Source organism: Phocoena sinus, chromosome X (genome assembly GCF_008692025.1).
Source record: "Phocoena sinus isolate mPhoSin1 chromosome X, mPhoSin1.pri, whole genome shotgun sequence".
NCBI lineage: Eukaryota > Metazoa > Chordata > Mammalia > Artiodactyla > Phocoenidae > Phocoena > Phocoena sinus.
The window spans coordinates 91891800-92034752 of NC_045784.1; the positions used below are offsets into that span (position 1 = coordinate 91891800).

The window sequence follows — 142953 nt, forward strand, 5'->3', positions numbered from 1 at the left end:
GAGACAGAAAACCTTCAGATAAAAACTGCTCTATAGCAACCAAACACCGCAAAGAAAAGGGAAGACCTAGTGAGACACCACAATTGCAGGCCATAAGGAGGTGTCCCAACACGCCCACACACACACACATACACACACCAGGGTGGTTTCATGAAAGACCTAGCATGGGGCCACGGTTTTCACTGCCACCAGACCATAAGGAGGTCCTTCACCCCATGGTGCCAATGGAGATACCCCCTCCCCTCCCAGTGCAGGCCTAGTGGGGAGCCTGACCTCCCACTCCTACCTGGCCTCTGGATGTCAGTGGAGCCTGAGTGGGGACCTTGTCCTCCTTCTCCCAGCAAGATGGTGTCTGAGCAGGTTGACTAAAACAGAAGGTTTAAATGAGATTCAGAATCTCCTAATACCCCAAATGTGCAAAGTGCAATTAAAAAATGACTCATCTCTCCAAGAGCCGGGAAGATCTCAAACTGATTGAAAAGTGACCGTCAACAGACGCCAACACCAGGATGATGGAGCTGTTAGAATTATCTGATAAAGATTTTAAAGCAGCCATCAGAAAAGTGCTTCTATGAGCAAATATGAACACGCTCGAAACAAATTAAAAAATAGTAAGTCTCAACAAAGAAATAGAGACATAAAGAGACAATTGGAAATTTCAGAACTGAAAAATACCAAAACCTCAAAGGATGGGCTCAACAGCAGAGAGAAAGTAGATGGAAACGGAAGAAAAAGAACAGAACCTTGCCGACTTGTGCGACTATAATAACGAAAACCTAACATTCATGACATTGGAGGTCTGGAAGGAAAGGAGAAAGAGGATGGGGCTAAAAAGGTACTAGAAGAAATAATGGCTGTAAACTTCCTAAATTTGGCAGAAGACACACACCCACAGATTCAAGAAGCTGGGTGAACCCCAATCAGGATAAACCCCAATATAATCCACACCCAAACACATCATAGTCACACTTCTAAAAACCAAAGACAGAAAAAGTCTTAAAGACAGGGAGGGAGAATTAATTGGGATTGACATGTATACACTATTGATACTATGTATAAAATAGATAACTAATGAGAACCTACTGTATAGCACAAGGAACTCTACTCCATGCTCTGTGGTGACCTAAATGGGAAGAAAATCCAAAAAAGAGGGGGTATACATATACGTATAAAAATTAATTAAAAAAAAAAAAAAACCAGGGAGGAAGAAACAACACCTTACCCATAGAGGGAAAACAATTCAAATGACAGCAGATTTCTCATCAGAAACCATGGGGGCCAGGAGGCAGTGCTGAAAGAAAAGAAATGTCAACCCAGAATCCAGCGCAAATATCCTTCAGGAATCAAGACGTTCTTAGATGAAGGGAAATTAAGGACAATTTGTCACCAGTAGACCTACTCTGAAAGAATTAATGACTAAAGGAAGTTCTCTAAATAGAAAGGAGTCGATTAAAGAAGGAATAGAATCATAGAACATCAGAAAAAAGGAAAGAACATGGTAAGCAATAACATGGGTAAATACAATAGGCTTTCTTTCTCCTCTTGAGTTTTCTAAATTATGTTTGATGGTTGAAGCAAAACTGGTAACCCTGTCTGATGTGGTTCTCAATGTATGTAGAAGTGATATTTAAGACAATTATATGCTTATAAATTATACTTTAATAAAGCTAGAAAAAAATAAAAGAAAATAAGAAAACAGCCCACTATATTATAAATGATGGAGTGTAAAAGGAGATAAGATTTCTATACTTCACTCAAACTGGAAAAATGTCAATACCAGTAGGCTGTGATAAGTTACGTGCATATTATATAATGCTTAGAGCAACCACTAGAAAAGTCATGCAAAGAGATACACCCCAAAGCACTATAGATAATTAAAATAGAATTCTAAAAATGGTACAAGTAACCCACAGGAAGTTGGAAAAAGAAAACAAAAAACAGAACAAACAAGAAACAAACAATAAAATGGTGGTCTCGATCTCCAGAATATATAGCAAATAATCCCATTTGATGTATATGGTTTAAATACACCAAATAAAAGTATTAGAGTTACACAGTAGATTAAAAAACATGAAAAGAATACTGGATGGTTGTTAACTAGATTTACTGTGGTGATCATTCTGAAATATACACATGTAGTGAATCATATTGCTTACCTGAAACTAATATAATGTTATCTGTCAATTGTATCTGCATTTTTAAAAAGTTAAAAAAAAATACTGGATGGCCAGCTAAATTTGAATTTCAGATAGAAATGAATAATTTTTTTTTTTTTTTTTTTTTTGGTACGCGGGCCTCTCACTGTTGTGGCCTCTCCCGCTGCGGAGCACAGGCTCTGGACACGCAGGCTCAGCGGCCATGGCTCACGGGCCCAGCTGCTCCGCGGCATGTGGGATCCTCCCGGACTGGGACACGAACCCGCGTCCCCTGCATCGGCAGGCGGACTCTCAACCACTGTGCCACCAGGGAAGCCCCAAAATGAACAATTTTTGTAGTGTAAGTATGTTCCATGCAACTGCTATTTTAAGTTCCCCATAGCTGCTTGTTTTCTTCCCAATTTGCTCACCTCTCCTACAAAAATCAATAGTCCGAAGAAAAATAAGCAGTTTAACTCAGGTCTCTTCTCCAAGGAAACTGACTTGATTGTCTATGAGGTAGATATCTCTCACAAGATTATTGTGTGGATTAGGCGAGCTAATGGAAGTGAAAGCCCTTAGCACCCAGGAGTTGCTCAATAAATATCGTTAACTTCTTTCTTGAATCATCAAGGAGAACTTCCCAACATCCTGGGCCTGTCTGTGGCTCAGAGATAAAACCCAGCTGACCCTCTGAACTCTGAATGTCGTTATTATTTTAGTAACGAATGGTTTTATTGAAAAGATAAAACATGGTTAACAAAAATCCAGGCAGTACAAAATTGTATACGATGAAAAGGAAGTCTCTCCTATCCCAGCCACGGTCCTCCACTTCCTCTCCCTAGAGGCAACCGCTGTTACCAATTTATGCTTCCAGAGGAGCTCTATGCATATGTATGCCTATATATAACCCTCTTTTTTCCCACCAGTGTGAACATACTAGCCGCACTGTTCTGCACCTTCACACGCTATTTTTAGCATCTAATTGCCTGGCTGCAGTGGGATACAGGCGGCCGATCCTGAGGGTCCTTATGAAAAACAGCCCTTTGAAACTTGTTGCTACCGCTGTTGTAAGGATGTCGTCAAGGATGTCGTTCATTGTATCCCACAACATCCTCTCTGAGGACCCCCTGGAGGAATTCCTGTCTGATCTGAGTACTGGGAACAGTTGCCCTTCTGAGCAACGACTTTGTTTTTATCTCCTGGACATTGTGAATTGTGTAACAAGGTTTCCCCTTTCCTGTTGGCTGCTAGAAAGCTTAGAGCCAACTTTCGGGCCCACCCTTCGTGGGAGCAGAGGTTTTGATGGTATGCATTCCTACCCTTATTCTTGGCTCCACGTCCTGCCCACTCTTGTTTTTCTTTCCATCTTTAATTTATGCTGCCTTGACTTATCTTGTGTGCCCTTGTAAGCTGCTGGAAATCTTTTCTGAGAAAAGGCGAAGTTGGAATAATTAAATGACCACCTGACTTTATTTGCTCACTCACTCACTCCAGTCCCCACCCCACACCCGCCTTAACCCCCATCGTATCCTTTCAGTGGCTTCTGGCGCTCTCCTCTGGCCTGCTTGACTCTTACTCTCCCCTCCAACCTTTTATTTAAGCTGGCTTTCATTGCACTTGGCCTTGGGGAGCCTCTCTTGCTTGTCATTGTCCCCCCCCCCGCCCCCATCCCTCACCATCGTCCCCACCTCTACATACATTGTGGGCAGCCTTTCCATGCTTGATTTGATCATTCTAGGACCGAAGACTGTGGCGCCTGGCCACACATCCGAACAACTCTCCATCCACTCCAGGTTCCAGCTTGCACCCTTGGCAGCGGGCCTGTGTTGGATGATGTCAGTGGTGTGTGCTACAAGAACAGAGCCATCACGGGCTCAGGTTACGTCTCAGGACCAACTTGGTCAAAGCTTTGAGGGAGGGTTCCATAGAAGAGAAGAATTCATTTTGAAGGGCGCTGCATCCTTGTTTCCCAGGTAAAGGGTTTGCAAGGCCAGGAAGGCAGAGTGGTCTCTGGAAAAGACCGCGAAGACCGTCCAGAAAAATTAGGAGTCTTGAGTTCTGTTCCCACACCTGCCACTGAATGGCTAGGCAGTGTCGGACAAGTCCTGTCTCCTCCCTGGACCCTGGTCTTTGAATTCATAAAGATAGAAAGATCAGATGATCTCTAAGGTCCCTTCCAGCTTTAACAGTTCATAGTTTCATGCTTGGTACTGCTCTTTTTAGGGCCTCTACACACGCCTCCTGCCCCGGGGTGTTACCCAGCCTCTGTTAGCCACTCCACAGATCTAAGCAGGTTGGCTGATTCCGCTCCCACCGGAGGGTGTGCTCACTCCACTCGTCTGCTGCAGGTCCGCCTGTCCTGGCCTTGCTACTGAGACACTTCTACTCCTCGGCCACAGAAAAGCGGTTCCGGCAATTGCCAATCATCTAAACTGGCAGAGTTGCTCCTATAGACCATAATAGTCTGAATTCAAATTGAAAAGCGTAATAAGTTCAAGGGAGACGCGGCTAGAAGGTCTGATGGGTCCACTGCTTTGCTAGTTGTGTTTTTCTTTCTATGCCTCTGCAGTATTGTCCGTTTCACACTGCAGTGCTGCGGCGGGTAGATGGTCTGGATCATAATGAATGGTATTAATTAGCACAGTGATCATTCCCATCGGAGCTCAAAGTGCTCAGAAGTTAATCGTTACTTTTTCCATGGAGTAGAAATACATATTTATTAAATTTAGAAATCCTTCAAACACACAGAAAAATACAGAAACAATAATAGCTGATTTGAATAATTCATACTTGAGTGCAGTAATGTACTAGGGCTGTTCAAAGTACTTTTGGTGCATTAACCCGTTCTTCACAACAACCCAGTGAAGGTGGTACTGTAGCCACAAGTCAGATTTAACAAATGTTCACTTTTTGCCATACTTACCTGAAGTCCTTTAAACAAGCAAACAAAAAAGAAATACAACATGGCAGAACAGTTAACATTCTCCCTACCCTGTTCCTCTTCTACCCTCCCCATTGACAACCATTATTCTGAAGTTGGTGGTTGGTGAGGTAGGGTCTTTGCTAGCTGTGTTTTACAGTTTTACTACATGGTGTATATCTATAAACATTCTGTAGTATTGATTCCTGGTTTTTTATTTTACATTAAGTGGAGTCATGATGTACATTTCCTTTTGAAACTTGAGTGGTTAATTTTGTGTCTTGCTCTAGTGAATGGCCTCATTCAAGCAGTTTCCAGATCAAAAAATGTCAAGCGTTAGGGCCCATCTAGACCTGCCTTAACAGAGAGCTCCCAATTCCCTCACAGCCTTGGGCTTCAAGAGGTCTTCCCATCAGCCTTCCACGGACCAGCTTTATGTCCCTTCCAATAGAGCCAAGCTAACTGTCTCCTATCAGGCCGCCAGCCAGGAATTTCCTCAACTTCAAGCTGCCCCCCTACCAAATCCCCTATATCTTTATTCGCCACCTTAACTTTCTTCATCCAATTTCATCAATCCCCAGAGCTTCAGTGATTACCCATTGAATGACTGGCTCACAAAACCGTATACAACCCAGATTTTCTCCCAATCTCCAGGCCTATCTCTCCATCTGCTGAACTGGACACTCTGTCTGGATGTCTTAAAGGCACCTCCGATTCAACTTGCCTCAAGGTGAACTTATTTCCACCCTCCTCTCTAAAACAAAACACAACTCTTGAAAGAATTGTCCGCACACATGGGTTCAATGTCTTGCTTCCCATTCACTCTTCTTTTTTTTTTTTTTTTTTTTTTTTTGCGGTACGCAGGCCTCTCACTGATGTGGCCTCTCCCGTTGCGGAGCACAGGCTCCGGACGCGCAGGCTCAGCGGCCATGGCTCACGGGCCCAGCTGCTCCGCGGCATGTGGGATCTTCCCGAACCGGGGCACGAACCCGTGTCCCCTGCATCGGCAGGCGGACTCTCAACCACTGCACCACCAGGGAAGCCCGCTCTTCTTTTTGAATCCATTCATTCTTTAACCCTTTCCCATCTAGCTTCCAGCCCTACCACTTCACCAAAACTGTTCTTTTCAAGGTTCCTGGTTCTCTCCAAGTTACCAACTCCAGTGATCAGTTGTCTGTCCTCAACTTATTAGGCCCCTCAGCACCAGTTGTCCCCCTGATCACTTACTCCTTGTTGACATTCTTTCTTCAGGTCGTTTTGGGGGCCCCTCCACACTTTCCTGGTTTCCCTGCCTCACTGGGTGCTCCTTTTCGATCTGCTTTGCCAGGCCCTTCTCATCTTTGTGCTCGCTAAACATCGGGGTGCCCAGAGCTCAGCCCTCAGGGCCCTCCTCCTCTCTCCCTGCTTTCAGTCTGACGGGGAGCTCATTCAGTCTCATTACTGATGAACCCCGAATCTGCAGCCACACTCCACACCTCCTCTCTGAACTCCAGACTCATATAGCCAAGCACTTACAAGGCGTTTCAGAGGTCTCACAGCCCCAGCGAATGTGGTCAAAACTGAGCTCAAGTCACTGCCCAAATCAGATTTCCCCACTTCAGGAAATGGCCCTAAGCAGAAACCTAGAAGTCACACTTGACATCTTCTACCTGACCTCCCATGTCCTATCCATTGCCAGGTCCTGCCAATTCTGCTTCCTAAACCTAGCTTTGTCCCCACCATGTCTCAACACCTCTATAGCTTTCACCCCAGGCTGGGCCACCATATTCTCTTTCTTGGACTTCTAATTGTTTTCTCTGCCTCTGCTCTTGTCCTCCTGTAATCCATTCTCCATACATATAGCAGATACATCTATACCTCTTTCTCCATCTCTATCTATCTGTATAAATTTTGATATTTAAAAACTGTTGTTGTGGACAATGGGCAGATACTAAAGGATCTGGAGTAGGCAAGTTGATATATTTGACTTACATATATATTTGATGTATCATAATCTTTGATTGATCATACATATGTGTATATATGTGAGAAAGCATATATAACAAGTCCCCTATGTCAAATCCTTTGACATCTGCCCATTGTCCACAGCAATGGTTTGAAAACTTGTGTGTGGTTTTTTTTTTTTTTTTTTGCGGTACGTGGGCCTCTCACTGTTGTGGCCTCTCCCGTTGCGGAGCACAGGCTCCGGACGCGCAGGCTCAGCGGCCGTGGCTCACGGGCCTAGCCGCTCCGTGGCATGTGGGATCCTCCTGGACCGGGGCACGAACCCGTGTCCCCTGCATCGGCAGGCGGACTCTCAACCACTGCGCCACCAGGGAAGCCCAGGTGGTGTTTTTTTTTTAAGCAGTGGAACTTTGATTAAAAAAAAGGTTTTTATGGAAACAAATGAAACTTGTTAACACAGGTCAATGTGGAGCTCTTCTAGTTGGAGAGGGGCAAAGATCTTACAGCCCCTTTCACTCAGTGTCCATCCTCGTCCCTTCCTCCCTCTCACCCCCCCAGAGGCTCCACGGAGGCCTCTCTGTGGAAGCTTAGCACTCCATGGAACACAGTGGGAAAATCTGCAGGACAAAAAGTTCAAACTCTAACAAAACAAACAGCAGCAATAAGAAAGTACTCTATGCTCTGGGTCCCGCTCCCCTGCCCGTCTTGCTGCCCTACAGCATTCCTTCTGCATGGGCCACCCCCAGCAGTTTCAGCCCTCAGTGCACAAACGTCCTGTCCCCTGGCAGAGTCCCCCATCATGCCTGCTTTGCCTCAGTCCGACAAACTTCTCTTTCAAGAGTCAACACAAAAGTCAGCACTGCCCCTGCGAAGTCTTGCCTTACTCCTCCAGGAGGACTTGCGGGGGGGTGGCCGGCTTCAGTCTCAGAGCTCCCGGAGCATTGCACTTTCTTGGCCTGGGTGCCTCGAGGGCAGGCATCTTCCTCTGCTTATCTGTGTGTACCACGGCGCCTGCTTTGTAACAGGTGCTTGATCAGTGTTTGGAGAATGGCCGAGGAGACAGAAGTGATGGTCTTGACCCTATTAATAGACCCTATTAATATGTCACTGTGACCAACAGGACTACCTAGATAGGGCTATCTTTACGATAAGAAGAATGAACTCCCGGGAGCCTGGTTTCTTCTCTCCCAGCCTGGAAACCGTAAACACTGTATCCGCACTGTCTCAGGTTCCTGAGGGGAGAGAGAGGTTTCTTCAAGCCAGCTGCCTTGGCCGCTTTCCTGAACCATATCTGCCTGTTTGAGAGCCCAACAGCAACTCCAGGTTAATGAGCACACAGTGGCCACAATGTGCTGGGCTGCGGGCGCTGCGCACAGGTGGAGGGGCACCAGCCTGAGAAGCCCCAGGGAAGGGGGTGGGGGATGGTGGAGCATGGAGCCTAAAAATTCAACACCAACCCTCCCTGGGAAACAGACTGAGGTGGCTCCCGCCATCTCCTGATGGTTCTTTTGTTACTGGTGCTTGCTTTTGTTTTGCTTTGTTTTGGGATTTTTTTTTTTTTTTTAGTCAAGGAGGCACTCAGGGGGAGAAAGGGACTCAAAATAACAGCTCCCATTTATTTAAAGTTTACTAGGCACCAGACACTGCAGTGATGGTTTTGTGTCTATTAGATCATTTAATTCCTCATAACCCCTTGCGATAGACACTATCCTTATTGTCCCCATTTTACAGATGGAGAAACTGAGGCGTGGCAAGGCCAAGTAGCTTGCCCCAAGTTACACTAGGAGTGAGCCAGGATTCAAACCCCTGCAGTCTGCCCCCAGAGCCCACGTCCTTTACCGTTGCACTACACTGCCTCCCACTGGCTGTACAAAGGCCATGGCAGCTGTGGTCATGGTCCTGGGGAGCCGACAAAGAGGGCAACCAAAACTGACATGGTCTTCAAGGGGAGAGAATGTGACCATAAGTACACAGGGCAGAAATAGTAAATGAAAGCCAGAGAAGCTCACCAGTCAGAGTTGGTGCTGGGGATCTTTGGCAGCAGCGTGGCGGTAGGATGGAGCGAAGTGAGGAGATTTTCCTAGAGGGGCTGACAGGTGTGCTGAGACAAAGCAAAGTCAGGGTAGAAATCTGTGATGGAAAGCTTCCTCCGAGGAGGGCCAGGCCACTAGCCTGCTGCGGGGAATGGACTAATACCCCAACATCCACTCCTAGGCAGATTTCCCAAAGTGAAAGCAGAGACTCAAACAGATTCTTGAACACCCATGTTCCCAGTATTATTCACAATAGCCCAAAGGTGGAAACCCAAATGACTATCAACGGATGAGTGGGTAAACGAAATGTGCTCTATACATCCAGTGGAATATTGCTCAGCCTTAAAAAAGAATGAAATGCCAACACATGCTACAACTGGATGAACACTGATGATATTATGCTAAGTGAAGGAAGTCAGTCACAAAAGGACAACTGCTGTATGATTCCACCTACATGAGGTACCTAGAATAGTCATATTCATTGAGACAGAAAGTATCATAGTGGTTGCTAGGGGCCGAGGAGAGGGAGGAGTGGGGAGTTATTTATTGTTTAATGGGTACAGAGTTTCAGTTTGGGACGATGAAAAAGTCTGGAGATGGATAGTGGTGACAGTTGTACAATAGGTGAATGTACTTGATGCCACTGAATTGTACACTCAAAATGGTTAAAAAATAAAATAAAATAAACAGGCCCAGCAGCGGCCTGGTCCACCGAGCTTGCAGCCCACAAGGAATGGTGATGGGTTTTGAGGTCAGGGACAGAGCCTCAGATGGCAGAAGCTCGTCAGAGAGAGGAGCGGCAGTGAGTGTGCATTACCTAAAGAGGGTGCCAGAGAGCTCTGGGATGACGCGTTTCCTCAGACACCTCCTTCCCCCACCGCACCCCCAGTCTGCGCCTGTATACATACACACACACACACACACACACACACACACTCACCTACCCTCTGCAGAGAAGACATTGCCTGCCAAGCCAGCAGGAGCAGTGTCGGGTGTGGCCTGACTCCCAGGGAGTCCTGGGGAATCCCTATAACTGGGCAAAGGTCGTGCCTGCTTGTCTCAGCTTCTCCAGGGAGTGTGTCCTCCCCTCCAAGACCCAAGCCAGTTTATTCTCCAGTGAAAAGATTGCTAGCAGGTGTTACCTGTCCAGTCCTCAGGATCATTCTGGGGGAAAAGGAGGCAGTCCAGTCCAAGTGGAAAGATCAGGGACTCAGACTTGGGTTCAAATCCTGCTTCTGCCACTTGGCAGTGTATGACCTTGGGCACAGTGTTCAACCTCTCTGTGCCTCAGTTTCCTTGTCTGTACAATGTGATTGCTAATAGCTCAGGGACTTCTCTTCAGTTGTGAGGATTAAATGAGATATGTCAAGTGCTTACAGCAGTGCCTGCACGTGGTGAGGAAAGCTATGGTTCGTGGTGTCTGGGGAAGACAGCGACAGCCAGTCTCCAAAGACCACTGCCTTGCATCCCCCTAGGCGGTTGCTGGGTGAATCTCAGAAGGCCGTCTGGAAAGGCGTGGGGGAGGGAAGCGAAGAACCAGCGGTAGAGAGCTGGTGACACTGCTGGCCTTCTGCGCCTGGGATGCCTTCAGGGAAGGGGAAGGGGGCGGGTCCATCTCGGAGTCTCCAGGGGCCGGCTGTACAGTAACAGCCTCTGTTTCAATTCCTCCCCTCTTGGTGTCTAAGCTTGTTTTTGTGTCTGGAGAGGAAAGGCATGGGCGGGGCTCTTATGCACAGCACCAAGAACCACAAACAGGCCCCCGGAGTGAGGGTACAGAATGTACCCAGACTGCAAACCACACCCTTGTGGCTTGGGGAGGCCCCTGGGGTGGGCTGGAGAGCTGTCACACTACATTGTTTGAGAGCCCTGTGCCTAGCAACCGGCCTGGGATTCCACAGCCTTCAGACAACGAGATGTCCTAAGGGGGCCAGGACTGAGTTAAGGGACCCCCCATCAAAGCGTCTTCCTGGATTGAGGGTGCCTCTGATCTGAATAGAGGTCCACGGACCCCTGGCACCCTCCTGGGCCAAACTAGGTCTGGAGCTGGCCTAGGAGAGCTTCCAGCCTAAGGCCACCATGAGGGAACATTCCCAGCCACAGCCAGACCCTCCTCACACCCCAACCCATTTATGGGAACAGATTCTGCCTCTCTCCACCTGTCTGCACCATCCCCAGAAGGCCTCACTAGGGTTCCCAGAGCAGTGGAAGGAGGGAGACAGATGGGACGTTTGGGGAGGGTGGAGACAGTTTCCCAAAGGCTGAAGTGACTTGAAAATGAAAGACAATTGGGAGGAGGCTAAACCCACGAAAGATGAGGAAAGGACTTCTGGTCGGACGGGTTGGAGAGAGAAGGTCCTTTGAAACCAGATGAAATTCTGTGGGGACAAGTGCAAGGGGATCATTAGCGACAAAACCTAACAGCATAATTTGGCTCAACGCAAATAAACAAGAAAACACTGAGTAAAGGAGGGAGTTGACCACAAGTTGAAGATGAATCAGCCTCAAAATAGAGCGTGGCTCACTTATGTTGGCCCCATTTTCCAAACCAAAGATCAGGATGCATATTTGACAAGGATGAGTGTACTTAGGCTAAACAAGCTTCAGTGTTTGGAATTGAGACTTTCTCCCCAGGAAACCTAGGTCCTAGGCTCCCTGAGACCATGCTCAGTAACAGTCTAGTCTTCATCAGAGAGATATGTCCAGAATCTGGTGGAAATGAAGAAGGTTCAGAAGAAGAAAAAGATGAAAAATGGGACCTCTGGGCAAAAATGAGCAAAGGAGAGGCAGCGTGATGAGGTGGAAAGAACCCAGGCACCCATGTCCAGGAGCTGGACTCTTAGCTACTGTGCAACATCAGGGAAGTTACTGAACCTCTCTGAGCTCGTTTCCTTGTCTTTAAAAGTGGAATCATAATATCTGCCATAAAGATTTTTGTGAAGATTTAAGGGATTCAAGAGATGCAAAGCACAAAACACACAGTAGGTCCTCAATAAATGCATAGCTGTGGGTTTGGAGAAGGGAAGAATAAGATACCAGAGGATTTTATGAGGGGGCTATGAAGTGGTTGTTCTCCCACATCCATGGAACAAGGAGAAATGGAAGATAACTGGAGTGGCAAGGACTTTGCTGGGTGTGGGTAGGTAAGAACCTGGTGACCATCAGAAGTTGCAGACTGGCAGCTGACAGGCTGAATCCAGCCCTCAGGCATGTTTTGTTTGGCTCAAACAGTGTTTTCCAAAAACTTGAATTAGTTGCCAACCATTTAAAAAGTGGAAGATTTCACATAAAAATCCGTATTTCTGGCTTCTCTTGAAAAAGAAAATCTAGCAACTCTGGACCCACATGTCTGCATGACAGCGATTGTGGGAGGGGAGTGAGAGAGGGCCGCTTCTAGAAGGTCTCTCACACCACTGTTTCTCAAACTGTAATTCTTGGAGTAATCACCTGGGAGTTCTGTTAAAATGGACATGCTAATACCCAGCATAGGCAAATCCATAGAGACAGAAAGTATAAGAGTGGTTGCCCATGGCTGGGAGGGAGGAGGGAATGGGGGGGAGGGGAAGTGGGGGGTGGGACGGGGTGATTGCTAATGAGTACCAGATTTCTTTTGGGGGTAATGAAAATTAAACCAGATAAGGGGTGGTGGTTGGGACTTCCCAGGTGGTGCAGCAGTTAAGAATCCGCCTGCCAACGCAGGGGACACAAGTTCGAGCCCTGGTCCGGGAAGATCCCACATGCCGCGGAGCAACATCGCCCGTGGGCCACAACTACTGAGCCTGCACTCTAGAGCCCGCGAGCCACAACTACTGAAGCCCGCGTGCCTAGAGCCGGTGCTCCGCAACAAGAGAAGCCACCGCAATGAGAAGCCTGCGCAGGGCAACGAAGAGCAGCCCCCTCTCATCACAACTAGAGAAAGCCCGCGCGCAGCAATGAAGACCCAACGCAGCCAAAAATAAAATACATAAATAAATTTATTTTTTAAAAAAATAGGTGGTGGTTGCACAAGATTGTGAATATAATTCTAGAAACAACTGAGTGGTCCTATTCCAAAGGGTGAATTTTGTGGTAGGGCCAAGGTGGGGCTGGAGAGTCTGCAGTTTAAACAAGCTCCCAAGCGTGGTCAGCGAGCTCTTTATGCCACCGGCTTTCAACCTGTGCTGCACGCTGGAACCACGTGGGGAGTTTTAAGAACTACTCACGCCCGGGTCCCACCCCCAGTGATTCTAATAACTTTGGTCTGGGGTGAAGCCCGGGCATCAGGATTTTTTTTTAAAGCACCTCACTTGATTCTACTTTGCAGCCAACTTTGAGAACCACTGACACCCCCTGGCTGCTTTCCCCTTTCCCATTTCCTTACTCGGGGGCGCCCTGAGGCATTTGACCCCTGCTTTGCTCCAAGCCCCTGGAGGCCAGCCTGGCCCTGCCCACTCCCCTCATCCCACCCTAGTTCTGGGATTCTGAAGCCAAACATTTCCTCCCCCCACTCCTCCCAAGTCCCTTGTTAGTGTAGGTTGTTTGGTTTTCTTGGGCAGCTTTGGGTGAGGACATCTGTCAGAGGCTTTTGGAAAATCAAAAGAACTCCGATCTTCCCAGGTGCCTTTGGTAACTAAGCCAGGACTCGCTGCCTGGACCCAGGCAGGGCTCCGCGGCCGCCCGGCCTCCCCGCCCCGCCCTCGTCTGGCTGCCGCAGGGCCCACGCGCCCTCCCGCTCTCCGGTGGCGCCGCAGGGAAGCCATGTGCTCGAGGGGAGGGTGAGCGAGAGGCAAGGGATGCCGATTAGCCTTGATGCCCCCTAAGAACCAACCACAGGGACTCTTCCAGTGGGACAAGGACAGCAGGAGGGGAGGAGAGAGGGCGGGGGCTGGGGCGAAACCGTCCACGGAGGTTTACTGGGTAATTGACGATTGCGTGAGAGCATCTTAGAGCGGCAGCCCTGAGCAAGGTCCAGGCGTGGGCAAGTCATTCCAAGTGAAAAGAGGTTATAACCACAAAAAGACAGAACATTTCGTTCTGAGTGGGAGGAAGACAGCTGGGCAAGGCCAATGGAAAGCCCCCCCCCCCCCCCCGCGCCTCCAGCCAGCCTTGCTTTTACAGGACTGATACCATTTCCCAGATGTTTTAAGCATAACATCTGTATTTTTTTCCCCCACTGACTACTTATTTTCTCTGTGCAGTCGGCTTGAATATAGCTATTTGTGTCCTCTTTCTCTCAAGTGCTTGTCTCTTTTCCTAGAGATTGGAAAGGATTTAATTAGATTCTACCTAGAAGGTGCAGTGAAAGCTGGGGGAAAAGCTGGTGTTAACTCAAAGGCTAGATTGCTATAGCGATCCGAATTGATTTAGCACCGGGGACATTTTCACACTTGCTCTTGATAACTCCTGAGAGGTGCAGGGACAAGGAGGTGCCTTTGGAGTCCTGGTGTACAGTTTGGAAAGCGAACAAACACCTCCAGCGGTGGGTCACTGCCTGGCCCTCCAGGATCCCCTCTCTTTTCAAGACTAGCTTTGCCCCTTGGGTTTTCGGTGTGTGGTGTGAATCGGGGCACATGGGTGCCTGCACTGGAGGATGATAGCTGAGGGGCCACCGGGAGGGCTATGTAAGAGGTGATCTTTTGAGTTCTTTGAGCTCCTGTTCCTTCCTTCCACCCAGGCGATGATCAGAGATCGGGGCTGTGAGGGGACCCCACCCCTGCCCCCGCGCACAGGCCTGCTTTGGGCAAGAGCAGGGTTGGACATTCTCACAAAGCTCACTCCGTGGCGGCAGCTGCTCTCCCGCACTGAAAAAGTTCTGACCAGACAGACCCTTAGCATCTCCTCGGCCCCGCCCCGCGTAGCCATCTTGCTCTCTGCCCCTGCCCTTTGCCCTCTTTCTCTGGCTTCTTCTCCCACAATGGCACAAGAGATAAAAGGCAAAAAATGCTGAGCTGTAGAGGCAAGTGGCTCTGAATTAGGATGAGAGGCCCCGGGAGGAGGCAAAGGTGGCCTGAGGGGGACAGTTCTGAGCTGTGACCCTGGGAAAAAAATCTGACGAGGGGAGATGGGCGTGAAGTCAAAGGGGGGTAATTACACTTCTTAAGATTTATTGAACGCTTACTAAGTGCCAGGTACAGGGCTAAATGCTTTACATGGATAATCTCATTTAATCCTCTCAACTATCCTAATTGCCACCATTTTACACCTGGGTAGTAGCAATTGTGGCTCGGAGAGGTTGAGTAACTTGTCCAAGGTCCACAGCTAGTAAAGGGAGAGTGAAGCCTAGACCTCAGCGCCATCTGAGTTTAGAGCCACTGCCCTTAGCTAGAGAGCCTCTTCACTGACGACATAATGGCCTCAGAGGTTACCAAGGAAGGTGCTGGCAACTCCAGCCCAGGCCCTGAGGGACCACTGCGTCCCACAGATCCTGAGGAAAGACAGCGGGGCTTGTGGGAAAAATCTCACCCCACCCTCTGTGCCCAGCTTTGCAGCCCATGACGATCCCTTCCCTTCTGTCAGCCGTAGGTCCCTGCCCTAGCCTGTGTAGATCCACGTGCGGTGGGAGGAGGCTGAGATGGGGCAGGATCAGAGGGCGGTGCAAGTTTCTGGGCTAGCTGGAAACAAATCAACACGCAGAAGCAGGCTCTGCCTCCTCGACTCTTGCGTCCCCAGGGAGTGCTAGGCTTGAGCTAGGAGAGTGTTCTAGATGTTCCTGGCCAGCAGGGCTAAGATGGGGCATCTCTTTCATCAGCTGTGCTAAAAATCGCCCCAGAAAAGGCCAGCACTGTTTAGACACCTGTTGTTTTCCTCGATGCGAACCTTTCTGTAAGGGTTGCCAGTGGAGACCCTTCGGAATGTTCTTCGGGGTTGCCTGGTCCTTGCCCAGCAGGCAGGCCCTTCTGGCCAGGGACAGTGAATCACCCAGACCAGAATTGATGCATCTGCGTGGGAGAACACTGTGTGCTCTGGACTGGTGCCGGAGCCCGAGGGGAAAGGGAAGTGTGCAGGACTGAGCGGATCAGGAAAGACTGGGAGGGGCTTCTGCTCTGGCAGCTGCTCAGGCTCCTCCCCCTAAGCTTCGCCAGTGTCACCTCAACTCCCTCCCTTGTGTGGCAGGAGGTAGTGGGAGAAGTCACTGGATGCCCGCACTCGGAGGCAGCTCCCCCGCTGGCCCTGGGCGTTGAGTCACAATCCCCATAACTTACTTCCCCAGTGTGTATTTAGCATTAGTGGAGCGTCATCTGATTTGAGCTGGGTTCTCCTGGACTCCACCCCTTCTCTCTGCTCACCATTTCTGCCATGACTCAGGCCTTGAGCATCTGTCTCCTGAATTACCGTCAAAGCCTCAAGCTACCACCACCACCCCCTCAGCCCATTCCCCTTGCCACTACCTGAACCATTGTTCTGAAAGGTATCTGTCAGTCCTGTGGTTGAAACCCTTCAGCGGTTCCTCATCACCCCCCAGGGCACAGGGTAAACGTTTTGACGTGGCATTCAAGGTTTTCCAGGTTTGGCCCAATCATGCTCTCCACCAGTGTAGGGATGCCGGATAAATGCAAGGGTGCTCAGTTAAATGTGAATTTCAAATACACAAAAAATAATTTTTTAGTTTAAGTACATCCCTGGCATTGTGTCCGGTATTTTTATTTGTTAAATCTGGAAACCCTACTCCAGCCACATAGCCATTCTTACTGATATAGCCCTACTTCAGGCCCTTAGCATCACTCTCTTGGACGAAGTCGCCAGCATCCAGACTGACTCCTTCACCCCTGGGCTCTCCCTCTTCCAAACCATCCTCCCGTCCGCCCCAAGATGTTGCTCAGGCCATTCTCTCGCTGCCATCCAAGAATGCTCTTTGCATTTCCCACTCCTGTCCAAATCTTTCTCCACATTCGAGTTCTTCCTCCATTATGCTCTGTCACAGTGTCCCAACAACGGTCACTCCCCCCTCTTCTGGGCTCTTGACACACCCTACTCTCCCACCTAACATTCGGTTATGTCGTTGCTTCCGTTGCAACGCGCTGATCTGTGGAGAGTGTATCTTCTACACATCATGATGGCCAGCATCACGCCTCGTCCTTTTTATTCTCTCCCTCCTCCCACCACCGCAGAGTGGGGCCTCAGTCACTGTAGGTCGGTGGATCAATGCTTTCTTTGCTCCCTCACAAGACTGTGAGCTCCTCAAGGGCGGTCTCTGGACTGAAGCTTCGTGCAGTTCTGTTTGGTTTAACAAACATTTCTTGAGTGTGTCTTCTGAGCCAGGATCTGTTCCCAACGTGAGGGCACAGAGATGGCATACAGGGGGCATAGTGGTGCTGCCCTCAGGGAACTCACGGTCTGTCTAGGGAGTTCTGATATGTATGGTTACTTACAAGGCGATGTAAATTGTGCAATGAATAAAGCATATACGAGGTGTAAAGTGCTTACAGAGGTGGAAGTGATGAACAGAATTTGGGAAATGGAATGTCAGAGACATTATAGCAGAGGTTGTGCCTCTTTAGAGGGAGGGTAAGAGCATTCCAGGCAGGGGAACTTTGTGTGTAAGCACAAAAGCTTGGAGGCAGGAAAGAGCATGGTGTGTGTTAGGGAACCATAGGGTCTGGTATGAAGGACCTGGAACGGTAACATGAGGTGTTTGGATGGTGAATGATGAGGAGCTGTTCAAGGGTTTTATCCCCAGTTTTACTGAGATATAATTGATATATAATATAGTATAAACTTAAGGTGTATGTGCTGATTTAATACACGTTTATATTGCAAAATGATTACCACGGTAAGGTTAGTTAACACATTCATCACCTAGTTTTCATCTCATTCATTTCATCTCATTGGGCAGACTTGTATATTAAGAGAGGCAATCAAAGCCCAACACAAAGCACCACATACTGCATGATTCCACTTATATGAAATGCCCAAAAAAGGCAAGTCCGTGGAGACAGAAAGTAGATTAGTGATTGTCTGAGGCTGGGGGTGGGAACAGGAAGTGACTGCTAATGGGCACGAGGGACCTTTTTGGGGTGATGGAAAGGTTCTAAAATTGGATTGTGGTGATGGTTACACAACTCTAAATATACAAAGATCACTGAATTGTACGCTTAAAGCAGGTGAATTGTATGGTATGTAAACTGTATCTCGATAAAGCTGTTTCAAAATAAGAGACCATCAGTCTGGCCACAGTGTGGGAAATGGATCGGAGTGAGGCAAGCCTGTGTGGGGCGAGAGCAGTGAAGAAACTTCTGCAAAGGTCCGGGAAAGAGTTAGTGAGCTCCGGTGCTAAGGCAGTGGCAGAGGGCCTGGGGAAGGAGGGTTGGAATTGACAGACACTTAGGAGGTGGAATCAATGAGATTTGGTAAACAAATTGCCTGGAGGGCATAAGTAAGAGAGACGGAAGGGTCTAGGATGACACTCTGGTTTCTGGCTTTGATGGCGGGCAGGTGGTGGCACCATCAAGCCTCACAGCGCTTAGTGTAGTGCCTGGCCCTCAGCACAGGTCTGTGGAATGAAAAAATGATTGGATGAATGAATGAAGTGCATTCGTATCATCTCCTCCTGCCCTATTGCTCCCTCTCAGCCACAGGCTAGGCCTTTGGACCGCGGTGTACTTGTTTCCATCACTGCCTATTTGGAGGCATGGAGCGGCCTGGAGATTCCTCTGTTCCCAATTTACCTCTAGGAAACCTGCATCTTATTTCTTCCCTTCCGGCCCAGAAACCACCCAAGCACACGAGGGGTCCCTGGTGTGGGGTGGGAGGCACTTGGGAATGGATGGCCACCTAGGCCCTGAGGACGCTTGCCATTGGCTCAGGACTCTTACACCCTTAAGCCCCACCCTCAACCAGACTCTCTCACTTATCCACAAACCCACTCCGTCTCCCATCAATCAGCGATGCATCCCAAATGCTCAGGGAGCACTGCGTTCTTAGGCTTCCACTTAAGTTCCCACTCACATCAGTGACCTGCCAGACCAATGGACCAGTGTTCCTCTAAGTGTTCTGTTTGGACCACCTGCCTCAAAATGATGTGGCGGGGGGCGACTTCCCTGGTGGCGCAGTGGTTAAGAATCCGCCTGCCAATGCAGGGGACATGGGTTTGAGCCCTGGTCCGGGAAGATCCCACATGCCACAGGAGCAACTAAGCCCGTGTGCCACAAGTATTGAGCCCGCGTGCCGCAACTACTGAGCCCGCACGCCTAGAGCCCATGCTCTGCAACAAGAGAAGCCACTGCAATGAGAAGCCTGTGCACCACAGTGAAGAGTAGCCCCCGCTCACTGCAACTAGAGAAAGCCTGCATGTAGCAATGAAGACCCAATGCAGCCAAAAATAAATAAATTAATTAATTAATTAAATAAATAACAAATTGACAGCAAAGTCCTTGGTCTATCCATTACTACTTGCTTCCTTTATATAAAAAAATGACTTGGGGGCGTGTTTATTAAACACACAGATAGCTGGACCCCACACTTGACCTATTCTATCAGAATCTGCAGGGCTACTTTGGTTAGGGACTTCCCTGGCGGTCCAGTGGTTAGGACTCTGTGCTTCCAATGCAGGGGGTGAGGGTTCAATCCCTGACTGGGGGACTAAGATCCCACACGCCACGCGGTGCAGCCAAAAAGATTAAAAAAAAAAAAAGACTCTACAGGGCTGAGTAGGAGGAAGGAATGTGTGCTGCATATTTCTCCTTGGATGGTTGTGAGACCCAATAATGTGTGAGCGTGGATTGGGGGTGCTTGTGGCCGTGCCGCCCCAGCAAGCAGCCCCTGGTGGCCACCCGATGGACGGAGAGTCCTCCCCAAATGCTCCCTCCCGCGGACATGGTTGTCCTTCCCCTGACGTTCACCTTTCTATCAGGAAAAGCACTCGTGCCCTGCCGCTAATCAGGTCACCCTCTTGAAAAATCTTCTGCCCCTCCTCCTTCCTCCACTAAGTTTCCACAGGACAGTCAGTGCTCAATGGCTCTCTCCTCTGTACTCCTGGCACTCAGCACAGTCTGCCATGCGTGAGAATTGTTTGTTTACATGGGAGCTCTTGAAGAGCCCAGACCAAGTCTGGGAAGACTAATACATTCAGACCGGCAGCCTCAAGGACACAGCCGGGCATAGAGCAGGTGCCTGATAGATACCAGGAGGGACTGAATCACTAAGGAAAGGAGCAAGAGGACTGAATGACATAAACCAAAGTCTTTCGCATTTGGCTTTAGGAATGACCACATTTGCCTGACAGTGAGGTCAATAGGTCAACACCTCTGTGTTAGAGCCCCAGAGAGGGTGGGAACCTAGTGACCAAACTAAGGGGCTATGGGGGTGATACTGTGGGCTGCAAGGAGCTTCATTCATTCATTCATTCATTGAAGCAATTTTTAGTGAGCTCCTCCTATGTGTCAGGCACTGCACAAGGTACCAAAGATAAAATGGGTGACAGGACAGACAAGCTTCCTGCCCTCACAGAGCTTACAGTTTAGTGGGGAAGACAGATGTTAAATAATTGCAGAAAGAATTATAGCTGGGAGAGGGCTCTGAAGGCAAAAAACAGTGTCCAGTAAAAGCGTATATGACAGGATGACTTGAATGAGCCTGTTGGGAGTGGAGGGGCAACACTGTTCAAGGAGGGTTTACCCAAGGAGGTGACCTTGAACCAAGATCATAAGCATGACCAGGAGGTAAACAGGCAAAAAACTGGGGGAGGGCATCTCAGGCAGAGGGTACAGCCACGTGAGGACCTGAGGCAGTTACAAGCTTGGTGTGTTTGTGGAACGTGCAGGAAGGCTGGTGTGGCTGGAACAGAGGGAGTGACAGGCTGGGGGTGCAGGAGATGACACTAGGCCAGATCACGTAGGGCCTTGTGGGTCTTCAAATTTTACTTAAAGCGGGATGGAGGGTTTTAAGCTGGGGAGAGGTACAATCTAATCTGTAGTTTCAAGAGGGTCTCCTGGCTGCTGTGTTCGTAATGGATTGAAGGGGGATGGGAGTGGAAGCAGAGAGACAAATCAGGAGGTTGTGATGGTCACCTGGCCGGGGACGGTGGCTATGGAGACCTCAGTGAAGGAGTTCAGCCCGCACATTTTACAGATGAGGAAACTGAGGCCCCGAGAAGGGGAATGACTTGCCCATGGTCACCCCGCCCCCTGGTCGTATTGTCCCACAAGAGGGAGGTTATCAGAGAACCAAGCAGAGAAGGCTAAGTGGATTCTGGTAGGATGAATTCATGGATGCCTCGTGGCACATCTGGGGTTCTGGAAGCCGATGCAGATGCTTGGAGTGGGAAGGAAATGAAGTGTCTCTGGTATCCATTATTTGGGGTGCTCTGTAGTTCTACTGCCTGGGGGTGCAGTGAAGCCAGCACCAGCTCTCAGTCACATATCCCAACTCTGTGTAGTCTGGCCATTGCCCAGCCAGGAGCTAAGTACTTACTGGCCAGTTCCTTCCTGCCTCCATAGTATAACGAAGTGCTGAGCTGGGCAGAACTCCCAGAGCTCCTGGGTCTGGGAGCAAGCAAGCAGCAACCTCATGCAGGGCCATGTGAGGTCAGGGGGAGGGGCCTACACGCCCGAGCTTGTGTGGAATTGGCTGCTCGTTGACACACCACTTGTGTGGATGGCCAATCACGAGAGCCACAGCATCCTTGTTCTTTTTTTTTCCCTCTGCACTTATCCTTGTGAAAGCCACAGAACTTCCCACCACAAAGTGAGCTGGGGAGAGAAGTCCCTTCCCTCCACTGTCCCACGCCAGGCCCAAAAGGCCTTGGGGAGAGGCACCCTGCTCACAGCCCAAGGAGGATGAATGCTTTGCTTTCCAAAGCAAAATGTTTGCTCTTTGGCGGGAACTCTGTTGAAGACCAATTAGGGAGAAATGACAGCAAATGGATGGTCAGCCAAGGCTTTGCTGAAATAGCCTTGGCTGTAGATAATCATGAGCCCTAGACAGGAGAATTCTCACAAGTCATCACTTGCTAGTCAGCATGGGTGCCCACATACACTGCACCAGCCAAAGTGGCATTTGTCATCTGCCTTCCCTGGGCTCCAGCAGGTCAGGCCTCGCCTCAGTACCTACCCATCTGCTTTGGGAGTTCCCTTCCTTGGGCAAGAGAGGCATTGAAAAAGTGGATTGAAAAGGGTCAGGGAATCTTTTCTTTTTTCAATTGAATTAGAGTTGATTTACAATATTACGTAAGTTTCAGGTATACAACATGGTGATTCAATATTTTTATAGATTATACTCCATTTATAGTTATTATAAAAAATTGGTTATTTTATAACCAATATTCCCTGTGCTGTACAATATATCCTTGTAGCTTATTTGTTTTATACATAATAGTTTGTACCTCTTAACCCCCTACCCCTATCTTGCCCCCCCCTTCCCTCTTCCCACTGGTAACCACTAGTTTGTTCTCTATATCTGTGAGTCTGCTTCTTTTTAATCCTGTTCTTTCAATTAGCAGGGTGAATAACCTCTCCCTAAGTGCATTTCACCATGTAGAAAATAAGAGGTCCAAGTAAATGCTCTCCAAGTTCCCTTCCAGTGGGGACATGCTAGGAGTCTAGTAGCTGCTGTGCACCAGATACCAGGCCAAGCACTTTACATTCCTCAACTCATTTAATCCCCACAGCAACCCCCGTGACATAGATACTATTATGCCCCACCTCCCCCGACTTCACAGATAAAGAAAATGAGGCTCAGAGAGGTTAAGCAACTTACTCAAGAACACACAGCTAGCAAAGGGCAGAGCCGGGATCTGAGTTCAGGTCTGTCTGATCCCACGCCCCACACTTGTAACTGCTTCCTTAAGCAGTGGCTTTACAGGCTCTACACCAAGGGCACCAAACTGCCCTTGAAGCCCTGCGAAGCTGGGAAGGCCCAAGAGACAAAATGACCTTGCCTTGTCATTTTACATTTTGTGTGCCAGCCTGACAGGTTGGTAGAAGCAGGTGGACCCTTTGCTGCCATGAGCTGAGGGGTCAAGAGAAGGCCTCTTTCAATTAGTTCCTGGCAATGGTGCAATGGTGGGGTGTCCTGGGAGCCCAGGGAGAAGCAGAAGGGCACTGCCAGCTGGGAAAGTTGGCAGGAGGAATGCCTCATGAGGGCATCACCCGATTTATAGCTTTGGATCCCTCCCCTGGGTTCTGGGATGTCTGACAAATACTGGCCAGGTTCTCAGGTCTATACCCTAATGATATTAATGAGGGCAGGGGAGCCTAGTGAAAATTCAATAGACAAGTATAAAAAGTTTCACAGACTCTGTCTGCAGAAGTTCTTTTGAAGGTCTGCACAAAGCCGCAAGGCCTGCTTGGAAATCTTCGTCCAAGGAAATTATTAACCGTCCTCATTTCTGGAGAACGATGCTATTGGTTTATTAAATGCCTAAATTAAAGGGAGAGGATACAGTGCAGTTGGGGGTTTTCCATCATAATTCATCTGAGGCTCTCAGTCAGGGAAGTTCGAGCCTGGGGCTGACTGGGCTTCCTGACCACTTCCTGCTCCCAGGCTCCCTCCAACCCCGTGCCTCTAACAAGTTCAGGTCACTGGGAGTTCAGGTCTCATTAACCCTTTGAAGTCTGGGTGGATAAATCACAATTGAAGTCCACGAACCACGTCATGTACATCAAAGATTGGCCAAGGAAGCAATTGTTCCGACATGGATGCTTTTATTGTAAGGATCAAATGAGATAATGTGTGTGTGTGTGTGTGTGTGTGTGTGTGAGAAAGCACTTTGTGATCCTGGAAGCACAGTAAACTACTTTTATTATTATTTTTCTCAATAGGATGGTTTATTTGTTTACAAGATGCATGCCTGCCCTCATTAGGCACCTATAAACAAACCACAACGGTACTCGTTGAGCCTGGAAAAGTACTAAACATTCTTTGTATTTCCTCCCGCGTTCCTCAAGCTAATTGACACTTAAGAACTTTCTGATAGGCCTGGAGCCTTGCGCATGTAGAGCCAGTGTAATTTGCTGATTGTTTCTCCTTCACAGAGAAAGTGAATCGCCAGAAGATGCAGGAGCATTACCCAGCAATGCAGGGCGTGGGTTTGTCTGTTGCTCCACCCAGGAGGAGAAATCTCAAAGAGCAGAATTGTGTGCTGAGTGGCTGAGCAGCCTTCGTATGCATTGGGATGGATCAGTCACAAAGACAGGGCAGCTAGGAAACGGAGCTAATGTCCTGAGGAAACCCTCTTCCAAAAATGCCTGAGGTGACTCTCATACATTACTGGTGGAAAAGAAAATGGATACAATCCTTCAGGGGAGAATTTGACAATATCTCACAAAACTATAGATGCATTTACCTTTTGACTCACCAATTGTATTTCCAGGGATTTACCCTGACGGTATACCTCCAACAATATAGAAATGCATATGCATGAGGTTATTCATTACAGCGTTGTTTATAATTGCAAAATACTTGAAATTACCTAAGTGTCCATACATAAGAGACTGGTTGTATAGACTTTGGTACAGCCAAAGAATGGAGTACCATGCTGCTGTAAAAAGGGAGGAGGACCGTCTCTATGAACTGATAGGGAGTGATTTCTAGGATATGTTGGTAAGTAAAAAGAGCAAAAAGCAAAAAATATATATATCTGTAATATGCTTCCTTTTGTGTAAAAAGAAGAGGAAGTAAGAAAATATAGCTGCATCTGCTCACTTGTACAGAAATGCAAGAAGCATAATAGAATTTGTTACCTACAGAGTGGATGGGAACAGCACATAGTAGGTGCTTCATAGGCATTTCCTGATAATGACTGACAGGTGCTATAGAGGACAGTGTGGAAGGAATGGTAGATTCAGCCTGGAGTATCAGGAAGAGTTTCTATTGCTGTCTTGAAACATGAGTATGTAGTCACCTGGTTGGCTGGCCATTATGGGAGATTGTTCCAGGCAGAGAGAAAACTTATGAGCAAAGATCCAGACAGGGGAGATAGCCCGGTGTGGAAAGTGGCTGGGACATTGGGTGGGAGGGGGGACTATGAGAAAGGCTGGATAGGGCAGGCGGGAACCAGAATGTGGACTTTCCTTTATGTAATGATAGTGAGTTTGAATTTTATTCTATGTAACATGAGAAGCCATTGGAATATTTTGAGCAGAGGAATGATATGGGTCAGTTTCTGCTGCATCGATCCCTCTGGCTATGATGTAGGGTGTGGACAGAAGCGGGAGAGAGTAGAAGCAGGGGACCAGTTCGGAGGCTACTGCAACCAGCCAGGTGAGAGGGGACAGTGACTTGGACCAGGAAGGTAGGAGTAGAGAGGGAAAGGAGTGGTCCTGTTCTGGATATATTTGAAGGTGCAGCTGGTGGGACAAATTGATAGACTGGGTGTAGGGGAGGACGAACAAGAAAGAGGAGTCTGGGATAACTCCTGGATATCTGGCTTCAGTGACTGGGTGTCTGATGGAGCCATTCGGCAAGATGCGGAACACGGTAGAAGGAGCAGAATGTGTGGGGAAAGGTCATGAGTCACCTTGGATGTGTCAAGTGTGAAGTGTCAGTGGATTGGGTCAGTTGGAAGTATGGGTCTGGGGCTCAGGGGAGAGATCTGGGCTGGGGCCATAGATGTGGGACCATATAGATGGAGGTTGAAAAGATGAGGCCAAAATGGGAGAGTGTGTGTATCACAGTGAGGAGAAGAGGTCTGAGGGCAGAGTCCTGGGGAACACTAACAGGAAAGAGGGGCAGAAGATGAAAACCTCATGAAGGTGGCTAAAGAGAAATCGTAGTAGAAACAGCAGGAGGACCAGAAGAGGGCCATGGAGGCCCAGGGGCAGGGAGTTGCAAGGGGAACACGCTCAGCAGTGCCCAGGGCTGCAGGGAGACCCCCAAGACAGGAGCTGCAAAGGGTCCATTGTGTCTGGCAGTCACTTCTGATCTTTGAGCAGATGGGATTGGGGGCTGGGTTAGGTGAAGCCAAACTACAAGGACTGCGGAGTGAGAGGAAGGGCTCAGTGAGGGGGGCTCTTCTTCAAGAACCTCTCACTGTGAAGGGAAGGAGTGAGGTGGGATGGCAGCTGGGGGAGGGGAGGATAAAGGGTTGGAGGAGTGTCATTATTATAAGGAAGAAACAAGGGAGCTCATTTTAGCTCCAGGGTTAGTAGACACACAATACTGAAAACCCAGAAGAGGAAGGACTTCACCAGTGGAGTTGGGTAGGGATGGGTGAGGGCCTAGGTGGCACAGAGAGCCCGCAGATTGGGGTTAGGGTTGAGCAGGAAAAGGCAGACCTCTCTCTGAAGAGTTACTTCTCATGCAATCATTTTCAGCACGAAGGAAGCAGTGAAGATCAAATTATCCACGTGTGACTTGGGGCTCTTTGCAAACTCCGAGAGTGCGGGTGTAGTCATGTGTTAGTTCAAATAAGACCCTGCGCCGGGGTCACAAGCATCCGCAGAGGACGGTGTTGACAGAGGCACTAGTCGCCCGCTGGAAGCTGCAGACAGTGTACACTTCAGGTGCATTTGTACAGACTCAAACGCAGCTTCACGTACGCTTGAGAGCCTCGGATATTAATCAAGGTGAAAAGTCTCCCTTAAAACAAATTATGAGACTTTACAATTAATAAATAGGACCTAATGAGTGGGTTTGCCAATTGTTCTTTCCTGCTCTGGACTTTGGCCAGAAGCTGGAGGGCTGAGAACAGGACAGAGAGAAAGGCCCCAGGCTCCTTTCTTGGCTCTCGCCTCCGGGGCCACCCCTAACCCTGAAGGTTCAGCAGAAGTGAGGCCTGGGTGTGGCGCTGATCTTTTGCGAAGCAGAGGGTTTGCTCTCCAAGGATGAAGAGCTAAGGGCAGACAATGGAGCTGCTAAGCTATTTCAGAGGTGCTCATGCAAATCATTGTCTAACAACAACAACGAAAACAATGTGCTGACCCTTGCCACATGGTGTGACATGGATTGGACAGAGAAGCAAAACATTCGACTTTGGCCCAGGCTCCGTTACAAGCTTGCTGTGTGACTTTAGGCAAGTACCTTCTGCTCTCTGGGCCTCAGCTGCTGCATCTGCTAAGGGAACTGCCACGCCAACATTCTGGTTTGTTTGTTTTTTAATTAATAGACTATTTTTTTAGAGCAGCTTTAGACTGACAGCACAACTGATGGGAGAGTAAGGAGAGTTCCCATATACCCCCATATGCATGGTCTCCCCCACTATGGACATCCCCCATCAGAGGGGTACATTTGTTACAATTGATAAACCTACATTGACACGTCATTGTCACTTAAAGTCCATGTTCGTGTTGCACATCTTATGGGTTCTGACAGATGTATCCACCATCATAGAATAGTTTCACTGCCCTAAAAATCCTCTATACCCCAAGAATTTGTCCGTCCCTCCCCTCAATCCCTAGCAACCACTGACCTTTCTCCTGTCTCCCTAGTTTCGCCTTTTCCAGAATATCATATAATTGAAATCACACAGTATGTAGCTTTTTCAGATTGGCTTCTTTCACTTAGTTATAAGCATTTAGATTCTTCCATGTCTTTTCATGGCTTGATAGCTCATTTCTTTTTAGTGCTGAATAATATCCCATTGTCTGGATATACCTCAGTTTATCTATCCATTCACCTACTGAAGGATATCTTGGTTGCCTCCCAGTTTTGAGAATTATGAATAAAGCTGCTATAAACATCCATGTGCAGATTTTTGTGTGGACATAAGTTTTCAACTCATTTGGGTGAATACCAAGGAGCATGACTGTGTGTGTTTAGTTTTTTTGTTTGTTTTTTTTTGTTTTTTTGCAGTACGCGGGCCTCTCACTGTTGTGGCCTCTCCCGTTGCGGAGCACAGGCTCCGGACGCGCAGGCTCAGTGGCCATGGCTCACAGGCCCAGCCGCTCCGCGGCATGTGGGATCTTCCTGGACCGGGGCACGAACCCGCATCCCCTGCATCGGCAGGCGGACTCTCAAACACTGCGCTACCAGGGAAGCCCTTCTGCCCAGTTTTTAATTGGGTTTTTTTTTTGGATATTGAGCTCCATGAGCTGTTTGTATATTTTGGAGATTAATCCTTTGTCCGTTGCTTTATTTGCAGTTATTTTCTTCCATTCTGAGGGTTGTCTTTTCATCTTGCTTATGGTTTCCTTTGCTGTGCAAAAGCTTTGAAGTTTCATTAGGTCCCATTTGTTTATTTTTATTTTCATTACTCTAGGAGGTGGGTCAAAAAAGATCTTGCTGTGGTTTATGTCAAAGAGTGTTTTTCCTACATTTTCCTCTAAGAGTTTTATAGTGTCCAGTCTTACATTTGGGTCTTTAATCCATTTGGAGTTTATCTTTGTGTATGGTATTAGGGAGTGTTCTAATTTCATTCTTTTACATGTAGCTGTCCAGTTTTCCCAGCACCACTTATTGAAGAGGCTGCCTTTTCTCCATTGTATGTTCTTGCCTCCTTTGTCATAAATTAGATGACTATATGTGCATGGGTTTATCTCTGGGCTTTCTATCCTGTACCATTGATCTATATTTCTGTTTTTGTGCCAGTACCATACTGTATTGATGACTGTAACTTTGTAGTATTGTCTGAAGTTGGGGAGCCTGATTCCTCCAGCTCCGTTTTTCTTTCTCAAGATTGCTTTGGCTATTCAGGTGTTTTGTGTTTCCATACAAATTGTAAATTTTTTTGTTCTAATTCTGTGAAGAATGCCATTGGTAGTTTGGTAAGGATTGCATTGAATCTGTAGATTGCTTTGGGTAGTATAGTCATTTTCACAATATTGATTCTTCCAATCCAAGAGCATGGTATATTTCTACATCTGTTTATGTCATCTTTGATTTCTTTCATCAGTGTTTTATAATTTTCTGAGTACAAGTCTTTCACTCCCTTAGGTAGGTTTATTCCTAGGTATTTTATTCTTTTTATTGTGATGGTAAATGGGATTGTTTCCTTAATTTCTCTTTCTGATTTTTGGTTGTTAGTGTATAGGAATGCCAGAGATTTCTGGGCATTACTTTTGTATCCTGCAACCTTACCAAATTCACTGATTAACTCTAGTAGTTTCCTGGTAGCATCTTTAGGATTTTCTATGTATAGTATCATGTCATCTGCAAGCAGTGACAGTTTTACGTCTTCCCTTCCAATTTGTATTCCTTTTATTTCTTTTTCTTCTCTGGCTGCCGTGGCTAGGACTTTCAAAACTATGTTGAGTAAGAGTGGCGAGAGTGGAATCATTTTCTTATCATTAAGTTTTAAAGAGTTCTTTGCCTATTTTGGATAATGATCCTTTATCAGATGTGTCTTTTGCAAATATTTTCTCCCAGTCTGTGGCTTGTCTTCTCGTTCTCTTGGCAGTGTCCTTCACAGAGCAGAAGTTTTTTTGTTTTTTTTTGTTTTTTTTGTTTTGCGGTACGCGGGCCTCTCACTGCTGTGGCCTCTCCCGTTGCGGAGCACAGGCTCCAGACGCGCAGGCGCAGCGGCCATGGCTCACGGGCCCAGCCGCTCCGCAGCATGTGGGATCCTCCCGGACCGGGGCACGAACCCGTGTCCCCTGCATCGGCAGGCGGACTCTCAACCACTGCGCCACCAGGGAAGCCCAGAAGTTTTAATTTTAATGAAGTCCAGCGTATCAATTACTTCTTTCACGGATTGTGCCTTTGGTATTGTATCTAAAAAGTCATTGCTAAACCCAAGGTCATCTAGATTTTCTCCTGTGTTAGCTTCTAGAACTCAATACTGTCATAGTTTTATGTTTTACATTTACATGTAAAGTCAGAGGACTGACACTATCTGACTTGAAGACTTACTATGAAGCTACAGTAATCAAGATCTTTGTCTAGACTCATCTTCTTTTGTATGTGGATGTCCAGTTGTTTGAGTACCATTTGTTGAAGAGAATACCTTTGCTCTGCTGTGTTGCCTCTGCTCCTTTGTTAAAGATCAGTTGAGTATATTTATTTGGGGCTATTTATAGGGCTCTCTTTTCTGTTCCGCTGATCTCTTTATGTATTCTTTCACCAATACCGTACTGCCTTGATTACTTCAGCATTATATCAATAGTAGGTCTTAAAGTCAGATAGCGTCAGTCCTCTTTGTCCTTCTTCCATCTTGAGTTGCCCTAGAGTTTGCAATATACATTTACAACTAATCCAAGTCAACTTTCAAATGATGCCATACCATCCCATGGGCAGTGCAGGTACTGGGTTGGCCAAAAAGTTTGTTCGGGTTTTTCCATAACATATTAGGGAAAAACCCCATAGAGCTTTTTGGCCAACCCAATATCTTATAATAACAAAACATCCTAATCCTCCCTCCCGTCCCTTGTATTATTACTATCAATCATTTTACTTATACATAAACACACATAATCAAATACATTATTGCTATTATTATTTTGAAAAAAATGTTATTGTAAGATCAATTAAGAATAAGAAAAAATATTTATTTTACCTTAATTTCTTCATTCTCTGATGCTCTTCCTTTTGTCATGTAGATCTGAGTTTCTGACCTGTATCATTTTCCTTGTCACTGAAGAACTTCTTTTAACGTTTCTTGCAAAAAAGGTCTACTGGCAACAAATTACCTCAATTTTCATTTGTCTGAGAAAGTATTTCTCCTTCACTTTTGAAGGATAATTTTACAGGGTACAGAATTCTATGTTGGTGCCTTTTTTCTCACAATACTTTAAATATTTCACTCCACTCTCTTCTTGCATGCATGGTATGTGGGGAGAAGTCAGATGTAATCCTTATCTTTGCTCCTCTATGGGGAAGGTGTTTTTTTTCCTCTGGCTTTCTTCAAGATCTTTTTGTTTGTATATGATTTTCAGCACTTCGTATATGATTTGTCCTTGTGTAGTTTCGTCAGCATTTGTCCACTTGGTGTTCTCTGAGCTTCCTGGATCTGTAGTTTGGTGTCTGACATTAATTATTGCTTTAAACATTTCTTTTTTCTCTCTTTGTTTTCCTTCTGGTATTACCACTTCATGTACGTCACACCTTTTGTAGTTGTTCCACAGTTCTTGGGTATTCTGTTGTTTTCTTCATTCTTTTTTCCCTTTACTTTTCAGTTTTAGAAGTTTCTTTTGTCATATCCTCAAGCTCAGAGATTTCTTCCTCAGCTGTGTCCAGTCTACTAATGAGTGCATCAAAGGCATGCTTTGTTTCTGTTACAGTGTGTTTGATCTCTAGTGTTTCTTTCTTTTTTTGCAATACGCGGGCCTCTCACTGTTGTGGCCTCTCCCGTTGCGGAGCACAGGCTCCGGACGCGCAGGTTCAATGGCCATGGCTCACGGGCCCAGCCGCTCTGCGGCATGTGGGATCTCCCCGGACTGGGGCATGAACCCGTGTCCCCTGCATCGGCAGGCAGACTCTCAACCACTGCGCCACCAGGGAAGCCCTCTAGTGTTTCTTTTTGATTCTTTCTTAGACTTTCCATCCCTCTGCCTGCATCATCCATCTGTTCTTGTATGTTGTCTACTTTATCCATTAAAGCCCTTAGCATGTTATTCATACTTTTTAAAAATTCCTGGTCTGATAATTCCAACATTCCTGCCATATCTGAGTCTGGTCTCTGATGCTTGTTCAGTGTCTTCAAACTGTGTTTTTTGCCTTTTAGTATGCTTTTTGTTGTTGCTGTTGAAAGGGGTACATGATGCACCGGGTAAAAGGAAGCAGGGTAAGTAGTCCTTTAGTGACATGGTGGTAAGGCATGGGGGAGGGGAAGCATTCCACGGTCCTATGATTAGGTCTCAGTCCTTCGTGATGCTGTGCCCCTCAACTATGAACATCACCAGTGTGTCTCAGCTTTTTCCCTAACTTTGGTTGGAGTCGGTTGGAGTTGAGTACTTCCTTCCCCCAAGGTCAGCTAGGCTCTGGTAAAACCCCAGAAAGTTAGGCACTGGTTAATTGGCTTCTCCAGAAGGCAGATCTTTTTAAGAAGAACAGAATGCTCTGGTGTATTTCAAAATGATTACTTTTCTCCTCCCCCCTGCCTGAGCATAGGGAGTTTTGTTTTTTCTTTTTCTCCAACATTCACTCTAAGGACCTGGTTGAGCTCCTGGAGATAAAGTTCACAAAAGTATGATGGCTTCCCTATGGCTGGGTCCCCTGGAGTTTTAAAATCTCAGGCTTGTCCACACTGAGCCACCGGCAATTCATCAATTACACTTTAGGTTTTCCTACCCCAGTACTGGTTCCCATGGAGGTTTCTGCTCTAAGTTGTGAGTCTGTATCTGCTTGCCTGTCTCTCCAGTTTGGGGGGCAGCAGTTTACCCAGTGATCTGACTTGTCTTATGAATCTAAGCCTTTTACTTGTTGTTGGATGGAGTGGTGACTTCTAAGCTCCTTACATACTGGACTAGAAACAGTAAGTCTCTATGGTTTTCTGTGTGTTTATTTATGGTTGGTTTCCCTGACTCTACTATAGGCTCTGTAAGGACAGGAACCTTGCCTGTCTTATTTGTCTTATATCCTCAGTGCCTAGCCTGGCACATGGTAGGTCCTCAACACTCAATGTATGTTCAATGAAAAAATAAGGGACCAGGAGTCAGAAGACATGGACCATGTGATCTTGGGCAAGTCCCTTCCTCTCTCACAGCCTCAGCTTCCTCTCTACCTGATGTTGCTCTTGTTTGTTTCTTGATTGTCCGTCTCCCTCCACTAGAATGTAGGCTCCAGGATATCAGGAACCTCATCTGTCAGAGAGCCTGGCACACAATATGTTCTCTATTAATATTTATTGAACAAACAAGTGGGTGACTGAATGACTGAATCTACAAAGGGCGGGGATGGCTTTGGTAATTTGATGACAGGGATTTCTGGGAACTTTCCCTTTTCCATACCCTAACGGTGTGCCTGTCTGGGCTAGTTTTACGTACTCCCAAGAGAGCTTAATGCCTCGCTAGTAGAGGAACGGAAATAGGTCTCACGGGTTAAGATGATCAGAAGTGTATGGAAAAACAACTTGCCGAAATTTGGAACTCAGCAGCTTCCCTTCGTGTCGCCCAGGAGAACGCAGGCTGTGCTCCGACATGTGTGTCTGAGAACAATTTGAAGCTTGATGTTGAGCCCTTCTAAACCACATAGACTTAGATAATGTGACCCAGTTCTTTGGTTTTGCAAGGAAGGGGGTATGCAACCGGAAGAAGAGAATGCAGTTATTTACCGGTTTCTTCCTAAGGGCAAAAACCAGAATGTTCGGCATTCGTGGGAGGGGCAGGACTTATGTTTTGCCTGAGGAATTCTTGCTAGCTGGATGGGCAGGGTCAGGTGACAAACTTCCACAGCTCAGCCTGGTACCAGAATGGGCTCTGCCCAGAGGCGGGAAAAATATTTTCTTTAAGTCCTAGTTTCCTCAGCATTCCCCAATCATGCCCTGGTGTCGCATTTCACAGGCTTGATGGGGGAGATAGATAGTCATTAAACTGTGGACCTTCAAAGGAAACTCTTGTAGAAGAATTCATTTGGGAGCCCCGATGACCAAAGTTCTCAAGAGTCCCTTGCTTTTTGCTAAAAGCAAAATAAACCCATTCTTTGACCCTCTGCAAGGCAGCCACTGCCGATGTGACATGGAGGCCTTTGGAGTTAGAAGGAGAAGGGAATTGAGGGAGCAGTCTGTCTTTAGGGGACACTGAATTGTCTATGTCGTTCTCCATAAGGTTGGCAACTGCTCTTCAGCAAGTTTGAAGGCTGTTGAAACAGATCCTGTATTCCTAGGTTTGGGGAACTAGGTGTGACTGGGTAATTTTCACCCACAAAAATCTTTTAGCTCTGCAAAATGCTACATTCCCGTAGAAAATAATCCCGTCAAATGAGCATCTTCTCCACGCAGCCTGTCTGTCTGCTTTTCTTTCTTTCTTTCTTTTTGGCTGGGCTGTGCGACATGCGGAATCTTAGCTCCCTGACCAGGGATCGAACCTGTGACCCCTGCAGTGAAAGCACGGAGCCCTAACCACTGGACCGCCAGGGAATTTCGTGTCTTGAGTGTGACGTTGGAGGGTGGAAGACAGTGATGGTTGGTGGGGTGAGGCCGGACTCACTCTGTTCCCAGAGCATAGACCACACCTGCCAGCCAGCTCTGGCACATCCCCTTAGGTAGAAGTCAATGGCCACAGACCCTTTTATAATGCACTTTTTAATGCCTTCTTCCTCTTTTCTTCTTCTCTCTCTTTCTCATCTTTCAGTATATCCAAACACCCAGAGAAGAAACTTCTGGTTGTTTACTCCAACATGTATTCTTCTCTTCCTTATTACCAGTTGGAAGAGGGAAGGGAGACGGGGCAAGACAGGGGTAGGAGATTAAGAGACACAAGCTACTATGTATAAAATAGATAAGCAACGAGGATATATTGTACAGCATAGGGAAATATAGCCATTATTTTATAATAACTTTAAATGGAGTATAATCTATAAAAATATTGAATCACTTTGTTTTATACCTGAAACTAATATAATATTGCTACTCAGCTATACTTCAATTTAAAAAACCCCACAAAAATGCAAAAATATGTGCAAATTACACAACACCAAGTTAAACACTGGATCAAAAAATAAATCACAAGCAAAACTTTGAGATGAGTGAAAAGAATACACTATGTATCAAACTTATACAGCTTAAGTGGTGCTAAGTAGAAAATGTATAGCTGTAAACATCTATCTATATTTAAGTAAAGTTTCAAATCAATATCCTAATCTTTCATCTTAAGAACTGAAAAACAACAAGTGAAACTCAAAGTAAGCAGAGGAAAAGAAAATTATGAAGGCAAACATGGAAAGTAATAAAATAGAAAGTATAGAAAAGTAGAAAAAAGTCAATAAAACCAAACGCTGGTTCTAGGAAAAGATCAGGGCGCGTGAGTGAGCTTGGTTGAAAGGAACTAAGCCCAGTCCAAATAGGCTGAGCCCTACAGACTCATGAGCTAAATAAATATTTATTGTTTTATGTTACTGATTCCGATGATTGTTTGCTATGCAGTGTTATCGTGGCAATAGATAACAGACGCAGCTTCAAAAAAAAAAACCTCACAAAACAGAAACTTAAATTTCTTTGGGGGTGGCCATGTATGCAGTTAAAGAAAGCCTCCCTTAGGAGGAGTGGCCAGACTAAGAACTGGCCAATGAGATGTAAGCAGAAGTGTTGTACAGTGTTTCTGGCAAGCTCCCTCAAAAGGAAGCAGTGATTTTTTTCTTCCCCTTCCTCCTTTTTGTTGTCTAGATTGTGGATACAATGGCTGGAGCTTGAGCAGCCATTGTGGACACTGAGGCAACATGCTATAAGTCTGGTGGAGCAGCAACTCGGAAGAAATTTGGGTCTCTGGTGACTTTATAGAGTCACCCTATCAACCATGGACTGCCTACCTGAAGACTTTTCTTATGGGAGAGATAAATGAACATCTATCCTTTTAAAGCAACTATTATTATTTTTTTCTGTTATTGCAACCAGAGCTAATCGTAACTAATACTATACACTCTCCCTAAAGTGAGACTGGAGCTTGACAAGTGGCTCCAGGTAATGGGGTGAAGTTTTATAGGTTAAAATATGGAGAAAAGTGAGCATTTAGACTGTCTTAAGGGATAACAGAGGGGATTGCTCTAGACAAGAGGTATGGGAATACCACTAGGCTGTATGCAGTTTCCCTTCACAGTAAGCCCCAAGAGAACCCACATCACACTCTCAGATTTGTCACAGTATCCTCAGTGCCTAGGCCAGTGTCTGACACATAGGACAGGCTCAATTGAAAATTGTTGAAAGAATAAACAATTTGTTGCTTTCATAACTGACATAATCAACAGACAAATTTATGTGTGTGATTTGAAAGACTGGGAAAGCTCCCTCCGTGTCCCCATCCAAAATTTCTTCCCTAACCTACCATCACCTGCTACAACATCTGAACTTCCCATAATTTTTTTTTTTTTTTGCTGATCAGAATGTGTCAGGTCCTGGATTCAGCTCCGAGGATGTAGTGGTGAGCAAAACCCAAAACTGAAGGTCCTGCCTTCAGGGAGCTTCCTGTGCAGTGAGGGAGGAGAAACAACAAACAAAAATACGTGAACTAGTCATTCCCATTTGGGATAAGTGCAAGGAAAGAAACAATAATGGGGGAAACTTCTGTAGATAGGGTTAGGGGTGAGACCTGTCAGAGGAAGGGAGACAGCCAAAGGACAGGAGCAAACAGCCATGCAGAGAGTCGGGTGGCAGAGCTGGTGGGAGCCTCTGGACTGGGGGAACCACGTGCACAAAGGCTCTGAGGTGTGTTTCAGGAATGAAAGACACTAGGGAGGGTTGGAGCTTGGTAAGAACGGGGGAGTGACACACGTAAAGGCTGGAGAGGTCAGCAGAGGCCAGATCACATAGGCTCTTGTAGGCCATGCAAAGGAGTTTGGACTTTATTGTAAGTGCAATGATAAGCCTCTGATAAGCTTAAAGTAAAGGAATACTAGGATCTAGTTTTGCATTAAGAAAGTCACTCTGGCTGCTGTGTGGAAGTGGACAAGGGCCAGTGTGCAAGCAGGGAGGCCAATGTGTGAGGCTTTAGCCTCCATGTGAGAGATGAGGGTGGCTTAGACCAGGGAGCCGTGATGGGGCTGGAAAGAAGTAGAGGGATTCGGGGTGTGCTTTTGGAGGTGGAGTGGCTCACGCTGGGCGATGGATTAGATGTGGGAGCTGAGGGGGAGGGAGGAATCAAGCGTCCGGTTTGAGCAGCTGTGTAGATGGTGGTGCCTTACACTGAGGTCGGATACACTGGGGGAGTTGGGAGTCAAGACTTTGATTTTTATCAGGTAGATATTGATGTACTTGTGAAACATACATATGGGGCTGTCAAGGAGACAGTCGAATATTTGGGCCTGGAGTTCAGGGGAATGCTTAGGACTGGCAATATAAATTTGGGAGTCATTAATGTGGGGATGCTACTTAGGACCTTGGGAATAGATGGAACCAACCAGAGTGAGAAAGTAGGGTAGAGCCGAGCCCAGAGGTGCTCCAACATTTAGAGGAGGAGAAGCCTGCAAACGAGGCTGACGGGGCCATAGGATTATTTGTATACTGCTCGTCATCCCCAGCAGAATGTTTTAGAGTTTGAGGAGGCTGATAAATAGCATCTTTTTTCTTCTGCCTGAAATCAGAATTGATCAAGAGAGACATACATATGAGTCAGACAGGAGATAAGAATATCTCCTTTATTAATCATAAAGCTGCCTGGAGAAAGAGTAGAGCTGCCTGTGAACAGGCCTGTTAATATGAGCAGCCTGTCTCATCTGCCCTCTCCACATGGAGACAGGAAACCAGCACCAGGATCACAGGGCCCGGGTTTGCCCTGGCCCGTGCCTAGCAGAGGGCCGGGCACCCAGCAGGTGCCGATGTGTGTGGCACGAATGGATGTCAAGATTGAAACCATCCTCACAGATCATCCAGGAATCACCTGGGGAGCTGACCAGTGCCGGTGCCCAGGTTACAATCCCACATTGATTTTATCAACATTTCTGGGGACGGAGTTCAAGACACCAGCATTCCATTAAACTCTTGCCAGGTCATTCCAATGTGCAGCCTTTACCGATGGGGACCCTGAGGCTTAGAGCAAAAGGGTCATCTGTAACTCGTGGGCTCGTCCTGGCCCTGCTGCCTACTGCATGAGTGGCTGGGACAAGCCTGTTTCTCTGTCCGGGCGTCCATGTCCTCCTCTGGGAAATGAGGAGGTTGGGACAGTTGATCTCAAGGGCCCCGCCCAGCACTGATGGCGTATTACTCTGTCCTCTGATCCCAGGTGTGACTTAACTCGCTGGGACATTGCCTGTCCCTCGAGATGCTTCTGCACGACGGTTGGGCTAGCTTTGCCCTTGAGATGTCTGGGTTCTGGATTGCAAAGGACGGCAAAGAAGAGATGTTTGGGACAGTTCGGGACCCACAGAGTCAACCTTTGGTGGAGAATTTGTCCTGTTTGTTCTTAGACAGTGGCAGCAGGAAGTTCACGGCAGAGGAGCCACGCTGAGGAAGGTCTAAGGGGCTGGGCTGCCCCTGGGGCCCACATTCCTCCTCTTCTGGTTCCTGTCCTATCCTGCCCACTCCCTCCAAAGTCATCTCTTTTTCATTCCTTTCCTGCCCTCTCTCTTCATCTGCATCAGTCACAAGTGTTTCCTAGGCGAACCGATTCCCTCTGCTTACCCAAGATGACCTCTGTGCCACCCACCCACCTCCCTCCCATGTGAGTTTGGTGACCCAGAGCTCGTAAGTGTGTTGTCACAATATAGGCAACCAGAAGTGATTCATGCAATGAGAAAGGCTGGGAAATAAGGCTGTAGGTGATTCCTTCCTCTACAAAATCACGTGGAGTGTCAGGGTGCTGAGCGATGTATCTGTCTTTAAAAGTGGCTTTTTCTTCAGCAACTTGATAAGAACTCGATATGAGGATGAAGAGAATCTGGGGACTGGAAGGAAAACTGAGGCCTAGAGCCCGGAGGTAGCTGTACAAATCTCACGCCTAGAGGGCTCTTCCTGGCCCAGGTACTTCCTAGGCACGTGGCTGAGAATCGATCCTGGGTAACTGCTTTGTTTTGCAGATTGAGAAGCTCACGTCTGGCGAGGACACCAATGACTTGCCCAAGGTCCTATAGCTTGTTAGCCAAAGACCAGGACAACAGCCCAGGACTCCTGACTCCTCTTCCTAGACTATCTCAGCTGCCTCATTCTACCCCAAAATGACCTTTAAGAATTAGTTTAATTTAATAAGCTGGTGGGGTTTGTGCTAAGGACTCTGGAGAGGAAATGTCAAAAAGAATAGACCAAAAGATAAAGATGGGGAGGAGATCAGAAAACCTCAGTGTTCCCTTGGGGCTTTTCTTGTCTTTCTCTGACACCTCCCAGCCGGCCCTCCCTCCTCACTGTGGGCGGCCTCTGAAGCGTGGCTCTGGGCTTTCTGCTTGGCCTCCTCTGCACCTACTTCCTGGGGCGCACATCCACTCGCATCACTCCAGGCCCTGTGACACGCAGACACACCGCATCTGGTGCTCCAGCCTCAGACCTCACATTTCTTTCCATGGCTGGTTCTGGGATATTTCCATATGGAAATATGCTTAGCTCAGCCAGAGTTCAAAATTGGAATTCATCTTCCCTTGGCAAATCTGCAGCCTTTTCCTACACCCCTGCCTCTTCGGTGCTTCCATTGTCTCCCAATCCTCTGGACTCCAAACTTTCACGTCACCTGAGGCTGCGGGGAGGGGGAAAAGGGGAGTTGGTGTTTAATGGGTCCAGAGTTTCAGTTTGGGAGGAGGAGAAAGTCCTGGAGATGGATGGTGACGATGGTTGCACAACAATGTGAGTGTACTTAATGCCACTGGACTGCACACTTAAAAATGGTTGCAATGGTACGTTTTATGCTATATATATTTTATCACAGTTGAAAAGAAGAGAAAACACAAAACTTTCAAGTCATCCTTGACCTGTGGCTACTTTGCTTTCTCATCCCAACTCACTTTGTTACCAGGTCATGCTGATAATTTTTTCACTTAGTGGTGGTTCCTCAAACTTTCACATCCTCCAGCATGACCAGGGGAGCTTGTTAGCGTTATCAATCCCAAGCCCAGCCCGCTCCCCTCTTTAGTCTGGGGGTAGGGCTTGGAATCTGCATTTTAAACCAACTTCCCAAAAAACCTGAGGTGAGTGGACTGCAGACCACACTTGGAGAAACACTGCCCTACAGTGCCTTTTGGCTTTGTCCCTTTGTCTCTTTTCCACGACCCCCTCCCTGCCCCGGCTGGCCTTTATCACCTCACACCTGGATTACTGCAACAGCTGGCTTGCCTTCGGCTAGCCTTTCTCTGCTCCAGCCTCCCCAGCTGCCAGGACCCATCTTCTGCAAATATCTTTGGCATCACATCACTTCCCTGCTCAGAAGCTTACCATGGCTCCCTCAGACCCGTTAGGTCCTAGCTCGCTTCAACTGGCTGGGAGCCAGCCAAGTTGGCCTCGCATTCTTCCTCTTTCCTCCTTTCCTATTCACTCCATCCAGCCAGCTTCATTGGTCATTTTTAATCTCATGTTAGTCCCTCTGCTAGTTGGGGGTGGTCTCCTTTCTACCTCCCCCCACCCCACCCCCAGAACACCTCTGGTGACTTAGGGGGAATTATGAAAACTGTTGAGATTTTCCAGCCAGTTTCTCAATGCATCCATCTCCCCTCCCCTCCATCGTGGCCTGGCCATTCACTTGCTATAGGACTTCGGGCAAGTTGCTTCACCTCTCTGTGCCTTGTCTTCTCGTTCTCTCATCTGTAAAATGGAGATCTTAATGGTACATCCTCATAGGTTTGCAGAGACGATTAAAAGAGGCAATAGAAGTAAAAGGGCCTAGAACATTGTCTGACACAAAGTAAGTGCCATGTAAGTGTCAGCTATTGTTACTTAGTCATTGTTATGATGGCCCCTTCCAGCGAGCTCTTCCCTGGAAACCACTTCTGCTTGGAATAGCTAACTGGTGGCGTTCTCTGTCAAACTTTGCCTGATCTAATGGAGGTAGTTAATTGTTAAGTATTTGGGTTCCAGTGAGCAGCTCTGCATGAGACAACCTGAGGAACTAGGCTGTCTACAAAGCAATAATTATGTCCATCAATTTCTAACCAACTAGGAGGAGAGGAGGTGAGATTTGAAATCAAGATTTTTCCAGGATAAGTAGGATTATGTTAGGACACTTCAAAATACCCTAAGAGACATTGGGTTGTGCACGTTACTTCCTATGGTCTTTCTAGAATCCTTCTCCCTACACGCCATGTCCCAGTGACCCCGATTCCTCATCTTCTCACTCCCTGGGTTCCTTCTTGGAGCCTAACCAGAAACACCCTCTTCTGTGGTGGTTTCCAGCCTGGGAGCCCTGCACCTTGCACCCCTGAGGTCTTTGTCTGTAAATAATCTACCACCCACATTTCTGTTCTACTTTTCAAATCCACCTCTATGCTTTTGTGGCGAATACAGTTAAGTTCCTTTAAAAGCCCCATTGAATTCACAGTCACTGCTTGTCATTACGTGTTCTCTCTCTTTCTCAGAGAATACAGGCATACCTTGGAGATACTGCGGGTTCAGTTCCAGACCATGGCCATAAAGCAAATATCGTAATTAAGCGAGTCACATGAAGTTTTTAGTTTCTCAGTGCATATCAAAGTTATGTTTACACTATACTGTAGTCTATTAAGTGTGTGATAGCATTATGGCTTAAAAAACAACGTGCATACCTTAATTAAAAAATACTTTATTGCTGAAAAATGCTAACCATCAACTGAGCCTTCAGTGAGTCATAGTAACATCAAAGATCACTGATCACAGATCACCATAACAAATATAACAATAGTGAAAAAGTTTAAAATATGGCGAGAATTACCAAAATGTGACACGGGGACAGAAAGTGAGCAAATGCTGTTCGAAAAATGGCACTGATAGATTTGTTCGACGCACAGTGGCCAGAAACCTTTAATTTGTAAAAAAGAAAAAAACAAAATGCAGTAGCCACGAAGCACAATAAAGTGAGGTATGACTATACTAAGAGTTCAACCACTCTCAGGTTGGGGGAGATCTGAGAAGAGTTTTGACATTTAAAAGGCGCCCTTGTTGACAAGGCTGTGGGAACCACGGCCCCATGGGATCACGGGGAGCCGTGGGAGTAGCACGGAGCTCTCTGGCTCTCAGTTTTCTTATCTGTGAAATGGAGGTGAATCTTAAGTGCCTCTTTTTCTAAGGGCTGGCTGCGTGAGGATTAGATGAGATGATAGATAGGAGGGTCCTGGGAGAGGGGGCATGTCCAGGCAGGGGACCATTAAGGCTGCTGCTCTTCTGGTTCTTTTCCTTGTTCTGGGTCCAGCGGGACCAGCTGAGCCCAGAACCCCAAAGCCTGTGAAGGTCTTTCCAGGAGCAATGTGTTCTTTTGCCTTTCCCCACCCCTGCTTGGTTTTCTGTGGAACAACAACAAGAGCTGCTCCTCTATGTGACTAACAAACAGCCACAAAGTTCCTCTTATCTACTCTAGCAACCGCTGTGGCCTTAGAAGTTGCAGTGTTTGTCTCTGTTTAGTCACGGTTGCCTAGGAAGCCAAGTTGTTCTCTCTTTCCCACTGTGTGACTGTGGGTATGTTTTTTCCCCTTTCTCGTAGGGAAGGGCTAGATGACCAGAGAGGGCTGTATGCTTGCTGGGGCATCTTCTGAGATTCCTTTTTTCATCGGTTGGTTCTTGTTTGGCTGGAAATCAGGGCGTTGTAAGTCTGCAGATGAGCCCAAGAGTCGAGAAGTCTCTCAGTTCTTCCTGAGAGGGGGATGGGATGGGAGTAAGTGGGAACTTGGGGGGGCCCGGTTGGGGCAAGAGGTGGGGGAAGCTAGGGGAGTAGCTGCCTGATTCAATTTGTGTCCATCCCAGCAACTGTAAAATCTGCACAGCCCCAAAATCAACCAAATGGGCAGGTGCAGACAATAAACTTGGCATCATGAATAGGGAGGTGAGAAGCAGGGAGGGAAGTTTGGATTTGAGAGGCCAGCAAGCAGGGATTTGTAACGTCCTAAGAGGTTTAGTGATTCGGAATGAACAGGCCAACATGTACGACCTCTACGGTGAAGGAAGCCTGACATTTGGAAAGTATTTAGGCAGCGACGGGTGCAAGAAAGGGAGCCAACACCTCTTGGTCCTTGAGGTTTATGGCTCAGGAAAATCAAGGAGTTCTTTTAAATTTCAAGTGACAAAGCGGGAGGTGCATATGTTATAGGAAGCTGAGATTGAATGGAGTCACTCACATTTGGGGTGATAGCCTCCCCTGGGAAACCAGGGGGCTTAGAACACAGCTCAGTGGCTCCAGGTTAGGGCGTGGTGGAGGAGACAATGAATGCCCAGAATCAGAAATGGCAGGATGCCAGATGCCAGAGACATGGGGCCAGGGAAAGGGTGATGGGTGAGGATGACCTTCAAAGAGAGGCAGAAGAGGGAAGTGGAGTTGGGATCGTTAGACTTGGCCGTGCCCACGAGGCTGGTGGGTTTTGTGAGTGAACTTTCAGCAGTGACAAGTGGGGCAGCAGGGCTTGAGAGCATCTTTCCTTGGGGGAGAGGGATGGGGTTTGGGCCACCGCATACATTGTGTCCTTTCCTCACTAAGGCCCTCTTAGCTCCTCTGCCCATGTCAGGGGTCTCCTGTGGATTGGTATTAAAGAGAATGCACCAAGTAATCTGGATGATGTTTCAAAAGAGGGAAGGGGCCCACTCACATTTATTCAGTTCCTCACTTCATGCTCCCTCACATGGACCCCCTGTCCTTTTCTTTTGGACCTTCTTGGGGTATCCTTCCTCCCGAATCACCCCCTCGAGCTGAAGTTGTGTTAGTAGTCACCTCGTCACTCACTCCGAAGCTGTTATATGAAAGCAGGAGCAGGACAGAGGGATGGATGGAAGATTGGGTCCCAACTTGCCATAATAGCTGTGTGACTTTGTGCAAGTCACTTAAACGGGCTGAGCCTCAGCCTCTTCACCCGTACAATGGGGGTGTTGTGACAGTTACACAAGATCATGGCTGTAGCACAGGCCTGCCAGTCAGGGGGTGCCCGTGAACGGACAGCGAGTCAGAAAACCAGTGCCCCTGGGGCCCCTACCACCCACTCCATTTTAAACTCAGTAAGACACCAGGTTTATTTTTAGAAAAAAAAAAAGAGCAAACTTTATTGAAATTTCAAGCTACATTTGAAACAACAAAGTCCAAATCCTGGAGACATAACATCAGGATAAGATGTCAGAAAGTGGAAAGTGTTCTCACTGCCACAGAACTCCCTAGAGACAAGCTCCCTGAGCACATCACCCAGGCACCGTCGGGTCAAAGCCATTCCCTTGTCTATCCCTTGTCCACAAGAGGACACCGGCAAGCTAATCATTCTGTTCACTTGCAAGTTTTCCACACACACACAAAAGTTTTCGAATGACAGTGTGGTGTTGCAGCTGATCTTCTCTCAACCCCATTCTATGTAGTCAGCACCAGTGAATGGTGGGTTTGGCATTCAAAAGAGGACCTCACATGTCTTCAGGGGACAGATGGGGCAAAGGTTGCAGCAGCAAGGCATTCAGAGGGTGCCCCCCCACCTTTACTCTTTAGTTTTACTTAACCTAAAGGACAAACTGGATCAATCTGGTAAATGGACACAGTCAAAGAACTAGCCTTAAGAGATAAGAGACCAGTCAATACTCCCAAAGCTGGTTAGGCCCTTCAACACGTAGGTGTATGTGTATATGTATACATCGCTACACTAAGATACAGATCTAGCCCTATTGGTATATATATGCACGTATGGCTATATAGAAAAACTATGCCAACACTAACCAAACAGAACTTTGTAAGCGGTCATCCCAAAGCCGTAATCCCACACTGGGCTGTGCACAAAGCCATGCATTACACCATATTAACCAACAGAAGGCTGACTTGGCTCAATCTCTCCCAACCATGGCCCTGCCTTGGCGAGGCAGGGGAGGAGAGAGAGGCTGCCTCTGCTTAAACCACAATTGGCTTCTTCATAGGACAGTCGTTGTCAGGTGAAGCTGTTGAAGATGTCCATGGAAATAAAACAGACCCCTTAGACTTTCTGGAGCAAACTGGCGGCCTGTCTCAAACTACCTTTCTCCTCTGCCAGTTGCAGCTAAGTTGCCCAGGCCCTGGGAGCCCCCAGGGCGCGGTGGCATTAGAGGCTCGCTGGCTTGGGGTGACGAGGCCCCATGCAACTCAGCCTCCAGAGACCTGCTCTTTGTCAGGGGTCTGTCACTGGAGTGGACCCAGGTGGCCATGTCCTTGGGACATCTCTTGGCACCAGCTATGCTAGGTGTAAAGTTCTCCACGTGAGATGACGCTTGGGGAGCCAAAAACAAACTGGAAAGAACTAGGTAGAACAAGTTTAGTGGCTCTGCCCACCCTGAGGACAGAGCCACTTACACCGCAGAACCACCGGGGGCCTCGGGTGCTTCTGGGGTTTTGGGAGCTGGCTCCTCGGGGCTCAGACGGGACTGGAACTTCTCCAGCTGCTCTGGGCTCGCCAAGGTCTTCAAGAGAGTGTTTTCACGCTCCAGCTGGGAGTTCTTCTCCACCAGCTCCCGGATCTGCTCCTTCAGGATCTCCACCTCCTCTCTCACAGCATACATCAGATGATTCTTCACCAGATCCTGTCCCGGAGATCACGACAAAGCTATCCGTTAGCCGCGGCGGCCCCTCTGCGGCACCTTCTCCTGGCCATTGGGGCGCCTGCGCTGTCCCTCATGCTGCCAACCTCCAGCCTTCCCTCAGCAGCCCCTCAGAATGCTGGCCCCGCAGCCCTGGTCCTCCTGCCCCTTTCTCCGAAGCACCTAAACCTCGGCTCAGGAGAGCTGCGTGATCGGGGCCACGCCTGAGTTGGGAGCCCAGCTTTGAACTACATAGGAATTCCCCCCTGTAAGTTTCTGATGACTTTCAAAGCTGGCCTCCTGGGAGACTTTTGGGTGAGACTTCTGCTGGTTGGCGGTGCTTTGCTATATCCCCATTTCCTCATAAGGTCCCGCGGCTGGCCCAGATCCCAGGGAACACCTGCAATGCACCCTGTACTGTTGGTCTGCTTTACCCATCTCCACCAGGAGAATATAATGGGCTCTTCTGGAGTCTCCTCCTGTCCACAGGACCCAGCATACTGAGCTGCAGCTGTCCTGCAGCCTGGCCCGAAAGGACACTGGCCCTGGGGGAAGGTACCCGGATGGCTTCATCCTCTCTGAATTCAGATGACTGCACTGGGGGCCGGGAGCTGTGTCATTAGGCTCCAGGGCACAATAAAGTGTTTGCTAAAACTGCTGGAGGCCCCAATCCCCTGCAGCCATTTTGGCTGCTTGCTGGAGTACGACCTCTACCTGGTGAAGGAGGGAGAAGGGGTGGGGTGCTTTGCTTCCTGTTTCCTCCCAACTCCTGACCCCAGCCCAGGCTCTGCAGAGGCACTGCAGTGCAGTGGCATCCAATGAGCTCTGGCCCCTGCCAACTGTGGGATGCAGACAAATCCAAAGGTCTGAGCTCCCTGCCCTGCCACAGGCCCAGGAGGGAGCCAGAGGCTGCTGCAAAGCCCTGGGATAGGAGAAGGAGGAGGAAAGGAGAGGGTCCAGCAAGGGTGGCCTGGAAATGCCCTAAAAGGTGCCACTCTGATGGGACTCTACCTAAGGCCTCCAAGGGGATAGGAGGCAGGCTGTCAGCTTCCTCAGGCTCTTGGCTTTTGCACCCACCCGCTCACTGCCACCCTGAGTTACATAAGCAGGAGCCAGGTCTGGGGATGGGAATGACGCAGTGATGCCACTCACCATGGCCTGCTCGATCTTGTTGTCTAAGGCCACCACGCTGGCTCCGGAGGCACTGCCAAGACAAAAAGGAAAGCGATTGTGTTACCCACTTGGTGCCAGTCTGAGTACCTGGTAGCGGTGGCCACAAAGTCCTCCATCTGCCCCAGCTCTTCCTCTCTATCGCCTCGCTGGCCCGAAGTTCCGGGCACTTTGTCCCTAGGTCCTCTCTGGCCCCTGCAGGAAGCTGCACCTCCCCACCCAGACCGGCTCTGCGCCGCCACCGCCCAGAGCTCCGCGTGGAGCAGCGCGCGGGTCCAGGGGCGCACGGGCCAGCGAGGCCTGCTCGGCGACATGCAAACAATGGGGGCGCGCGGCCTAGGGAGTCCCCGGCCGCCAGCCCATTCCGGCGCCGGCCCAGAAGGTCCCGGGCAAACCTACCGAGCACCGAAGCTAGCTAGGAATTCCTCCTCGGCTCGACAGCTTCCGGCCTGCTCCCCAGCGGCGCACGGCGCGCAGCTAGCCCCCCTGCCCAGCCTAGGCCCACTGCCCCTCTGCCTGTGCCCCCGGCTGCAGCAGCTCGTTCTTACGGTGCAGCGGCCGCAGGGACGCTCCGACGGCGGATCCCAGCGCGGCGGTGACCCCCCCTTCCCTGCGTCCCCTACCCCCGCCCCTTCCCAGGATGCTGCACCGCGGGGAACGGGGACCGGCGGCGCACGGCTCGCTCGGAGATCCCGCTCTCAGCCCAGCCCCCGCCGGCGCCCGGGCTTGGGAGCTGTGGCCAGGGGTTACCTGTTATCCAGCTTAACGGAAACCACATCCCCTCCAAGCAGGGAAGAGAAGAAGGAGATGTTGAAATTGTGCAGCTGGTAGACCGCCACCTCCATGGGGGTCTGATACATTTCGGTATTCATGGCTCGGGCTGCCGGGGAGCTCTGGCCGGGCTGCGGGCTGGGCTGGGCTGGGCGGGCTGGGCGGCCGCTGGCTGCTGGCGCGCTGGACGGGGCTGGGCTCTGCGCGTCGGGCCCTGGGGCTAGGAGGGGGGCGAAGGCTGCCAAGCGAACCCAAAGCCGGTCGGGCGTTCCAGAGTTGAAGGGAAGTGACTCGAGGGGTGTCACCTGGTGTGTCAAAAACTCCACGGCCGCCAGTCCAGCCCAGACTCGGAGATATTTCGGCTCCTTCTTCTTTATATAGGAGGAGCCGGCTGCGTCACATGGCGTCAGCGGCATGCAAATGAGTCCTGTACCGGGCTTTGTGGCTCAGTTAAACCACATCCCCTCCCTGAACCTTAGTCTGGGACTGTAAACAGCACTTTCTTGTGCCAACTGGCACCTCCAAAGAGGGCTCTGGAGATTGGTAAAAACCAAAGGGAACTGATTTCTTAGAGAAATGAGAAGTACAAATGCCATTACAGGAGGTAGGAAGCGTTCAGTAGAGGGCGGCGCTGGTTTTAAAAGCTCTTCTTCGGATGTCCGCCAGCATACCTCCCGTGTCTTTGCAGTGCTGTCACAGGCCGCCCTCCCTGGACACCCGCCCTCACCATCAGGACCCTCACTCCTTCCTGGCGCCTGCCTTCTCAGCCTCTCTCCTGCACACAGACTTTGTCAGTTGCATGTCCCCTCACCCAGCCAGCTTGTCCACTGGCTTGCCCCCATCCCCAGCATCTATCCACTCACCTCCTCCTACGGATGTACCTGTCCGTGTACTGACACACGCACAGATCTGTGGCATGCACGGACTAGCTAATCTGTACATGCCAGTGTGCATGTATGGAGGAGAGCATGAGTGTCCAGGAACTCAGATGAGTGGGGGAACATGTACAAGGGGGCAGCTGGGGGCCAGGTGGGTGACAGAGGAGGTGTGGAGGAGACAGTAGGGGAGTGGGTGGGCACTGCAGTGACCGCAAGATGCCAGCCCTTTTCTCTTTGGTCTCAACACCCTATTCAACATCATCCAGGATCTCATGTTCCTATTTTTAAAAACAAGATTTTGTTACTGTCCTATGAACAGCAAATGACAGCAAAACTACAAACCAAGGCTAAATATAAACCATCCCAGGAGAACACCTGCCCTGTGATTGGTCCAGCCACACACGAGGTTACAGGGTATTTCACAGACAAACAGATTCCAAGTCACAGGGAAAATGAGGTGATTGTTGCCTACTAAGAGTTACACATGTTACCATCAAAATATATTTTCATTCTTTTAAGCGTCAAGCTTAAAAAAAAAAAAAGCCATCAGAGGCTTGAGGTCCTTTTATCCTGCTCTTTCCTAAGTGAGGCCACCTGGTGGTCTGAAGCAGAATTGCAGCCAGATGGAGCAACCTAGACCAAACAAGGGACAGGTGATGCAACTGGGAGTATTATTTACGCCAACTCAGGGCCGTAAGAAGAACATTGGGTTTCACCACACATACAATAGTTTGGATGAAGTTAGGGCCAGTACCCATGAATCAGTTGGTGATTCAGGCTATGGTCCAAAGAAATACCCTAGTGCAATCAAGCTATTGGAAAAGTACTGGGGCCTCTTATCAGCAAAGAAGGTAATTATTATTTGCTTCAGGATATTTCACCTAACCAGGTACCTGGCACAGACACCCTGGCCAAGGCCCCAGTTAAGCCCAGTCTGAAGGCCTTAGTTTTCTTCAGGCTGCCCGTGCAGTCATGCCACCAAACAGCCAACATTTTTCACTATGACGTGGAGCTCCCATTGGATCCCACCGGTGGTAATACATGCACAAGGGCCATTCTATTTGCAAAGGACCGACAAAGAGATCTACCCAAGCAAACCTACTGCATGCACTAGCCCAGGATGGTGATTTCCTTCACCCCAGTTTAGCTGGGAGACAATCTCAATCTCAGGATATCATGTTATCTTCAGGTCACAAACTCCCTGAACAAGGTGTTCATGCTAAGCTGCGTGTGGTAGACAGAACAAAGTGCATACCACATTTATAGGTCATCAAGAACATTATTTGAGCAAAAATAAAAAAACTTTCTTAAATCCGGAGCTTAGCTGATACTGGAATTCCCTGATATATTAATCTACCCTCTGTGTCACATAGAGCTTTCTTGGTCCAGGAAGAGTCTGAGTTGACCTTTCATTGGCTTGTAAATCTTTCCTCAACTCACTATTGCTACCTACCCCAAGATTCCAAGGGAGATGATGAAAAGAAAAAAAGAGAGATAAATAAGCTGGGTCGGCAGGGAAAAAACACCACCAGGAAAACAGGGCATGGGACCGAAGAAAAACCAGCTCCTTCAATGGGGACTCCCTTATATGGAGACAGAGGCATAGAAATCCAGGTAGTTTGGGGAGGGGAAAAAAAAACAACAGGTGAAGTTTGCTAGCAAGGCTGTGTTTGAATTGTACATTAATTATACTTCAATTAGAAATAAGCTCGGTTTGAGACCCGCTGACAATAACAGCTACCATTAACTGAGCAATGGCTGTGGGCCAGGCACTGTGTTGGCTGAAGTCACAAACCCTGTGGTGTAGGTGCTGTCACCATCATTTAACAGATGAAGAAACCGAGGGTCTGAGAGGCTACCTTGCCCAAGGCGGTGGCACAGCTGATAAATTATAGAGCTGGGACTCCAGCTCAGGTCTTCCTGAGTAGAGACCAAGTTTGCTCTTACTACACTTACTAGTGGGGGCAGGGAGTAGGTTTGTTGAATGAGTGAGTCAAGGAAGTTGGGGGACGGGTTGGAGGTGCCAGGAAAGTGGTGTAGAGGAAGAAAAGGTGAGGGGCAGGGGAAGTACTCCTAGGACTCCAGCAGCATGGGGGACCGGAAGAACACACAAAATGTCCAAATGAGCTTCATAGCAGGGCTTTGCTCACCTGCATTATTTCAAAAGGCAGCCACGCAGTCCTCAAAGAAAGCCCTCTCTGCCTAGGAAATAGAAACTATGAAGCCAACTAGCTGGCTCCCAGAATGGACTACACAGCATCCCAAATTAGGTATGGAGTCTCATGATAATAATCGCAGTCCAGTCAATTTCCAGTTCCTAACTGGGGCCCTTAATTAACTCTTTCTCCCCCCTATTCCTGCTGTGTTCAGCTTTTAGGAGAATTAAACCAACAAGAAAACAAGCTAATTTCAGGGATTTCGTTTCAGAAAAACAACTTTGAAAGGATGTCCCAGGTTCAGCCCACACTCAGCCAATCTCTCAGTCCCCTCTGCACCTCTAGTTTACCAACCAATAGTGAGAAGAGCTCACCCTGAGGGCTTATGATTCTCAGTTCGCAAATAATGGCTGGATCCCTGGATCGCAGGCTTTGCTAAAGGGAGACCACCAACCTAAATGTCTCTGTAGAAAGATTTTCAAACAGCAGGGGTAGGGGAGACAGGGGCAGATAGGAGGGGGAGAGGGAGAAGTTGGAGGAACCCCAAAGGCTTTCTGTGTAACCTTCGGCACACCGGAAAATTCCTCTGCCCAGAATAGCTGAGCCAAATGTTGCAGTGAGTGGAAGCTTGTGCTGTATAGGGTATCTGTGATCTGATCTAACTTTTCTGAGTAAAGTGCTAATCTATGAGGCTCTCAGCGTCCTTGTGTCTCTGGAGGTGGGCCTCAGGCAGGAAACAGTGGCCTAAGGATTCAACAGCATAGCAACTCCAACATGTGTGTTTCCAAATTTCCTTTCTTCCATCCTGTGAGTTACATGGTAGGCTGGCCCCAGAGCCATCGTGGTCACAGCGCCCAGCTGATGAGCCAGGTCCTTTGCTGGCTCTCGGTTCTAGGCCTACAGCGATGGGATTCTGTGATTAAACAGACACAGCTGACCCTCCCTCTCTCAGGGTGACTTTCTAGGTGGAGGGTGGCATGAGGAGGATGGGGTCAACTCCCGCCGTTTCAGGTGGCCCTGGAAGCCAACTTGTTCCCTTTGAAGTGGAAGAAGTGTCTCAACATCGTCACCGTTCTGTTCCACTTCAAAAGCCAGACTCTCTAGGACAAGAGCCCTTCCTATTTCGGGTTCCCATGGCGCAGGAAGGCGGAGACTGGGCAGTCTGGGCCTCATAACCTGTGGGCAGGATCTCAGCACGCTGCCGAGGGGTGGGAGGCAGACTCAGGGTGGGTGCGGTAGGTAGGGGGTGGTGAGAAGGGGGAACATCTCACTTCCCTTTTTGTCACACTCGAAGCATTGTGTACCACGCAGCCCAAAGGAAACTCTTTATAGGCAAGTCTTCCTTATTTTCTACAGGGATGTTCCACCCCCAAGGCTCGGCAATGTTGGCGGCGAAACACAGGGTCTTGCGGCAGGAGAAGCGGGAAAAGACACGATGCGAGAGGTGCGGGATAAGCCACCAAGCAAACGCTGCGTTAGGAGCTGGACAGGGAAATCAAAAAGGATGCTGAGCACCAGAGTGTTAGCACAGTTGACAGGGCGGCTGCAAAACCACCCTCCCCATTTACCCCTCCACGGCGGCCCCCTTCTGCCTGAAGCTCTGTCTACGTCTAATTACTGACTTGTCCCTTTTTCTGAAGAGGCTGGGGGAATAAGGAGGCTGAAATGCCATCATTTAATTTGTGCTGGCTTCACTCTTCTCTCTTCCCCTTGGTTCCACTCCAATGTGGGAGACTATAGACAGGAAGGATGCTGCCACTTAATCTTTACTTTGGCCTCATGGAAAATCCCCAAAGTCCAGAAGGAGGGGAGCAAGAAGGAAAGACGGAGACAAAGTGCCTTGTCCTCTGTGGGTCACGTGAACTGCCCTGCATGGCCAGGGCCCAGAACGTCGACTTTGGGGGGCAGGAAGACAGGGAGGAGGATGCGCACGCAGATGCAGAAGGCAGTGGTGGGCGGCAGGGAGCCCAAGAGGAATCGTGGTGGAGAGGGACATTGTCTTGGAAAAGTGGCTCTAGCAACTGATTTGGGCCAAACCCTGGCACTGAATGATGGCAGGAGCAATGAATTGTGCCTTTCAGCTCCCTCCCCAGACAGGATCCAATGTGAGCTTCACAAACAATCTCCCAGTGACACGAGGGCTGACAGGCAGAACCAAACCCCATTTGGACAAGGCACTCCACTCCACTCACCCTCGTTCAAAGAAGTCAAAAAGGGCTCTTGTCAAATCACCTTTGTTACCCCAACTTTGGTGACTAACTATGGGGGGTAGGCAGTCTCTCCTGGCATCTCAGCAAGACTGGAAGTACTGGCAATGTTATCCAGGAATTAACGCAATTTAGCTCAGTGGATCTTAAATTTCATGAACCTTGTATCAATATTTATGCTTGTCTCCCTTCTCTTTTTGCCTTGCAGCTGGGAAAATTTACGTCCATCATTTTTCTAAGCTCTCTTCTCATTTTCCACCATCCCCATTACCCATCTACAAGTATGAAACAGATATTCCTGAAAAAAGAGAATGTCAAATTAACCTCGGTAAATGGAATCCCCTCCTCCACCCAACACTAGTTGCCATTATCATTCAATACAATTCAATTCAACTCAATTCAAAGTTGATTGAATGCCGATTCAAAGTACAAGGCACATTTCAGAGAAATTAAAAACAAACAAACAAACTGGTAGTGCAGGTTAACAACTGTGCTTCCTTCCAGAATATCCTGGGCCTCTGGTGAACTCTGAAGTCTACCTACTGGTTAGATCTCAGTGAAATGTTTACTTCAGGAAAATGCCTAGGGCTTGGGGGTGCTCAGGAGGGTAGCCTGGGGTTTGGGAAGGCCACACCACCGCCATCACCCCTGGCATCACTTCAGTCCTCAGAATCCGGCCCGCCTTTTTTCTCCCCACCCTGTCGTTTGGTCCGTGCCCATCTAGATGGGGATTAACATAGGAGCCACAAAACTTGGAATTTCTGTGGGACCCAAGGCTCCTCTGACATGGTGGCCAACAGTGTCAGGGTCCCTCACTCTGATTCCCTTCCTTTGTAAACCAGGGGAACAAAGCACAGGTCCTTAAGGGTCTCTGAGTTGCCAGTCCCTTCCTTCCGAGAAGGGGGTCTATGTTTAGCACGGGGAGGGGGTCACCTCTGTCAACCTCCTCGTGGTCTTATCCTTGTTCTATAGTGCCCTCCCAGACCAGCGAGCATCTTCACGTGGGCAAATAAACTCCCTCATCACGGCCCACCTTCTGGGAATCCTGGCCCTCGACAGCCTTGTCAGGGGCTGGGAAAGGAAGCAGCAAGAACATGGCTACTCTCCGTGTTTGTTTGTCTGCACCAGCCCTCCACCAGCTTCTCCGGGCCAGGGAGACACTGGCAGGGCCTCTCCCCAGTCCTTTTGCTTTATGGAGCAGTCCCAATAGCCGAAATTCCAAGCCTTTTTTTTTTTTTTTTTCTGGCAGTTGCCGGGGTTACTCTGAGTGGTATGTGAAGGACTTGGGACTATTGGCAATGCTTGGAAGACGAGAACCAGGAGAATCTTGCTGGGGACGCTGAGCCAGCAGACAAGGGGCCTGTGAAGAGGCCAGGGGCTCTGAGGTGCAGCACCTGACTCCCCTGTGGGCCCCGCTATAGAATGGGTGACCTCTGAAGTGGTCCAGGTTCCCTGGGGAACAAAACGACGGTAATAACGCCGGCCTCTTCAGGCGCGGGGGCTCCTGGGCCACGATGGGTGAGCATTATGAGCCTCCCAAGGCTCTCACATTGTACGCCCGAGGCCCTTGTTTAACTCACAGCGGAGCTATTCACCGTGGGCTCACTTGAGGTAGCTCCTTGATCCTCTGTTGTGGGACTCTATGACTTGTGAGGAAAGGCTCTGTAATTGCAAAGGGCCTCTGGCTCTCCAGCTGCCTCCCCCCTCCCTTGGGTTTTCTGGATGGAAAGAAGGCAGCCCAGCTGAGGTGGGGGGCGGTGGCAGGAAGGGGCAGGGGACACACTAGTCAGGAGAAGAGAAAGAAAGGAGAGAAACAAGGCAAGCTTCTCCCTGGGGGCACCCCACCCAGCCCCAGCCATGGGAACAGAGCCAGGTAGCTCAAAGGCCTGCGGGGAGGGGTTAAGGAAGGCCTCCTGCCCGGTTTGAGAATTGCTGACAAGGAATACACACACCTTATCAGGAAGAAAGGGCGGCACACAAGCACGCACGCACACACACACACACACGTTTATGCAAACACCCGTTCAGCCTTTGACAAAGTCTAATTCACAGAGCTAGGCACGCAGAGGGCATCATTCCATCTCTGTCTCTCTCTCTCACCTGATGCCAGCTTCGTGACCCCCAAAGGGGTAGTAAAGCAATAGGACATGGCAAAGTGGCAAGGCAGGACGCTGTAGACCCAGTCAGAGTGTCACAAGCTGTGGCCTCTGCTCTCTCTGACATCCAGAGCTGGCTGTGTGCTGTGCAGGGGGCATAGGTGACAGGCTCTTGGGGGAAGCTTGGAGTGGAAGTCAGGTGGGCATAGGGGGAACCAGCTTGAAGCTTCACACTGTACACCGGGCACAGGAAGTGCTGGTGCCGCCAGGTCCACAGTTTTCAAAGATGTCAATCACACACTCAAATGAAAGAGAAATAAAAACAAGCACCATTTGTGTACAATCAATCATGTGAATGCCTAGGAAATGATCCCCATAGGCTCCTCACGAGGACAGCTCTAAAGAGAGCCAGTCCTGGCATAGATGTCACATGTGACTGACGACCTGAGAAGTGTGATTTGAACGGCACTGAGAAAAATTCCTCTCAGTCCAAGCTGTTTGCCTGACCGGACTACTGCAGTGCCTACAAACGTCACCCTCGGAGTCATACCTTTGAGTTATAATGGAATTCTTTACACTTTGAGGAATTAGGAAAGTTTTTTCTTCCAGTGCAAAAGCCCTGGGAGAGTACCACATTCTGCCACTATCAGCTACAAATACTTAAATAGGGATAAACTAAATTTCTGTAATACTTTCAACACAGTAGTCAGTGGTGGATCAGCATCAGAAGATGACTAAACACACAGCAGGTACACCTTGCTGGTGGGCTGTGGAGGGAAAGAAATGGGTCCAGGTGAGGAGAGTACGGATATCCTGGGCTCCAGCCCTAGAAAATCTAGTGGAATACATCCGTGGCTTGAGAAGGGTACTTTCAGGAGATGAGGATGCAGCTCTTCTGGCCCCAGTCCATGGAACTGCTTTTGGGAACCACTGGCCTACAGGTGAGAGCCAAGACAGGATCTACCCGAAGACTCCCCAAAGTGCCACGGCCACCACGACCCACTCTGTGTGACACACGATGATGGGGCTCAGCATATTCTGAGCCTAACATCTGTTCAGTCATCTCCTTCCCTGTCATGTTTGGCTACCTCTTTCCCTCTCACTCCTGAAAACTTGATCAGAACGTGAATGAGAGCTGCTATTAGAAGGATAACGCAAACTTGCTCTGATTTATAAATCAACCTTTGGCAAATTTGGCTTCTCTGTTATGAGGAACAGATTGCTTCTAAGACACTTCACAGCTGTCTGTGGGAACTCTTGGCCTGGGAGGTTGGAGGCGTGGGAGGCAGGTATCACAGGGCGGGAAGGGAGAAGAGGAGAGAGGGAGAGAACGGAGAGGGGCTGATTTTTCTCCAACAGCACAGTCTGGTCAGTTAAGATGCCCTACCTCCCTTCAACAAAAGCCAGCTCTCCTCCAGCCCTGTGGCTGTCCCTGCCTGGTCAAACGTGGATCCATTCCGAGGTTGGCTGGAGGGCTGTGACTCATTCCCCCCTCAGGAGCTTGCTGGGGCTGACTACAAAGACTTGCCAGGATCTCTGCAAATGTGCCCATCCCGTCCCTGAGCCAAGCCTTGCGCTCCCCTGCCCCTACCATCCGCATCCCATCCCATGGCTTGCAAGTGCCTCCTGGGCAAGGAGGGCGCCCCTGCGGCTCACTGACTCCCCTCTCCCAAGGGAATTCACTGCTCTCTGTGGTACGCATCCGGCCTGTGTTTCAGTATTTTATTTTATTTTTATGTTTAATTTACACTGCCTGCTAGGTTTGGGGCTTAAATAAACAAGGCTATGTTTCCCCCAAGGCCTGGACTTCCCGGTTGCCTGTCAGCAATAGAGTAACCCTTTTAACCTCTTTTCTTGCCCCTTGAGACACGCAGTGTTGGGGGTGGGATTGGAAGAGAAAGATACTTTGGGTCAAAAGCCTGGAAATTCTTAGTGCCAGCCTAAAATACCACCCCCTCGCTCTTCTCCACATAAATGTTAAGCCCCGAAGCTGCCTTAGCAAGTACAGACTTCCTTCAAAGGCCACTGCAAGACTGTAAGGGTTAAGGCACAAAAACGGAAAATTCAAAGTATTTGCATTGATTATTTGAAAAATCTACTTACAGATGTCTTTGTACCACCGAGCAAAGACAGAAGGGCCCAGGTCTTGGTGGGTGGAGCCTTGACAGTGAGCAGCCTTAAAGGCCTGTAGACTGAGCAGAGCTCGGTGGGCCTGCCTGGGAAAGGCTTCCTGCCAAAGCTCATACACCTTAAAAAATAAGAGGAACACTGGCCCCTGTGTCCTAGGATAGAGCTCTAACAGCAAAGTAACAAATCCTGGTCAACAGTTCTGACATCCTGTTATTTGCTAAAACTAATAATACTGTGGCGTTTGTTGACAGAGTTGCAGAAGAGCTAAAGTAAACATGGAAACTGAGGAAAGGCCAAGTATAGACGGTTACTAGCTCAGCAGTTGAGAAAAGGGAGTTTCACAGACACTCCTTGGACATCTGGGGGCAGTGGGGCCTGAACACAGTTGGGAGACAACCCGGAGGCATCTGTCTTGTCACCAGGTGATTTCTCTCTAACAATAGGCTGCTGCAATAATGGGCTTGGCCCATGGAGCTGAGTCCTCAGACAGAGAGTAATGACAAGACGAATTGAGAGGGACTCTTCTAGTGTAGGAGTAGGTGCCAGGGTAGGTGCCCCCTGAGAAACGCAGCTCTGGCACCCATTCTAAATGAACTAGGTCAAGTGGGAAGAAAATACGTCAGAAGGCCAGAGTTCCTTTTCTACCTTACCACCAGGCCCCCAGAACTGCTTAGAAGGCTTCTAAACCCCCTATGCTGCTAGCTCCTCGTTCATGAAATGGGAATGATGCCCCCCTGCCCCACATAAACAACACACAAGGTGTATATGTTTATGGACTCCCCAAAGTCTGGAAATGGAGATAACATTGTATAGTTTTTGCAGACTGATGATGTCCTTGACAACATGTATATATGTGCCTATGTTTCCAGACATGGTGGATATCCTATAGGCGGCATAGCTGAGTTCTTCAGGTAGTAAAAAGGGCCACGTGAATGCGATATGTGCCGTGATGAGTAAGGGCCCTGGTCCTCAAATGCTGTTGGCAAAATGGCTCACCAAACGAGCAGTCCTATCAATGCTGTTTCAAAGTCCAGCATTTCTAACTTCCTGTCCAGTTCCAGTTTGTTGTTTCCATGATTTCACAAGTTATGGATTCTGCCTATGGGGAGGGGCATAGTTTGAGGGACTGATGTTCAGATGGAATCAACATTCAAAATTTAGTGTCTTGACAGGCGGAGGTGAAGCAGGAGGTGGACGAGATGTTTCCCGAGGGTGCCGGGCCCTACATGGATCTGGACGAGGCAGGGGGCAGCACAGGGCTCCTGATGGACTTGGCAGCCAATGAAAAGGCAGTTCATGCAGACTTTTTTAATGATTCTGAAAATCTCTTTGATGATGATGATATCCAGTGAGGTGTGTCTGGCGGTGTGTTTGCTCAAGCTTTGCCACGCAGTGGTGTGGCGGATCTCCTCAAAGGACAATTTCAGATGGTTCCAGAGAACTTGTGGAAATCACTTAAAATTAGGAGATGGTTAACCAAGAAAGAGAAGATGGCTTTAACCATCTGGATGAGGCCTGTTAATCTCTGAATGTGGCCAACTTTTGTCCTTAACTTCAATTTTAAAAAGTGATGTTATTAAAAAAAAAATTTGCGTCTTGAAGGTCTTAGCAATCCTTCCCTCACAGAGGACTTGTAACTTGCATAAAGTTTTGGTCTTGAGAGCTTCTCCAATGGCACAGTCAGTAATCAGCAGGACCCCTAGTCTTTCAAGCAGGACTGAAGGCACAGCGAGATAAGATCATGACCACTGGAAGCGGACAGTGCAAATGGTCTCAAGTGAGCAGTGATTGGCTTTCTAGACTAGAATACAAGCTCTTCGAGGGCAGGGGCTTATCTTATTCATCACGGCACCCCCAGAGTCTAGACTAGTGCCTGGCACACAGTCTCAATGCCATAAACATGTGCTTAATAAGTAAAGAGAAGGTTTAGATAAGTATTAGAACTTGGCTAATGGCCTCCACAGGGAAGAACTACAGGGAAATTCATGAATTTGCCTCCTGTTAACATGTTAATTTGGGGACACTCATTGTACAAGAGCAACTCTGCAGTTAAAAACACGGAAGACTGGTGAAAATCAAACATACTTGGAAAACCCAACACAAACACAATTTAATTGAGTAAGTGGCCACTAATGACCTGGAACCAAGGCCCGACCTCTTCAATAAAAGGGATAATTCACCCGTGTGTGTGCTCCTGGTTCTGCACTAATGCTGGGACTTTGCTCAGTTCCCATCTTTAGCTGGAGGGGCTGGGTCAGTTGGGAACAGGGCACCCACGGGGAGCAGTAGAGGATGATGAAGCCCAGGAGGAGGGCAGCCAAGTCTCAGCTGGCAGTAACATCAAAGAGGGATTTCAGGCTAGCAAGCCTGATTCTGAGCAAGTGACAGCCATATAACTGGAACGATGCGGTGGGGGTGGGTTGCAGATAAAAAATCCATCCTGACTAAAAATACCCTGATGACCGTCAACATAAAGGAAATTCTCACCATTAATGTCATCCTTGGGTTTGAAGTCTTGAGGGTCCCTGTTAAAATGAAAGGTCTTTCTCAGAAGGGGAACTATTTAGTTTTTCTCCGGAAAGGAACATGATGACCTGCTCACTGTGGTCCGAATAGTTGGGGGGCTTCTGGGAGAAGTGACCCAGGCTGACTAAGTATATAGACTAGGGGGGTACTGCCTGGGGTGGGCCATACAATGGGTCCTGGCTAACTGGTGGCCTTAGGCTTTCAGGGGACAGGCAAATGTGCCCAAATATTCCTGGACTCACTGTAAAGAAACCAAACTGCCTGAGTGGGCAGCTTTGAGTAGCAGAGTTTATGACAAAGGAGATTGTTTTCTCCTGCTCTTCTTGGTAAACACAAGCAAACTGTTCTGAAGAGGCGGCGAGGAGCAGTAATATATATATGTCCAAGCCCGACTGGGGGTATCTATCTTCAGTGCTTTCCTGTCCGGGGAATCTTGTTTGCATATGCTCATCAAAGCATCCTCCCTGGAAATCTCCTCCTCAAGTCCTACTGACTCACTGATAAGTTGGCATAGGTGAGAAATGGAAGGCTCTGTGACTGATAAGGGGTTGATGGGTTCTCCTTCCCCGTGGTAATTTCTTTTTACCAAGAGCCTCCTGTTGACCCAAAGGAATGAGTCCAGTGGGGGAAATGCCAGGCAGGAGGTCAGGTTGCTGGGGGGAGCTTTCTTTGGCCATTTTCCACCAGTCTCTGTTGGCAGTTGCCTTCTCTGCCTGTGTAGCAGGCGACCCTGGCGGCAGACACAGTACTCACACCAGAGCTGGCCAGGGCAGCCCTTGCCCCTCAGCACCCCTCTTTCTTGCCCTTGTAAAACTGGCAAAACCTCAGCCCCAGAACCCCACTCTAGCTTGACCAGGTGATGGCCAACTGCTTGATACCAGGCAGAGCTGGGCCGATGGAGGGAGGCAGGGGAGTAGGGCTGGGCAGGTTCCCCCACCCCCGTGGCTCTGTTGTGAGGTGCTGACAGCTGAGAGAGGACCTGAAACCAGTTAGCCTGGGGCTCCCAGCCAGCAGTGTATTTTCATCTTGTTTTGACTGGGACTGTCCTCCTCTGTGTAAACACGTCCATGTCAAGGGGAAGAAAATGTAGAACAGCTTAAAATAGGTGGGTGGAATGCATCCCACCCATGAATCACCAGCTCAGGGAATGCCCTGCAGGTAGGCCTTGCTTTAAGCAAACCTGACATATGAAAACCTTAATTCAACAAGAGGGTAGCGATGCACCGCTATTAGGTCTTGACCTATCACTGAGAGATCTCAAAGCCACATCTGGTCCAAATAATAACTTCAGTAGCTCCCATGTACTGATTACTTAGCAGGCACTGTGCTAAGAGTATATTCATTAGCCTTTTGAACGTTGTCAAGAGTTATGGATAACTGATAGTAGGAATTGGGTATCGTATTATCATTAAGCCCATTTTGTGGATGAGAAAACTGAGGCCCAGACAGGTTAAGTGACTTGCCTAGAGTTACCTAGCTCGTAGTGGCAGAGGAGAGATGTGAACCTCTGGGGTGTGATTCTAAAGCTCCAGGCTGTCTCTAGCTGGGCATTTAGCTTTGTCTTGAGATTTCTAGGCAGGGCTGCATTCTTGGCATGAATGTCCATTCGTGCTGAGCCCCCTTCATCACAGTTTGCAGGGGAATGATTAACAGGCCTTTATCAGGGTTAGGTTGGGGAAGCCCCCCAGGTGGGGGATGGTTCTTGCCACTGACTAAAGGATTCCCATAAGGGGGGCCCCCCTAGCATGCCAGGATCGGACAGATCTGCATTTCATTTCAGGCCTGGCAGACTGTTTAAGGGCAACTGCTTGACCAGACACAGGGAAGTCCCCTCCTAATTGCAAGTAAGTACAAACTACTCGACACCAGGCTGGGGTAGGGACAAAAAGACTCAGTATAATCCAGTATAAGGAAAGACCAAATGTAAACATGTATTTTGAAAAAAAATGTCACTGATCACAATGTTGGTGCAGGGCTGGCCCCCAGGCTAAACTGTGAAGTAGGAGTGTGTCTTCAGAACCTTCCTGCTTCCTTTTTGGGTACCTTCTTCCTGCCTGTCCCTGCAGGTGATCTGCGCCCTCCTGCTGCCTAGGGTTCCATGGGGCGCCTCACTACTGTTTGCAGCTGCCTGTCTTCCCTAGCAATGCCCCCTTTAAGGGGGACTCTTAGTCTCCCTCCCCCAAATCATAAGTACCCAGCCCATCCTAAAGGACAAATTGGGAGATGTGTTTGTGTAAGTGATAAGTAGTAGCTTAACAGGTTTTCCCCAGATCATGGGGCTCTAACCCTTAGATTTCAGTCAGTGGTACAATTTTAGGCATGGGCAGGGGGTGTGGAGGTGGGCAGAGAACAAGCTGGGTGGGAGCAACAGTGGGAGGGGGGGAGACTGCTCGTCAGTGACCTTCAAATCTTGCCAAGTAGGCCATGTGCTCCTGTCAAGTCTGGGTCTGCGTGGAGGGATAAGCGCTCCACCCTTACACTCATGCTGTATTGTTTCCAGAGCATGGTAGACAGGGCACTGGGATAAAAGGAGACAGGAGTCTGGCCTGGTTTTGCCTCTGGCTACCAGAACAACCTTGGAAAAGTCTCATAACCACTCTGAGTCCCAGTTTCCCCTAAATGTAAAATGAGAGGATCAAGGCTGCAAATTTATAGTTATTTGGGGGCTTATTTGATGAATGATACCCCCATTTAGACTGGGAGCTCCATGAAGCCATATACCAAGGGCCTATAACAGTGTATGGCACATAGTAAGTGCTCAACGAATGGAATAATTGAATGAAGGAAGGAAGGAAGGAATGGCAAAAGTGACTTCTAAGGTTGCTGCCAGTTCCAACAGTCACAGCCTTGATGTCCTCAGATGCAGCTCTTTACAGCTGTGCCTCTGAGTGGAGAGGCCCAGGCCAAAGGCTGGGTTAGGCCTTCAGGCCCTTGCCCTCAGGACCAAAAGGTACAGGGGCAGCCTGCACTGCAGAGGGGCAGGCTCTGGGACCGAAAGCAGTAGGCAAGAGCTTCTGGGAGGCCCACGAGGCTTGCAGGATGCTGGATGGGGTGGGGGTGTGGTAAGGAATGTAGGAAGGGAAGAGTCGGTCAGGAGAAGTCAGGAGAGTAACTTTTACACAGTTTTCTGTAAAATGGGAAGCTGAGATAAGAGAGACTTGATGGGTGTCTGGGCTGAGGTAGGAAAAGTGCCGAGTTGCATGGTGACTCAAGGTCAGGAGCTGGAATGGGGCCCAGAGCTCTCAAGCCTCTGCTCACCCCCTTGGGACTGGCCTCTGGCTCCAGGCCAGCTCCCTGAATAGCTCCCCTCCCCCACTCAGCCGTCCACAATTCCAGATTCTTACGCCAACCTGCTTCCCTGTCCAGCTGATGCCTTGGCTGCCCCCTCCCCCTCCCCCACTGAGACGTGAAGTCCTCCCCCAACCTCCCTCTGAGACTCCGGTGCAGTCACCCATTAGACCTCTAGAAGCAGACTTGCCCACCCCCCTTCTCAGCATCGCCCGCATTCAGACTCTGACGCAACTCCTCACCTTCTTACGCAAAAGGCTGCCTCCCTCCCCTCCCCTCCCTTCCTGGCCTGCCCCCCTGCCCTCCCCTCCCCCATCCCACTCCGTGGCCAGGGCACTCTCCTAGGAATACTCCCAGACAATATTCTAAGGCGCTGAGATATTCTCGCGTGTCCCCACTCTTTCCTCTAGCACCCTTTCACGTTTCAACAGGAGCCACAGTTTCAATCCAGGAGAATGAATCTTTAAGAGTGAAATTTCAGGTATTAGTGAGTGGAGAGAGAGAGATTTATGGGTCAGGGGTCTTTCCCAGAATTCCTGATATAACGCTGTGGAGGTGGTTACCTCCATACTCTGGATGCTCGTTAGACCAATTCTGTCTTTTGCTGCCCTGGGATTTGGGAGATCAAAGTTCTGGTCCCATCTCTGCCATTAAAACTGTTTGTGTGACCTTGGGTAAGTCATGTAATCTCACTGAGTCTCGGTTTCTTTATCTGTCGAATGGGAGTAATTACCCTTGCCCTACCCACCTCGACAGGGGTGTTTTGAAAATTAAAGGAGATGTGTGTGTGTGGTGTGTGTGTGTGTGTGTGTGTGTGTGTGTGAGAGAGAGAGAGAGAGAGAGAGAGAGAGAGAGAGAGAGAGAGAGAGAGACCACTAACTGCAAGGCCCAGGACAAATATCAGGGATTACTCATTCAGGTTACTTGGTACAGCCCTTTTTACAAAAATGCCAGTGTGCCTTTGGCCTGCCCCCTTCCTCTGTTTCTCCTCAAGGGCTTGGGCCTTAGCCAAATCTGGTCTCCTGTGTAACTCTGCCCAGCTTTGAGAACATCTCCCGCCCCTCCCCCAAACCCTCACCACCCATCCTGTCGCCCTTAGGCCTTCCTTCACCATCCAAGGGCCTCTTGCCACACTCTCTCCCTCTCTCGCAGCCCAGGGCCCAGGGCCATCCGTGTGCGCCGAGTGACCCTGCTCTCCCAGCCCTGACCTCAGCCCATCCCCATCAAAGCTTTGAAGAGGAAGGACTCTGGGGCAGGGGTAATGACTGAACTTGATGATTTGCTACAGAGGCTGAGCACAACGCAGAACACCCAGCATGCGCTCCAGAAACACATCATTGTTTGGTTGCGTGTGCTGAGGGAGACCTGGGGGTGGAGTCTGCTTTGGGGCTCCTGACATCGCGCCTGATAGGCAACTGCTCCACCTCTAGATCCGCCAGGCCCCGCCCGCCTGGTCTTCCCACCCATCTTCCCCTTCACCTCTCAACCCAGAGAATGTGCTGGGCTCTTTCATCTCCAGGACCTGCATGCTAGAATGTGATTTGGGGCCTCCCTGGCCTAGCGCCACTGAGTTTCTCTGGTGACCCCCACCTTTCCCCCAGGGACAAGAGGCTGAGAGCAGTTTGGGGCACCCTCTGAATTTCCCAGCATAAGCAATCAGCTCTCTCTGAACGCCGTACCCAGGAATCTTCTCACCTGAGGAAACCTGGGTTTCCCTCTTCAGAATTAGGGGCTCCTGGGATTTTCCTAGGGGCTGGAGAACGATGCTTACCACAGTTCAGCATGGATCTAATAGCTCTGCTCCTATATTAGGTTGACAGCAGTCCCCTTGGCTGGAATGTCTCTTGGTCTAGCAAATACTAGAGAGGGTTTCTTCTAAATGGTGGGGGCAAAGCCCTTACTTTTATCCTTCAGGGCTTCCTTTCGACCCTCCCCTCCCCAAAGGAGGAAATTAGAAGCAAAAGGTGACCTTGCTAGGCCTTGGCAGGGAACTGGTGACAGGGCGGCAACACAAGGCCTTATTTTGTTGGCCCCTGCCACCTGTCTCCCTCCCTCTGCCTGCTGCTGGGGCCCCATGTTGGCAGGCAGGTGGAGAGGAGGTGGAACTCTCTGGAGAGGCCACCTGGGAAAGCTGGTCTCATAATGAGAACCTCAGTCACCTGGAATTGGTTTTTCTTCACTCCGTTTTTTCCCCTAAGAGGCTAACAATTCCAATCAGGGATTTGTTTAAGAGCATCCAATGAATGGGGCAAAGGTCACACAAGAGTACTGGGGCTCTGAATCAGGAGAGAGACCAACTTTTGCTCCTGGCCCTGCCGTGGCATTGTTCTGTGACCGCAAGCTGGTTGAATTCCCTCTCAGGCCCTCAGTTTCCCCACCTGTCCAGACTCTATCTCTGGTCCTGGGCAGGGATCAGCGATGTATAAAATCCAAGGGTGTCAAATACTTAGTGATGGGCCCCTGAACTCTCTGTCCTCTGTGGAAGAAGCCCTGCCAATTTGAAAGTGTTTCCATTCTCCAAACTCCACTTGGAGCTTACCCTTTGGTGAGTCCACTGTAGCAGTCACCACCCTTAACATCTGGTCCAGGACCCACTCAAGACCTCTGTGCCAGGCGGTGGCTCCTTAACTGGCATGCCCTCCAACCAAGGCCCCCCTCACTGAACATGCATCCATGTCCCTCCCTTCCAATCTCTCCTTTGAGATGACCTCGCCCTGCCTCTTCCTCCCAATTCTCCTTGCCCTCCTTTCCCCCCAGCTCACTATTGCTCTGGGAAAACCATCCTTCTTTTCTCCTGGCAAATATGTCAGATACACACTGGCTGGCTTCCTCCTTAAATGGGCAATTCTCCCCTTTGGCCTACTTGGCATTGTCTGACCTCTTTTTGTTGTGTTTTGTCTTCCCACATATTCAGAGAGATGGAAGGAACCTTGAGGATCAACTAGTTCCAACCCCTCCTTTTATAGGCGAGGAAACTAATTTGAATACGGCAAATGACTTGCTCAGGGTCACACAGCCAGGCAGGGGCAAAGCCAAAACTCCATCCAGGTCTACCTGATTCTGGGGCTTCTGCTCTTTTACTCTGCTCCCTTACCCTTCAGGTAAGGCCTTAGCCCACCAGCTGCCATCCCCCTCTCTTTCTCCAAATGCACCTATTGCCCATGTCACACCGCTGAGCACTGATTCTATCCCCTAATTGTTTCCCATGTGTGTATCTAGGTTTCCCAACGAGAAAGTAGTCTACGGGGGCGGGAGCTAACTCATTCCTCCCACTTGAATGAGGCACAAAAAGGGGAAGTGAGCCACCTAAGGTCATGCAGCTCTTCAGTGGTAGAACTGGGAACCAGATCTAGGTCTCTGAGTCTCCACTTGGGGCCTCTTCCCGCTATACCACGATGTGGTGCACCTCTCTTTTTATCCCATTTTTCCCGTTCTGTACTGTACTGGGATGTTTCATTCTTGCTTCTTCTTTATATTCTTATCCTCCTTCTTAACTTCTGCATTTCTCACAAATCTGCTGGATTTTAGAGCTGGAAGGGACCTCAGGGATCATTAGTTTCACCTATCACTGCACAGATGAGGAAACTGAGACCAGGAGAGGGGAAGTCATCTGCTCGAAATCAGAGAGCTAATTAGTAGCCCAGCTGGGAGCCAAGTCCAAGTCACCAACTCTTAGTTCAGTGCTCTTTCAACCACCCTCTTCCTGTCTGCACTCTTTGCCAAGAGTCCTTCTTGTTTGGAAATCCCCCCTCCTCTGCCCTCCAGGTCCTGCAAGATCTGAGAGTGCTTGGGCCCAGGGTCGTAGAGCATCATTGGGGAAAGGTAGAAGGAGCAGAGGCCTGGAACTGCCCATATCCTCCCACTTCCCACCCTGGGAGGCCCCAGCCTGGCCTTGCCGAGAGTGGTGACTACCAAGTATGTGTTGAGATAAAGCAATAGCCTCTCGGATTCTCAGTTCATGGCCTAGACGGTGGCGTCAAAGCCCGAGCCGGCTGCAAAATGAGGTCAGTTCACTGTCCTCCCAATGGAAAAATCTTGTAAAATCAATAGCACTTATAACGTCAACAGACCCGGAGACCTTTCCTGTTTATTTTTTCCTTCTTTCTCACCCACCCTGCTGTGAAGGCATAGACAACACTGGAATCTGGCAAGCGAAGCTGCAAAGGCCAGACCATAGCTCCCAGAGCCCCTGAACCGAATGGGGAGGGGTGGGTGCACGTTAAGGTATGAGTGACTTGTGAATACCCCGGCCAAGGCCCTCCTGGCTAACCCTCGGGCAATGCTAATCAGATCCTAGGCCCTCCTTGGTAACTGGCACCTGGTTGGGAATAATCAGAAGCTGTCCGGAGCTCCAGTAGTGATTCTGGAAGCTCGGCCCTACCCCAGCTTTGCCACACTGGGCCTTCACTAAGGAAGAGAATAACTAGAAAGCCAATTAGACAACACCATGGGGCCTTCCTGCACTGGGAAGTGTCTGAGGCCCTCAGACTGGAGTGGATGTTGGCCTTTTTCCCAGACATCCTTCCCCCAGCCCCAGTGGGTGTATACTACCTTCCCTCCATGCACACAGAGAGTGGCTGCCCTCATGCTGTTATTTGCATGGTCACAAACAGGCTTCTTCCTCCTGCCCCGAAACTGGTCCTGAAACCAGACCACAGAGCCTGAGCCTGACATTTCTTCTATTAAATGCTGTCCTTTATATGAAAGTACTGTGAATTTATTCCAACCTGGATTCATTTCACAAATATTTACTGAGCGCCTACTCTGTATCAGACACTGGTAGCTTCTATCAACTGTGTTTTGTGCAGTTGAAGACTGCTGTACCTCACGAGTTCCAAACGAGCATGTAGGGTCAGATGAAGCTCGGGGGTCAGCTGCGAAGGCAGGTCCTTAGAGTAAGCGTGTACCATAGTGTGGGTCTCTGCACATCGGGGATACTGAGGCATGGGCGCCTAGGGTGGTGAGCTGGGAGATGCCACTTCTACACAGACTCCTAGGACCAGGGACAAACCTCACACACCAGAGAAGTTGTCCTGGGTAGCTGCAAGAGGCAGAGGTGAGGACAATCACAGGGCCTTCCACGGCTAAGGGACAGCTGTGCACTCCACCATCAGTCCTTGCCTGTTGACCTCGCAAGCAAGGCAAAGGACAGGACATTTTGGAAGGAGCGGTGCTCTCTTTTCTGATATGTCCCCTGGGCCCCTGAGTTTGGTTCCCTTGCTGGTCAAGAGGTATCCAAGGCATTTAAAGGCAACTAGGTATTTCTCCAGGGGACAGTGTTCCTGGTTAAACACCCACCCCCACCTCCCAAGTGCATGAACTTGACTTTGCAGCTCATCTTCTCCTAGGCAAGGTCTTGGTCCTGGGCCTGGTCCCCCAACCCTGCCCTCTGGGTGATCTTGCTAAAGGATGCCAAGGGAGTTGGTGGCAGGGGCTGGGAGCAGAGCCCAGGTTTCCTGGATCCTGGCCTGGCACTCTTGCCACCAGATCCCACTGCCTCTCCCTCTCTTCTCTTGCCCTTTGTGCTCTGTCTGCACCGTCTGGAGGCACGTGCCCTGCACCCCACTAGCTTTCACTGCATGAGATATTTCTGTCTGACACCAGTCAGCAGTTCAACCATATGGGGCATGGGGAGTCTGGCTGTCTGCTGCCCGTGGGGCCAGGCCCAGGTTGGGGAGGGGGAGGGCGGGTCGCTCTGCTGGTCTGGGATCCACAGAGCTGCAGCCCTAATGCAGTCATTTTTTTTCCAGGGGCCCTGAGTGGGGCCCCTAAGCTTAGCATCCCAGGGCTAGGGCTAGGTCACTGTGGGTCCCCACTCCCAGGGCTGTTGCTACGATACTGGGTTCTACAAGTGCTGAGTGGCACTGCCGGGGCCGGATGCAAACGGCATGCAGCAGGGTCTAGCTGTGAGCCAGTTGGCCAGCTGACATTTCAGGGTCCAAAGAGCTTGTGTGTACTGGACAAGCTGTTTATTGTGGTCTTGGCACTGCCCGGCCCTTCAGACAGCAACAAATGCTCCCAAACTGGGAAAGGAGAGGAAATAAGGAGACAGCCGTAGCCAAAGAAGACCTGGAATCTCTTTCCTCACACCATTTGCTCCCTGCAGCTGACATGGTGCTGGTGCCAACCATCGGAAGTGCCCCTGTGAGGGTACCGGAGGGGGCAAGCCCCACAAACCTCCATTCGTGAAGACCTACATTGCAAATCATGTACATGCCCACATCAGCATCCTTCCGACTGCCCAGCTCTCAGAGGCCGCTAATGAGGGAAGGTTGAACAGTCAGAAAACACTAGGAATGAGAAATCTTGATGTCACAAAGTTTAAACACGCAGAAGAACTGGTACCCCAAGGCTGAAGGTTCTTGACACACACACACACACACACACACACACACACACGGAAACACACACATGCGCGCGCGCACACACACACACACACACACACACAATCTTCAGAGAGATAGTTATCAACAGGCCATGATAGAAATGGTCATTTCGAGTCTTAGCCTGGTTTTTTAAGTTACACTCAGGGTTGACAACATGCTGGGGAACATGCAGCAAGGGCATGTGTATTAGAGCATAGGGTGGGTGGACAGATGAGACATAGGAGACCCCAAATGAGGGAAGCTGAGAAGCCAGAGTCCAGAGAAGTTGTAGGAAAGGTAGAGTTTCCCAGAAGACATTTGGCCCTATCCACGCCTGGGAGTCTAGTCTGGCCTATGGCCTGAGGAGAAGCCTTACTTGGGAGGGACGGAATCAGAGATTAGCAGTTGAACTCGGCCTCAGGCTCTTGACCTCCATACCTTGTTCCACCCAAGATTGTGGCTGCCAGGGCTGGACAAATGGAACTGCCAGAGTGCCTTCTGAGTGTCTTGGTCAGGGCCTCCAGTTTGTCTATGGTTTAGCGCATAGTCAGTCTTATCAGCTCAGCTGTGCATGATAGATGCCTCCAATACACACACACACACACACACACACACACACACACACACACACACACACACACACACACACGGTAGCAGTAATGAACACCAGCAGTTAACATTCATTGAGTGCCTACTTTGCACCAAACATAGTTCAAAGCACTTCATATACAGTACGTATTTTACCTCAATTAACCCTCCCCAGTTTACAGAAGGGGAATCTGAGGTCCAGAGAGATGAAATAACTTACTCAAAGTCCCACCAGGTAGAGTGGCTGAATAGGGATTCAGTAGAGGTCTGGCTGACTGCAAAGCCTGTGCCATTACAGGGCCCCTGTGACTAAGCATATGACTGTGCCCATTTATACAAAAAGCCTCAGGGAAGGAAGGAAGAGAGGGGTAAAAGGGAAGATTGGAGAGCTGGGCCTTGGAGAAGAACCACAATGGTGGAGGAGATGGTGGGCCATGGTGTGAAAGAGGGAAGATGGGCAGCAGAACGCCCACCAGATGCCAGAAGCTAAGATTATCTAAGTGTGCAACCTCACACCTCTTGGGAACCCCCAAGGCCCCCCATCATGGTGCTTGCCCTCACACCAGTACTCACTCAGTAAAACTGCTAAGGAGCAACCTTGGGGAATACACACAGACCAAGTTGCTGCCTCCCTCTTGGTAAGACCCAAGCTTTAAAGTGGTTTCCTCAGAGGCCAGGTCACCAGACATTACTTAAGCCCCCAGCACGTGGCAGGCACTAGGGGGATAGAGACAAACCCAACAGGCACCCTGCCCTTGAGATGTGGCAGGCTGGCAGAGGAGATGTTAGATTGGCCTTGAGCCACCCCCAGGGGTTAACTGGGGCTAACGGTGCGGGCTGTGCACAGTCAGGGAACAGAACGAAGCCCCTGGGTCTCCCCAGAGACAGGGCTGCTGCCTTTAGCTCCACTCACAGAGCTAGGCAGCCCAGCTGGCACCATTCTCCACTGGGTTGCTTCTACAAACGTAGCTCGGAGCAGCCTTTCAGGGCTGTGCCGGGACACTTTAGCTGACACACAGGGAGCCTGAAATGGGTGAGGGCTGGGGGAAGTGGTGAAGCCACAGGAGGATACCCTCGCCCTCTCATTCCTTAGCTTCTGCCAGGGGGCCTCCCACCTCCAGCAAGGCGAGAACACTCTTCTTCAGAGCTCTCCCCCACCAGCCCATCGTCTCCTCCCTTCCTGGGAAGCCCAAGGCTTAGAGAAATGAGTCCAAGTAATTAACTAATTAATGAATATGGATGGGAAAGTTGCTGAGGTTGCTGGAAAACACCCTGTTGCAGCCAACACACACAGCCCAGCCAGGCACCCGCCTCCCAGCATGGGTGAGAAGGAAGCTCCGAACGACTACTCGACTGTATCTCCCCAAGGCTCCAGCTGCATCAGAAGCACCCGCCACCCAGCAACCCCTCGCCCGATGCCAGGAGACCTGCCTCTGGACGGCACATCCCCTTGCAATGACAGCCACCACCACCCCACTCCATCTGGGGCTGCGATCTGCTCAGTTACTCGGCATCAAGGGTACTCTCTGTGGTCCAAGGAAGTCCGCCTGCGGGCTCTCCCAATGCAAAGTGCAAGGCTGCAGGAGATGGATGGATGGAGATAGGAGAAGGGGAGAGAAAAGCAGAAGGAGCAACCAAGAGGCACACACAGCTGGCAGGAGCCCATCTCCAGCTGTTGGGCGGGCTGTTTCCTTTGATAAAGCACTTGGCAGTACTCCCAGTTCTGTAGTTTCTGGCCTGCGAAAGCACACCCGGAGCACAAGCCTGCCTGTGGGAGGACTTCAGCCTTGCTTTGTTTTCTTTCTTTCTTTCATTTTTTAAGCTTTAGAAGATGCCCCTCCCCTTCCAAGGAACCTCATCCCTCCCCCACACCTGGACAAAGTGAAGTTGTACCAACAGGTGATGTGGGCTGGGCTGCCAGCTGGTCGTCATAGAAAGTCAGTGCCACAGAGGCACAGGGGTGTGCAGTGAGGCCTAGGCCTGTGTGTGTGTGTGTGTGTGTGTGTGTGTGTGTGTGTACGTGTGAGAGAGCGAGAGCGAGAGCGAGAGCGAGAGCGAGAGCGAGAGAGAGAGAGAGAGAGAGAGAGAGAGTGTCTGTTTGTCTGAGAGGCTCTGCTTGTTTGTTGTGGCTGACACTGCCTTCTGTGTGGCACACCATCACTGGTCTCCCCACCTAGCATCCTTCCAGGCTACTAATGTTTCCCCAGAAAGCACTGGGAAATAGGAGTCCCGCGGTCACGTGATCACACAGAACAACACGCCCTCCCTCAAACCCCTGGTCCTGTGGCTTTGTGGAAGCCAGTCTCCTCCGGCCCATGTGAAATGAGGGACCGGGCTTGAAGGCCTCCCAGGTCCCTTGGAGGAAGCAGAGCAGGCGCTGTAGCAGAGCCCCTGTCCCCTCGTCTCCCCCAGGCTCATCGACAGCCTAATGACAAGCCGCCCCCAGGCCCCAGTGTCCCAGATCCCTGAGGGGAAGCTCATCGCCCGCCCGCCTGCCCGGGCTCCTCGTGGGGTCCCCAGAAGCCCCCACTCCCCGAGGGCCCCGAGCCAGCACCCACTCCCACACCCTGTCCGCCCCCGGCGCCCGGAGGCCGGGTCTCCCAGGGGGCCACTCAGCTCGCTTCGCAAGGCTGCCTCCCAGGGGAGGAGGACCAGCCGGGAGGAGACACACAACTTCCTCCGCAGCCAGAGGGGGAGGCCCGGGGCGGCCCTGAACCACCGACCCGCCGCCCCACCATGTTCACGGCGCAAACCGAGGGGCCGCCGGCCCTTAGCCATGGGAGAAGCCAGTCGGGAAGAAGCAAACATGGAAACAAACACAACCTGGGAACTTTGGACCAGCTTCCAAACTGAAAGTCCTCAAATATACCTTGGCCGCCCCCTCACAAAAAAAGCATTTGCCTCATGAGAAAACCTAGGCACTTAGACTGCAGGATGGCAGAGCCAGAGCACCTCGGGGGATCATGTCGTCCAACCATTTCATCTTATGTATGGGGAAACTGAGGCCCAGAGTGAGGTGGAGACTTCTGCTGGTTAGCAGAAGAGCTGGCACTAGAAGTCAGGGCACTAGCCCAAAGAGTTCTGGGTCCTGGCCATGGTTGGAAGACGATATACCAACCCAAGACCCAAGTAAGAATTCTGGGATCCAGAAGTTCTGAGTTGACATGGTACGCAGGGTAGCCCGGTGAGCTGAATGTGGCCATGAGGCTGGTGTGGGTCTGTGAGCACTTTAGATCCCTTTCACCTGTCAAGGGATATGCCTGTTGATGTTATGGGGCCATGTGGCCATCACACCTGGGGCTCAATGTCAAGTCGGAGTTGGGTTGGGGACCCCTGCTCTTTCTTGCCTTCACCTTTTCTAGAGTATTCTTCCTACCAGGGCTCAAGCTCTGGAGGGGGAAGAAACTCAGCCATAGTTTCTCCACCGGTTGGGGAGGGCAGTATGGGGGCAAGCCTAGGTATGTGGCTTTTGCCACCTCTTTGGGATTCAGAGCCCACCTTGCTCCTTCACAGCCCAGGTATAATCCTCCAGTTGTGAACAGGGAAGAAGAAGTGGGTAGGCAGGAGTGCCTATCAGCTTCAAGAAGGTAATAAGCCCTAGATAGCTTTCTTAACTTTGAGCAAGCTCTGGGGCCAGATTGTAAGCAAATGGCAAGGCCCACAAGGCTAAGCCTGGCATGCTCAGGCTGAAATTATATCGACTGCGTCTGTCTTCAAGCCATGCGCTGGGGCTGAAGCTGAGCTGACCCCACCCCCTCTGACGTAGCCAACCCTCCGCTACTAGAAGCCACTAACCCTTCACTATGGCCAGTGTGGAAACAGCACGTGTTGTTTTCTGAGACACAGTTACCTGGATATCTGCGAGAAGCTCCATTAACATAAAGAGCTCAGCATGGAAGACAATCATGCCCAAAACTTTCAATACTTAAACACATGCTTTAGAACCTACTTTAACCACTTCCATTCCCCCTTGTTCTTGCTGAGGGCTGTGGTATTCAAGTGACAGTTAGAACAAGGTCCTTCTTGATCCCACTCATGAAGTCCTGCACCGAGATTCCAGACAGTTGCATTTACCACTTAATTCCACCCATCACTTTATAGAGACCATCATTTTATAAGACACTTTGCTATGTGTTATTTTACATCTGTGGACTATCTCTATCATTGTTCTGGAGTGATTTCTCTGTGTGTAATCTATCTCCCCAGCTTGATCCAAAGCTCCTGATGGGTGGGAAGCGGGCCTTTGGTGGCTTTTTCTCCCCTCCTCCCTCTCCCTGTAGCACTCAGGACAGTGGTGTGGCCAAGAGGATGGTCTCAATAGTGCTTGTTCAACTCAATAACAACAACTGGGGAGGCCAGCGTAATTTCTGAATTCATCGGCAGGCGCATCCAGTGATGACGGAAATCTGCAGCTGGATGTATCCGCTGCTGTAAAGAAAGAGCTATTCTTGAAGGGAGGGTCACTCAAAGCCAGCATGTCAGTTGACTTAACTACCCCCTCCCTGTCCCATCTTGATGAAACAACAGCTAAGCAGTTGGGACAAGGGTGGGGTGCCTCACACCAAGCGGCCATTAAGCCGAGGAGATGGACATTCCGTTTCCCAACATCCTCTATTCTGTTTCATCCATCTCTTTGGCAACAGGGTGTTAGGCTTCTTTCTAGGCTCGTTTCCACAAGTGACAGTCTCCCTGCGTCTAGCTGTGGGACGACAGTGGACCCAGATTGAATTATTGACAGGAAATTATTTGAAACTAGAGATCATGTTTGTTCATTAATGGTTATTAACGTATACCTTGTTTATGGGTTTACCTAGGGGAAAATAAAAGAGGACTGGCTTTGATGGTGGATACACATTTATGGATGGGAACCTTGAGTATTTAGGAATACTTTTCCTAAAACACTCATTCCAATCAGAACTGTCTCTAGGTTTTCCTTCTCTCTTGTTTCATAAGTGGCCTCACCAACTGAGTAGCTAGAAATCTTTCATTTCTAACAGGAAGAATACAGAGGTAGCCTGGAGACCTATGTTATAGCTGAGATTGAGAATTTAGCTAATATCTCTAACAAGTGAGCTACTTACTATTAACCCGGTCATTAATTAAGGTCATGTTTGCACTTCAATTGTCAGCCCCAAACATCTGTTTGTTTAAACCGAGGTCACTTCAGTTTATTACAGTTATAGCCACTGGTGAGATAATCTGCTTAGATTTCACAAGTATGTGTGAATTGCCTACCTCAGCCCTTATTTTCACAGAATAAGAGTTCTCTTGAAGGCACAGGGTCAGACTTAAGATAATACATGATTTTCCTTCTCAATAGAACTAAAAACAAGGCTTTAATTAAGTCACCAAAATTCTCGGATTGAATATCTATATTACATTTCTTAATGATGTTAATCTGTCCAAGGGTGACCCACAGGATTCCCATTGATCCAAGAACAATCTTTAGGCAGACATTTTATTGGCTCGGAGATTGTTTCCTGATCATTCAGCACTGCCCTTCTCAATGGTGGAGTCACCCCCACTTTGTTGATAGAGACTGCAGGTGGCCTGGGAGAGGGGGGGCAGTGGGGAGGGATGATAGAGATCATGAAACAGAGAAAGGGGGGGAATGCAGAGGCAGAGAGCTTAAAGAGGTCTGTGAGTGGAGAAAAGGGAATAGGGGCCAAGATGGTTCTCCCAGGCAAGCCTAGGACTTGAGGAAAGTCCAGACATATACACCCTCCCAAACCCTCACCACACACACACATACACACACACAGAGGCACACATGCCTCTTTTACGTATACCTTCCTCACCCTGACTCTCAAGTCCCAAATACAGGAATAGGCTCAGATGGAGTTACACACATATGTCACACACACAAGAACACCAACCCTCCCAGATGCCATCTTTCCAGCTGTCCCTTCACGAACACAAGTGTCCCTCCCCATCTACACATAAATATATTTACCATACATTTTTCATACCTTTTTTTGCATACAATTTGAACATATTTTTATGTACATTCCACATTACTACCCAAACTCCCTCCACACAACCAAGTCCTCACATATGTACACAGCTACACACAAACACACACTCATACACATCTTCCTTCCCATCAGAGGCCAAAAAAGTCTGTGCTCAACAAATTCTAGTGCTTTCTTCCTTGGTGGGTGGGATTTGAAGAAGTGGCTGGATAGCCAGGTGAACTAGAGAAGTGCTTTTCCTAGCATGGTTCTTAGCATGGTGGAAAAGTCCATCAAGGACATTTGAAATCCCTCACAGAGTTCACTCCCTTGGCCTATAGACAAGACACCAGCGGTAACCTTTAGCAGCTGCCAAAAGCATCTAAGACTCTCTTAGTTCTGCTATGCTAGCTGACCTTTGCAAGGAATCCTGGGTATTTTGAACCAAGAACATTTAGTATAAGAAACAAAACAAAACAAAACAAAAATAAAAATCTTTCCCTGACATTTAAGAACAATACTAAAGTGTCTGTGCAAATTCACCTGGCAGGCTTGACCTGTGGCAAGATGGCAAAGAAGGAAAAGTTGATTTTAAAGCCCACCAGCCCTGGATGCCCTCTTGGAGCCTGTCCCCATCCGCCTCCCCATACATGCTCTGGAATCTCATTGTCCCCCACCAGGCTGCCTCTGTTCTGGCCAAAGAAGACTAGAACTGGGAAAAGGCTTTTGGATTCGACAAAAAGGAAGTGATGAGCAAGCTGAGAGTGTGCAGTTAGTCTATTAGATCTAAGATCCAGGTGGTGGGCACTGTGATCTATGCAGTGCCATCTGCATAGGAAGTCTACGGTCCAGTTAGTTTCTATCCAAGTCCCACCAGCCTGCCCATTAAAAAGTTGAAATGTGGCTAGGCTGAAAAGCAATCAGATCTGTTATTGACACTGTTTCATTCTGAATAGCACAGAGGACTAAAGGCTTTCTTTACTTAGTTCATTAGTTAGCTAACAAGCATTTTCCAAGCACCTACTGTGCATGGAGCACTGTCCCAGACACTCGCTCTTGCCATTGCTGCTTCTGCTATTTAATTTCTGAATACAGGCTGTTGCCAGACATCCAATTTTCTGAGTGCTTGCTCTGACAGGGAACAATGACTAATGAACCAAACATCAGGGAGGGCCCTCTGATCTCCAGCACAGAACATGCCCATAAAGGCAGAGTCTAATTTGTTCAGCAAGCAGCTGCCAATTCTTCTGGGATCTTAATTACCTGGAGCAGTTTATATGGGTGAATCCCCTTGGGAGAGAAACCCTGAACTCCGTCTTTCTCACATCCTATCATACGCCAGGCCCTACAAATGGCTTTAACCCCCAGCCACTGCACATGGGTACAAAGTCCAGGCCACGGTGGTTCACCAGACAGGCATTCCGGCACTGCACACGACCCTCCTTCACACCTCTACACACACTCCCCTACACACACACACACACACACACACACACACACACACAGCGGCAGCAGCGGGTTATAGCGGAAAGCACTCTGGACTGCAAGTTAGGAGATCTTGGTATCAACCCAGCTCTGCCTCTGCTTCTCTGTGTGACCTTGGACAAGACTTTTTCTGTCTCTGGGCTTCTGTTTCCTGTCCTATAACGTGAGGGGTGGGACTAGATGATCTCTGTGGACCTTTCCGGTTCTAGGACTTGACATTCTACTTCCTGAGCCCCAAGAGAGCTGTGTGACCAGGTCAGGTTTGTAAATTGGGGATAAGACAAGGTGGGGGCAGTGGTCGACTCAAGCAGTCACCATCATGGAGAAGGGGATATCTCCTTGGGTCGGCCCCTCCCAAAGTTCCACTGTATTTCTGAAAAGTTTCACAAACCAGGCTGGGGGATCTGGTGGCACTGTGGGCTCTGCTGCTCCCTTCAACCTCATCTCCCTCCCCCATCATTTCTTTTTAACCCTTTTTCCAACTCTCTTTCCTTTTAACCAGGCTTTCAGCTCATCCTGACTAGTTCCCTTTAGCAAGCTCTTCAGAGAGACGGATGATTAAATGGTCTTGAGAGTCTCCTGAGTCTGTAAAATGTAAATAACAGTCCCTGCCCTGGCGGCCTTCACAGGCTTTCCAGAGGATCAAATAAGATAAAGTCTGTGAAAGTGCTTTGGAAATTGTCAAGTGCTATGCAAATGCGAGGGATTATTATTAATGACGGTTGGGGAGGCAGCCACGTGATGCAAGGGGGAGCAGAGTGTCAACTTGCCTGCTCTCCTCACCATCTTCGCTGGGTGAAGGCACTGGTGTTGCCAGCCAGCTTGTAGCCAACTAACACATCAGTAGGGGTGGTTCTTTGATTAGCGTTACCCCCCATTGTCCCCTAGTAGAGTTCAGAACCAGAGGAAAGAGGACAAGGAAGGAGTAGGTTGATCTGGATATATAGCGAGTAAGGCCTAGGGTAGTAATTTTTTTTCCTTACAAAAGCGAATCCTTTCTTTCAAACAGAGTCTCACATGGAAAACCCAATTTATAAAACAGATGAAAGCAGAGCTACTCTAGTTGAAGTTGAGATGAGGCCCATGGAGTCCCACTGGCTGGGCTCTCCGCTTGCCCTCGAGATCACTCTGGTGGCTCCCCAGGGCTCCAAAAGGAGCACATGGGAAAACTGGCAGTGTCGAGCAGGAGCTCTTGCCTGGCACCCAGTGCTCCAGACATCCAGGGGGCAGCCACAGCCTGGGCACTGGAGTGATGGGGGTACAGGACATAGAGAAGGGGAGTGAGAGAATGCTATAGAAAGGCAGACAGAGTTGGGGGCAACACCTTTTGTTTACTCAGCAGCTTTGTCTAGGGTCCCAGGCCGGCATTCTCGGGTTACCCTAGAATGGGGCTGCAGTTTTGTGAATCAGTGCTGGAAGGCCTACGGAAAAACATGGGTCTAGAAATGGTAAAACAAAGGATGGGACCAAATGAACGTGAGCAGGGCTCCTGCTTTCTTATTTTGCTTTGAGGGGCAGGGGGTGTTGGGCCTGGTCAGGATTGGAGTCCAGAAGCCTGAGACATAGAACAAGGAGAGACAGCTGGGGAGTTGGGGGGTGGGGAAAGAGTAGGCTCCCTCCTGGAGCGCTTGCTCCATTTTCCCACCCTCCCCACCCACACAGGCTCAGCGACAGGGCACAGCTGACTGACTAGGCAGAAACCGATCAGATACTGCAGGTACAGGCTGAGGGTTCCAGGCCAGATAGGGGTATGTGTGTCCAAGACTTTCACACAGCCAGGACATGGGTTGTTGCTGACTCCCTAAGGCAGATGGAACAGTGTCAGGGATTTTGTTTGAGTCGCTGTAACTGGGAGGATATAATAATAATAAAAAAAATCACCTTAGACTAAATGATGCTGGCATCCGAGAAACATCCGGCGCTGGTATTTCTATATTATTCAGGCCGTTTGCAAAAGCCCAGCATCTTTCTCTCTGTGGAGATTCTTATTCCACATGTGTCTTCCCCTGATTCCTTTTGCACATGTGGTGGCCTAGAGCTCCTTCTCAAATTACCCTGAGGTAGCTGCTACAGAGACACGTTTGCTGTGCCAGGGCTGAGCAGGAAATGGGTAACCCAGAGCAGAGGATCAGCGGCAAAAGCCATTTGTGCTCGAAGGAAACGAGAGCATTTGGAATTCCGGTGTGCTTGGGCGGAGGGGAAGAGGTCGTTACACGGGCCCAGACAGCCTTTGTCCCTGCTCTTCTGGAAAGGAGCAGTGGGACCATCTCGAAAAATGTGTTGGATGAGAGAATCACTTGGCTAGAGGTTACTTCCCCTGCATAAGCCTGTGTGAGCACAGACACCAGGAAGGAGGTAGAGAGGGGGGCTCCTGAGGGGCCTGGGGAGGAACAGAACTCAAGGAGGAAAGAAGAGCAAATGAGCCAAAAATAGCTTAGCAACAGACCCCTTGGAAGGACTGTAACCCTTGCTCTGTAAGTGGTTAGAGCTCCTCCCTTCAAACGAGAATGGTTTTGCTATTACAAGTAATTGCCTCACTCTTGCTTTCTCAGATATTTAAAGGCAACTGAGTTAGGTACACACACACACACACACACACACACACACACACACACACACACACGAGCGAGGATTTCCAGTTTCTTCCCAGCATCATCCAAAAGTGCCTGCCTGGCTGGTTGGGGGAGGGCAGAGGCCAAGGCCGAATTTAGGCTCAGCTGGAGCCTTACCTCTGTGTATGGGCTTCTATGGGTATGGGGGCAGGGCACAGCCAGGACTCCCCCAGTTGCCTCTGCTAAAGTCAACTGCATCCCCTGGGATGGCTTTGCACATACATGGAGAGGGTAGCTGCCTGCTTGGTATGATTTAAGGGGCTAAAGGTCAGAGGAACCTTGCCCAAAAAGGTCAGCTCTGCTAGCCCCCAGCTGAGCCTGCAGTTCTCACTTCACTTCCATCAAAGGTCTAGGTCTAAACAGAATTGTGACTTGGGCAGGGGAAGCACATTCAGTTACTACCAGCTGTTTACACCTTGGCTGGATTCACTGTACCATATTAGCAGTAGCAGCAAGTAAGCCTCCCTCAGGGGCATGGTTAAGAGGCAGGGTGATCAGGAAAGTTCTGGAACACGAGCTATCTATCACCCTGTAGCTGAGAGCCCTAAGCAGCTGGGGGTAGTTTGAGGGAACCTGTGCTAGAAAGGAGAATGGGGGAGAAAAGAGAAGGTCAAAACCAATTTCTACCCAGTTTGCCATTTTCTGTAGAATGTGCCTGCTTCCTCTATCCAGGCTGACAATGCTTCAGATTTGGCAATTAGGTTTACAACAAGAGAGATAAAATCACCTCTCCAGACAGAGGCATTTCCCCAGAATTCAGACTCATCGCCTCCCACATAACGTAGGGACCATGTGCTGGTGAGGAGGGATGAGATCTGGAGCCAGGAGTGTCATTCACCACCCTCCCTACTGGGCTTCAAGGCCTGGCATGGCCCACCCCTTGCTTCCTGAGAAGAGGAGCATGACAACAGTCACTAGTTTTTTTTTCTTTCTTTCTTTCTTTTTTTTGCTTTTAGTTCTTTATTTTTTTAATTTTTATTGGAGTATAGTTGCTTTACAATGTTGTGTTAGTTTCTACTGTACAGCAAAGTGAATCAGCTATACGAATACATATATCCCCTCTTTTTTGGATTTCCTTCCCATTTAGGTCACCACAGAGCACTGAGTAGAGTTCCCTGTGTATGTTCTCATTAATTATCTATCTTATACATAGTATGAATAGTGTATATATGTCAATCCCAATCTCCCAATTCGTCCCACCCACCCCCCTTCCCCCTTGGTATCCGTACATTTGTTCTCTCTACATCTGTGTCTCTATTTCTGCTTTGTAAATAAGATCATCTATACCAACTTTTTCAGATTCCACATATATGCATTAATATATGATATTTGAGTCACTAGTTCTTTGTCATGGTGGGGAATCTGCTCCCTTGGCCAAGCCCCTGCCCTGGAGACAAAGAATAGGAAAGGAACACACAAAGAGCTGCACCTGGAGGCCAGGAGTCTGTTTCCATTGGTGCTGGGAACAGACCTGAGTGGAGAGGGTGCTCCTAAAGACACTGGGTTGGACTTTGCAGCTGGGGTCCCTTGGCATTGGAGAAGCTAGAAGTCATCTGGACAACTAGAGCCCAAAAGATGGAGCCCTGCTGCCCAGCTTATATTCCCCAGAGACACCACGGAAGCCTAATGACATTGCCAAGGGAGCAATCCTGGCAGCCACGCTTCAGGGGAAGGGATGTGGAGCAAAGATGCAGTCCCAGGCTCAGCAGAGGGCCCATAGCCAAAATGTGCCCGGCAGGCAAAAATACAAACATCAATTCACAAAGACTGCAAAGAATTAAGTCTAGATAGAGCCCCCTGGCCTCTGTGGGCTGCAGGGACCTGAGGAACCCCATCCACCAGGTTACCACAATGCCCGTCATGGCAACATGGCATCCACTGCAAGCTGCTGTGACTGGCTCAAGGGTCTGGGGTCCGTCCCCTTGGCCTCTTAACTGCCAGGCAAAAAGCAGCAACAAGCCTCCTTCCTTCACCTACAGCTTGGCCCCTGGCGGGATGCACCTGGCCAGCTCTGCTCTGTTTTCTTAAGTGTGTGCGGAGCCAGAGAGGAGCGAGGGAGGGAGGAAGGGGGTGAGGAGGGAGGATGGACTCAAGGAAGGGAGGAAGGGCCAGGATGCTGGCCTCCTGAGGTAGCCCGGATTCCGCATGAATACATTACTGACTGTGAAAGGTAGCAGTGCTGCCTCTTCCAATTCTAGCACTTCTGGGAGTCATTTCTCAGCTCACACTTCCCTCCTGTGACAGATACATAAATCCTTGGCTGAAGAGGCTGCCATGCCCCTTCCTGTCTCAGACGTGATTTTCCTCAGATGAATTGCACCACCTCCTTCAGACTTGCACAGGTCGGGTGACCAGACTAGGCACAGTGCAACAGCCATCAGGCTATGGAGAAGAGGGAGAAGGGAACGACGATTTCCTGTCAACTCCCTGGCCCTGTGCCTCCCCAAGTCAAACTAGGTACTGGTAGGCAGGCCCCTTAGACCTTCCTGGACAAATCCATGGCTTAAACAACTATATGACACATTCCAAAGACACACAGAGAAGATTTCTGAAAGCCAACTCCCAAGTATTTCTGGTGGCTTTTCCACTTTGTGAAATGTGTGTGGCAACACTTGGTCTCAGCTTAGCTTCTCCCTACACCCAGGTTCTCCCCCTAGTTTCTGTATACTCCAGGGAGGCAAGCTCACTTTCATATGGGTCCAAATAATTAGGAAGGCAGAACTACTGAAAAAAAAAAACTAGACCCATAGTGCAGTTCGAAAGCTAGCTATACATGATTTTTTTGTGTAACTTTTATTTTCGATTATCTATGCCACAGGTCCAATGTTACCTCAGCCACATAAAATTCAACTATGATTGTATTTGGAATCTGTGTGTGAGCAGATAATTTATTTTTGCAAGAATCTTCTTTATTTATGCTTGACTTGGATTGGTGTCAAAGTGACCCTGCATGCCTGAACACCCAGAGAGCAGCTCAAGGGTGTGTGTGTGTGTGTGTGTGTGCTGGCAACCTGGGATTCAGTGACTTCTATGGATAATCCACGATGTGGATAATGAATATAAGAATAATCAAAGTATGACTCTACCCAGATACGAGAATGGGGCTATGTGGGTAAGGCAGCAAAAGACAGAGGTTGCAATGAATTATAAGCACACAATTTAGTATCATTAAGGAAAAAGCATGATCCTGGATGCTCTAAATAAGGAAGAAGCATGTAGGAACTCTGAGGTCATCTTCCTTCTCTATTCTATGGCCACTGGCCACTAATGAAACCCTACACTGTTCCAGTCTCCCGTGGGACAGCCAGCTCCGGGGGTTAGGGCAGGTGATTGGGTCCTCCGAGGTCCAGTTAATTTTGCTCCTTTCCTAACCTGCATTCTTGCAAATGTGTGTCACTGGTCAAAGGAGAGATTTGGGCGATTGGCTAAGGGCAGAGACGTGCCTGCTAACTCTCAGCTGTTACGGAGGACAGAATGAAGTTTCTGGTGGAGAATTTGGAGTCTTTCTAAGGAATGCAGAAATACAAACTGGTTCTAAGTATTTTTTAATAGATTTTGCTAATTTGGAAAAGAGAGCTGACAAAGGACATAATAACCACCATTTAATCATATTAAGGGGGTATATCTGAAAGCAGGAGGACAGAATTTAGGAGGAACAGTCTCAGAGAGCAGAGGTTGTTAAACACTGGAGTGTATGACCAAAGGACAATGTGGTATTTCCTTTCTTAGAGGTGTTGGAAGATCAGCTGTCTCTCCTTGAGCCTTTGGCTAAAGACAGTTCCAGGGACAATACAGGAAAGACATTCAAGGCTCCTGAGGTACAATCCAGGTGGAAAGCAGGAGACCTGACCCAAAACCTTTATCACCTTTCCACTTCCTTCCAGGGCTCACCTCGCAATCCGCAAGGTGAGCCCTGGGAGGAAACAGGACTAATAATCATGTTCCCTATCTCAGGGCAATGGAAGGAGGAAGTGGCCCAAGCTTATTTACACAGAGCCCATTACAAATTCTTGGCAGAAGTGGGAACCCTCTTGTACAGTTTGATTTTATACAAATTTCCCACCGAATCTTGCCCGAACCTGTCCGGAAATCAGCACCAGTTCATGCGAAATTGCTACAGTGACATATTTCCTGTCCTTCTACTGTGGCTTTGTGCATTCAGAGAAAGATTGGAACCTCTTTGACTTGCTTCCTGGATATACTCCTTAGGTTGGAGCTGAATATGTCCATGAACAATGCTGAGAAGTAGTCAGTGGAAGCTGGTGAGGACAACTTCTCAGTGCTGTGTCCCCGTGTGTGCCCGAGCATGGTAGAGACCATGCCCTGGACCCAGGGAAAGGCCTGCTGCTGATCTGGAGTGTTGAGTGTCACGGGGCAGAGCAGGACACCAGAGATGTAAAAATAGCAGGGTGTTCTTACACTTGGAATCGGGCTGTCAGAGGGGGACTTCAAGCTAGGTGTACATGGACAAGACGATGTCAAATCATACTGCATGGCTCCCATTGACCACTCTGCTAACACAGTGTGGTAGGATGGCCCCAAATCCAATAATTTGCCTACCACTCTCAAGATCTGGGCCATATTTGAGGACCACCAGTATTGTTATTTATTTATTTACTACTTTCTCTAAAATAACTTAAAGCAGATTAACTTTTTAAAAATGCCTCTACCTCAGAAATATTTTTGAAATCATACAGTGTACACACTCCCCCCCATACATGTTAAATAAATGAATAGCTACAAAAATAGAAGAACAAAGTTAGTCCACGTACCACCTAAAATCATCTTGCACACCACCAGCGTATGTTTACCGCACTTGGGGGAACAGTGCCCTCTGTATAGTGCACGCAGATGGTCCCCACCGCCAACAAGCACGGCTTTATTTCCTCCTGCGATGTAAAGCCAGCAGGGCTTTAGAGGGCCGAATGGCCGGGATGTCTCCCTCACGCCTTCCTCTCAGGGCTAGAGCCCTGGCTCTTATTATTTTCCTCCTTTCAGGTGCCAGCCCCAGCCAAGGCTGGAGTTTGCAGCAGAACACAGGGCCCTTATTCTCGGTCAAGTGCTCCTTCCCTTGAGCTATTTCCCCTGCTGAGAATTCCTCACTAGACCTCACTTAACTCGGACAGTGCCCTCTGTGGAGTGGACTTCCTCAGCCTTGGCCCCAGGGGCTGCTTTGGCTGGAGTGCCCGAAGCCCACATCAGTCGCCTGCCTGTCCATCCCAGCGCTCACATGGGCCCCAGACACCTCCGGCTGGGAAGCTCAGAGCACGTGGTGCCCTTAGCTGGGAACACCGTATTCCCTGGGAAGCCAGCGACCCCCCTCTGAGCCTGCTCTCCGGGTGGTCAGGAGACAAAAGGCCCGCAGCAAGAACATGAGCAGTGGGGCTCAAGCATCCTGCAGGCCAGAAAGATTGTGCCAATGTTGGCTAAACACAAGGACTGTCTAACAATCAGGGCTGACCAACAAGGGAACCGGCTTGTGGGTAGATGCCTTCAAGCTGAAGCAGTGTGTCCACCCCCTGGGGATGCTTTACAAGACATTCTTGTTTGGGCTGGAGAGTTAAGGCCCTTCAGTGGCTTACGGCCCTTTTTCATGTTGTTGTTAAACAGATAGTCATTCCCCATCCCCATTTCCCCCAATCTGACCTGGACACTCTCAGGGTCCCTGGATACAAAGTCTTCAGACGAGCAGAACTGCTCTGAGGGAGGCGGGGCTGAGGCAGGGAGTTCCACCCACTCGGCCCAGAGCCCCCTAACTTCCACCACCCACCAGGAAATGCCTTGTAGTTCAGGGCAGCCCAGCTCGAAAATCCTCTGGTGAGGAAAATTAAGCCAGGTGAGGACCTAAACCCCTCCAACTTTAAAAGACACATGCAGATTCTTCTTTGTGACCTTATTTGGAAGTGTAACCTCTATTTGGTGAGGGCGGTGGCACAATCAACCTCCCGTCTTTCTTTCTGTCCCCCTCTAAACTCTCTCCTCTTCTCCTTTCCTCCCTTAAATTCACCTTCTCCCTGGCTTCTCCCCTGCCACCAACTCTCTCCTCCCTTTCTCCCTTCTTCTTTCCTTTCAGCAGTCCCTAAGGCACTAAGGAGGATCATAGCACTCTATATAGTGCAGCACTATTCCCTGTGGGAATTCTAAGATCCCTTGCAACCATAGGGATCTATGACTGATTAACTGAGGGGCAAGAAATGATTGTTGAACAAACTGAGCCAAGAAGAAGGAGGGTTAGCGGCGAGGAAGCAGAGCGTGCGGTGTTGAGGGTGAGGGTGCTAGGGCAGTAGGCAGGTGTCAGGACAGGTGGGGGCAGTTCCTCTTCTACTCACCCTCCCCACCACAGTCTCTCCAGCAGTGGAGAAGCTGGTGGGTACATGGTTGGCAGAGGACACTGGAGATTATCTACCATGTAGGGAACCCCGAGCTCTCAAGCCTCTTGAGAGCTCTCTGGTTAGTGAAATGGCACCTACTGTGGCTCTGGACCCTCACCATATAACCCAGGGAGAGATGACCCACTATGAAGGAATCTGAATGCAGTGAAATGTACCAAACACCAACATTCACCAAGCAGATTGGTTTCTGGTAGCTCATCTGGGCATTAGTTGGGGGGAGAGTAGCTATACATAGCAGCCGTCAAATTCTAGTCTTTCTTCTTAGGCAGTCTTTTAGGTCTGGACGTGAACATCCAAGACCTGAAAATCCCCCTAATTCGAATGAGAATTTCCACAAAGACACACATGAAGAACTCAAGAAACGCATTCTGGATTGAGGACCTGAGCTGTGGGGGTGAAGGCGCCACTGGGAGACATTTGGTGGAGGGCTCATTGGCAACTACACACTGACCACACCCCCAAACACCCTGGTTCTCATGACTAACTCATTCCGAGCCCATCATCCTTGAGTTTCGAAAATGGACCCTAATGTTCTATTCAGCCTAGACCCTCTCTTGGAGTCACGACTCTACACATTTACCATTTTCTCCTTCCCTTTTTTGCTTATATGAACCCCCCTTTGTCACTCCCACCATTCTAACATTCAGGGGTTCAATGACATATTCAACTGTCCATGCATCCCATCTACACACATCAAGATTTTAGAGATGTAGCCTTCCAGAATATCTGAATTGGAAGAGACCCTAGAGACCACCTTGTCTCCCCCCTCCCCCATTTTTTAAGTAGGGAAAGCAGCCCACAGAAGGGCAGGGAGTTACTTACTCAAGCTCAAGCATCAGATTGGTGGCAAAATCAGGATTCGAACCCAGATCTTCTGGATCCAAATCTGACCCACTTTCCACCACTTCGAGCTGTAGCTCCTCCAGAAACTGTGCCTCCTCCACGAGTTCAGTGTCCTCTACAAGCTGGGGGTCTTCCACGAGCTGGGGCTCCTCCAGCCTTTCCCCCTTCATCTCACTGTTGCCCAGGGAAACCTTGATTGCCTGGCTGGGGTTGGCTCCTGTCTCTCTCTCTCTCTCTCTGTGCCTCCCTCTCGCTCTCTAGCTCTCCCTCTGTAGCTGCCTGGCTAGGCGGGAGCAACTGGAAACTCTTTCCCAGGCTCAGAAGAAAAAGTGCTCAGGAGCCTTGGGGCCAGCCTGGGCTGGCTCAGCTGTGGAGGCAGGAGGAAGTTCCTGGCCCCGGCCCCGGGCCCGAGTGCCTTTGGGGGCTCCCAGGCTCTGAGGGAAGGCTGGAGCTCCTGGGGCGAGCGCTGCCCTCCAGATCTTCTGCCGAGGCCGGGCCAGCTTCCTAAACTAATTCCCAGACTGAAGGGGAGGGCCGGATCCTCCGGGGGAGCCCAGACGGCGGCTCTGCCAGCCAGCCCCTGTGGTTGGAACTTTCAAAAAGACCAATGTTTCAGTAACTGATTTCTTTTCCAACCCGAACAGCAAGCCTTTCTGTCCCCCTTGCATGACTGTGGCTGTGGCATGCAGCCCCAGCCTGAGCAGAAGCAAGATTCCAGGGCTGGGACTCCGTAACACCCAAACCACTGGTCAATCCCGTTAAATGAAATCAAATTAAAAAACACCGTTCTTGGCATCAGGTAGACCCAAAGCTGGTCTCCTGGCATGGAGGTGTTGTGTACCTACTGGGATGGGATGTCCACAGCCGTCTAGAGACAAGAAGTCATGAGGCCATTGGATCAAGAGAATCAGGAGACATGGTTTCTTTTTTCAGCTGGTCATTAATTGGCTGTTTGCTTTGTGGCAGGTACCCACCCATCCCTGGGCCTCAGTTTCCTCATCTGTAAGGGGTGGGCGTCAGACCGAATGGCTGCGGAAGTCCTACCAGTTCTGAGCTTTTGTGTCTCCGGCTAAGATGCATGTGTCAGCCACCAACCCTCGGGAGGGGGAAGCTCAAGGTCTTGAAGAGGCAATCCCCAGCTCCACTGCCCTCTGAAATCCTTCTCTATTTGCCAGCAATGCCAGTAGGGTGCCCTGGTGCTTCTGTAGGTCTTGATCTGTTAAAAATTTCGAAGTTCCCAGCAGCTCGTCCCCCCAAGAGGAGGAAGACCAGAGCCTTCTCAGTAATTTCCACCTGAGTGTGAATGAAGAAGGTTCAGAGAGCAAGCCTTGATAGGGAGAATGCTTGCCAGACTGGGCTGCAGGTGTTAGCTGGCTTTGGGCAGGACGGGGTGTGTGACGGAGCAAGGAGAGGGGTCGGTGAGGGGACTGGTGAGAGAGGGAGATGAGGCAAGTCTGAAGAGGTTTTCTTCTGGTTCCACATATGACTTGCCTAATGATAACGAAGGCTTCCCTTTACTGAGTGCTTCCTGGGAGCGTCCTCTCACTTAACCTTCCCAACCACACTTTCACCATTTTCTACACGAGGAAACTGAGGTCCAGAGAAGTCACTTGCCAAAGTCACAGAGTCTGTCAATGGTAGTCTTATCAGACTCTTCAGGAGCACACAGTGGCTAATGTCCTTCTCTACTCCTCTGCGGCTCCTCCAGGAACTTTCAAGGGTGAAGAAGCCCAACCCAGCTCCCCACAAGGGCCAGCACCTCCCACCTCCCTGGGAGAGGAACCAGGGAAAGCAGAGTGGGGGCCCTTCCTCTCTGCAATCCTTGCTCCCCCAGTCTCTACAGCCCTGGGCACATCCTGCAGCCAATACTAGAATATACCAGCAAAGCCTCCCACGTTTGAATAGGAGACTGAAGATACAGCATTTTGGAGACATGGTCATTTCGGGGGGCCAGTTCCGAGTGTAATTTTCAGCACATTAGTTCTTTTTTCTCTTCAGTGACTTTCATCCTGTTCATCTGGCAGGTGATGAGCTCTTCAAAGCCTTTCTGATCCCGATTTTCAGCTGATAGGCTATTACGGCCCTTAGAGAATCACTCTGCCTAAATCATGGCTGCTTGATCTTGGCAATGAGAAAATTTCCTCGGAGGTTTGCTCCTATCTGAGGGCCCCAGTGAGCCAGAGGAACTTCAAAATCCACATCTTAGGGTATTAGCGGTGACTGGGTTCATTTTAACTTTCCTTGCTACTGATTTGGGGCAAGAATCCCTCACAGAGGGACACAAGCAGTGCCCAAGGTTTTAACAAGGTGACTTTTCTTTTTGCGGATTGTCTAATCCTGGGGGAAGCCCCCTTAGCCTGTGTTCTCACGGCTTCCTGCACCTTTTCTTCATTATGATCAATTGTAATGATATGGTTATTTGTGTAATTATTATTTGATGTCTGTCTCCCCTACTAGATTGTAAATTTCCTGCCGCGGGGATCCTTCCTGGCTTGTTGGCTGCCACTTTCTCCCCTGTGTCTGATTTTCATTTGTGTGTGGAAGGAGAAATCCTCCTCTTCCCCATGCACCTGGGGTGGGCAGTCTTATCCCAATGCCCCCCACATTGAGATGCTCCCCCAAATTGTTAGACTATGGAGGATAGGTGTCCCATTGAAGCTAATTTGTCCAGGAGATAAGGCTGAAGGATGCGGAGGGGACCTAACCGCTCCTTAGTCTATTCCCCCACATGATTCCAGTCCTAGGAGAGTATATGCTAGCTTTCATGACTGTTCTCCAATGGAAATTGCATACACATTTCTATTATGAAAGTATCTTCCTAAAAAACACCTTCGGGCTTCCCTGGTGGCGCAGTGGTTGAGAGTCCGCCTGCCGATGCAGGGGACATGGGTTCGTGCCCCGGTCTGGGAGGATCCCACATGCCGTGGAGCGGCTGGGCCCGTGAGCCATGGCCGCTGGGCCTGCGCGTTCGGAGCCTGTGCTCCGCAATGGGAGAGGCCACAACAGTGAGAGGCCCGCATACCGCAAAAACAAACAAACAAACAAAAACAAAACAAACAAAAAAACACTTTCATCTCTCACACAGGCACTTTCCTTTTCCTTATAAGCACCTACTCCTTTGCTTTCCCCACCTGTCTATCCCCTTCTGTCCATGGTCCTTATAACCAGCCTTCTCACACTTTTATTCAGTTCTTTATTGCTATTGTTACCACCTTCCCCATATTTGTAATATAACATCCCTTGGTAATTTTGTCTAGCTTCTCTGAATGCTGGTAGGCAGGAAGTTCTTTCTGATATCTAATCGCAATTCTTCATGCTACAGTAGAGACCTATTTCCTCTTGTTCTGTTCCTAGTGTGGTTTGGAAACAGCTAGTCACCATCTCTGAGTTGTAACTTTTCTTATATTTGAAGATCAACCTCTCTTCTCTCTCTCCACAACCCTCAGGCCCACCCTTAATGTTCCTCTCTGAGCAATCATCTTAGTTCCTTTAGCCTGGCCACGCAGCTCCCTGAAGCCCCAGGCTTTAGCCCGTTGGCTAAACAAGCCTCTCTTCCCTTCTGCATTCAGGCTGTTTTTCAGCCTGGACAAATTATCTGACATTTGCAGCCCAGAAAATTTACACCCCAGGCCCCAGAAAGGAGTGCAGCCTGAAGCTCTGTGCCCCACTGCCTCTGTACGATGAGAAGCATTCATAACTCAGAAGGAGGCCCGCAAAGGGAAAAGAAAACCCAGACGACCCTCCCCATTCTTTTTCTTTACAGTAAATAACTTACAAAAACAAATTTTCCTCCCCATATGCTATACTCACTTTATCACTGGTCCCCAGGGCCAGCCTTTACGCATTTCCATACTGTCATGGACTATTTTTAGCGAAGGATGACGTTAAGTACTAGCTGCCCCGTGGGCTTCAAACTCATCTCTTCCTCTTGTCAGAATGCTGTCAGTCCTCCTCTTTTGGACCTGCTGGCCACTCATGGCCTAGAAATATTTCCAAGAGTGTGAGCAGCTACCTAATGTTATGACTTCAGAGGTTCCTGAGAAAGCCTCTGTCTAAACACGTCTCCTTTGGCTTGGGTCTGATGATTAGAATTTCAGCAATAGAGATTCATTTCTTTAGCGCAATATCACTTCCTCAGGAAGCCTTGTCTGATCCTTTGTTATACTCTCTGAGAGAAGCTTATTCCTTTTCCCCCTTGGCACATATTTGTAATTATACTTTCACTAGCGTGGCTCTTCTGGTTAATGTTCATCTCCCCCAGTCTACGGACTATCCCATGATGGCTGTGACCATGCCTTTTGTGAGTTTCCCACTCTATTCCCAGTGCCTAACGGTGAGCCTGTTACATGGAAGGCATGCAAGAATTTGTTGTTGCTATATTTGTTGTTGACTGAATCTGGTCATGAACTTAAATGTGAATTCTCCAGAGCACTGATAGGAAAGGGTGTGGGCGCGGATGCCCAGGACACTAGCACGGGGACAGGGCTGCAGAAAGTAAGGTGCTGACCACAAGCAGCATCCTCCTTCCCCAGATGATCTGAGGCTGGTTCCTCTTTGCTACTCCAGCTCCCTCTCCTTTCCCGTCAGCTCGAGGATTCCCTCCTTCCTCAGCCCAATCCCAGGACCGTCATTTATAGGGAACCTGGGAAAGAAGCGTTTGATCAAAGTAGAAGCGAGGCTAAAATGACACCCTGTGGGGTCTCCAGCGGCAAAAGGTATATATATTATCAGGGCAGCACCTTGGCACGCCCCTGCTTCTGTCACCCCCCTTAGAAGGGGTCTGGTGGAGACTGTGCCAGAGGTGCACAGATGTGAAGCCATACCCCCAGGCTCCTCTGGTGCCCACCCTCAACTGCACTCCCAAGCTCAACGCTGCTGGTTCTGATGAGCTTTCCACAAGCATCCACAAGAGGTGCCTTTCTGCTCCCGGGCCCTGAAGGCCTCCACCTATCCAAGTCTAGCTAGGTCTCTGAGGGGAGGCTACTAGGGGCCAGCTTGCCCCGAGTCAGAGAGGGGCTATGAGAGGAGGGCCAGAGTAGGCCTCTCCTTCCTGAAGCTGGGTGACTCTGGGTTTCAGCCCAGGAAGAATAGAAAGTGTTCCTCACTGTTCCCACCGCAGCCAGCTCGTTCTAACCCATGAGCCCCGCTGGACTGGCAAGGTTCCCTTTCCCGCTCCCAACTAGAGAGCCCTACAGCTCTTCCCACAGGGCCACACCAATCCATTCTTTAAGGCCCTGCTGGAAACCACAGCCAGAAAGAGACTCTCCTTTCCTAGTCTGCTTTGGCATCGCCTAAGCTCCGGACTTGCGGATCCAGGGAACAGCAAGCTCGAGGGCCTTTCCCTCAAGGAGCAGAAGCCCCAGTGTGGCCTGCGGTGGCTCCGGTGGAACTGCTTTGTTCCCCGCCGGCCTTGGGATGCAGCTCTATCACTCTCAGCTCCCCGCAGCCCAGCCCGTGCCTCTGCTGCCTGCCTTCTGTGTCCTCTACAGTGCTTAGCGGAGTAGACATTCAATAAATCCGCAGTAGGCGCTAGATTACTAGCAGGCCCCTGGTCGATAAATGATGGATTGATTAACTGAAGTGCTTGGTCACTCAGTGCAGGGCCTGAGTTCGTTCATTTCCCTGTGTACCTGGGGAAGGCGGAGTATATTGCCTTAAAACTGGGCAGAGGTTTTCTTATTTTTTTTTCTTTGTTTCTTTATTTTACTGCAACTGAGATGGTGGTCTTCAGCTTGTCTGAGGATTCATGACTCTGAGATTTGTATACAAATCATAACTGCTGGTAATTCCTAATGCCACCTTTTTGACTTTATCTCCCTGTTTCTTCCTCTTTTTCTCAGACAGGACAGCAGTGTCTCCAGCTACCCTCAACCTGTGAGCCATTTACCCCCTGGTGACAGTGTGACAGGCTGGGCAAAAACGAGGAAAGAGAAGAAGAGGACTTATTGGTTTAGTCACAAACTTTGAGTCAATGCACTATTAGATCGATAGGGCTATTCTGTAATGTAGATATTCGAGTAAGCTTATTAGAGAAATACGTCATAGAATTCAGCAAGCCCCAGTTCACTGGGGGCTCAGTTGCACCAAACCGGTAATGCAATTTTCTGAACAGGCTAGGAAGAGAGCTAAGTATCACTGTGAATTCAGGCTAGCCTGGGGACTTTTAGACTTTGTGGAGAATGGATTGGTAATTGGCTTAGGCCTTCCTTTAAAAAGTTCCTCCAGCTTCCACTAAACCCTTCTCCCTAAAGTCTCCAGAACAGTACCTGAACCAACAAGCAGATAGATACAAAAGGAAGAAGAACTTCTGACACCTGTTTTGGGGCCCCTCCAGATGCACCAGGCTGACTCTTTAGCACTGTACCATCAGGTGATAGCAGGAGCTGCCACCCACCCCCCAAAAAACACCCCAAACCACACTAAGCCCACAGCAGCTCACCTGCCTGGTTACATTTGCTGCTGAGTATGGGGGCTCAAGAGGGAATCACCTTCACAGCCTGGCACTTGGCTCTGAGCAGATACTGGCCTGACACTAGGGAGAGCAGGCTGTTCCTTTGGAAGTGTAGTGAGCTCTACTTAGACCCCCATCAGGCTTCTGAATGCCTGGCCCCAGGGAAGCCTGCCACTGAGCAAGCAGAAGCTTGATGCCTCAGTAACCTGGCTCTGTTACATAAGGCACTACGCGAGATATGAGTCAGGGACCTCAGGCTGGCCCAGGCCCAGCCTAGTCTGGAAGTGAGGCTAAAAGGGAGGTGTGTGTGTGTGTGTGTGTGTGTGTGTGTGTGTGTGTGTGTGGTGTAAGCCAGGAAGGAGCCGCTGGAACCACTTCCCTTCCTCTCACTTCTCACCCCCTTCTTCCTCAGGGATAGCTGTAGCCAATCACTGGCCTAGAAAGCTCGGAGCGGGAATCCTGGCCAGACCCTAAGCTGCGAGCAGCTGCTCTCCATCTCCCCTGAAGAGAAGACAAGAGGAAGTAGGTTGAATACCCAAGGCTGTTTCGTGAGTAAATTCTTCCTTCGAGGAAGGATGGGGAAGGTCCCTGTGGGGCTTTGTCCACAGGCAGGGGCCTGATTTCAGGCTGGGTCTATTTGAGGAAAGTGGCTCCCAGGGGAGGAAGGCTGATAGCGTGCCTGGGGCATCACTGACCAAGCATGCTTCTAGCTCTTGTTTCCCCCTGGGCTAGTGTCTGCACATTGGGAAGCTTCCTAGTCTGTCTCCATGCTGGCTGGGATCTCACACCTCTTAAACTATTTCCAAAAGGGAAGTAGCTACTTTGGGGCAGGGATTTCCAGCTAGAAGGTACAAGTGAATTAGACTTGTCTCTAGAGAAGATTCCCTCCTGCCTGGATTAGCGTTTGAAAAAGTTTGTTTTCTATTCTCCAGGACCCCATCTTATCACCGCTCTGACTCCTTCGCTAAGCTGGATTTCGGTATGGTACATGGCAGCTTCCATAAGCCATTTCCCTGCCCTGACTCCTCATCAAAACTGCTTTGAGGCTGGGATCTATCCTTCAGGCCTTCACAGAGATCCCATTAGCCCACAGGGTCCTGCTCTGCCAAAGCTGCGGCCCCACAGCGAAGCCCTAACCCTTGCCCCATTACTGCAAGCCTTGGGACAGTACATGTCCTGGGCCATTATTGCCTTCTTCATCTAAAAGGGAAATTTCATCTTTTTTGACCCCTGTGGTCAAGAAATGCTCTCCCTTGAGTGCACTGAGCACACAGATGCCCCACCAAATGGGTCCAAGCTTCGGGTCCACATAGCACGTTGGCTTCTCCAGGGGTAGAGAGACTATTGCATGACACCAACCAATTTGTTATGTAAACCCAGCCAGCCATGGCAGATTATGGCTTTGTAGTTATCTTGACGGATGCCTTACATAAGAGGAGAAAGTTCAGGTAGGAGCAGAATCGTGATGAGCAAACACCATGCAATGGCCACCACCAGGTGCAGACATGGCCGACTTTATTCCTCTCAACCAGCCCACAAGGTGTGGGCAATGCTCTGCTGGGCTCCATCACTCAGGGGACCTGGAGACCCTGCAGCCGTGGCCAGACACATGCATCTCCATTTTCCCAGACTTCTTGGCCTTCAGGACCTGTTATGGAAAGGATCCAAAGCTCTACCTGGAATTGAAAGCTTGTTAGCTTATCTGGAAGTGCAAATATAAGCAGGATTGTTAACCTTCTCTTCAGGCTGGGAGGGAAAATAAGGTCATCCTGGAAAGAGTTATTTTCTGAGGTGTGGGCTCACATGGGTCCATTCCTGACAAACCAGAGGCGGAGAAGGTGAAATCTGTGTTCTGTTCTTGCCACCTTTCTTGAAGAGCACGAGCATTCCATCCAGACCTCTCAAGCTCCATGCTGGCCAGAGCTCCACACTGCAGCAGGCCTTTCAAGAACTCCGGCCCCGTCTCTCTGCTTCTCTTCTCCAAACTTGGCTTTCCCATGTTCCATTCCCATAGAACCCTACTCCCAGTGAACTGTCGCCCCAAGGAAAATTCTGATAAACTAATCCACACATAGTAGGTAATGACAAGCAAAGCCGTTACATGTTACTCTTTTAAAAAGGAAACCCTCAGGTAGTAAACCCCCGTAGACCCTGGCCATTCATTAGAGAGACACGCTCAAAACTTTTGCCAGTTCCTAATTCATGAGCATCCTGAAATCACATCATTTCTCTCATATGACTTCTACTATTTCTGTTGTTTGTTAAACTTCTTAGCTTTCTTTTCATTGTGATCGCTAGCACTAGCAGTTGACTCAGGGAGGGGGTGTTCTCCCCAAAGAAGTAGACATTCACTCACTTCATGGGCATTACTACACTTGAATGGATTGACTAGGAGTAGAGGACCAAAAAACTGAGTTGAAAAGTAGGTGCTGGGCAACTCCACTCCTAGGTAGAGACCCAAAAGAATTGAAAGAAGGGACTCAAAAAGATATGTGTATACCAATGTCCAAAGCAGCGTTCTTCACCAGAACCAACAGGTGGAAAGAACCCAAGTGTCCGCGGACAGATGAATGGATTAAACAAAATGTGGTGTATCCACACAATGGAATATGATTCAGTCATAAAAAGCAGTGAAGTACTGATACATGGATGGACCTTGAAAACATTACGCTAAGTGAACGAAGCCAGACACAAAAGGCCACATATTGTATGATTCCACTTATACGAAATATCTAGAATAGGCAAATTCGTAGAGACAGAAAGTAGAATGGAGGTTACCAGGGACTGGGGGGAGGGGAGAATAGGGTACAGAGTTTAATAGGTACAGAGTTTCTGTTTGGGATGATGACAAAATTCTGGAAATGGATAATGGTGATGACTGCACCACTGTGAATATACCTGATGCTACTGAATTGTACGCTTAAAAATGGTTAAAATGACAAATTTTATGTTATATATATTTTGCTGGTATATATGTACGTACTAATACATATATATATACATATATACTTTATATACATATATAAGACACACACATATGTAATATATATAGTAGCTGCTAGTAGAGCAGTAGGGTCAGTCACTACCCAAAGCCTCTTAGCACGTGGAATTCACATCTGTGCCTCAGCAAAAAGGCGATTTCTTACATATTGAGGTTCTCATGAGGTATACAAACCATAAATGTTAAGTTTGCAAATGCATTTGTGTTTTTAACAGAGAATGTGCCTTAATCCAAGAGTGCCTATTCTTTGTCAGACCACTAGGCACTCAGGAAATAGTTATTTTGAATTAACTCGGGCTAGGGAAGGACTTTCAAAGCTTGATGCCAAAAGCAAAAATCATGAAGGCAAAGAATGACAGACTTAACCACACGGAAACCCAAAACCTCTCTACAGCAGAGTACGCCATCCTCAAAATCAAATGGCAAATTAGTTGACAAAGGGTTGCAGTCTCTAATTCAGGATTTCTTATGGTGTGGTCCAAATACCACTGCGCTATGGGATAGGAGTTTTAGATGGTACAAGGACAGAAAACTGATCTTAGAATACGAATTTAGGCACTACAGCAGGCAGGCAGGAGAGTTTTGTCCCTCAAATCACACCATGTAAGTGGCTACGTCCTCAGAAATCAGGTCCAGGAATATACATTTATGAAATCATTAGTCTGAAGATCTAGAGAAGCACACATAATTTTTATGCAATTTTTTGTCAGAAGCCTGATCTCTGAATCTACATCTTTCCCTTTACTGCTATATATTACGTCAATAGGGAAGATTAAATGAATTAGCACACATAAAACAATTAGAAATCTTTGCTATTATTATTTTCTGAGCATCTAAGTGTGGGGACCAGTTGTTGCCAGCTCAGAAGCTTAAAGGTAGACTCCTGGGGCTCTCCGAGCTGGAAGGGAACTCAGATTCAGAGCAGCTCAGATCACACTGGCTGACGTGCTTGGGGGCCAAAGGCAGAATAGAGCTGATTAAGTAGTTTTGGATAAAATCTCAGAAATAAATTTGAGGTTACAACAACAATGACAACAACAGAGTATGGCAAAAGCTCCCATTCCAGCTTGCTACACCTTACTGATCGGAGAATTAAGGCCCCTCAAATTTCAACTTTGCAAGTTTTTTAATAGGCTGTATTTCAATTGGAAATTTTAGCTCTTTGCCCAGCATATTACATCTGCCTCTTAAGTTTTCCAGTTTTAGAAGCATTTTCAAATGATATGGTATAGTCCCCTAATAATAGGGTGACCAACCATCCCAGTTTCCCTGGGACTGTCCCAGTTTGACCATTGAAACTCCTGTGTTGGTTGAAAGTCCTGGGATGGTTGGTCACCCGACCTAATAAGGACATTTTAACCATTTGGTTAGTTTCTGGGATAATATTTACCTCTGCTTAACAATTCTTTCTTCATAGACAATTCTTTAGTGTCTTTCTGACCTTAGGTGGAGTCTTGGCTCTGCTCTTCATTGTAAGGCATCGGGCAAGTTATTCAATTTTCCCGAGCTTCAATTTCTTTCATTAAAAAATGAAGAACGGTGATAACAGTACCCATTTCATTGGGTTGGTGTAAATATTAAATGACATTATGCTGCTATACTGCTTAGTCCATGCTGTAAACACTCAATAGATGTTAGCTATTAATCTATTATAGTTATTAGTTACCTAACACAAGATTGAAGGGATGGTGTGTAAAATACATCATCTCCCCCCCCCACCCCAGTAGTTTAGAGGCATCATTTACATACCAACGAGCTACATGGCCATTACCACTGATTCACATGTATATACACAGCACTGTTCATCAGGACTTCTACCAAGCTATTAGAGTTACTGCATGTGGTTCATACCGAAAAAAAAAATCACATTTAAACCTTAATAAGAATTTTCCAAGACTAAAGTTGTAAAATCTTTACAGAGGACCACACCAACAATTAAGCAGTCATCTAGCCAAAAAAAACCTTTACTGAGTACTGGGTGTATAACTAAAAGCCAAGGGAAAGCCAAGTAAGTGGAAAACATGCCCTACCCTCAAATTGCTTACACTCTTGTGTTCCAAGGAAACCAAGAGCTAAGCTGGGAGCCAGGGACAGGTCAAAGCAGACAAACCAGAGAGAATCAAGAACTTTCCCCACCCTTTCTCCCAAGAATATAGGAGCCCTTGCAGCAGGGGAGTGGGCTGCAGGAGGAGGGGCAGGAAGAGTCGCTTCTCCAGAAGAGACAGCCTTGAAGGTAGACAAATTAGAAGGAAAAGACACCCAGGCAGGAATCTGAAATATCAAATCATTAAATGGAACAGAAGGAAGAATGATGGCTGTGGTATAAAGATAGAAAACCAGGGAATAAATGAAGTAAGAAGAGGAAATTTTCACTCGGGAGAAGACTGTCCAGCTCAGATTTTGGAGAAACCCCGTGACCAGTAATAATGGTCTCCTACTTTGATAATGAGCATGTCATTCTAGGCAAAACCTCAACCAAACTGAGACTCTCCAATCTCGAAGGTCCCAGTTGTCAAGGCAAATGAGAGAATGCTTTGTCCTGCTATTGTCCCGCTAGAACCGTTAAGGCTGTTACCACAGGACTCTGTCACTCCCCAGCCTCATGGAAGCCTGAGGGCTTGAGATGCTCCCTCCACCAATGCTCTCAGCCCCCCACCCAACCTGGTAGCATTTCCAGGCTTTCCCAAGAACCGAACGTCAACAAGCAAGTGTCAGTGGAGTAGGTGACAAGGAGGTCTTGCCACTCAAGAAACCCAGACCACCAGAAAGCCTCCCAAGGTGTGGCACAAGCGAACACTTTGATTTCAGGCTTTCAGTCTCACCCCTCACTCGCTTAGGTCTGACCCTCCCAGGCCTCCAACCTAGGAACCAGAGCTGAGGAAGCGTCCCCTCTTCTGTGTCATCAAGCCACTTCGGAGCCGTTTCTCTCCCAGCTGAAAGAGTGCAAGTGCTACAGGCGCGCTTTCCAGGTGTCTTGCCACCCCTCCCCCGCTGCCTACGAGCCCAGATCCCAGCAGATTGTTAGGAGCCTGTTAGGGCTTTCGCTCGGCAGGGTTGCAGCTGCTGTGGTCTGAATACGCTTGTAGTAATCTTTCACCAGAAATGAAGATTCCCTGGAAACCTTTTCCATACACAGTGTGGTTTCTTGGAGACAATGAGATAAATTGATGCGTAAAGTAAAATAATAGGTGAGAAAGGGCTTCGATGGCGTGGAAAATGCCTGAAAATACAACCTGTTATAATAATGCTAATTAAGTCACTTGTCCCCTCCTGGAACTTCTGGGGCTGAGGACGCAAACCTGGGCTGAGCACTAAGTGAGGGTAGTTCTTGCCTAGCTCGATGGCTTTTAAACTTTCTTATTTGTGCCTCACTGAAAAGCCATTCAATTTATTCAAGTATTCTGTGGGAGCTCAAAATTTCTTATTACCTTGTCTGAGCACATTACCTGCACACAACCTGGCATCTCAGAACTAGAAGGAACCTTAGAGACCAGAGAGGTCAGGCGACTTGCTCAGGTTCACACAGGGAAGTAGAGCCATAACTTGTACTGCAACCCAGGTCTCCCACAGCGGAGTTTCTCTTTCTCTTACATAACCTGTGATGTTGAGAAAGTAGAAAATCCACCCGCTTGCACGCACGGACGCGCGTGCGCGCGCACACACACACACACACACACACCAGTGCCCTGTTCCTATGGCTCTAAGAACACCAAACACACCACCAGGTTTCCTGAAGTTGCCTCCCCTGCCTCAAAATTGCCTCAGTTGTCCCCCCAAGACCGGCTCTTACCAGAGTGTCTCATACTGGAGGACTGTAGCCACCTTTGGTCTTCCCATTGTGTTTCTATCCTTCCCTCTCTCTTCCTTGCCCTTCAGCAAGATTTCTAGAAAGCCTGACCCGCACTCCAACACACGCCTGCTATGATATGGATCATCCACCCTCCTGTCCTTAGGATGCTCTTTGGGGCTGCATTTAACCGTCATTGGAAATTGAAGGCTGTGATCCATGGAGGAGGTGCGGGGTCCCGCCCCATCCGGAGTTTCAAGATTCTCACAGGTCTCTAATTTTGCCTATCCCCCCCGCTCTCCCCGACACCAGCAGCAGCTTAATTTGTCTCGACATTTTGCTTGCCCTCATCCTCAGTCAGGGCCACTCAGTAATTTAAAAGCCCTTGCCGTTTCCATCTGAGTTTGCATATTTGGAAATGGGCTTTTTAATGAGGGTGGGACTCAGATCCCAAGAGCATCCCATGGCACATTCTCCGAAGTGGCTGTAGAAAGGTGGGCACTTGGGGAGAAAGTGCCTCCAGCTACACCCAAACCATCTAGGATTCTGTCCACCTTCTGGGCTCCAGCATCTCCCTAGGAAAGACTCTGCAGGCACCTTTCACAACAGGGCTCCCACCTGCCAGGCTTCCCCTCAGCCGTACAGGAATCCAGGTAGCCTCAGGGTCCGGTCGTGGCAGCCCGGGAGCCCGACAGCCGCCCCTCCCAGTGCCCCTTTTGGCCTTCCCGTTGCCCCTTTCTGTCAGAGGGGCGGGTCCAGCAGAGGCGGCTGCGAGCCGGGCCCGTGTGCCCACCCGCGTGCCCTGCCACCCACCTGTGGAAGAAGAGCAGGATGGAGAGAATGGTCTGGTCGATGTTGCGGTTGCAGATGCCCTCGTTGATCAGGTAGCAGGGGTCCCGCAGCACGGGCTCTAGCGAATCCTGCCGCATTATGCTGTTGAGCTTGTCGGCGTTGAGGTTCTCGAAGATCAGCTTCTCCTGCAGCTGCCGAAAGTTGCTCACGGTGGGGCTGCCCGGGTTGTTGTTGGCCCCGCTGCTGTCGCGCTGGAGCCTGCTCCGGTGGGCCAGGGCCAGGCAGCAGTTGCAGCAGTCGAGGCCGACAGGTGAGCGGCACTCGGGCTTGGACTGGGCCATATTCTCCGCCTCGGGGGACGCCTGGCCCGCGAGGTCAGGGGCGGCCGGCAGGTGCGCGGCCGCCGGGCCGGCCTGAGGGGACTCCAGGGTGTCTGGGAAAGACAAGCTGTGAGGAGAAGAGTTGGAAATGAGCGCCGAGAGCCGGCCACCCTCGGCTCGGCCCCCTTCTGGCTGTGCCGCTCGGGGTGCGAATAGAAACAGCTGGACAAACAGCTCTGAGCGGATCCTTCGGGCTCACTTCCTCCTCTTCCTCCTCCTCTCCCCCACCCGCTCCTCTCCGGGCCGGGGCCGCCCCCCTGAGGTGCCATACGCGGCCCCAGAGCCGTCCCAAGTTTCCCAAGTGTAAGCGGGGGCCCGGGGCGGACCTGTGGTAGCAGGAAGGGCGGTTGGCGGGGTAGAGGGAGAGCCGGGGCGCGCCCTCGCTCCCTCCCTCACGGGTTCCCTCCCTCCCTCCCCGGCTCGCGGACTTGCCAGAACTCGGGCTCCCCGGGGCTGCGCCGGCGGAGCGGTAGCAGGAGCCGAGCGCGAGTGAGCGAGTGAGCGAGTGAGCGAGTGAGCGAGTGAGCGAGTGAGCGAGCAAGCGAGCCGCGCGTCCGGTAGTCGGCGCGGGGCCGTGACAACATGCAAATGACCCCTGGGGGGCAGGCGGACCACGAGGGGCCGCGCTTACCCCCGCGTGCTCCTCAGAGCCGGCGCGGTCCTGCCCCGCCCCCAGCCCCGCCCCGACCCCCGCACTCTAACGGCTGCCCGCACCCTCGCCTGAGGCGCCGGGAGCCCGGCCCAGCTCTCCCTCCTTCAACGCACTCCACGGCGCCCAAGCTCGGGCTCTCTCGCCGCTTCTGGCGCATCTTCGGCCAGAAATCCCCGAGAGCCGCCGATCGGGGCGGCCTCGCCACCCCGGTCTCGAGCTCGGCGGGCGGGCCAATGTGTCTGGTCCCACCGCGGACGGGTGCCCCTACAGGAGAGACGCCGCCTTCGAGAAGCGGGGTGGCGGTGGTGGTGGGGGGAGGTGCAGAGAGAGCGGTGGCCCCTGAGGAGAGTCTGAGGGCGCCGGGCACGCCTCGGGAGGACCCAAGACGGGCCTGGAACAAAACTCACAGAAGCACACTCAACTGCTCCTTGGTCTCTGTCCCTTTCTTCTCCCTTCACTCATCTTCCCCTTTCCTCCCACTTGCTCTCTCCTGTCTCCCCTGAGCCCCAGCGGAGGCGGTCTCTGAGCTCGCTCCGGGGAGTGCCAGCCCCTCAGCGGGCTTCCCGCCGCCCCTGTTCCCTCGCTGTCTCAATCCCCCACCCCCCAGCCTGCCTTCTCTTGGCCCTTCTCCCATTCTTTATCTCAGTTTTCCTCTTTATTTACTCCTTTCTGCTCTTTCCTTTCTTTCTCGCCCCCCCCCCCCTTTTTTTTTTTTTTTCTCGGTACGCGGGCCTGTCACTGCTGTGGCCTCTCCCGTTGCGGAGCACAGGCTCCGGACGCGCAGGCTCAGCGGCCATGGCTCACGGGCCCAGCCGCTCCGCGGCACGTGGGATCTTCCCGGATCGGGGCACGAACCCCTGTCCCCTGTATCGGCAGGCGGACTCGCAACCACTGCGCCACCAGGGAAGCCCGCCCCCTTTTTTATTCCTTTTCTGGATTCTTTTTCTTTATTTCCTCATTCACCCCTTTCCTCCCCCATTCCTCTTTTTCTTGCCTTGGTTTCTTTCTTCCCCTTCCTTTCCCTCATTTTATTCCCCTCGCTTCCCTCACCTCTGCACCTCCTCTTTCTCCCTAGTTTTGTCCCATCCTCCCCTCTTCACTTAGTTTCCCCGATTTTTCCAAATTTCCTCTCCCCTCCCTTTTCCAATCCCCACCTGCCACCTTACGTGATCTCTGTCCTTACCCTTTCAAGCTGGGCATGTAAATTGATACAGCCACTATGGAAAAAGTGATACATACCAATAAATTGATACATACCACTATGGTATGGAGGCGCCTTAAACTAAAAATAGAACTGCCTTATGACTCAGCAATCCCACTACTGGGCATATACCCTGAGAAAACCATAATTCAGAAAGAGTCATGTACCACAATGTTCATTGCAGCTCTATTTACAATAGCCAGGACATGGAAGCAACCTAAATGTCCATCGACAGATGAAGAGATAAACAAGATATGCCACATATATACAATGGAATATTACTCAGCCATAAAAAACACAATTGCGTCATTTGTAGAGATGTGGATGGATCTAGAGACTGTCATACAGAGTGAAGTAAGTCAGAGAGAGAAAAGCAAATATCGTATATTAACGCATATATGTGGAACCTAGAAAAATGCTACAGATGAACCGGTTTGCAGTGCCGAAATAGAGACACAGATGCAGAGAACAAACGTATGGACACCAAGGGAGGAAAGTAGCAGGGAGGTGTTGGTGGCGGGGGGATAAATTGGTAGATTGGGATTGACATATATACACTAATATGTATAAAATGGATAACTAGTAAGAACCTGCTGTATAAAAAAATTTTTTAAAGATTATAGGGCAATTGTGTCCAATAGAAATATGAGAATCACATATATAAATTTTAATTTTCGTATAGCCATATTTTAAAGTTAATTTTAATAATGTTTGAATAATGTAATTGAAAAACATCAATCTAATAGCCCTATATCAAACTCTAAATTTTGATAACAGAGAGAATATACTTTCTTTTCAGTTACTCAGAAAACTTTTACTAAAATTATGTTATATAAGACTACAGAGAAAATATCAAAAAATTCTAGAAAGTAGAGGAAGAATAGCATAGCGGTTAACCTGTCTTGGGTAGATCCCACCTCCACCTTTGGCTAGCTGACCATGGGCAGTTTTCCCTTGAACTTCCTCTTTTCAAAATATCACCAATTAGAACAAGAACAGGCCATAATGCTCCAGCAATGTCCTGGTGGCCCCTGTGGCAGCTAACAGTCAATTAATGCTTCAGTTGCATGGAGGTCTCTTAAGAGGGAAGGTGGAGGGCAGGGGTAGAAGCCAGGATGGCCACGGTAGCTGGGAGCTTTGCAGAGGTTGGTGGGAGAGGTGGGGGAGGGGAGGAGGTAGGTGGCTCTAGGCAGCAGCTATTCACCAACCGTTATGGATGTATCTCAATATTTTAACAACTGGTGCAGCTTTATTATAACAATGTAACTGAATAACTAAAAAAAAAAAAAAGAGGTGCAGAGATTGGATGTTCATGGGCACTGGGGTGGGGAGGGGGCATCTCATGAAACTTTGACCTGAGGGTTCTTGACCCTGAGGAGAAGGTGCTTTTGGAGCTGAGATGAGGTGAAAGGGCAGACTTGTGGGGAGCACGGCAGGCTGATGCCCTGGGTCAAACCCCACCTTTGTGAGATGTAGGGATGCGCTGGGTGGGTAAGTGGTAGGGTTCTGGGGTGTCTCAGAACTTGGAGACCTGGAATACTTTGAATGCATAGGATTCAATAACTACTGGTTCCTGAAAGATATTTAAAATATTCATGATGTTCAGTTTTCACTCAAAACTCAAACGGATTTCAGTTTCAGTCAGCACTCCCCACCCCCCTTCTTTCACAAGCCCATGGCCCTTGCAATAGAGCAGTATATACTGCCATCTAGTGTTCAAGACTTCGAACATTTCCTGCCTGAGTCAGGTCTTGCAGAGACACTGAATTCCACTAGTGGAATTCCACTTGCCTGCTAGTGGAATTCACACTGCACTGGTCCTGAGAGCCGGAGGAAAGAGGAGGTGGTTCCTGTACACTAAGAGGGCTTCATGGCCAGACTGACACCAGTTGGGGCAGAGCCACCCTCTTCTAGTGGCGCTCCACTTGCCTGAGTCCCTGTAGATTGGGCTTTCATAGATTTGACATTCCCTCTGTATGCCACGAGGATCACCCCCATGATTAGGAGCAAAGGGCAGCCAACAAACTCCTGTTTCCAAGGCTCTTGGGTCTTATATGGGGCCCAGCAATTTCCGGAAATGGAAGGAGGGCCATACTCTCTCTGCTGTAGGGCCCAGAAAACCAAAATCAAGCTGTACCCCTGCTTCCTGACAGGATCCCAAGATAAGACATGAAAGAGGCATTGGGAGGTCACTGACCAGTCCAGCAAAGCTGAGAGTATGCTGTGTTCTCACAGACTACTGAAGATTGTTTGTTCTCTCAAAACCCAATCCTTTAGATGTGTTAATTTCCCCTTTTCTTCTTCTTCGCTGTCTTTTTTTTTTTAATGTTCTTGGGTAAAAGCCAGAGGAGGTAGTAGAATAGGAAATTTCATATGCGTTGTGTGGACTTATAGCCTACTAAATTGTTTTTTAATTACAGTGTTTATGATTTTCCCTCTTGTTTATAATTATTTTATGTTAAACATTATAACAAAATATATTAGCTCCATAAATGTTTATTTAAGTTGTGTTTTGAGACCTGCTGGGACCTTTTGCTTCTACACTTGCCTGAGTCCTCTTATCTCTGTGCATAACCTTGGGACGAGGCCCTGGTGGAAGTATTTCCTTCTTGGCGTTTGGCACCATTAAACTCCAGATTTTGTCCCCTTGACATTTCTCTTGTTGTAGTCTTTGCTCGCAAGCAGTATTGTTAATAATTCAGTACAGCTTTGCATACTATATCCAGGCTGATCAAGAGCAAATATAACTTAGAAAGAGGAAAATCTAGATAGTTCAGATATAGAGTTCAGAAAGCTGTTGTGTGTTTGCATACAAGTCCAGCTTGTACTGACATATAGCATAACTCCCCGGGAAGGCTGACTGGGCAGGGCCTCCTTGACTTCTCTCTGTGAAGCCTTGCTTTGCTCACATATATTGTGTTGGATGGAGAGACTCCAAGTAGCAAAGCATTCTTACATAAACCCAACAAGCAGAAGGGGCCCCCACTTGCAGACAGAGCTGGTGGCTTTCTGGGTGGAGTAGAAAGGGGAGAAAAGGGACACCTTCTTCTCAGATGGAGTCATCAACAGTCACATACTCTCCACTTGCCCTGTGCCAAGTATGGGGTTAGTGAGGTTTCAGAGGTAGATAAGACACAGCCCAAGCCCCCAAAGAACTCATGGTCTAGTTGGCAAAACAGATATGTAAACAGACAAAAACAGCACAAACGGGAAGTGACGATGGAGGCCTGGTGTGTGTGTGGGGAGCACTGCTGTGGGAGTGTGAAAGAGGGGTCAGCTCTGGAAGGAGAGAAGGGCAATCTACATGGAAAGAGGAGAGAATAGAGGCCTGGAGGTGACAGCAGGGTGTATGCTGGGGGCTGCGTGTGGATTACAAAGAAAGTCGGTGTTACTGGAAAGTAAGATGTGAGAGATGGAACAATGAGAGTCAAGGCTAGAAAGGGATTTCAGGACCAGGTCTCAGGGGACCTTGTGTGAAGCATTAAGGAAATCCTCCTGCTTCACAAGTTTGCCATACATTTAGCAATTATTAAGAAAAGGAATAGATATTACTTATTGAAGTCATGCTATGTGCTGGGCACTTTACATATATCATCTCATTTAATCCCCACAACAATCCTATGAAGTAGGTACTATGATTCCAGTGATGAGCTGGGCTTGGGAAAGTTAAAGAAGCTCTCATGTCACATAAGTAGTAAGTAGTGGCATTTGAATTTGAACCTATCCCTTTCTGACTTCAAAGCTTATGCCTTTCACCATTAGGTGACTTTTTAGTGATGGTTTATTATACATTTACAAAGTATAACATCTGTTTTAAGAAGATTGCATACTGCAAAAAAAGTGCAATCAATGATTTATTAACAAATATATATAACCACAATCTTCTTTTTTTAATTTTTCAAAAATTTTATACAATTTAAAAAGTTACTTTCCATTTACAGTTATTACAAAATATTGGCTATATTCCCTGTGTTGTACAATACATCCTTGAGCCTATCTTACACCTAGTAGTTTGTACTTCACACCCCCCGCCCCTATATTGCCCCTTCCCCTCACTGGTAACCACTAGTTTGTTCTCTATATCTGTGAGTCTGCTTCTTTTCTGTTATATTCACTAGTTTGTCGTATTTTTTAGATTCCACAAATAAGTGATATCAAACAGTATTTGTCTTTCTCTGTCTGACTTATTTCACTTAGCGTAACGCCCTCCAAGTCCAACCATGTTGCTGCAAATAGCAAAATTTCGTTCTTTTTAATGGCTGAGTAGTATTCCATTGTGTGTGTGTGTGCGTGTGTGTATACACATATATACACACATACATATGTGTGTATATATGTATATATACCACATCTTCTTTATGCATTCATCTGTTGATGGAGATTTAGTTTGCTTCCATATCTTGGCAATTGTAAATAATGCTGCTATGAACATTGGGGTGCATGTATCTTTTTGAATTAGTGTTTTTGTTTTTTTCAGATGTATACCCAGGAGTGAAATTGCTGAATCATATGGTATCTATTTTTAGTTTTTTGAGAAACCTCCATACTGTTCTCCACAGCGACTGCACCAATTTACATTCCCACAAACAGTGTACAAGGGTTTCCTTTTCTCCACATCCTCGTCAACATTGGTTATTTGTGTTCTTTTTGTTGATAGCCATTCTGACAGGTGTGAGGTGATCTCTCATCATAGTTTTGATTTGCATTTCCCTGATGATTAGCGATGTTTAACATCTTTTCATGTACCTGTTGGCCATTTCCATTTCCTCTTTGGAAAAATGTCTCTACAGGTCTTCTGCCCTAACCAATATATTTAAAGACTTTTGTTTGTACTGTGGAGAGCCAGGAAGGAAATTGATAAGTCTGGTATAATAATTAATATTATAGTAGCTGATGGACTTCCCTGGTGGTGCAGTGGTTAAGAATCCGCCTGTCAGTGCAGGGGACACGGGTTTGATCCCTGGTCCGGGAAGATCCCACATGCCACGGAGCAACTGGGCCTGTGCGCCACAGCTACTGAGCCTGTGCTTTTGAGCCCGCAAGCCACAGCTTATGAGCCCATGTGCCACAACTACTGAAGTCCGCGCGCCTAGAGCCGGTGCTCCACAACAGGAGAAGCCACCACAATAAGAGGCCCACGCACTGCAACGAAACTAGAGAAAGCCAGTGCACAGCAATGAAGACCCAGTGCAGCCAAAAATAAATAAATAAATATTTAAAAAATATTATAATAGCTGAATTTTTTATTACTACCATGGGCCAGGCACTGTGCCAAGTGCTTTACATGGCATTATCCAATTTAATTATCACAACAACCCTGTGAGATACTATCATCATCTCCACTTAAAAGATGAAGAAACCAAGGCACTGAGAGGTTATATAGAATATCTAGAGAATAGGAAGCAGCCGTCTAAGCACTTACAGTCTAATTAAGTTCAAGTCAAGGCATACAGTAGTTTTTAGATAAGTCCATTTCCCTACCATCAATATTTAATTTTGTTAAACTTTCTTAATGGGAGAAAGCGGAGTATCTTTCCTGAAAATTTCACAGTTGTTCACAGATTTGTAGACTACTATAGTTGGTAAGGGTTTAAAACCTTCTAGATCAGGGCTTCTATTTTTTTTTTTTGATGATTAAAAGATAAGGTTATATCTTTATTTAGTTGATCTGGACTTATAGTTAAACCATTTAAGAATTGTCCCGTGAAGGATTAAATCAATTTACATTGGGAAGAACCAATTATACAGACAAAAAAACAAATGATCTCAGTATCATGCATGCAATCTCTGAAAGAATCAGTTTTTTTTAAAAAAAAAACATTATGAAATGGTAAGCAGTACACATTCAAAATATGTTTCTGTAAAGATTTTTTTTTGGACTTACTATTTTTTAATGTAATGATTTTTTTTCATTTAAAATTTCTTTGGAAGCACAAAGAATAAATATAAACATAATATACAATATATGTATATAATATGTAAGTATAATATACATAAAATAAGAGGAAATAAATTAGCAATTATTTCACCTTCTAGAAAATTGTGTTGAGTTTTTTCCTATTTTTCTCTATGCATTTAGACACGTTTTTTGCATAATTATGGTTAGAACAAAGATCTAATTTGGCACAGTTTTTCACTTAATATAAACAGTTTTATATAGTTTTATACAGTTCATAATTATAATTTTAAATGGCTACATAATATATTCTTTTATTTTGCATGTTCATATCAGCTTTATTATTTTCTACCTGCCAGCATCATTTACACAACTCTTTTTTTAGTTCTTTTCTTTCACACACACACACACACACACACACACACACACACACACACACACACTGTATTTTATTTTTGCAAGAGATAAACTGACACCAAGCATTGTAAATGGATGACCACAACAAAAGCAACGATGATTGCAATTACCAAACACGAAACACACTCATACTATGTCATAATATTGACATTCAGTCCAGTAATCCTCCACTGTAACCGCTCCTTTACTTTGCAGTGAAAATTAATTTGTATATTTTTTGCCTCTGAGTCCTTGTGGGATTTTTTTTTATTCAAACAGAAAGTCACAAAAATTATAATCATCCTCATCAGTTCACTCAGTCCCATGTAATTAATTTTTTTTATCTTACTCTTTGTTAGCACTTTTATGAATTCATCAGTTTTCCATTAGAATTCTGAAAATGCTTATTCATTCAGTTCAGCAGTATAGTCAGTTACCAGAAACCTGCACTTCTCAGAGTCTTTTCCATGAATCCTTGAAGATGAAACCCTTTTATAGGAACATCTTTGCAAAGGCAACAGAGTACACCCAGAACTGTCTGTAAATGACAAAAGATTTAAAAATGACCACGGTTAAAGATTTGATGAAAGTTCATAATAATGCAATTGACAAGGAAATTTAGTTATTTCTGAGATATACATTTTAAAGTAATAACTAGAATTATGACTTATAACATTATACCAGAACATATAAGATTTTTAGAAATTTCATGTAATGTCTGAAACATTTATATTAACATATTTCCATGCAAATAACCCAAAGAAAGTTTAGTATTAGTTGGTTTTTTTTGTTTGTTTGTTTTTTTATACTGCAGGTTCTTATTAGTCATCAATTTTATACACATCAGTGTATACATGTCAATCCCAATCACCCAATTAAGCACACCACCATCCCCACCCCACCGTGGTTTTCCCCCTTTGGTGTCCATACGTTGGTTCTCTACATCTGTGTCTCAACCTCTGCCCTGCAAACTGGTTCATCTGTACCATTTTTCTAGGTTCCACATACATGCGTTAATATACGATATTTGTTTTTCTCTTTCTGACTTACTTCACTCTGTATGACAGTCTCTAGATCCATCCACATCTCAACAAATGACTCAATTTCGTTCCTTTTTATGGCTGAGTAATATTCCATTGTATATATGTACCACAACCTCTCTATCCATTCGTCTGTCGATGGGCATTTAGGTTGCTTCCATGACTTGGCTATGGTAAATAGTGCTGCAATGAACATTGGGGTGCATGTGTCTTTTTGAATTATGGTTTACTCTAGGTATATGCCCAGTAGTGGGATTGCTGGATCATATGGTAATTCTATTTTTAGTTTTTTAAGGAACCTCCATACTGTTCTTCACAGTGGCTGTATCAATTTACATTCCCACCAACAGTGCGAGAGGGTTCCCTTTTCTCCACAACCTCTCCAGCATTTGCTGTTTGTAGATTTTCTGATGATGCCCATTCTAACCGGTGTGAGGTGATACCTCATTGTAGTTTTGATTTGCGTTTCTCTACTAATTAGTGATGTTGAGCAGCTTTTCATGTGCTTCTTGGCCATCTGTATGTCTTCTTTGGAGAAATGTCTATTTAGGTCTTCTGCCCATTTTTGGATTGGGTTGTTTGTCTCTTTAATATTGAGCTGCATGAGCTCTTTATATATTTTGGAGATTAATCCTTTGTCCGTTGATTCGTTGGCAAATATTTTCTCCCATTCTGAGGGTTGTCTTTTCGTCTTGTTTATGGTTTCCTTTGCTGTACAAAAGCTTTGAAGTTTCATTAGGTCCCATTTGTTTATTTTTGTTTTTATTTCCATTACTCTAGGAGGTGGATCAAAAAAGATCTTGCTGTGATTTATGTCAAAGAGTGTTCTTCCTATGTTTTCCTCTAAGAGTTTTATAGTGTCCGGTCTTACATTTAGGTCTCTAATCCATTTTGAGTTTATTTTTGTGTATGGTGTTAGGGAGTGTTCTAATTTCATTCTTTTACATGTAGCTGTCCAGTTTTCCCAGCACCACTTATTGAAGAGACTGTCTTTTCTCCATTGTATATCTTTGCCTCCTTTGTCATAGATTAGTTGACCATAGGTGCATGGGTTTATCTCTGGGCTTTCTATCTTGTTCCATTGTAGATCAGGGCTTCTTAACCTTTTTTGTGCCAAGGATCCCTTTGAGAATATAATAAAGCCCATGAAACAATGTTTTTAGATACACAGAATACAATACGTAGGATTACAAAGGAAGTAAATTATATTGAAATGTATTTATCAAAATACTAAAAATGGAAAACTGTCATATAGTTATGTAAGTGCTTGTTATTAATGTAAGTAGCAAGGTATGGATGCAGCTCTGATAACCACGGTAACTTCAAAGTAATGATGAGTGTAAAAATATTTAAAGACATCTGTAATAACAGTAATGTGACATAAAACTGTGATTTCTACTGATGACAAAGTCACAGGTACTGCTAATACTACTGCGATCTATTCTCTGCATTTATAATGGAAGGAAATCTAAATTTCAGTTAGAGGTTGGTGAAAATACAGATGTAATATTTTTCCCTTGAAGTTCATTTATCCCCTGATTTTTTAAGAGTTCCTGTTCTAGACCAACCACCTTATAATATTAATAACAACAGCTAACATGAATGAGCCTTTACTATATGCAAGGCACGGTGCTAAGGGCTTTACAACCATTTTCCATTTATTCCTCCTAGCAAGCCTATGAGGTAGCCTTGTTTTACAGCTCTCCCAGAGATGGAATTAATTTTCCAAGGTTACACAGCTGGCAAGTGGAAGAGAACGACAGAAATTTATTTTCTCACAGTTCTGGAAACTAGAAGTCTGAAATCAAGGTGTTGGCAGGGTTGTTTTCTTCCGAGGCCTCTCTCTTTGCCTTGTAGATGGTTATCTTCTCCCCTGGTCTTCACGTGGTCATCCCTCTGTACATGTCTATATCCAAACATCCTCCTTTTATAAGGATACCAGTCATATTGAATTAGGGCTCACCATAATGACCTTGTTTTAACTTAATTACCTCTTTAAAGATCCCATCTCCAAATATAGTCACATTCTGAGGTATAGGGGGGATTAGGATTTCAACATATGGATTTTGAGGAGGAACATAATATCACCCACAACAGATCCCAATTATAAGGATTCAGATTCAGTAGGTCTGGGGTGTGGACCAGGGATCTATAATTTTAAAAGGTCCCCAGGTGATTCTTATAGACAGCCAGGGTTGGGTTCCCAGCCACAGATTTTCTTAGCACAGTGCTTGGACATGGTAGATGCTCCATAAATATTTGTTGATTGACCAAGAGGTGATGCCTGAACTGATCCTTGAAGGATGAACTGGGAAGGCTGAGTCCATTTTCTAGTGCCGAGTTGAGATAGTAGATATACAATACTTAGTGCCTAGCACATAGTGAGAGCTCAATAAATGTTATATATTATTTTACCTGACCCTTTCAAACAAACTTGAAAGACAACCTGTGTTTGCACTGAGGCATAAATGAGATAATGCATGTAAAGTACTTAAGATAGTACCTGGTACATAATAAGTGCACAGGAAAAGGTGGCAGTGGATAGTGTTGGTGGTGGTGGTTTTATTATTTTTAGGTTTTACTGGACTGAGATGGAATCGTCTATCTCTGATCTTCTGTGTTGTATGACTCTGCAGTTTGTCCTGTTACATTATTTCATATATAGTGTCTCCAAGCGTGCTTATATTTGAGATTTCCCTTATAACAAGCACTGGCCCAGCCACCACTACCACCATCACCAGTCATGTGGTGTGTTCATGTTGTAATCTCCAAAAGTGTATAGAAAATAGAGGAGCTGATGGTAGAAGAAATGGATCAGAACTCTGGTTGCCTTGGAAGATATTTTTGTGTAGTAAAGGGGTAGTCTCTGGTTTTCTGATCAGTACAGCCCCTGAAAACAGCTGGTAGAAGTGAATCAAAAGCTTTCCCCCTCTTTCTTGGGCACTTTCACTGTCTGGTAGAGTATACGTAGGCCACAAGTATGGTCCTCAGTCCAACCCAATCTCCCCACAAGAGCCAGCTCTTCCTTCCCCACTAGCACCTGATGATCAGTTTTCCCCCAGTTTCCCTAGCTAGTGCAAAGCTCTTAGTGTTCTCGCAGAGCTTCATGGATATCGTAATGGGCATTCGTAAATGGTGGGTATCAGACTTTGCTAGCTTGCTGCCCTATTAACCCAGAGTTCCCCTGGATATAATCAATTTTCTTGCTAAGGACTTCAGTGAGAAGGCACAAAAGTCCTTTGTTTTTTCCATGGTCCTTTGTTATTAGCTTTCCACCTCTCTCCATCCTGGGAATCCTGTTTTCACCAGTCATCTCATTTTACCCAAAACAGTAGTCTTCTCCCTCTTTGTAAGGAAAAACTGTGTTGTACTTTCCTGAAGCTTGGATCTCCTCTTGAAAGAAGGAGGTAGGGGCAGAAGGAAGCCAAGTAAACCTGGGGGGTGGTTGTCAGGGTGTGGGTTGAGAAGGATGGAGGTTGGGGATGCTGTTTTCTGTCTTCTTCTCTGAACTGAGAATCAAGGCAAATTATAGAGAGCAATGCAGGAGGAGGGTAACCATCTCACAGAGATAACTTGTAAGGCCTCTATATTGTTTGTAGATCCGAAGCTACTGATTAGGGGCCCCTGACCTAATATAGTAGAAAAATGGTTCATGTTGTTCTTGCTGCTGTTTTTAATATCCTTCCTGAGGTGTATCTCCCTTCCTGTATTAGCTTTCTAAGCCTTGATACTGTGCCCTCAGATTGATCTATTTACCCTACTTTCCGCTCCTTGGAGCATTCTCATTTACCGTTCAGCCACCTCTAGAATTCTGGAGTCGGTTTATCTAGCCCTTTGTCACCATTCCATATGTTGACATACAGGCAGCCTCCAACATGTATATAGGCTGAGATCTCAAAGTTCACTCTGAAGTCAATCGTTTGGAAGGTGACGTGCGTTTTTCCATAGGAGAAAAAAATTGTTAATAAATGGTAGTTACATTTCCAGGCCAGCCCACAAAAGATATTTTTTAGCTTTAATGTACTAGAACAGTGGGCCATTTGCGATGAAAAAGTAGAAAATCTTAGTAATTCAGCAAAAACAAGAAGATAGTCCAAGGGAGTAAGAAATGCTTTAGCCTGACTCTGCCGGCTGGCGCTGGAATCAAGGAGGTTGAATTGGATGAGGAAAATGGGGCTTTCATGGAGGCTCTCAAGGGGACTTTGGAAGGCTACACTAGTTCTTTGTTATTTCTAACTTCACTTTGAAATGGATCGCTTTCAATAATGATGAGTACTATATACTGAGCACCTACTCTGTGTCAGGCCCTATGCTAGACAGTTTACATACTTTCTCTTCATTTCAGCCTCACAAGAGCACTGTGAGGCAAATACCATGATGACCTTCATTTTACAGATGAGGGAACTGAAGCTCAGAAAGGTGTATAAGCTTGATGAAGGTTATTCACACAGTACAATGGGAAACCACTCACCAAACTCGTGCTTTAAGGCATGTTACCTGGCTACTCTTTTCTTTTCCTTATCTGGGCATGTCATGAGCACTACTTTTAGGGCTCTCAGCCATAATTAGAGTTGTTTGTTAGCTTACAATGTAAACAAGAATCAGAGAAATCAAGAGAGGTGGAGGGAGGGAGAAAAGGAAGGAAGAAGGGAGAGAGAGTTTTACTAGGCAAAAGTTCAGCTAAGAAACCAGGTATAGCAGTGCTTCTCAACCTGTACTGTGCGTTCAAATCACCCGATGCTGCTTCTGTTGCTCCACGGGCAACACTTTGAATCGCAAGGCCGTACGGTGCAAATGATAAACGAACAAACAAAACCCATTAAGCATCATTAATTTCTTGTTACTAATTTAATCGGGGTCAGCTTCTATACTGAACAGTCGCTTATTACACTCTTTTCTCCTGTGGGCTGTCCTAGGCCATCGTCTCTGCTTTGGATCTGCCTGTCTGTTTCAGCTTATGCTCAACTGTTTTTTAAAATACAAGTGTTAAAGACATATGAGCATCTTCTACCACTCTGAGGCCTAAGCAACCTCAATCAAGCATTACTTTCTCTTGGCACAAGCCAGATCTCTGGCCATGAGGTCCAGGCTTCAACAGCTGCTCTCAGCTTTCTCTGTCTTCCTAGGAACAGTCTTATAAAGGTGAGGCATGTAACACTGCTGTCCCAGCTCTTTCTAATTTCCTTTCTCAGAGCTACTGCCTTCATCTGGAGCAGGAAACAGCCTGGCTTTTTAAAGAGTCCAAATCTTTATTTCTTCCGCATAGTTGAAATAATACCAAGCATTAATTTAAGGCAGCCATTGAAAAGGTTCTTCGCAGAGTTCTCCTGCTAATTCCAGAAAGCCAGTAAAATTTGTTTCCTGGAAGGTTATTTGCTTTATCTTACCACCTTCTCCCCTCCCTCCCCTTAGGATTTTGATTGTGATCATTTTGAGCCATTCTTCAAGTTTTTCTTCTATTTTTAGATGCTCTGATTCATTCTTCCCCACTAGCAAGAGTCAGGGAGAGCCTTCTATTCTAGCCAAGCTCTACTTTATAAAGTAGGAAATAGTCTCTCACAGTGTCTACAAATCAACTTGATGATCTGTGGCCTGCAACGACTCCATTGCTTTTCCATCTTCTTTAACAGTAGCCTTTCTAACTCCCTTTTCAGGTATGTATTCATCCAGCCTCCACTTTAATATACTAGGTAAGTTCACATTTCATCATTGGACAAATGAAAAACTGTGCAGAAAAAGATCTGCAATCTTCTCCTTGTAACTTCTATCCATTAATCTTACTTTTACCATATGGAGCAGAAATAACCCTTCAAATGTACCATGAGGCCAGTCATATCCTCCTTTAAAGGTTAACTATCTCTTTGCTAGACTAAACATGCCCAATTCCTAATCAATCCACTCTAGTTTGTAAGTGTTCACTTTACAATAAGGTGCCCAGGAATGGATGTACTGCTCCATGTTTGGTTTGACCAGAGCTGAGTACATTAGGACTGTTCCATCCTGTGATCTTCTAATGCGATTTTACTATTGTGTGGGCTTAAAAAAGTCACTTCTTCACATTTATTGAGCACCTCCTTTGGGTCGGATACTTCACATCTACTAAGCAACTTCTCCAAAGGTTCAGTGGCAGAAGTTCTCTGTTCTCTCTTACCCCGTGGAGCCAGGAAATGATATAGTTACCCTCTTCCAATCCTTCTTACTGTTATCTACAGCCCTCCAGGTCTCTCACTTACTGAGCACCTCGGTACCTCACTTATAGTCTCCCCAACTCTGGCCCTTAGCTATGCTCAGCTTTCTCCTATTCAAAAAAGAAACAAACACGGACCTAGAGATTATCATACTGAGTGAAGTGAGTCAGACAGAGAAAGACAAATATCATATGACATCACTTATATGTGGAATCTAAAAAAATGATACAAATGAACTCAGTTACAAAGCAGAAATAGACTCACAGACGTAGAAAACAAACTTATGGTTACCAAAGGGGAAAGGGAGGGGGGGAGGGATAAACTAAGAGTTTGGGATTAACAGATACAAGCTACTATATATAAAATAGATACACAGCAAGGTCCTACTGTATAGCACAGTATCACAGAATCACTTTGCTGTATACCAGACGGTAACACAACATTGTGAATCAACTATACTTCAATTTTAAACAAAGAGAAACAAACAAGCAGAACTCTCCTTCGACACTATCCCTAACTGGTGCTCACCCTATTTCTTTCCTCCCACTATCATAGAAGCTTTTCAAAAGAGTAGTCTACACTTATTGTCTCCTTTTCCTCACCTCCCATTCAAAAGCCAGCCCCGCCTCCCTCCACCCCCCAGTCTGGCTTTTCTGACCCCAGAACACCAAGTGTTAACTGCTCTTAAGGAAACCAATGACATCCTGATTGCCAAATCCAACGAACAATTTTAAGTCTTTGTTTTACTGGACCTTTGTTTTACTGGACGTCTTTCTGCTGCATTTAACATCTCATTGTTGCTCCACGTCTGTCCACATGCCTCTCTCTTTTTTTTTTTAACATCTTTATTGGGGTATAATTGCTTTACAATGGTGTGTTAGTTTCTGCTTTATAACAAAGTGAATCAGTTATACATATACATATGTTCCCATATCTCTTCCCTCTTGCGTCTCCCTCCCTCCCACCCTCCCTATCCCACCTCTCCAGGCGGTCACAAAGCACCAAGCCGATCTCCCTGTGCCATGTGGCTGCTTCCCACTAGCTATCTACCTTACGTTTGTTAGTGTATATATGTCCATGACTCTCTCTCGCCCTGTCACAGCTCACCCTTCCCCCTCCCCATATCCTCAAGTCCGTTCTCCAGTAGGTCTGTGTCTTTATTCCTGTCTTACCCCTAGGTTCTTCATGACATTTTTTTCCCTTAAATTCCATATATATGTGTTAGCATACGGTATTTGTCTTTCTCTTTCTGACTTACTTCACTCTGTATGACAGACTCTAGGTCTATCCACCTCGTTACAAATAGCTCAATTTCATTTCTTTTTATGGCTGGGTAATATTCCATTGTATATATGTGCCACATCTTCTTTATCCATTCATCCGGTGATGGGCACTTAGGTTGTTTCCATCTCCGGGCTATTGTAAATAGAGCTGCAATGACTCTCTTGAAAGTGCCTACTCCTTGGCTTTGGTGATGCTGCTCCTCTCCTGATTCTCCTCATTCCTCTCTAGTTTCTCCTTTATATGCTTCTTTGTGGACTCTTCTTCTGCCACCCGTTAAGTGCTGGTGTTTCCCAGGATGTTTCTCATTCTACACCTTTCCCTTAGATCATCTCATCCATCCCCGTGGTTTTATCGACTGTGCTGTTGACTCCCTAATCTATATCTATGGCCCCAGACCTCTCTTGTAAGCTTCAAGCCTGAATACTCAATTGCAACTAAGCATGTGGGACATATGTGCCACAGGTACCTCAACACCAAATTGTGTGTCACAAATTCATCTTCCTTTTCAAATCTGTTCCTCCTGCTCTACCTACCCCATAACTACCATTTTGGTGACTCAGAACTTTATCCATAGTAGTCCAGGCCTGAATGTTGGGAGTCTTCCTAGACTCTTCATTCAACTAGTTACCAAGACCTATTAAGTCTATCTTCTAAGTGTCTATCTGGTATGTCTTTTCTTTATATTACTACATTGTATTAGTCCAGAGTCCCCATCATCTCTTTTTTTTTTAAATAGCTTCCCAAATGGTCTCCCTGACTCTGGGCCTACTCCCCTTTAATCTTTTTTCCATATTGGTACTAGAATGAGTTTTCTGTAATGCATATCAGATCACATCACTCCTCTGCTTCAAACCCTAACATGGCTCTCCACTGCTTACTGGTAGAGTCCAAACTGTTCCACATGCCTTACAAGGTCTTTCACAACCTGGCCCTGGCTACCCTTCTAGTCTTATCTTCTAGAATCCTTTCCTTATCTTCTTGCCCAAATGGTATCAAACTGAACACCCCACCATGCCTCCATGCCTTTGTACACACTGTTCCTTCTGCTTAGAATGACCCCTTGTTTTCCAGCCAAACCCTTATTCACCTTTCAGAATTGGACTTGGTGTGTGTCTGGATAGATACACAAGAAACCAGTGACAGTGATTTGCCTCTACAGAGAACGGGGTGGCTGGGGCACAGTGTCAGAAGGCAGACTTGCTTTGCCCGTCTTTTTGTATACCTTGTACCACAAATCTGAATCGGTTATTCAAAAAATAAATACAATGTGATAATTTTTTAACAGACTCAGGGATCATGTCCCCCTAGAAATTTGTCCCCCCACCTCATATTCCTCCTCTGTAGTTTTCTGTCCCTTCTCTGTGCTACCTCTGGGCCTAGTATGTGCTCCTATAAGTAGAATAATCACATTGTGTTGGAATTTATCTTATAAGTTGCCTGTCTCCCCAGGTTGTGAGCTCCTTCAGGGTAGGGGATGCATCTCATTTCTTATTTCCCTAGAATCTAGCACAGTGCTCCAAGAATGTTTATTGAATAAATGAAGAAATGAGTGAATAAATGAATGAACTATGGGATTATAAAATTATAAAACAGGACTCTTAAGCCTGTGCTCTTTCCAGATCTCCCTCACTCTGTCCTTTTGCCCTGTGTTGAATCTCAAAAGTATTACTTCACATTTATCCCTAAGTACTATCCATCACCTTGTCAGTTTGGGTTCAATCATCCAAGACTGCCCAGATCTGTTCAAAGTCCCTCCTAACTCTGTGTCATCAGCAGATTTGATATGTACTTATTCTGGGTCACTAAATCACAGAATTGGAATAATTTGTCTACCATTTGTACCTGCTGTTTATTGAACACCTACAGTGTGTTAAGCACTGTGCAAGGTGTCTTCCCCTATGACATTGTCACAGCATTTGCTTCAAGGTACGTGTTTTTATCTCCGGTTTACAGATGAGGAGATTGAAATCAGTGTGGTTAAGTACTTTGCCTAGGGTCACTTTGCTAATAAGTGGTAAAGCTGAGATTTGAACTGAGGTCTTTTTTTTTTTTTTTGCTGTGCGTGGGCCTCTCACTGTTGTGGCCTCTCCCGTTGCGGAGCACAGGCTCCGGACGCGCAGGCTCAGCAGCCATGGCTCATGGGCCCAGCCGCTCCGCGGCACGTGGGATCCTCCCGGACCAGGGCACGAACCCGCGTCCCTCGCATCAGCAGGTGGACTCTCAACCACTGCGCCACCAGGGAAGCCCTGAACTGAGGTCTTTTGACTTCAAAATTTATACTTGCTTCATAACACTACACTGGTTAAAAGGGGTGTCTACATTGCCCGACGACCGGGCAAGGGGTTCTCCAGGGTTGGCTTGAACTCCTCGGTGCCTAGTGTTCATTGCTCCCCAAGGCAGCCCATTCCAACTTTGGACTGCTCTGACCATTTCAAAAGCTCTTATTTGTAGGAAGCCAAAATTATAAATGAGCTGAACAAGACACAGCCAAGAATAGAGCTTTTTGGCTCACTCCTAGAACTTCCCTTCTAGTCTGACACCAAATCATTCGTTTGTTCAATCAGTTACAGACTCATTTCAACAAATAGCTGGAGCACCCAGCCTATATTCTGCCATCTCGTCTGCAATGAAATTATGGGAAACTTTGTCTAATGCCTGGATGAAATGAAATCCACTATAGCTATCACATTCTCTGATCTGCCAATCTAGTAACCAGGTCAAAAAAGGAAAAAAAAAAAAGGAAATGAAGTCTGGGAGGGATATTTGTTTTTTAACGGGGCAATTTGTCAATGACTCAAAGTAATGAGTTTCTAGCAGCAGACTTTCAGACACCATTGACAGGCTGTCAGGAAGATGATTTTGGGGCAGTGGTCTTCCTACTAAGTAGGAAGGGCCCCCCATTTTCATTGCTTTGAATTGTACAGCACCTGGTTTTATTTAGGCTCCCATTTCCGGTTTCTATGCTTTTATTTTTCTTTGTGTTCTACCCTTGCACATGTTTTCTCTATCTGGCTCTTTCCCTAAATTTCTACACCCTCCCCCCAAACAGACACACACACACACACACACACACACACACACACACACACACACACACACCCTCCTTGTCATTTGAGAATCAGTGCACGCAGCCCTTCCTCTGGACACCTTCTCTGGTGCCTCCAAACTGGGTAACTGTTTCTCCTCCTGTGTGATGTGATGGAAAGTGCACGAAATATCCATCGCAAAGTAGATGCCCAATAAATGTTAGTTTCCTTCTCCCTTTCCCCGGGTATTTCGCTAAAATAGTATTGATCACACCATATCATGTTTTCTTGTTTACTTGTCTGGCTTCATCAGTCAATTCTGAATTCATGTGTTCTATCATTCAACACATATTTATTGCATGTCTACTGTATGTGCAAGTCATTGTTCATGCTAGGTGCTGTGGATACAATAATTTCTGAAAATCATACTTTCACTGTATCTTTTTCATTTTTGCATTTATAGCACTTAGCATAGTGCCTGGCAAATAAAGATTGCTCATTATAGGTTTGTCAAGAAAATGCATTTCCTCAGAAGAGTTTCTCAGAAGTGTGGTCCTTGGACTACTTGCATCTGGATCACCGAAGGGTGCAGGTTAAATGTTAAATCTCAGTTCCCAGATCTTGCTCTAGATCTGCTGAGTCAGATTCTCTTAAGGGTGGGCTTCAAGAAGCTGCATTTCAGTCTAGCTCTGCAGGTATTTCTTTCACACTAAAATTTGGGAACCATTGCAAAATAGGAGTCGGGGAGGGGGGAGAACTAATGCATATTTTTTAAAAGTGTAGCTAAAACCAGTTGAATCATTTTTAATGCCTCCGACTGCAGTAGGAAAATTTAGTAAAGGGGGAAAAGGGCATTCATTAAAATTATCTGGGAAGGTTTTTTTAAGTAGACTTGGAATATTCAAATAATTAAATAAAAGTCTAAGATGACGAGTGGAATTATTGCTAGTAAAATCTAATCTTAATTTAGGTCAGATTTATGATGCCAGAGAGTTCTTATTTTTATAGAGCTTCTTGTGTACTTGATAGTACATAGGGATTCTGCCTAACCTAACAACACAATCTATTGATTTCCATATTATAGACTTGAATCACAAATTTATTATTTTACATCATAAAAGAGTATGCCACAACTGTATTTGTGCTTTGACTCTGATCATGTATGCGTTTTATCTGATGCCTAGTCCTTGATCAGGTTGATACTAGTGCTCATTCTCCATGAAAATTTGTTCCATTTTACTGTTTTATGCCGTATTTTCTGAGAGCGTACTGTTGTTAAACGTGTTCTTTGGTAATAGATGAGGTATGTAAGATCTGAGTCAACCAAAGGTAGCGTAACTTCCCTTTCAGGAAGACTTGCAAAATTGGATTTTATGACCATGTTCCTGGGGCTTTTGGAACTTTCTATTTTTGGTTTGCCTTGATGTGATCCTCATGGTCAAGAGCTGAGATGTCTATGCATCTGGGCAGAAACCTCTTAAATATACACAGGTTTGTATTTCAGTTTCCCTCCCTGTAACTTTACTTTTGTTAAATTCAATTTAGGGTTTCTTTGGTGGTGATACTGCTGCTAAGCTGGATCGGGAACTGCTGCCCTCACAGCACCCACCGGGCACTATGTCCAAGGACCTGAAAATTCTGTACAGCGACTCCTCCCTGGAGCTCAGCGAGTACCAGGGCCAGCTGTTTAGTAGCAACGACAATGAGCGTGAAAAATTACTGATGGAAAGCTCCACACTGTATGTGGGGAATCTTTCCTTTCATACAACCGAACAAATATTTGAGCTCTTTAGTAGATGTGGTGATGTCAAGAATGTTTTTATGGGCCTGGATAAAATAAAGAAAATGGCACGTGGTTTCTGTTTTGTAGAACACCATAACAGAGCTGACGCCAAAAATGTCATGCGATTCCTAAATGCGACCCACCTAGATGACCGTATTGTCCACATAGCTTGGGATCTAGGCTTTAGAGAGGGCAGACAATATGGCCATGGCCAATCTGGGAGCCAGGTAAAACATGAATTTTGTGAAGAGGAGGCTTTGGAAAACAGCCTCAGGTCTGTGGTAGGCGAGGAATCCACTAGAGAAAAACCTGCAACTGTAGCCCCTCAAAAAATATATTAAAGAAAAATACCAGGCCAGCAAATAGCCCATTTCATAACAAATCTAAATTACTTTATTTGCTGGCAAACCCTTTTGCTGTATCTTTCTCTCTGAAATGTTATTAAATGGTGCGAACAAAGATAGTCTCTTGTTCTTGTCTTAATTTTGAAGCTGGTTGTCAGATTACCAGTTTGATCATCAGGTGGTCAAAAGTGAAGTGTTCTTCAGGAATAAATTAGGCACGTTAGATATGAGTCACGAAAAGCACAACTTCCCTTTCAGGAAGCGTCAGTTGGATTTTATGACCATGTTCCCAGGGCCTGAAATGATCATTGTTTTAGACTTTGCATAAAATAAAGTCAAATAATTGGAAAACTTTAAAAAATTATTAAAAGAATACAAGCACATTATTTTAAAATATTAAAAAATCTAGAAGAGTCTATAATGAAAGCAAAAATCCTCCTGCCCCACCTCTTCCTACCCCAGGCCTATTCCCTGGGTAATAACTTTCAATTATTTTAGCAGGTTGTTTTGGTTTCTTTCCTGGTAGTTTCCTCCATATTTCTAAATAACATGACTGCTTATACTGTTTATTTTAATTTTAAATGTCATCTACTGACTCCCTGCTTTCATAGATGAGAATTTAGCTCACTTACACCCCCACTGGCACTTCTCTTCTCTCAATCCTCTCAATATAGTTTACAACACTTTACTTACATTTTCTATTGTTACATCACATAGGTTAGGTTATGCTGCAGTAACAAACAACCCCAAAAGCCTTAGTGGCTTAAAATCACTAAAGTCTGCTCCTCACACTACATTTCCATTGCTGATTGCCATGATCATGTTCCTTCTGGGGCCCAGAAGTCTTATCTACTATCAGTAGTGTGAATCAGTTATGGTAATTCCCTCTTTCTTGCTGGTGATTGGTTTAGGAATCCAGGCTTAAGCCAATCAGAGGTTTACAATCCCGTGAGATTAGTTATTAATAAGGTCATAGGTGGACAATGACCAGTGGGGTCCCCAGTAAGACAGAAATGAAAGATTTTTAATTTACGTTTGAAGGAGCGGTTGTCTCTCTCCTTCCCACTGGATGTGAATAAATATGTGTAAAATGATTGCTACAAGCAGCCTTCTTACAACCACAAGAGAAAAAATCCCTAGGATGAATTGGACTCTTTAGAAGGTGGGAAGAAGGACCAAAGAAACTGTGTCCTTCACAAAATTATCCAGCTGCCGAATCAACTAACCTTGTAGCACACACTACATCTGGATGTCCTATTATGTGAGAAAATACATTATTTTATCCTGTAAACCAGCTTGTTTACATGCATCTGAAAGTACTCTGATACCAAATACTTTTTCTTAACTTTATTCTTGCACAAAGAATTTAAATTGCACTCTCATGACCCCAAACTTACCTCTCCAGGGTTCATCACCTTTCATCTGGAAAGTTAGATAAAATCACCTTCTTACTCCTGACTCCTTCACCCTGTGACCTGAGGTTAACCTCTCCATTCAGTAACATTCTTTCCTGAGTAGAGGAGGAAAGGGAATGTCAATTTTTATAACTATTATGTTCTGGGAAATTTGCTAGAGGCTTTAAAACACAATTTCATTTACTCTTAACAGGTCTGTGCCCTTTACATAGATGAGAAAACTGAAGATCAAAGAGGTAAGGGCATCAACTAGTAAGTGGCAGAGCTGGGGTTCAAACCAAGGCATCCATGTCAATGATGGTGCCCTTAATAAAGGTACTCTATTATCTCTTTCCCTTATCTTCAGTCAGGCCAGGAGGTGGAAACCTCTCATTGAGTTTCCTCTTCCTCAGGAAATTATCCCACTGACTACATCATATCTGAGCTCTCTCTCCCTCAAGCAAGCTTCTCAAGTGTGATCACCTTTCGGCCTTGACATGGAGGATCACTCAGACTCCACCCAGCCATATTTATCTTTACTCTCTGGGAGAAACAGGAGTACCCGACATGCATTTCTGGCCAATTTAGCTTACTCTGCATACAGCAATGGAGTTTACTAACTTTTTAGCATCCCCTCTCTGTAACTTCCCTAAAACATAAAAAGAGATTTTTCAAGTCATGTGATTAAAATTTTGTTTTTATCACAGGATGTTTGTGGAGGAGTACCTTGGCATATCTCCCAACCACTCTTCTTATTGGCTACCCACTTACCCTGCTCCCAAGGATGTCTTTAAGGATTTAACAATGTCCTATGAAGCATACTGTTGGTTACTTTAAAGGAACTTTCATACTGTATGGCTAGAGGACTCCTCCAGTAGTTCTTACAATATAACATATTCTTTAAAATCATGCTGAATAGGGGCTTCCCTAGTGGCACAGTGGTTAAGAATCCACCTGCCAATGCAGGGAACACGGGTTCAAGCCCTGCTCCAGGAAGATCCCACATGCCATGGAGCAACTAAGCCCGTGCACCACAACTACTGAGCCTGCGCTCTAGAGCCCGTGAGCCACAACTACTGAGCCCAGCTGTCACAACTACTGAAGCTCGCATGCCTAGAGCCCGTGCTCCACAACAAGAGAAGCCACCGCAATGAGAAGCCCACACACCACAACGAAGAGTAGCCCCTGCTTGCCACAACTTCACCGCGTGCAGCAACGAAGACCCAATGCAGCCAAAAATAAATTTAAAAATAAAATAAATAAATTTATTAAAAAATCATGCTGAATAAATCAACAGAATAAAGGATAAAAATCACATGATCAAAATTCAATAGATGCAGAAAAAACATTTGAAAAAATTCAATACGCTTTTCATGATAAAAATGCTCAACCTAGTAGGAATAGAACAGGACTTCCTCACTCTGATAAAGGACATCTATGAAAACCCCGCAGCTAACATACTCAATGATGAAAGACTGAAAGCTTTCCCCCTAAGATCAGGAACAATAGACTTTTATTCAATATTGTTCTGGAGGTTTTAAGCTAAGATAATTAGGCAAGAAAATGAAATAAAAGACATTCAGATTTAAAAGGAATAAGTAAAATATCTTTACTTGCAGGTTGCAAGAGAAAATCCTAAGGGGTCCACAAAATAGAGAACTACTAGAGCTAATAATTCAGCAAAGTGGCAGGAGATAAAATCAATATACAAAAATCAATTTCACGTCTATGAACTAGCAATAAAAAGTCCAAAATGAAATTAAGAAAGCAATTCCATTTAAAATAGCATCAAAAAGAATAAAATACTTAGGAAAAAATGCAAAACAAGAGTGCCAAATTTATACTCTGAAAACTACAAAATATTGTTGAAAGAAATTGAAGAAAACTTAAAGAAATGGAAAAATATATCCCATGTTCATGGATTAGAAGACTTATTAATATTGTTAAGAGGACAATACCTCCCAAATTGATCAATTGTTTCAGTGCAATTCCTATCAAAATCCCAGCTGGCTTTTTTTTTTTTTTGAGAAATTGACAGGTTGATCCAAGAATTCATATGAAAATGTAATAGAATAGCCAAAACAATCTTGAAAAAGAAGAACCAAGTTGGAAGGCTCACACTTCCTGATTTCAAAACATACTACAAAGCTACTGTAAACAAGACAGTGTTGTACTGGCATAAGGATAGACATATAGATCAATGGAACAGAATTGGGAGTCCAGAAGTAAACCCTCACATCTACAGCCAAATTATTTTTGACAAGGGTGGCAACACAATTCAACGGGGAAAGAATAGCCTTTAAAGCAAATGGTACTGGGACAGCTTTAAACGGATATCCACATGCAAAAGAGTAAAGCTGGACACCTACCACACAGCATATACAAAAATTAATTCAAAATGGATTAAATAACTAAAGATAAGAGCTAAAACTATAAAACTCTTAGAAGAAAACATAAACATAAATCTTTAAGACCTTGGGATAGGCAATGGTTTCTTAGATATGGCACCAAAAGCCAAAGAAGAAATAGATAATTGGATATCAACAAAAATTTTAAATTTTGTGCTTCAAAGGACAGCACCAAGAAAGTAGAAAGACAATCCACAGAATGGGAGAAACATTTTGTAAACCATATATCTGATAAGGAACTTGTATCTAGAATATATGAAGAATTCTTACAATTCAACAAAAAAAGACAAACAACCTAAGTAAAAATGGGCAAAGGATCTGAATAGACATTTCTCCAAAGAAGAAATACCTATGGTCAATAAGCACATGAAAAGATACTCAGTGTCTTTAGCAATCAGGGAAATGCAAACCAAAACCACAATGAGATGCTACTTCACAAACAGTAGGATGGCTATAACCAAAAAGTCAGATTCTAATAACAAGTGTTGGTGAGGATATAGAGAAACAGGAACACTTATACATTGCTGATGGGAATATAACTTGGCACGGCTGCTTTGGAAATAGTCTGGCAGTAACTTGAAATGTTAAGCAAAGGGTTGCCAAATGACCCAGCAATTCTTCTCCTAGGTACATACCCAAGAGAAATGAAAACATATGCCCACACAAAAACTTGTACACATATGTTCATAGCACCATAATTTATTAGAGGCAAAAAGTGGAAACAACTCAACCGTCCATCTACTAATGAATGGATAGATAAAATGTGGTATATCCATACAATAAAATATTATTTGGCCATGAAAAGAAATGAAGTACTGATACATGCTATAATATGGATGAACTTTGAAAACATTATGCTGAGAGGCACCAGTCAAAAAGGACCACTTAGGGCTTCCCTGGTGGCGCAGTGGTTGAGAGTCCACCTGCTGATGCAGGGCACACGGGTTCGTGCCCTGGTCTGGGAAGATCCCACGTGCCGTGGAGCGGCTGGGCCCGTGAGCCATGGCCGCTGGGCCTGCGCGTCCGGAGTCTGTGCTCCGCAACGGGACAGGCCACAACAGTGAGAGGCCCAAGTACCGTTGAAAAAAAAAAGGACCACTTATATGAAATGTCCACTGTAGGTAAATCCACAGAGACAGAAAGCAGATTAATAGTTGCCAGGATCCTGGGAGGTGTGGGGCAATGATTGCTATTTGGTATGAGATTTCTTTTTGGGGTAGTGAAAATGTTCCACACTGATTGTAGTGATGGTTGCACAACTCTATGAATATACTAAAGCCTTTAAATGGGTGAATTGTGTGGTATGTGACATGTCTCAATAAAACTGTTTAAAAAATCACACTGAATAAAATGTTTGTTGGGGGCTTCCCTGGTGGCGCAGTGGTTAAGAATCCGCCTGCCAATGCAGGGGACACAGGTTTGATCCCTGGTCCGGGAAGATCCCACATGCCGCGGAGCAACTAAGCCCGTGTGCCACAACTACTGAGCCCTCATGCCACAACTACTGAAGCCCACGCACCTAGAGACCGTGCTCCATAACAAGAGAAACCACCGCAATGAGAAGCCCGTGCACTACAACTAAGAGTAGCCCCCGCTCACCACTAGAGGGAAAGCCCTCACACGGCAATGAAGACCCAGTGCAGCCAAAAATGAATAAATATATTAAAAAAAAAGTTTGTTGGATATGGGCAGATATAGGGGGGGACAGGCTATTTTATCTGTGTATATCCTGGTGATATTGAAGGCTTCTTCAATTAAAAATTTATTGTATAAGACTTGTCTTTCCTAAAACCCTACTTTCACCCCCAATTCATCTTCTTTCAATTTGTGTTCTTTGATGGGTTTTTCTATGGTGCTAGCACCACCAACACTTTCCTTTGTGGGGAGGGGGGATATATATTTAGTCAGACATTTGGATTTGTTCCTGTATTCTCTTTGTCCTGATAAGGATAGGGCACTGGACCAATTTCTGATCTCAATCTAGGGATAACTGGAAATGATATATAATGCTACCTTTAAATCACTTCCTCCCTGAAAGACACTTTCTCTGTCCTCTTGAGGCTCTTGGATTTTTTATTTTTGCAACTGGACAATGAGATTTTCATCTTCACCAATTTTCCAGACCAAAAAAGAAATCCCCCTGGAACTTTAACTAGCTGTCTCCAGTGGGTGTAAATTGGGCACAAGGTACAAAATAATGAACTGAGAATGGCCTTGTATCTCACCTCATAGGATCTCACATCTCATCTCATAGGATTCCCCCAAAACTCCCTTACTGAGATAATCCATGCTTTTCTCTAATAAAGTTCACTGTTTTATTATGTATGTTCTTTTGCTGGTGGGCAGATAAGACCTGCAGATAACAACTTATTCAAGGTTTACCAAGAAATCAGGGAAATGAAAAGGAGGGAAAACATTTTATAATGAGTTATAAATTTATAATGAGTTATAAATTCTTTAATAGTCTTATAGTAGATTTCTAATTATTTTGAAAAAATGTGGTTTCACTATTTTTGAACTCATATTCATTAAATAATTATTGAGTTCCTACTATATGCCAGCCAGTCTGTAGGTTCTGGGAATACAGCAATGAACAAGATGGACAAAAATTCCTGCCTTCATGGGTCTTGTATTCTAAAAGGAGGAGACATAATAAATACATACAATATATATGTTGGATGGTGATAAGTACTATGGTGTTAAAATAAAACACTATTTAGTGAATGAGCAGGTAGGATTGCAATTTAATATAGAGTGGTCAGGAAAGGCCTCCCTCAGAAAGTGTCACTTGATCAAAAATCTTTAAGAGGTGAAGGAGCTAGCCATTTGGATAGTTGAGTGTGGTAGATCATATGACTGTAATAATCCCTCTCATGCAGCATGCCCTTTTTGTAATGTGACTTTGCTACTCCTCCTATCGAGAAGTGGAGTTTCCCCTCTTCTTCTTGAACCTGGGCTGCTCCTGTGACTTGCTTTGACTAATAGAATGGAACAGGAATGATTTGTAAAATTATCAATGCTAGACCTTAAGCGGTTTTGCAGCTTCTGTTTTTACCCTCTTAGAACGTGGCTGCTACATAGAGAAATCCAAGCTCTCTTGATGTAGAAACAGGCCACAAGAAGAATTAAAGTGCCCCAGTTGACAGTGAGCACGAAGGCTCCATTCTTGTGAGTGGGGTCATACTGGATCCTCCAGACCTAGTCAAGCTGCCCCATCCAATACCATGTGGAGCAGAGATGAGCCATCCCCACTGAACTCTGCCCAAAGAGGAGACAGACAAAAAAAGGTAAATAAGTAGAATAATTATAAGTTATAGTAAGTTCTACAAAGTAAACAAACAAGAGACTAAGAAGGAGAATAATATAAGGGACCTAATTTATTTAGAAGGATTGGCCAGGGAAGGCGTATCTAAGGAAATGGCATTTGAGTTCAGACATAAAGGAGGTGAAGGAATGGTGGTAAGAGTATACCAGGCAGAGGGAAAAGCAAGTGCAAAAACCCAGTCTCGAAAGAGAGCTTAGGTGTTTCAAGCACTTTTTAAAGAAGACAAGGGGGGCTAAAACAAGGGAGATGATTCCGGGGAAACAGACAGAGATTTGATTATACAAGGTCCAGCAGTTGATAAAGAATTTGTATTTTTCCCTAGGTGAACTAAAGGGTTCTAAGCTGTGTAGTGACATGATCTTTCATTTTAAAAGGGTCACTTTTGCTGCTGTGGGAGAATGGATTAGAGGGGTCAAGAATGCAAGTAGAGAAATTAGGTCCTATTGCAATCCAGACTTGAGTGGAAAGTAGTCCCGTTAGAGTGATGACAATGAAGATGGAGAAGTGTGACTAGCTTTAAGGTATGTTTTGACGATACAGCCTGCTGAGCAGTGAGGACAGGATAAGGGAAAAGGAAGAATCAAAGATGACACATCGATTTCTGGCTTAGGAAATAGGATTGATGGTAGTGCTCACTACTGAACGTAAGGAGATGATTAGGGGACTCCAGACTTTAGTTTTGAATACATAAAGTGTGCTATATTTGTGAGATATCTTTATATAGGTGTCAAGTGGACAACCGGAACTCAGAGGAGAACTCTGATTGAAAGATTTAAATTTGGGGGTCATCAAAATAAAATACGGTATTTAAATCTATGGGAATGGCTGAGATCACCCATTGAGAGAACATAGAGTAAAAACAGAAGAGAGTATAAGACAGATCACTGAAGAATACCAATATTTAAAAATTAGCTAAAGGAGGAGCAGATAGTTAAGCAGAATGAGTAGTGGCTAAGCAGTTGGGGGAAAATCATGGGAGAATGTTGTCAAGAAAGGCAAGAGAGACTGAATGCTTCCTCTCCCATTCCTCAGAATAGCTATTTTGACCCTATACTATGTACTTTCCTCCTTGCACTGCGTAGATGACTTTGCCTCCTACTCACAAAGAATATAGGCCATCAGGAAGGATATCTCTCTCACCAACTCCTTACGTACAAACTTACAAACTTACCTACGTGTGCACAGTCCCGTGTTTTCTTTCTTTCTTTTTTTTAAAATTAATTAATTAATTTTATTTATTTATTTTTGGCTGCGTTGGGTCTTCCTTGCTGCGTGCGTGCTTTCTCTAGTTGTGGCGAGTGGGGGCTACTCTTTGTTGCGGTGCATGGGCTTCTCATTGCGGTGGCTTCTCTTGTTGTGGAGCACGGGCTCTAGGCGCACGGGCTCCGTAGTCGTCGTTCACAGGCTCCAGAGCACAGGCTCAGTAGTTGTGGTGCACGGGCTTCGTTGCTCCGCAGCATGTGGGAACTTCCCGGACCAGGGCTCGAACCCGTGTCCCCCGCATTGGCAGGCGGATTCTTAACCACTGCGCCACCAGGGACGCCCTGTTTGCTTCCTTCGTAAGTGCAAATCTATCTACTCTCCTGTCTAAGGCTAATGCTCCAACGATGTGGAACTGCACCAATGTGCCCCATGCCTGCGATATCCCCTCTCTCCTGTATCTTTACCCTATTTCCACTTGATGTTTCCCCTGAGGCTATAAACTGGCACGAATCTGTCCCATCTGAACAACAGCAGCAGCTGCAACCACTACCACCACTGTCCTCCCTCTGGACTTGCCTCCACAGGCAAACTTGCTAAAAGAAGTCGAAAGTAAAGTAAAACTAGTTGAGAAGTTGCTGTCTCCACTTCTTCATCTCAGAATCACTTCTGTGAAATTTTAGCTTTTTATTTGAACATAACTTCAGACACAGAAAACTTGCAAGAAGAGTTTAAAACAATCCCATTTTGCCCTTCACTCAGATGCCCCAAATGTTAACATTTTACCACATGTGCTTCCTCCTCTTCTCCCTCCCGCTTCTTCTTCTACTTCTCCTTCTTCATGTCCCCCGCCCCCACTGCCACACACACACACACACACACACACACACACACACACACACACACTTATGTTCTGGACGATTTGAGAGTAATTTGTAGACATGATGCCATCTACCCTTATATATTTCAGAGTGTTTTTCCTAATAATAAGGATATTATTAGCACAATGATTATTATTAATTAAGGATATCAAGCACAATGATTAAAATCAGGAATTAACATTGATACAGTATTAATAAATCTACAGACCTAACTCCTAATTCAGATTTCACTGAATGCATTGTCCCAACAGTGTCCTCTGTAGCAGAAGAAAATCTTGGTTCGTGAGTAGCACTCAGCTTTCGTGTCTCCTTTAATCTGGAATAATTCTACAGTCCTTGTGTTTCATGACATTGACAGTTTTGAAGAGTACAGGCCAGCTATTTTGTAGAATGTCCTTCAGTTTGAGTGTATCTGAATTTTCCTCATGATTAGGTTCAGATTATGTGCTTTTAGAAAGAGCATCACAGAAGGCCTGTGTCCTCAGTAAGCACATGGTGCTGATTTGTCCCGTTAGTGGCCATATTAACTTTGACCACTTGGTTCAGATTCTGTTTGTTGGGTTTCTCTGCTGCAAAGTTATTATTTTTTCCCTCTTGTACTAATAGATATCTAGTAAGGAAACACTTTGAGACTATATAAATATCTTTTTACTCAAACTTCATCCACTAGTTTTAGCATCCACTGATGAGTCTTTATAAGAGAGAGGAAGGAGAGAAGTTAGAGAAGGTGATATGACATCAGAGGCAGAGACCGTGAAGGATATGTGACAAGATTATGCTGCTGGCTTTGAAGATGAAAGAAGGGGCCATGAGGCAAAGGAATGCAGGTGATTTCTAGCAGCTGGCAAAGGCAAGCAAATGGATTATTCCCTAGAGCCTCCAAAAGAACCAGTCCTATTGACACCTTGACTTTAGCTCAGTGAGACTGATTTTAGATTTCTGACCTCCAGAAGCATAAGAAAATAAATTTGTATTGTTCTAAGCCACTAAGTTTGTGGCACTTTGATAGCAAATGCAATAGAAATAGAAATACAATACAATAGGAATACAGTATAGTAGCAGTAAAAAGCTAATTCACTGGGGCTTCCCTGGTGGCGCAGTGGTTGAGAGTCCGCCTGCCGATGCAGGGGACACGGGTTCGTGCCCCAGTCCGGGAAGATCCCACATGCTGCAGAGCAGCTGGGCCCGTGAGCCATGGCCGATGAGCCTGCATGTCCAGAGCCTGTGCTCTGCAACTGGAGAGGCCACAACAGTGAGAGGCCCACGTACCGCAAAAGAAAAACAACAAAAAACAATTCACTTACCTCCTTGTTACTACACTGTCCTGCTTTTCCTACCTCTTTGGCTGCTCTTTTTCCTTCCTTCCAAGGGTCTCTTCCTCTGTCACTCCTTAAATAGTGAGGATCCCCCAAACTCTGTCCTCAGCCCATCTCTCACCTTATTTTGCAGCCTCTTTCTAGGTGAACGTATATGTTCTCATAATTCCAGTGTGCACACTCATGATTTCCACATCTGTGTATTCATCCTTTATCTCTTTTCTGAGCTCCCCATCCACATATCCATTTGTCTACTCAACAATTCCACCTAGTTATTCCCTACACTCCTCACACTCAACATGTCCCAAACTGATCTCATTTTGCTTCCCCCACATTCTCAATCCCCATTTCTACCCAAAGTCTGCTTCCCCTTCTGCATTCCCTGTCCCGGATAGTAACACCACCGTCCCCAAGTACCCAACCAGAAACCTGACTCTTTTTTCTCCTTCACTTATTTTGTCACAAAGTTCTAAATCTCTTTCATTTGTGCATTCTCCTTGTTATCTCTTGCTTCACATATTGCAGTGGTTTCCCAACAGTTCTTCTGCTTCTGTCTCAACCCCTTCGAATGACTTCAGCTACCTGAGTAATTTTTCTAAAATGCAAATTTCATCATGGCATTCTTCTATTTAAAGCCATTCAAAGATTGCTCATAGCTTCTGGATAATGTCCATACTCCTTGGAATGTCATTCATAAACTGCCTTCGGACTATCTCACCAGCTTTTTCTTTTCATACTACTCCATCCTCAACCTATGTGCCTACAATATTTTTTTTAAATAAATTTATTTATTTAGGGCTGTGTTGGGTCTTCGTTGCTACACGCGGGCTTTCTCTAGTTGTGGTGAGCGGGGGCTACTCTTTGTTGCGTTGCGCAGGTTTCTCATTGCGGTGGCTTCTCTTTTGCGGAGCATGGGCTGTAGGTGCGCGGGCTTCAGTAGTTGTGGCACGTGGGCTCAGTAGTTGTGGCTCATGGGCTCTAGAGTGCAGGCTCAGTAGCTGTAGCGCATGCGCTTAGTTGCTCCGCAGCATGTGGGACCTTCCCGGACCAGGGCTCGAACCCGTGTCCCCTGCATTGGCAGGCAGATTCTTAACCACTGAGCCACCAGGGAAGTCCTGTGTGCCTACAATATTATTCATTTATTGAAGTTACCATGTTCCCTTTGGCCTCTGTGCCACTGTACCATCTTTCTGAAATGCCCTTCTTCCCCTGAACAACATCTACTCTGCCTTCGAAAGAAGACATAGTGTTTTCTTTTTTAAAATCTTTATTGAATTTGTTACAATATTGCTTCTGCTTTATGCTTTGGTTTTTTGGCCACGAGGCATGTGGGATCTTAGCTCCCCAACCCGGGATCGAACACGCACCCCTGCATTGGAAGGCAAAGTCTTAACCACTGGACCACCAGGGAAGTCCCTCTACTCTGCTTTCAAGACTTACCTTTCCCTGGCTGCCCTCCTCCCACTTCCACTGCTTAGTAAGATCCCATCCTACATGCTCTGTAGCAGCTTGTATTTATCGTATGTCAGTGCTTTATCACACTTTACTGTAATTGTCTGTTCACTTATCTTTCCCCACTAGACTGTGGACTCCTTGAGGACAGGGACTCAGCACACACTGAAAAAATTAACGCTAGTATAATGAGTTTGATTTACATAAGGCACCAATGAAAACCAATCCAATTGTTTTGTAGTGACAGGCTTGTATTTTATCTCATTGTATATACATTGATAATTCCTTGAAGTAAAATATGACATCTATATTTTTTTAAACACTGTTTTTTAAAAATATTTTATTTATTTGGTTGTGCTGGTCTTAGTTGCAACTCATGGGATCTTTAGTTGTGGCTCACCAGCTCCTTAGTTGCAGCATGTGAACTCTTAGTTGCGGCATGCATGTGGGATCTAGTTCCCTAATTAGGGATTGAACCCAGGCTCCCTGCATTGGGGCCATAGTCTTAACCACTGCGCCACCAGGGAAGTCCCAGATTTATATATTAATTGTCATGTATTTTGATATATTTGCTAATTTTCTCATTCTGTCCACCTGGACTCCATTTTCACTCCTTGAAGCTTATAGTTCCTTAGAACACAACTTAAAGTCCATTCTAAATGATTATCTTCAGTAAACAGGTAATTTTCCACAGGCGCACAGAACTGAATTCTTCATTTTCTCCTACAAGCTTATCAGGAGTTAGAGAATCTAAGAGTTGAAAAAGATCTTTACAGGTCTCATTTTCCAGTGCTTCCCAACACTGATAGCTCATCTGAGGGAGCCTGTAAATATACAGATTCTCATGCCCCACCCAAGAGGTACAATACAGTATAATCTGAGATCAGTATTTCTAAAATTTTCCTCAATTAGTTCAGATGAGCAACCAGGGTTTAGAACCCTTGATTGGGTCTAATCATCTTACCGGTGCTTAAATACCCTGGATGGCATTATAGCATACACAATTCTTCTTAAACTTTAAAGTGGAATTTTACTCGGTAGGTCTGGGTAGGGGGCCTGAGATTCTGTATTTCTAGGAAATTCTCCTATGATACGATGTGGCTGGTCCTTAGGCCACACTTTGAATAGTGAGGGCATGAAAAGCACACAATGGTGGAGTCAAGAGAAACCTGGGTTCAAATCCTACTTCTACGTAGTAGTTATGCAACCTTGGGCAATTTACTTCACTTTTCTGATCCTCAGTTTCCTCACTTATAAAATTGATATGATAATGCCTCATTGGGCTGTCGTGGAGATTTTTTTTTAAAGAATACAAATTGACACAGATATATTCTTTTGAAAATTCAAGCAATCCAAACCAATTGAACTTTCTCTTCATCTTGATTATGCAGACACATTCGAAGAGAACATCTTTACAGTACTGTGCCTTCCTATACAGAAATGCTGCTGTTTATTTGTCTTTATGTGCCATGATTAAATTAAATGAAATAATGCTTTAGAAACACTTAGCATGGTTCCTGGCCATCTTAAGTGCTCAGAACATGGTAGCCGGTAGCTTTAAAAAAAATTTGATTTTGGAAAATTTCAAACACACACACTGGAAAGAGGACAGTATAAGTGAATCTCCATGTATCCATCACCCAGTTTCAACAATTATCACCATATGACTAATCATGTTTCACCTGTACACCAACCCATGTCTCCTTCCTCTGGATTATTTTAAAGCAAATCCTAGACACACTTCAGTGTGTATCTCTGAAAGACCAATCCCCACCCCACCCTTATCTCCCTCTCTCTCTCATTAAAACCATTATGCCATTATTTTCACCTAAAAATTGAACCCCAAAATCTTAATGTGATCAAATATCCAATCAGCATTCAAATATCTCCAATTATATCAAAAACAGTCTTTTGAAGTTGGCTTGTTCAAATCAGGGTAAGAATGGAAGTTGTATTATTCTTATTCTTATTATCATCATCATTATTATCATTTCTATCACACAAATCTCCAGCCTTGACCTCCAGTGATGAGAAGCTTACCAGCTCTCACAGCAGCTCGTTTTTATTATTATTTCTTTTTTTTTTTCAGTACGCGGGCCTCTCACTGTTGTGGCCTCTCCCGTTGCGGAGCACAGGCTCCGGATGCGCAGGCTCAGCAGCCATGGCTCATGGGCCCAGCCGCTCCGCAGCATGTGGGATCCTCCCAGACCGGGGCATGAGCCCGTGTCCCCTGCATCGGCAGGCAGAGTCTCAACCACTGCGCCACCAGGGAAGCCCTCACAGCAGCTCATTTTATTTTTTGATAGTGTGACTATGAGGTTTCCATTCAATATAAAGAAGATTGCTGTCTCCCTGTATCTTCCATCCATTTGGGTCTTACATGGAACAAATCTGCTCCCTCTGCTCCGTTACAGCCTGTATTAGTTTCCTGTGGCTGCCGTAACAAAGTGCCACAAACCAGGTGGCTTAAAACAGAAACTTATTGTCTCAGTTCTAGAGACTAGAAGTCTGAAATCAAGGTATTGACAGGGCTATGTTTCATTTGAAGGCTCTGAGGAGAATCCTTTCTTGCCCCTTCCATCTTCTGAGGGCTCCTGCTCTTTGGGTTGTGACACCACAATTCCAATCTGTGCCTCCTGCTTCACCTGACTTTCTTCCCTCTGTGTCTGTGACTGAATTTCCTTCTCAGAAGGACACCAGTCATATTGGGTTAAGGGCCGACCCTATGCCAATATGCTTCATCTGAATGAATTGCATCTGCAAAGACTTCATTCAAAAGTAAGGTCACATTCTGATGTTCCAGAGGTTAGGACTTCAACATACCTTTTGTGGAGGGGGCGGGACATGATTCAACCCATAACACAACCCTTCAAATATTTGAAGAAAATAATCAAGTCCCTTAGAGTCTTCTCTTATCCTGGTTAAACCTTCCCTGTTCCTTCAACCATTCCTGAACTTTGGCTTTACTTTTTTCCAAACCACTGCCATTTATTGAATAATCCAACTGAGCCCACTGATTGAAATGTTGTTCAGGCATAGTTTGACCATGCAAATAGACCCACATTATCTCCTCCCTGGTTCAACATACTCTATTTCTATCACTGCAGCTTAGGTTTGACGTATCATTTCCTCTACCTCCCCTCATCTCAGGCTGAATTGGGTGTCCCTTTTCTGTTCTTTTGTTTTACCTTTATCATTGCACTTACCACACTATGTAACAATCATTTGTGTGAAAAGAATTAAGGGTGTTATAAGTCAACCTAATGAGCCAACAGTAAGTTATGGCCATAAAATAGTTGATTCATCAAATATTAATTGAATTCTTACTATGTGCCAGGCACTGTACATGGTGTGATGGATACAATTTTGAATAAAGCATAGTCCTTGCCCTCAGGAAACTCATAGTCTAATGAGGGATACGGGCATGTGAACAGACAAGAAAAATATGGCTGGACTAGTGCTGGGATAGAAGCAGGATGCTTTGGAAGCACAGAAGAGGAAAATCTAACCCAGCCCAGGATGGGACATGTTAAAGAAGCCTTCTTTTAGGAAATGATGCCGGGGCTGAGTCTGAGAGAATAAGAAGTCTGCCAGGCAAACGGGGAGTGAGAAGCAGAGGATGGGCATCAAAGCAGAGGCTGCAGCATGAGCAAAGTCATAGAAGTGTTTGGAGAATTGCAAGGTTGCAAGCAGTTTGGTATTGTTGAGACATTAGCTGTGAGTGAGGCAGTAGTGTGGGAGATGAAGCTGGCAAGTTTGAGATTTGCATGGCCCTGACGTAGCTTGGATTCCATCTTGCAGGTAATGATGTGTTACATGATCATATCTGCAATTTCAAAAGCTCGTTCTGGTGGCTGTGCGAAGGGTTGGACAGGGTCAAAACTGGAGGCAGGGAGATCAACTAAGAGTTGGTTACAGTTACTAGGTGTGTGATGAGGTGAGAAATATTTGAGAAGGAGAATTATCGAGATTGGTTGGGGGGGACTTCCCTGGTGGTCCAGTGGGTAAGACTCCACGCTCCCAATGCAGGGGGCCTGGGTTTGATCCCTGGTCAGGGAACTAGATCCCACATGCATGCCACAACTAAAGATCCCACATGCCGCAAGGAAGATCCTGCATGCTGCAACCAAGACCCAGCCCAGCCTAAATAAATAAATAAGTAAATATTAAAAAAAAAAGATTGGGTCAGGATTTAGCTATGGGGGGAGTGAGAGGAACTGACGAGGCAGAACTGACTTTCAGGTTTCTGGTGTGGGAGGGACTGGGTGATGCCATCAGCTGAGACAGGGAATATAAGAAAAAAAATAGATCTGGGGAGGAGATACTGAGTTTGGTTTTGGACATGTTCAAGTTGAGGTACCTGCAGGATTTTTCAGACTTGGAGTAAAGTTCTGGCCTGGAGTTACACATTTAGGTGTCATCAGAGCAAAGGTAAAAATGAAAACAATGCGGATGGATGGGACCATCTGGGAGAATTTGGAAAGTGGGAGGAACCAAGGACCTAGGATGAAATCCTGGTCAACACCTACGGGTTGATGGAGGAGGGGGATCACGTGAAAGAACTAGCAAGAATAGTCATAGAGGTGTGAAGGGAACAAGGAAAGTGTGGTGTCATGGAAACCACAAAAAAGAAAGAAATGAGCAGCAGTGTTAAGTGACACTGAAAGGTCTAGTAAAATAGGGATTCCAGGAAAGAACTTATTTAATGCTTTGCTAAAATCCAAAGAAATCCAAGATTCCATTTGCTTATTCTTCCTAACAATTAGCCTCATCAAAGAAGGAAATCAGGTTAATTTGACTTATTCTTAGTGAAAACGTCTCCCTTTAATAATCTGAGCGTTCTAGAATTTTTATTAAATGGACATATATTTATTGAGCATTTAACTTATGCCAGGCATTGCTCTAGGCTCATCATTAGTAGACTAGACAGAAAAAAATCCCTTCTCTTGTGGAGCTTGTAACTGAGATACACTATAGCTATGATTCTGACTCCAATTCCGATGAGTGTCAGGGGTTGTCCCCATACCACCAAGCAATTTTCCCACACCAGCCGAGTGTCCTACAATTCAACTCAATTCTGACACTATCCACCTGGACATAAATGTTAGAACACACAGGTTAAGGGCTCAGTCCTATAAGACCCCCACACCTTTAAATGCCAATCACAAGATCAGATTGTTGCCTGTGCTTCTGACCCACTGGCTATAGATTTGAGGTTCCACTGACCCCCTCCTTGAGTTCAGTTAATTTGCTAGTGCGGCTCACAGAACTCAGAGAAACATTTTACTTACTAGACTACCAGTTTATTATTAAAAGATATAATTTTAGGAACAGCCAGACGGAAGAGATGCATAGGGCAAGGTATATGGGAAGGGACACTGAATTTCCAAGCCCTTTCTGAGTGCCCGATCTCCCAGCATCAACATGTGTTCATCAACCTGGAAGCTCTCCGAACCCTAGTTTCTTCGTCTGTAAAATGGGGAGACTAAGCATTATTGCCGGGAGGTTATTATTAAGGTTAAAGGAGCTAATACACGTAAAATGCTTTGAACAGTGTCAGGCGCATAATAAGAGCTCAATAAATGCTAGTTATTCTGCTGTGTATGGGGGCATGGGGACAAGCCAATAAATAAGAAAATATGCATTAGTGCAATGGAAATAATTAAAATAGATTTGAAAGCAAGTAAATGCATAGTTACTTTAGATTGGATTGTCTTACTCTAAGACAAGGATGTTTGAGTTGAATTCTGAACAAAGAGGAATTAGCTATGTAACAATCCTGGCAAAGTACACTCCAGGTAGACCAACTATGGCCCTTGGGCCAAATCCGGTCCATAGCCTGTTTTTGTAAATAAAGTTTGATTCTTTACGTATTATCTGTGGCTGCTTTTGCTCAGAGATGAGTAGTTGCGACAGAGACCATATGGCCCAAAAGCCAAAAATATTTACTGTTTGGCTCCTTAGAGAAGTTTGCCCACCCCTGCTCTAGGCAGAAGGAATAGCAAATGCAAAGGCCCTAGGCAGGTATGAGCTTGGAGAGCTCAAGGAACAGAAAGAAGTACTGGAATGGGTAAGAGGAATGAATGGTAATGAATCTTGCCTCAGACCCACATTAAGCCCACACTGGTCTGTAGTTTGCAGAATCCACCTTCCTTCCCCTTTTGAAGGCCATTCATCTCCAGTCTTTGAGGATCTGATACTGGTACTTCTCCCTTGTGTACGATTTTCCAAGGTTCATCGATTGTACTTGCAGGTTCTCATTGCCTAGGGAGTAATTCATCTGGGCCAGAAGATTTGAACTTATTTAGAGCAGCACTCTTAACATATCGCAGGCCAGTCGATACTAACAGTAAGCACTATCTCCAACCACTGCTTTATTTTAAACTTGAATCCCATTGAACTTCATTTCACTGATATTTTTGACTTGGAATTTATTGTCATGGATCTTAAGTTAACTCTGATTAATATCCATTGTATATATATTTATAGATATACATATCTATATGTTTGTCTATACATATCTATACTTGTCTATATCTGTGACAGTATTTCCAAAACCGTATTTTGAGAGATGCTAGTATCCTGTGAGATATTAATAAGTGAGTGGAACATGAAAGTTCCACGGTCAAATATATATGGTAAATGCTAAGCAAAGCTAAAATAGGTTTTATTTCTGGCAGGACTTCTTTTTTTTTTTTTTTTTTTTTAACATCTTTATTGGGGTATAATTGCTTTACAATGGTGTGTTAGTTTCTGATTTATAACAAAGTGAATCAGCTATACATATACATATGCTCCCATGTGTCTTCCCTCTTGCGTCTCCCTCCCTCCCACTCTCCCCCTCCCAACCCTCCAGGCTGTCCCAAAGCCCCGAGCTAATATCCCTGTGCCTTGCGGCTGCTTCCCCCTAGCTATCTACCTTACTACGTTTGTTAGTGTGTATATGTGGCAGGACTTCTTAAAGCCTTAATAGGCTAATGTGTGCTGTGAGTCTCTGAGAGATTCAGTGTGCAACATTTCCTAAACTTACTTGATCAAATTCATTTTTCTTAGAACACCAGTTAGTACCCCGAGGGACACTAGTGTTTCTTGGGTCAGTTTGAAAATCGCTGGCTCTTAGGCAGTTGAGGCACCTGAGAAATGTATCTGGCCTCCCTGCGTGAATCTGCTATAAATTTCTGCCAAAAGATCCTTTTCATGTGATATTCTCATTGCAGATTGAAAGTTGGGGTAAATCTGTATCGGTGTGATTAAAGTTATCTCTGGACTGTACTCTTTCCTGATTCTTGCCATCCATCCAGCGCATATTAGCACCTACAATGAGCTAGGTCCTATTCTAGGTGTTGGAGATACACCAGTGATGGAGACAGACAAGGTTCTCGTTCTTGTGGAATATATATGCGTGCGTGCGCGTGTGCATGGCGGGGAACATATAACAAACACATATGATAATTTTAGCTAGTGATAAGTGCCCTGAAGGGTGTTATATCAGAGAGTAATGTGAAGGGGTAACTTTAGATGGGGTAGTCAGGGAAGGCTTCTCCGTGTATGTGATGCATAACCTGAAAGAAGGAACTAAAACAGCTATGTGAAGAGTGGAAGGAAGAGCACTCCAGCAGAGGGAGAGAACTTGCAAAGTTTTGGGGATGGCCAAGAGTTTGTGGTTCAAGGGGTGTCGGAAGGCTAGTGTGTTTGGATTGTAGTGAGCAAGGGTGAGAGTGGATGGAGTGGGAGAGGTAGACAGGGGCCAGCTAATGCCAAGTCTTATAGACCATGTCAAGAAATTTGCATTTTACTCTAATGGCCATGAGAGGAGAAAGTAAAATGGTCAGATTTCCATTTTTAAAAGATCACTTTGATTGCAGTACTGATTGCAAGAGGGCAAAAGTAGAAGAGGGGAGACCCAAATTAAAACTTGATGGATTGAACACTGGGTGTTGTGGAGAGGAGAGCATCAAGGATGACATCCCAGTATCTGGTTTAAGCAATTGGGTGGTGCCATTTACTGAGATGGGGAGGACTAGAAACCGATAGGTCTCTTTTGGTCACATTAAGTTAGCGCTGTCCGTGAGGCATCCAGGTGGAGATGTGAAATAGTCAGGTGGAGATGCAAGTCTGGACTCAGGGGAGAGGTCTGAGCTGAAGAGCTAAAGTGGGGATTGTACTTAAATCACGGGACTAGAAGAGGTCACCTAGGAAGTGTAGCTGTAGGTGGAGAAGACA

At 46.9% G+C, this 142953-nt stretch overlaps 2 protein-coding genes across 5 annotated transcripts; one reads left to right on the forward strand and one right to left on the reverse strand.

Annotated features, from left to right (window-relative positions):
* Positions 1–43564: 43564 nt before the first annotated feature.
* On the reverse strand, positions 43565–101832 carry TSC22D3 (TSC22 domain family member 3). 4 transcript variants are annotated; one of them, XM_032619274.1, is made up of 4 exons: positions 101659–101832; positions 100586–101011; positions 46228–46279; positions 43565–45078 (listed from the first exon to the last, which is right to left on the reverse strand). In XM_032619274.1, exons 1-4 carry the CDS (start codon positions 101751–101753, stop codon positions 44848–44850), a joined length of 804 nt encoding a protein of 267 aa, XP_032475165.1. In that variant the 5' UTR covers positions 101754–101832; the 3' UTR covers positions 43565–44847. The 4 variants fall into 4 exon arrangements, with proteins under 4 accessions (XP_032475165.1, XP_032475164.1, XP_032475167.1 ...); XM_032619273.1 differs by lacking the exon at positions 101659–101832 and adding an exon at positions 101377–101392; XM_032619276.1 differs by lacking the exons at positions 100586–101011; positions 101659–101832 and adding an exon at positions 46645–46837.
* On the forward strand, positions 55232–57835 carry LOC116747731 (COP9 signalosome complex subunit 9-like). The gene is made up of 2 exons (XM_032620256.1): positions 55232–55294; positions 57656–57835. Exons 1-2 carry the CDS (start codon positions 55232–55234, stop codon positions 57833–57835), a joined length of 243 nt encoding a protein of 80 aa, XP_032476147.1.
* Positions 101833–142953: the final 41121 nt, after the last annotated feature.

Bases quoted from the DNA above. Each gene is read 5' to 3' on its own strand.
- LOC116747731 (XM_032620256.1), top strand. From the start codon at position 55,232: ATGAGGATGCAGCTCTTCTGGCCCCAGTCCATGGAACTGCTTTTGGGA. The intron at 55,295-57,655 runs GTGAGAGCCAAG...GTGTCTTGACAG, and splicing joins TGGGAACCACTGGCCTACAG to GCGGAGGTGAAGCAGGAGGT.
- TSC22D3 (XM_032619274.1), bottom strand. From the start codon at position 101,753: ATGCGCCAGAAGCGGCGAGAGAGCCCGAGCTTGGGCGCCGTGGAGTGC. The intron at 101,012-101,658 runs GTGCGGGCAGCC...TTCTCCTCACAG, and splicing joins TCCCGGCGCCTCAGGCGAGG to CTTGTCTTTCCCAGACACCC. The intron at 45,079-46,227 runs GTGAGTGGCATC...TCTCCGGGACAG, and splicing joins ACAAGATCGAGCAGGCCATG to GATCTGGTGAAGAATCATCT.